This window comes from Cupressus sempervirens, chromosome 7 (genome assembly GCF_028749045.1).
Source record: "Cupressus sempervirens isolate cs-2001-9-10 chromosome 7, ASM2874904v1, whole genome shotgun sequence".
NCBI lineage: Eukaryota > Viridiplantae > Streptophyta > Pinopsida > Cupressales > Cupressaceae > Cupressus > Cupressus sempervirens.
Window position 1 is genome coordinate 66,754,910 of NC_143124.1, and position 144,179 is coordinate 66,899,088.

At 33.6% G+C, this 144,179-nt stretch overlaps 1 pseudogene; it reads right to left on the minus strand.

Annotated features, from left to right (window-relative positions):
• Positions 1 to 34,599: 34,599 nt before the first annotated feature.
• On the minus strand, positions 34,600 to 118,367 carry LOC149545508 (protein LATERAL BRANCHING OXIDOREDUCTASE 1 pseudogene; annotated as a pseudogene).
• Between the last annotated feature and the right edge of the window lie 25,812 nt (positions 118,368 to 144,179).

A 144,179-nucleotide genomic window follows, 5' to 3' on the forward strand; every position in this document is an offset into this window, starting at 1 on the left:
ACTTGTTTTTCAAAGAGGTGGTAAGACTACATGGTCTTCCAAGGAGTATAGTTTCTGACCGAGATACTAAATTTGTGGGGTATTTCTGGAGGACATTGTGGAAGATGTTGAGAACAGACTTGAAATTCAGTTCCACACATCACCCACAGACTGATGGCTAAACAGAAGTGGTAAATAGAAGTCTGGGCAATTTGCTGAGATGTTTAGTTGGAGATAAGTCGAAGGGATGGGATTTGATTCTACCACAGTTAGATTTTTCTTATAATAACTCTATAAATAGGAGTATTGAAAAATCACCATTTCAAATTGTATATGGAAATAGCCCAAGGACTGCACCAGAATTGAGGAAGATAGAACAAGGGGAGAGAACAAGTGCTGAAGCTGAGGAATTTGCTGAACACATCAAGCGTCTACATGAGGAGGTTCAAGAACACATTATCAAGATGAATCAAGAGTATAAAGCTTGGGCTGATCAAAGGAGAAGACATAAGGAATTCCAAGTAGGGGATATATTCATGGTGCACTTACGAAAAGAAAGATTTCCAGTTGGTACTTACAACAAGCTGAAAATGAAGAAATTTGGCCCCTGCAAAGTTTTGAAGAAACATAACTCAGGAAATGCATATGAGGTGGAGTTGCCAGATGGTATTCACATTTCTCCCATTTTCAACATTGCAGATTTAATAGAGTATCATGACAATGGTGCAAATGAATAGCTAGTTTTAGAGCCATGTCCAATTCTTGCTTCAAAGAAGGAGGAGATAGAAGACATTCTAGATCATCGTGTGGGTAGGAGTACCAAAAACAAGTAGTATGAAGTGTATTTGGTCAAATGGAAAGGACGACCTATCGAGGACTCAACTTGGATTTCAACAGCTGAGGTTTCCCATTTGGGATTTCCTCTACCATCCATAAAGTGACAGGGTCACTTTTCAATCTACCCTGGGTGTCTGATGCAGGAGCATCCAGAGGTATAACGGCAATCCCGTGTCACCCAAAAAAAATGTACTTAGACTTAGTTTATGTTTCATGTCTTTACATTTTTGGATACCCATTTGGCTCAAATAAAGGTTCCAACTCTCATAGTTCAACTATCAGTGCATTTGAAAATCCCAAAAAAATAGGAGCATGCAATTTGGCCATCATTTTGGTGACCTATAAGGTGTGACTTGGCCAGATGAATGTAATTAAGATTTAGAGCATTCTAGAAAAAGAATCAGGTCAAACGGCCCCACAGTTTGAAAGTTATTGTAGTTTTTCAAGTTTTGGAGACCTCCTAAGGATGCTTCAAAGTCAGGTTTGGGGCATTAAATGACCTCAAAAAGGGTCAAAAAATGGGGGACAAATGAAGCTTGTCCATAGGGCTATAGAGCGCTTTGAGAGCTTTCCGAAAATGTAAAAGGTTCGTCAATCGGAGCTACAGTTCAAAAGTTATGCCTCCCGAAAGTTCGGCTACCGTTTCTGGATTCTTCTAGATTTGCACCGACTTCTAACATAGCTTCTGGAACCTTCTATTTTGTTTGTTGATGCCTACTAGCACTTTCTAGAATGTACTCCTAGTCCTTAACCCTTCGGGGTCTATTTAAGGACATTTTTGGCATTGTAAAAGGCAGTTCGGATTGGAGCTTGAGAGGAGGTGCTAAAAGGAGAAATATTCTCCAAAGTTATGCTATTGTAAGCCCGTAGCGCATGTTTTGAAGTTTATTTTCTCTGCACTGTTTGTACTAGCTTATTTTCTTAGTTAATATAATTCCCCTTTTTCTATTGTGTCCATTCTATTGTTGGGTTGTGTCCCCATCAAATAGACAGTTTATATGTAAATCCATTAGAAAATAAGTATTAATTACTTACTTACTAATATTATAATCTAATAGTAATTAGATCGGAGAAGAGCTTAGAATGTCCTTAAGGAACCATTTTTATCTAATAAAATCTAGAAGAAACATGTATTTTTCTTTCATATTGTCACTTTTTAGCCCCTCATGATCCCACACATAACTAGGTCTTTTCACAATTCTTCCTTGATGTTGAGGACACTCATTGTTGGCATTATGATACATTTTTGTCATTAGTTACAACACTTATTGGATTCTGAATGCTTATCGAGCTCTCACCGGACATTCCTTTGTAAGCCAAGCTTTACCTAGTTCTCAGTGTTTACTGAGTGATCGAGGTGAACAAAGAAGCTAGTGTTTACCGAGTGTTCAAGGTAAAGAAAGGAATCAGTTTTGACCGAGTGAAGATGTACTTAGTATCGACCGAGAACTTCGTTATAACTGAGCTCCTGAGGTTATCAAGGAAATTAATTTTACCGAGCTCAGACGGTTATCAAGGAAACTAACTATCACCGAGTCACAAGGTTCTATTGAATGTTTCCTTTGATCACCGAGCTATAGTTCAGATAGAAGTGTTCACCGAGTGACATCTCTTCTACCGAGTCTCTAGTGGTTACTGAGTTCAGAACTACTCAAAGTGTTTAGTATGGACCGTGCCTTCACTTCTACCAAGTGCATGACGATGCCGAGTAATGCAGTGGACGTCGAGTATCAGAAGGACACCGAGTCAGTTCAGTGAACGCGAGTTTTTACCTTGGGCTGACTTTGTATAGAGATTTGCACTTGTTGTTTTGGCTGACCTTGCATGTATTGTTTATTTGGATGGTATATATATGCAATTTATTGTATCATTCAAATGTAATGGTAATGAATGAAAATGTGAAAGTGTGAAAGAAATACATGTGTGCAAAAGTATGTGTGCGAAAGTATGTGTGCTGAGTTGTGAAGGTATTCAGCAAGGTCAAGTTTTGGAGCAGAAAAGTTTTATCTATCACATCAAGGTGAATCAGAGCATAGCGGATCTTATCAGCAATCAGTTTTAATCAGATCCACTGTTTCATTCTAACAGGTGAATCAGTTTTTGTAAATCCTTTAACAAGGTAGACTTAACAGTCTTTTGTAAATCTCCTAACAGAGTGCATACTTTATTGTATGTTTGTAAATCCGCTAACAAGGTGGATCTAGCAATCCTTTGTGCTCCTAACAGGGAAGATCACTAGAAGTGGTCATTGTAAGCCTTAACCGGCCAACTTCATACTGCAGTAACGAAGCTTTGTGGGTTTCATCCCCACCCCAATTTTACTTTCTATTTGGAAGGTTTCTGGGTCACCAAATCTGTGTGTTCAAGTGTTGCAAATGATTTTGTTTCATGCTTACAGTAGGTTACTTGGATGAATGGTGAAAATATCAGTATGTTGTTTTATTATTTGAAATTTTAAAAGTTACTGATTCACCCCTCCTCTCTCAGTAACTTGTCATATCTTGAATATTTCCAACAATTGGTATCAGAGCAATAAGGTTCTCAAGATAAAATTTTCACAGCTTGAGCAAAGATCAAGGACAATGGAGATATTCAGACTTGAATTATCTATTGAGAATGAAAAGATAGATCTGAAAATGGCCATGGCTCAACTCAATGAAGCAAAAGAGCATCTTTCACAATCCTTGAAAAGAAGAAAATAACTTGCAAGGCAAATGAATGACCATCAGTATGTTGAAGAAAAGATTGAAGATCTCTCACCATCAAGTAGTTCAGATGAAGCTGAAAAAGCAATCAAAGAACTTTTAGAAAAGAATGGATCTCTGCAGGAAGAAGTAAGAAAGCTCAAAAGGGAACAAGAAATCCAGTCCATCAGGCTATGTGAAATCTTGGAGCAAAGGAACAAGGCAGCTAAAGACTTAGAGGTAAGGAATAATCAATCCTCTCAGCTTGAAAATCTTGTAACTCAATTATCTAATGCAAATGAAGAAATTATGAATCTAAGATCTGAGAATGAGAATTTGAGAAATGACTTAATTATTGAAAGGCAAATCAATGCAAGCTTACAAAGTGATCTAATCTCTGAAAAACAAGTCAATGAGAGAATGGTAAAATCTCAAAAGGACATGGATCAATTGAATCTGCAAAATGAAGAAAACTTTCATAAACAAAATGGTAAAGCAGCCCTTGGATACAAGGAAGAAGGTGAATCCTCCAAACAGGGTACTCAAAAGAATCAAAGACCTACTTGCAGCCACTATGGTAAGTTAGGTCATACATCTAACAGATGTTGGAGCAATGGAAAAGGAAAATTTAATGGAAAGTGCTACAATTGCAATCAGCATGGACACAAAGCCAATGAATGCAAAGAGAAATCGAAATTTGAAGGTAAATGTCACAAATGCCAAAAGCAAGGTCATAAGGCATCACAATGCAAATCCAAATCATTTAATCCAGCTGAACAACTTGTCAAAGCAATATTTGGTTGGGACTACAACACTTGGTGCAGATGTCATTATTGTGGAGAATATGGTCATACTGGCATAGACTGTGCAAGGCATCACCTAAGAAAAAGGGATACCACTGTAAGATGTTATACATGTATAGAACTTGGTCATATATCTAAAAACTGCATGAACATAAAGAAAGTCGAGGATGAGAATAAAATCAAAGTAGACAATATTCAGAAGCAAATGAAGCAGCAATAGATTCCTAAGTCTACCGAGCCAGATAATTCAAGTAATGGAATGGTCACTCAAGAAGTGAGTGACTCTACCATTTCCAATTAAGACTCATCAGGATAAGACCAGGACTGTATCTACAAAGCAATATCCTAAGCAGTCCTAGAATGAAAATATGATAAAATCAGTATTTCAGATACATCAGGATCATGGTCGGTACATGACCTTACCGAACTTAGTCGGGTGCAATAAGGCTTCTTTCACCAAGTTGCACTTACCGAGCATGGTTGGTTCTTCTCTTACCGAGTTAAGGTCAGTTTAACCTATTTTCTTTTGGTCACCGAGTTGCGAAGTTTAAGCCGAGCTAGTGGATGACAGTCTGTCGATCGTAGCTACCTCCGTACTGAACATTAATGGCAAATTTTTCATCAAAAGGGCAGATTTTGACCTCATTTTTCACCGTGAATTCGAGATTTACACAAAAAAAAGGCTTTCAAGCGAGTTCAAGCGATTTGAAGAGATTTTCCAGTGAAGTATTCTTACGAAACCTTTTCACTCACCGAGCAGCAATGGCATCCGCAAGCACCAGCAGCAGCAAGGCGAAGAAGGGTTCTGAAATGCTTGTGAAGGGAACGGAATGGAAGGCACCTACGTTCAAGCTCATTCCTGCCATCGCTGAATCGCTCTATCCCAATGGAGCTCAATCACAGATTCCACCCAAGGTACTCCTCATGAATGACATTCGCACTCATTTTAAGTGTGCTATTCAAGAAATAGGGACATTGGACATGGATAATGCCCTAGTGGAGTTATGTGTAAATGGTTCTCTCAAAATCGAGCACAAGCATTTGGAAACTAAAGGTTTGACTCACATCGCGCATATGCCTAGAAACTTCCAAACCAAATGGATTAGGTATATCTTGAGTCGAGTGCATAATGGTCAGTTGTGGTTGGAACAACCTATTTTGATAACCAAGAAGATGATTCACAAAATTACGGGTCTCCCGATGCTCAGCAAAGCCAAAACCACCAAAACCCTAGGATGAGATGAGTTACAGAGGCAAACCCTAGCTGAGTGGGACGGTAGAGGTTTGAAGGTTAACACTATAACAGATCCGGAACTAAGATTTAGCATACATATTATTGCATATAAGTTATATAGTTCCAGCAGGTTAAATAGTATACCGTGTGAACCTATGGATTTGGCCCTAAAAATTGTAAAGAAGAATCTTGAGTTTGATCTGTCAGAAGTAATGTTGAAGTAGTTAAACAAGAACATGGACAGTATAAGGACATCGAAGAATAACCCCTGTAAATTTGGATCTCTGTTAATATGTTTACTATTTTATGTACAAAAATTCTTTCCATCAAAGGGAACCGTAGAATGGAGAAAAGATGTCCCAATTTTGTATCAGATTAAAGAGTTTATAGCAGAGATGGGAGAAAATTTTGATAGTATCATGGATAACTATTTTGAAGACTTTAAGGAGAGGATGAATAACCGATTCAGAATTCCTCCTAGGCTTGTTGAAGAATATAAAGATGACGTATGTTTTATGGTTGACTGTGACAAGGTGTACATACAGGCAGTTAGACCCCGAGTTGCATGGGTGAAACCTCTTCCATATGAGGTAAATATTGATGAAACAAGGGATATCATTGAAGCACTGGTAAATGAGCTAGTAGACCTAAGGCAACGGATTTTTGGTACTGATGATGAAACAAAGGCCGAAATTGAACTGGAAATCAAAATTCCACAGGCCATCAGCAAAGGTAAGAGGAAAGTGGCCAAACTTAAAACTGCAATGGGTCCTCTTATGCTCACCAAGGGAAAAGGTGAAGATAAAGAAAGTGAAGAAGAAGAAGGAGAAGAAGAATCAAAAGAAGAGCAACTGGCAAAGAAGAAAGGCAAGGTAATCATTACCAAGCCCAAGAAGCAGCCTACTGTAGTATTTACTCAGAGGACAAGAAAAGGTATTCAGGAACCTGTATTGGTCAAGCCTGCACCTGCATTCGAGAAAAGGCTCAAATCATTGGAAGAAGGAGCTGGCATCACAAATTTCAAGGCATTGAAATTTGAGACAAGGACTGATGCAGAGAAAATGCAGATTGAGGAACTGGTACTTAACAAAATGGGAAAATGGAAATACTCTCTAGACCAGATTGCTCCTCATATCTCTAAAGAACTACTAGAGAGAGTACAGTCAAGATGGGAGTTAGCCACCAAGACGCTAAAAGATATATATGAGCAATCCCTGAAGAATCTTTGGCCTAGTCTCACTGGAGCAGAGGTAAAATCTGAATTGAAAACCTATGAAGGTAAAATGATGATCAGATTCCACACTTGTTTGATTTTGATCAAAGATATAGAGCATCTTGTAAATGATGCTACAAACATGTGGAAAAAAATCTATCATCTACATAAGCCCAATGTAGACCCAGTAGAAATAAAGGATGATGACAACAGCAGCAGTAGTGATGAATCAGATAGCGCTCCATCCATCACAGTTACACCAGGAAAGTTGCATGCAATGATGGAAGAGAAAGAGGAAGAAGACAAAGAGGAAGAAGCTGAAGAGGAAGATAAGGAGGATGATCCGGTAAAAATTGCAGCAGCAGTTATTGCATCTCTTCCTCACTCCCCAGCTAAACCTATGACATCATCAAGGTTGGAGTCAGCTTCAGCAGGTTCATCTACACCAGATTTACCATCTACACCTGCTATATCTCAGCTCCAGGTATCATCAGTGGAAGTGACTACCACTTCATCTACCGAGCTGCACCCCTCTTCATCTACCGAGTTGGCCTCCTCGACTCTATCATCATCAGTTGGTATTGTTGTGAGTTCTCCAATTTTGACTACTCCAATTTGTTCTACAATTTTGTCGCCATCTACTTCAGGCACAGTGAGCTTAGATACTATATTACCGAGTGTATCACCATTTTTTGGCTAGTACTCAAATTTTTGACCCTGTACATACTCCTATTGGCACTCAACCCTCAAGCATCCCAGTTTTTACTGCTAGTCCTTCTGTCTCTACTATTGTGTCTATTCCAAAGGTCAAACCAGTTATCTCAGAAGTCAAACAAAAGCAACCATTAAGACTTATGATCACTGGAAAGGAAATTCCTGAAGACATTGACTTGGACACAGAGATATTAATTCTAAAGATTGACTTTGATAATGCTACCATTGAAGAAATGAGGTATGCTAGTCAACTTATTGAGAAAAAGGCTACTCAAATGCAGTTAAGATCGGAAAGGGATAAGGAATACAGGATAATTGAGGATGCCCAGAACATAATTACTGAGGCTATAGGTGTTGATGTTGATACTTCTCAACACATTTTTATTCAATTAGAAGAGGCAGTTAATAAATTCAATGAAGATGCCTTCGGACAAGAAAAGCTGATTGAGCATGCAGCAAAGAAATTTGATAATAAGGTGTTGGGGCACATTGCCCAGAACATTGCAATAAATCGGGTTGCATTAACCTCAGTTTTGGCAGATATGGAAAATTCTTTTAATAATGTAACATCTCTTTTTGCTAAGCTTTGTGATGTTACCGAGTACACTAAGGGAATAAGAGAGAAACTAAATAAAATTGATGAGGATCTAAAGGTGAGCACACAGAACTTGAAGCTTGACCCCAGTTCAAGCTCATCTCATCACCTCAGGATCAAATTTTTGTCAGAGAAGCAGGCAGAGCTGTTGAGAGAAGAGGCAAGGATCCGATCTACATTGATAGATATCCAAAACATGATCCTTCCCATCATGGATTCAATGCAGAAGCACATTGCACATTCAAAGACATTAATCCATGATAATAACTTCTCCATTGCAGACCATGTGATTGAACTTTCGGCTGAAGTTCAAGTAGCTCTTTCCACCTGCAAAATTTTGCAAGAGAATTGGGATAAGACTCTCCAGCTTATTCTTCAAGTACATTCAGAGTTCATCTCTCATTTTGGTGTTTCTATATAAGTATATATATTCTTTTTATTCTTTGGCATTATTGTCAAAAAGGGGGAGATTATTGTTGGATATGTATACTATGGGTGAATAAGTGTTTTCGGAGAAATTGTACAAAGGAAGAGATATACAGCTCATGTAAATACTGTATGTACATTCTATGGGGGAGTTGTATATAATGAAGCTATGTATATTCAGAATCAGTCATCAGCATGTCAGATAAATTTTGTCTCATAAGTGTTTTTGTCACTAATGCCAAAGGGGGAGATTGTTGGCATTATGATACATTTTTGTCATTAGTTACAACACTTATTGGATTCTGAATGCTTATCGAGCTCTCACCGGACATTCCTTTGTAAGCCAAGCTTTACCTAGTTCTCAGTGATTACCGAGTGATCGAGGTGAACAAAGAAGCCAGTGTTTACCGAGTGTTCGAGGTAAAGAAAGGAATCAGTTTTGACCGAGTGAAGATGTACTTAGTATTGACTGAGAACTTCGTGATAACCGAGCTCCTGAGGTTATCAAGGAAATTAATTTAAACGAGCTCAGATAGTTATCAAGGAAACTAACTATCACCGAGTCACAAGGTTCTATCGAATGTTTCCTTTGATCACCGAGCTACAGTTCAGATAGAAGTGTTCACCGAGTGACATCTCTTCTACCGAGTCTCCAGTGGTTACCGAGTTCAGAACTACTCAAAGTGTTTAGTATGGACCGTGCCTTCACTTCTACCGAGTGCATGACGATGCCGAGTAATGCAGTGGATGATGAGTATCAGAAGGACACCGAGTCAGTTCAGTGAACCCGAGTTTTTACCTTGGGCCGACTTTGTATAGAGATTTGCACTTGTTGTTTTGGCCGACCTTGCATGTATTGTTTATTTGGATGGTATATATATGCAATGTATTGTATCATTCAAATGTAATGGTAATGAATGAAAATGTGAAAGTGTGAAAGAAATACATGTGTGCAAAAGTATGTGTGCTGAGTTGTGAAGGTATTCAGCAAGGTCAAGTTTTGGAGCAGAAAAGTTTTATCTATCACATCAAGGTGAATCAGAGCATAGCGGATCTTATCAGCAATCAGTTGTAATCAGATCCACTGTTTCATTCTAACAGGTGAATCAGTTTTTGTAAATCCTTTAACAAGGTAGACTTAACAGTCTTTTGTAAATCTCCTAACAGAGTGCATACTTTATTGTATGTTTGTAAATCCTCTAACAAGGTGGATCTAGCAATCCTTTGTGCTCCTAACAGGGCAGATCACCAGAAGTGGTCATTGTAAGCCTTAACCGGCCAACTTCATACTACAGTAACGAAGCTTTGTGGGTTTCATCCCCACCCCAGTTTTACTTTCTATTTGGAAGGTTTCTGGGTCACCAAATCTGTGTGTTCAAGTGTTGCAAATGATTTTGTTTCATGCTTACAGTAGGTTACTTGGATGAATGGTGAATATATCAGTATGCAATTTTATTTTTTGAAATTTTTTAAGTTACTGATTCACCCCTCCCCTCTCAGTAACTTGTCATATCTTGAATATTTCCAACAACTCATAAGCTCTATTCATTTCTCCAAAGTGGAAACATATCACAAGAATAACTTCTCTTTCAAGTCCTTAATGTTTTCCTCTTCTCCTTTGATCTTTTTTTATTTTGATTGAATTGATTGTTGTAATTATTTCCCCTTTGATTATAGATTTTATTGAAATATATGTACATTGAGGTTGTTGGGTTCAAGGAACTCAAGATTTTACATCCAGAGGATCTCAATTTTTGTGAAACTTATAAATCTTATATATAACCTTTTACTCTAGAAAGAACCAAGTAGCCAAAGTTAATCATTCTGAATTCTATGCTATTTAGAGGAAGCAAAATATGTATTCCAAGGATTTTTATGAGGAAGAATATCATCAAAAAGAAGCATAGTGGAGGGTTGGATATACATTTTATTCAGAATAAAAGTATTTCTCTAGTTAGTGAGAATTAATATTGGCCATAGTTTTAGGAAGATATCAAGAAATTTGTATACAGTTACAAAGTATGTCAGTGTTGGTCAAAATAATAGTTTTGACAAGTGAGTGTTAACACACTTAACCATTTTCACTATATATGCCAAGTACACAATTTATCTTGAGTTAGAATCTTAATAGGTGTCGAGTTATAGTTGGTGTCGAGAAAGTTAGAACATAGTACATGCTGAGTTACTTAGGAATGTTCATGTGCCGAGTGCTCTAGAATTGTTCAAATTTTGAGTGATCCAGGAACATTCATGTGCTGAGCAATATAGGATATAACAAGTGTTGAGCAAACCAAAAATGTAGTAGATACTAAGGAATCCATAAATAATTTATGCTGAGCATTAGTAATACAATATGTGCCGAGTAACACAAGATCAACATAAAGGTTTGTGCTTTCACAAATTGAGATGTCAAATGGTTTTTGCATGAATCACAAATGAATAAGAAGACAAGATAAAATCCTTGCAATTACCTATGAATTCGACATGTACCCAATCAAAAAATTGGAGACAACATGTAATCAATAGGTAAAAATAAAGGATTTGAGTGGGAACTTTATGATCGTGATTACATTGCAAACCCTAAGTCTTTATAAGGAGATCATGACACCATATTGAAGTTGTTGAGGTTATTGCTAAGGTTGTTAGAGTTGTGGAATTTCCAAATTATTATTACATAATAGAGCAATCAAAAAAGGTGTCAAGGACTTAGTGGAATGAACTACAACTATACATCTAGTTTATCAGAATAGAGCAGGGGATACACAAGGAGATCAGATCTAGTAGAGATCAGAACAAGAAGATCAAATCAAGTACCTAACTAAGAAATTAGAGATTGCATTCAATCAGGTCAAATGTTCTAATACTTTCTCACAATTGTATTAGAGGTTGAAATCCTATGTTGATAGGTTAGCTTAACAGCTAGGTAGGAGAACCTTTGGAGAAGGTCATGAAAGTCCTATTAAATTAGGTGGGTTTAACAATCTATATGTAAATCCTTTAATAGGGTGACACTTCTTGTAAAGTGTTGGTAAATCCTTTAACCAGGTCACTATTGATACAATATAAAGCCTTTAATAGGGCAGGCCTTTAATAGGGAAAACCATTAGAAGTGGTTAAACTCATTGTTGCAGTGATTTTTGTGGGTGTCATCCCCACCCCAATTTTACCTTCTTATTCTTGGAGGGTTTCTAGGTTACCAAATCTCTTGTGCTATGTGGTGATGCATTCTTTCATTTCATATTTGCTTATATGTTTACATGCATGCATTTTAATTTTAGTTATGTGTTGTTAAGGGTTTAAAAGGATGAAAAGTTATTACTTCTTATTCACCCCTACCTCTCAGAAGTAATCTTCCCATTTGAACATTCCAATAATTGATATCAGAGCTAATTTCTCTCAAGGAGAATTCTAACAACTTGGAGAAAAAAATAAAAAGATGGAAGTCTTCAAACTTGGGAAAATTATTGACAATCAAGTGATTGATGTGCATCTTCCTCTACACAAGGTAGAGGAAGCTAGAGAGGAACTAAGAAAATCCTTAAGAAGAAGGAAGGACATAGCCATAGCTGAGAACGATATATACTACAAGGAGATTGACACCACACAAGCATTTGCTAATGGAAATTCCAAAGATTTTGATGCAACAATAGTAGAATTAATGGAGAAAAATAGGGCTCAAGCAAAAGAGATAAGATCTCTTAAGATGGAACAAGAATCACAAGCCATGATGCTATGTGAGATTACTAAACAAAAGAAAAGAGAAATTGAGGATAGATGCATGTTTGAGGATGACAAGAGAAATCTTGTAAATAGACTAGAAGAGAAGTCCACAAAACTCACAAAGATTTCAAAAATGTAGTTGGACACACTTAGCCAGATGATGAATCCTCATCATGAGTTAAACATGAAGGACATTGAGATCTCTACTCTGAGAATGAACAATTGTAGAATGAGTTGAAAGGAGAAAAAGAGATAGCAGAGAAATTCAACAAGTCAAGTGAAGCCATCAAGCACTTTGAGTAGTTGTTAAATCACCAAGATCAAACAATGACACTTCAGGACTAGGATTCACTAGTACTGAAGAAGGTGAAACATAAAAGAGTGCTGATCAAAGGAGTGAAAAAGGTAAGAACTCTAAACCCACTTGTCATTTCTATAACAAAAAGGAGCATACTACAAATACATGTAGGAGTAGAAAGACCAATCAACAAAATACACCTTAAAGCAAAGGATATTGTCACAAGTGTAACATACAAGGACACCTAACACAAGATTGTAGGACCAAAGTCACAAGGACTCAAAGATTTGATGGTCATTGCTATAATTTCAAAAATTATGGACATAGAGCTTTTGAGTGTAGATTAACGCCTATGTGGACACCTAATCATCTTGCAAGAAGAAAAAACTATGCACGCCACTATAATTGGGATTACAATACAAGAAAAATTTATCACTACTATCAAGAATATGGTCATGTACCTCAAAATTGCATAAGAACACACTTCAAAGTGAATTATAGTAGATGGTTGACTCAAACCACATTTTTTAGTTGCTTAAAGACTAGACATATCAGCAGGAACTATCCAACAAAGGTCAAGGCACACAAGACATAAGTCAACAAAGGTAAAGAAAAAGTTGATGCGGAACAAATCAACAAAGATATGAAGAAAAAATGGAAAATGAGAGATGGACCAAGCACATCCAATGGAGGGGTCACTTCACCTAAGAGGTCAAGTGATCACACCTCATCCAATTAAGCACAAGATAGACACATGGGGCTGATACATATAAAGATTTATCATACATCAGCTCAAAATAACAAAGAATCATTGCAAAGAAGAAATCTACATGAGAAAAGATGTCAAGCTAAAAGTTAGAAGATGATGTTGAGCTACCTTTGGTTGCTAAGTAAAACCTTAGTACAGGCCGAGTTGAATAGACTAGTGGATGCTAAGTAAGAAATGTTAGTAGCTACTGAGCAATTGACAATTTTGGTTGATGCTAAGTGAAATAAGATAGTAGCTACCAAGTAAGATGAAATATAGTGGTTTTTGAGTTGATGAAACCTTTGGAAGTTGTGTGTACAATTGTAAACATAAATGCAATAAATGCTAGGTTTTTTAACCTAATAAAGTCAATTTATTATTATTTTTGAATCATTCAAACATAGAGTGAAGTTAAGCAGAGTGAACAAGCAATTCTACAGTGACTAAACAATGATTTGCAGTGATTCAAACAATGATTCAACTCTAGTTCATCAATTAGTAGGTATTTCTTTCAAGTGGTGAGCTACGACATTACAAAAGTTTATGTGAATAGTAAACCCTAGTTTGGTAAAGAATGGCATCTAGGTCCAAAACCACTAAGGGAAAGGAAGGTCTTGAAATTCAGCTAGTTAGTAATGAAGTGAAATGACATGAGTTCGAAACAATCCCTAAAGTTGCATTTAAGAATGATCCCACTAGTGCCCTATCTGTCATACTTGATAAAGTTGTTATGGTTCAAGATGTTTGAAAGTGTTAAATTGAAAAGTTGGAGCCATAGGAGGTTTGGAGATTTCTAATGCATTTGATAAGTTATGTGATAATGGAAATTTGAAAGATGAGTTCTCCATAGTTGAGAAGAAGGGTGTAACCAACATGTTCCAAAATTTCAAACAGTCCCACAAAACATGGAGACAACTTGGAACCTTTACCATATCTAATAGGACTTTTTTTGGTTATGTCACGCAGAAATACTTTGTCCCCAACCACAAATTGATGCTCTATCCTATGCAAATCTGCATACTTTTTCTGTCTACCCTGTGCTATAACAAGGTGTTCCCTGATTCATTTCACTTGTTGTTCCATATCTTGAAGCATTTCAGGACCTAAGAGAATTCTATCTTCTAAATTATCCTAGTTCAAGGGTGTTCTACAAGGTCATCCATACAAAGCTTGAAAAGGAGCCATACCTATAGAGTTGTGATAACCATTATTATATGCAAATTCAACTAAATGCAAGAATTCTTCCCATTTGTTTTGCCTATCCATGATGTACATCCTGAGCATGTCTTCTAGAATCTGATTTACATGCTCAGTTTTCCCATCAGTCTCAGGATGATATGCAGAATTGAAATTCAGTTGAGTACCAAGCTCACGTTGCATATACCTCCAAAGTGAAGATGTGAAAATTGGGTCCCCTATTTGATATGATCTTCTTTGGAATCCCATGCAGTCTTACTATCTGTTCCATATAAATACGTGCTACAGATGCAACATTATATGAAGATCTTACTGGATCAAAATGTGCCACTTTGGTTAACCTATCAACTACAACCATGATTGAATCATGCCGCCTAGCTGATAAAGCTAATCCCATGATAAAATCAATGGAGATGGTATCCCATTTCCATCCAGACACACTATGCGATTGAAGTAAACCAAGACGATGTTGATGTTCAGCTTTCACCCTTTGACATTCTAGACATCTAGCGACAAAATCTATAATATCCCTCTTCATACCTGGCCAATAGTAATGTTGTTTAAGATCAGCATTCATTTTCTTAACACCAGGATGTGCTAAATAGGGCACTTTATTAGCTTCAGACATTACCAAATTTTGTAGCTCTCCAACTTTAGGAACATAAATACTACCTCTGTAGATCAGCAGTCCATCAGTGCTGATAGAGTATCCCTCAAATATACCTTTTAATGTACTACCACTTTCTATAATAGCCTTAACATCTAAAAACAAAGGATCAGTAATCAAATTTTGCAATATTTTCTCCTTCAAATCCACTGCGAGAGTTAAAGAAGAGAGTTCATGACATCTTCTGCTAAGAGCATCAGCCACCTTATTCTCTTTACCTTGCACATATTTAACTTCAAAGTTATATTCACACAAAAATTCCATCCATTTGCATTGATGTGCGTTCAGATTTGGCTATGTGAAAATACATTGAAGACTTCTATGATCAATACGTAACTCAAAATACTGTCCAAGGAGAAAATGCTTCCATTTGGTCAACGCATGCATTACTGCAGCAAATTCGTGACTAGGATAGTTTAACTCATGATCCTTGACTTTCCTGGATTCATATGCAATCACCCTGCCATCTTGCATTAAAACTGCTCCTAATCCATCTAAAGAAGCATTTGTGCAAACCACAAATTCTTTACAAGGATCTAGTACAACCAATACAGGTACATTAGTTAGACATTCTTTAAGATGCCGAAAAGCCTCATCACACTTATCTAACCAGATAAATTTCTTACCTTTTCTTTGCAGAGAAGTGATGGGATGAGCTATTTTTGAGAAATTAGCCACAAACCTTTGGTAGTAACTAGCTAAACCCATAAAATTTCTCACTTCAAACATGTTTGTAGGTGCTGGCCACTCTAAAATAGTTCTAATTTTAATTGGATCCATAGCTATTCCATCTCCCATTATAATGTTTCCAAGGTAACTTATATCTGATTTGAAAAATTCACACTTTTCAAGATTAGCATACAGCTTATTCCTTTGGAGACATTCAAAAACTTGTCTCAAATGTTGTTCATGCTCCTCCAAGGAGTTAGAATAAACCAGAATGTAATCCAAAAAGACAACTACAAAATTATCAAGGAAGGTTCTAAAAACTCCCTTCATCGGACTCATAAATACTGATGGTACATTTGTTAAACCAAAAGGTACAACAGTGAATTTGTAATGCCCATACCTAGTTTGAAAAGTTGTTTTATGGATAACGACTTCTTGAATTCGAAGCTAATGGTACCCAAATTTAAGATCAATTTTAGAAAATACTTTAGCACCCTTCACCTGATCAAATAAATCATCAATTCTAGGCAATGGATACCTATTCTTGATAGTAACTTTATTCAACTATCTGTAATCGATACACTGTCTAAGTGTTCCATCTTTATTCTTAACAAAGATAATTGGTGCACCCCAAGGAGAGACACTTGGTCTAATTAGCCATTTCTCAAGAAGTTCTTCAAGTTGAACTTTGAGTTCTACCAATTCTTGTGCTGTCATGCGGTAAGGAGTTTTAGAAATTGGTTCAGTTCCAGGCACAAGATCAATCCTAAAATCTATTTCTCTCTTGGGTGGATTTCCCAAAATTTTTGTTACAAAAATATCAAAAAATTCCTTCAATAAAGGATGATCTAAACTAGTTTGATTAACCAAAGGTTCAGAAAAATCATTTACAAAAATAGAGAATAGCTTGCAACCTTTCCATAAACACCTTTGAAGTTGTTTAGCAGAAATAGTTATAATAGAAATAGGTCTCTTAATTCCTGTTATGAATCTACTTGCTCCAAAATCATCAATGCACTTAATAATCTTTTCGCTGCAATCAATTACAACTTGGTGCTAATCCAACTAGTCCATTCCTAGAATTATATCATAGGTTCCTAAAGGAATTACTCTGAGGTTTGCTATAGTGGTAAATGCCTTAAGATGAATTTCACAATCTACCACAATCAACCCAGTTTCTACCTTAGATCCAGAAGCTAACTCAACTTGCCATGCCAACTCAGCCTTTCTCACAGGAATATTACAATGTTTAACCAAATTGGTAGAAATGAAAGAATCAGTAGCACCTGAGTCAAATAAAATGGAAATTTTCGTACCTTGATAAGTACCTTTAGCCTTGATCACCCTGTTCTGATATTCTACTTGATTATGATCCACAGTAGCAAAAATATGGTGGTTCCTTCCAAAATCTCCAATAGTAGCTTCAGAACCTGATGCTCTTGGCCTACCCTAATTATTTCCTTTAAGAGGAAAATTCCATTATAATTGACCCAACTACCCACAATGCCAACATTCTACTCCTCTTTTCATGCTCTTATCTTGTGAGGAATTTGCTTGTGGTGGTGCAAAACTTTGTTTCACACTTTTAGCAGGCTTAATGGATTTAGATAGTTTAGGGACCTTAAACCCCTTGTCTAATTTGGTAAATTTATAGAACTTCCTCCTTTTGGATTTACTACTATAGCCACTAGGTGTTGCCTTAGAATCATCCCTGAAGGATTTCTGACTTTTATTGCTGCTTGGAACAGGTCGGTTAACAACATTTTTGGTTGAAAAACTAGATTTCATTTCAGCAAGCTTAGCCTGATTAGCAGCTTCCTTAATAGTTTTTGGTTTGAAAGTTTTCACTTCCTCACCGATCCTAGGATTTAAACCCCTGATAAACTGTTGCACCAAAGGTTTATCATCTTCATTCCAACCAAAATACTTCTTTAGCTGAAAGAATTTTCTTTCATACATTTCCATTGTTGAATTCCCTTGAGAAATGTTAAAGAATTCCTCAGACTTGGTTTTCTACCAATACATAGACATAAACCTTTCTCAAAACCTCTCTATGAATAATTCCCATATGACTTGAGAAATATGAAGTCCTAGGTGTTCTAATTCCATCTCCCACCAAATAGATGCAAAAGACCTTAACTGCATTACAGTCTAGTGAACCTTCACATTAGTGTGATAATCATGCAGAATAAAACATCTTTCAATGTTTAGAAGCCAAGCTTCAGCTTCATTACCAGCTTTTGTTCCATTAAAATATGGACCTTTGAGCTTAGATATGTCCTTTAGCTAAGTCCTGATAACAAGATCTACTACTACAGCCTGATTGGCATTGGGAATCTGCAAATTCTAAACATTTGCTCTCCCACCAAGAATATTATTCCTTGCTTCAATCCCATCTAACTGTCCAAGAATTTGCTGAAGAATTTAAGCTTGAAATCCCCCTTGCTCTTCATCATGAGGAATTTCATCATCAAGCATTTCTTGATGAACTTGACCCCTACCTAGGCGACGACCTCTACCCTTGCCACAACCATGGCCTCTACATCCACCTCTGCCTCTGCCTACTTCAGCATCAGCATTAGGGATACCTCATCCCCAAGCTCCTTGTGTAACAGGAGGCATACCAAAATTCCTATAAAAGAGATTTAATTAAAATCTTGTAGGAAGCATAATGAAACCCCTATAAAAACTTATCAAGGCTCGAGTGTTTAAACCTAGCTCTGATACCAAATGTAATACCCTCAAACAACACATAACCAAATAAGCATACAACAATACTCCATACATACATAATAGATTAAAACCAGAACAATTTTTTTTTTTTATAACCAATCTCCATTACAAATTAACCTTTATACAACAAGAACAACAAAGTACTCATAATTAGCAATGTAACATTTCAAAATATTACATCAGAGTATATAGCATATCTATACTCTTTTATTAAAAGTACAACAAGTTAAATACATTCGAATTAACACTGGTTCTAAATGTAAGCAATCATTATCTTCTAAGTCCATAACCAACCCTATCTCGAACCTGAAAACAAAACAACAAAACCACAACACACCAAACAAGGCTTAGTAACACTAATTAAATCGATAATATCTCTAGAAAACCTACATGTTAGATTTTATGACAAAACTATATTCATTTAATCCATATAATAGATATACTAAAAATACAATTTTCTTTTCACATTCAAATATAAAGCAAGTACATTGTTTCTTACATGCAGGTATGCAGAAATAAACTCGCACAGAATATGACAAGGTAATGATCTAGTAGTCCACGGGTGTCAACATAAGAATCTACGTTTAGCCACTCATAGAACTCAATGTTTCAAGTGAAACCACAATGTTTTTATCTTATTATATGATTCCCAACCCATGAAATTTTAAATATTACCACTTGATTAAATAATAATCATAAACTTTCCCATAAGGATCTAGACTAGTGTCGGAGGGCATCCAGCAACATAATTCTATCACCACAAGTTACTCGCTTTATGATAGCCACCCAATCTAAAGGATCACACTTGCATAATCTAACATGCACATAATTCTAGTTATACTAATTGGAAAAAAAAACTTAGATTAATTTTCCAATTCCAACTAATACACTTATTTCATTTGCTTCAATATAACAATTGCACTAGCAAACAGAAATATCATATGAAACCATTTTTTTTCAATCTTCCAAAGTATCAAATGAAACCATATTTGTAACCACGCTTTTCAACTACATAACAGCTATATTCAATTAAATAGTAAGGAATTGACTTTTCTAAGGTTCATTATATTTACATTTAATTTTAAAATGTAATAATAAAACTATCCACATATACTATTACTTACTGACGCTGTATTATAAAACAATTAATCACAATAATTTACAAATTATATATCTATGGTAAATCTAAAAATTTGATTCATAAGAAAATACATATATACTTATATCTATATTCTTACACCTATATATACACAGATATATTTTATATAAATATAAACATAAATATATAATACTTACAAATTAAACTTCAGATCTACAATAGATATGTATAGAACTTATTTCTTTTGCTAAATTTTAATTCCTAAAAAAAAATCTCCATTTCAAAATAAAACATCATATAAATCCGATCAAAATGCTTCAACAAACTCCACAATGTTCAAGTTTTGATATAGTTTTAAACAGAAGAACATTAACAATGTTGTCGTGTTTCAACTCCTAATTCCAAATCAAAATCACCATACTTACTAATTCAATCCGCGTCACATACAAAAACTCCAAAATACTAATTAACACACCCACATGAACTGTTTAACAAAATGCCTCTTCCCAGTTCCAACTATCACCATAACTTAAAGTTTTCAAAATTGATTAATCTTCATGCAGTTATATATGAATACTAAATATCATACACAGTCAACAAAGTATCGACTAGATTAAATACAACTTCTAGCACATCAACAATCGAATGAAACTATGCTATCAAATGTAAAACCAATCTTGTTCAGGATTTTTACTAATTGTTTGTCATAATACCTATGTCTGGTTTCGTAAGTATAATTGACAAAACTACTGTTTCAAACATATGATATCTATTTAAAACTTTACCTAAAACACATGACATCAAACATAACTGAATCCCCAACTCCAACTCATAAAACTGTTCGATAAAATGACTGTGTTACTATTAACTTGCAAGCCTATGACAAAATAACTTACTCTTAACCATTGACAAAATAAGATCTCTACAAATTCGCAGCCGTGACTGAATGTCACCACAAACTCTTAACCATGGATGAGTGTTAAATAGTAAACAAAATATTAAACACCAAAACCAAGGTATGCACAGAGCTCAACTCTTTTAATAGCCGATAATCATATATTATTTCAAAAGCACACACATGAATTACAACCACAAACAAGCATATTAAATCGTAAAACCCAAATACAAACAAAATTACCATAACGAAATCTCCATTACCACACTCAAGTATGGGTTTACACAAAGCTAACTATCGCACACAGAGCCATGTTCTGCATATATCCATGCTTGAGTGTATATACACATCATAAAAACTTATTTTAACATTCTTACATTCGTGCACCCAATTCTGGGTTTACACGAAATTCAACAATGAAAACATTAAATATTGCATACACCCAGAGTTGGTTGAATTCCTCTTAATCAACAACTTTTGTATTCAAAAATCACCATAGCTAAATAAAACATAAAAATGGATAGAGGATAGAGTAAGAAAAGCCCCCTCCTTGAAAAATGTGAAATGAACACAAAAGATGTTGCCTAGAAAAACCCTCTTCTTCCAAAATCATAGCCCAAGCCTTCAAACCTCAAAATCTATACACAGAGATACTAATGAAACTTTCTTAACAGGAGTAACTGAGAAAAGTGAAACCATGAAATGACAATAGAACCATCAATAAAATGAAATCGTGAACCTCTAAAATTCTGGTAAGAAATGACAATCTCCATAATGGTCATCAATTTCCCCATGAAAGTGCAGAGAAATCCGCTCAACAGGGCTTCCATAATCCCCAACTGAAACCCAACAATGGTAGTCTGAACTTAGGCTTCAGCTAACTCGATAGCCAAAACAAGAAATTCAATGCCCATAACTGTGAATTTAACACAAATATCAAAAATAATGCAAATTCCAACACATGGCAGCCAAAGTACCAGCTCGACATTCGAAGAGCTTGCCCACCATAAAAACCTAGTAACCTTGCCACCATAAACCAAAACCCAAAACCCCCATTCCAAGCTTTAGTTTAGGCATCGATTAACTTAGGCAATGCTTTAGTTTTAGGTTTTATGACTTAGTTAAATCTCATGGCATAGATTAGTTTAGGTACTAACTCACATTAATTCATAAAATTTGATTCTTGAATCTAGATTGATTCAGATAATAAGATTCTGAGTAAAACACAATATTGAAAATATGAAAACATTTGTTCTGAGAATCAGATTTTGGGTAACCTCTGAATTCTTGAAGAATTTAACATGATAATGCTAGAATTTAAAGTAACTTTTCACAAGTACCAAATTATCTAGAAAAGTAAACTAATCTAAGAATTCCAAGGTATCAGATGAAGAACTGTCAGGGCCATGACAACACACATTTGTATTCTATTCTACTTTAAAGTACACACAAAGTAGCAGTCATGTAAGTTAAGTGATATAGTACAATAGTGACCAAGGTACACAAAGTTGGTCGAGTGTGAACAAAAGTTATAGTTTGTGAAATTATCAAGTTGGAGGCCGACATAGTTGAATTTTTTGGATTAGTCAAAATGCATGGATGATAAATATTGATGAGTTAGAGTATTTAATGTAGGTATTGAGTTTGTTATGTGATCAAAGGAAATAATTTAAAGTGAAGTTTCTAGAAGTACCAAGAAAGAAGTAGAAGGACTAAAAGATGAATAAATTCAATGGATCTAACCTAACCCTCAAATATATGGTGATGTTTAAATGGAAAAATTGGGAAGTACCTATTTAAGGAGGTATAGGAGATATTTTTTAGGTTGGCTCATTAATTGTTGGTGATTTCAATGAAATCGTATGAAGAACAAAGTAGTAGAAGTGAAGTAAAGAGATTGGTGAAGTATGATTTCTTGAAGGGTTTCCAAGAAGATAAGTGATGGAGATGATAATGGAGTCTAGTCAATGAACCAGTAAATGAGTTAAATGGAGATCTGAATTTGCAAAGTGAGTTGTTTTTTATAGATCAAACATTTTGTTACTTTCTAACCATTGAAGCAGTCACAATATTTTAATCAAATTTGACCTAAAAGTCATTTTGAAAATCCTTTAATCAAGGTGACATTATAAGGGAATGATCGAGAGTCTTCTAGCCAAGCCACTCATAACATGGTGATTAAATCCTTTAATAAGTTCACACCTAATAGTGTGTTTTGTAACCTTAATATAGTTGGCTCTTAATTGAGCTCATTTAAGAAGAATGAAAAGTACTAGCATGTTACTTGATGGCTTTTCCTTAATTGGGTTTCTATGATAAATTTGTGTGCCATATAGGTTTCAATGTTTATGTGTGATGCATGTTATTTACTATTATTTATTTTAATATTAGTCAACATATACTAAAAAAAGAGTTAAGTAATGTACATAATGTTAAGTTTTTAATGAGTTTCTATATGGACTGAGTGATTGAATGAGTTTGTTTAATTTTATTGGAGTTAGTGAAATTTTAATTGGTACATATGGACCTAAGAATTACTGATTCACACCCCCTCTCAATGATTCTTAATATTTAACCACTTGGTATCAGAGCAATAGTGCTAGTGTGAAAAGTTTGAAGGACCTAAGATAAAGATCAAGATGTATAAGAGAGATACTCAAGTTAAGCAAGGAGAACTTCCTAGCATGGAAAAGGTTGATGAAGTTTGCATCTATCTAGGACTAGAGATTCTACACGATACTATTTGGGGAAAGGTTATATTGATGTCCCTAGACCCATTACTATTGAGAAAATGAAAGAGAAATAGGACCACAATCAAATGATGACTGATCTAGCATCTTCCCTAAGTTATTTTAAATTTGATGAAGTTAAGGACTATACTAATGCAAATTAAATGTGGGACATATTGTACTAATGAAAATTAAATGTAGGACATACTAGCAACAATCCATGGAGGAGACAAAAATGTGCTAAGAGCTAAACAAGAAAGATTTAGAATTAAGTTTGATGGTATAAAAATGTAATAAGGAGATGATCTAGCACAATATGCTGGTAGAATTAGATATTGGTGGTGACATATCAGATGAAACAATGACCAACAAGGTATTGGGAACTTTACTTCTTATTTATGCCTTTAGAGTTTTTACAATATAAGAACTTAAGATGTACACCTGGTAATGATCTAACATTGGATATTCTAGTTGGTAGACTTACATATTTTAAATTATCTAATTTTGATAATTATAACCCTACTTCTATTGAGACTTCTTTCAAACAACAACTAACAGTGAATAGTAACAATGAATCATATGATGGTCTTGAAGCATTATTGGCAAGAAGGATACCAAGAGGAAAGGGTAAATACAAAGGTAAACTCCACACTATCTTCTTTTCATGTAGCAAATTTGGTCATATTGCTACAAGGTGTCACGATAACAAGGAGGAAAGGAAGGACATCAAGTACATAGATAAGAGAGACATGAATGGATACTTGAAAGACTTAAAGAATCTAGATTTCAATGAGCTCACTAAGGATGAGAAAAATAAGATAGAGGAATATGTGTATATTATGATGGCTAAATACAAGCACACACCTCTAGAACTAGATGGATCAATGCCAAAAGAATTTTATAAAATAATTGACTGTAAATGGCATTTTTTCTTGCAAATTAAAAAGGAAATAAGGGAATCTAAACTAGCCAGATTGTTTCCTGAATTAACTAAAAGTCAAATTGTAAATGCAAATAAAAGGCACAATAGTAGATTTACTCCTAAGTACAGGGCATTTTGTATTTTGCAAAATAAAATTGATGAGGTTGTAAGCAAATGCACAAAATTGTGGAAAATAATTTATAAGAAGATTGATGATGTCTTTGATGAGAAATATAAAGCAGAAGCAAGTGCCAAGAAAAAAGAAACATAAGAAACAAAAAGGTAGAAGAGAAGAAAGGAGAGGAAGAAAAGAAAGATGAAGCGGAGAAAGAGGAGGAATTAAGAAAAGGAGTAGAAAAGGGTACAAATGAGTAGCAAGAACAGAGTGTGCAAGACACACACGTACAACTTCCTAACCCTCTTCATGCTACCATCACACCTATAGAGGTTAACAAGATTAAGGATGTTACTGACACTTCTTACCAAAACATCAATCTTTTGACTGTAGAGGATCTCTCAAAGATCCTTGACCATTCAGCACAAGTAGCTAGACTATGCTCAAGCCCAATATTGGTCAATGTTGTTGAGTTGCAAAAGTCAGTAGTAGATTCCAAAGAAGCCAAGGTGCAAACAAAAGAACCACCTATGACTACTCAAACTACTGGACTCCTATTTCTTCCACCTCCATCTCCACCAAAGGAAATCACAGATGCACTTCAAATGTCGAGTGCAGTAGTGGGGGAAGACAAAGGTAAATCAATACAGTCAGCAGCTATGCCCCCAACCCATGTGATAGGTGAGGATAAATAATCATAAGAGAAGGAAGAGGCAAGAGATGAGGAGGAATTTTCAATACAAACTTTGGTTGAACTACCAAAAATAGGTACTGCCACTCAAACTCTTCATAAGTTGAGCACTGACATGCTAGCATTGCAAGTTTAAACACCTGACTCAAGCTCAAAAAGGGTAGCTAAGACACTTCATTATGGAATTCTTGAGCTAGATGAAGAAATTAGAATACCCTATTATGAATCTAGCACCCTCACTAAAGAAAAGATCAATGAAATATAGAGTGCACTGGATAGAAGGAGACAAGAAGTATTAAGGAAAGAAGATAAATATAGGAAAGCACTAAATGAGATTAAGGACATCTTCATGGATGCCTTCAGCTTGTAATCTCCATATGAGTCAAGATCAATAGTAAAGCAACTATTTGATATAGTTGATTAGGTGACAAATGAAGACCATGACACAAATGTCAAACTAATGGAATGGTCAACGAGAAAGTTTTAAGGAAAAGTAAACCAAAAAATATCTAATGATATAGCATTGGCACAAGTTGACCTGGCTAAGAAGCTAGATAGAGTAAAGGTTATACTTGGAAACATATTCTCCCTATAAAATAAGTTGTGTGGTTTTTCCAATTTCACATAGGAGGAATGTTCATGTGTTGAGTGCTCTAGAATTGTTTAGATGTTGAGTGATTTGATGGCTCCTAATTTAACAGTTTTTGAAATAACCAAGAAACCAGACCAATACATCTAAGGTTGGAAATTTCCTATGATGGATGCACTTGACTATAGTCTTGGGCCAACTATAAGAATAAATCCTTCTTCTTCTTCAGGCTCTATTAGACCTAGGTGGGTGGACCTTAGATTCTTTATATGGTACCAGTGTAAAGGCATACAACTAAATTTGGAAAAATAGATAAAATCCCTTAATCTTCATTTTTTACGCAAGCATTCATGGATAAAATAGCTGATAATAGAGCATATGAACCTAATAAACCAAGTGAGGGGAAAACTCTTTTAACTCTTAAACACAAAAGGAAAGAAATTCAATTAAGATTTGTATCTCAGCATCATCCGGGTATGCAACAATAGAGAACATCTATCCTTCAAGATGATCAGTCCCTTATCCATTGGGCATCAACTAAACCTTCACATATAGATGGATAGCTGAAACATACTCATACATTCAGGCATATGATCTATCTATTTGACTTGCAAGCAAACATCAATTTTCATAACAACTCTCATACTTATTTGATATCCTTCTAGTGTAACCTACAACCCTATTTGTATAAACAAGCATTTACTTGGATTCTTTGTTCCAATAGAAAATCTATTCTGATATACAACATTAATGGGTTGCAACTGAGTTCAAGACCTTATTTATCAAACTCAAAAGATTGCAAGGAACAAAAGCAAGAGATGAGAATCATAATGAAACTAAGAAAGGTGAAACTCTTTGTATTAATTTCATTGAAAACAATACAACATCTACATATGAAAACTTAGAAAATACACAAAGAATGACTATGTAATATAAAATTCTTCAAAAGAGATACAATATGTTGTTCATAATAGGAAAAATACTAAGAAAATTGGTATCACCACTCTAAAAATTGGAGCCAACCTGGTGGTGAACCCTTATGACTGATCGAAGCATTGCAGGACATTCTCCCAGGCCTCTTGATCACACAAAAAACATATTAAACCAAGACATCGTAGCATCTCAAGCTTCCCCCATGATCATACAACAACCTACTATGTGTCCATCTTCTATTATTTGAAATTCCCTTCCCCGACCATATGACAAGCTATTTTCACAGCATCGGGCCACTTTCGTCCCTAGCTTCCCAATCATACGATGATATTGCAACATCGCAAATCATGGACTTGAGCTTTACATTGTCATGGCAAAGAGGTGTTTGTCATATCATTGTAATGCTTTACATTGAGCCTCACAACCTTATGACAATGTCGTAATATCACAGCTTCCCCAAATCCAGCTTGCAACCTTACAACAGCTTGCCACATGGAGGCTTTCTTCCTTACATCTCCTTTTAAAATTTGTTAACTTAGGCAATTAGATGGGCCCCTCCATGTGAGCAACAGCTTCACAAGAAATATGTCTTTTAAAGACAACATTCTACCACATGTTTGGGCATTTAAAATATTGCAAAAACCAAATCCCAAACAATGTGGGATAACATCTACTGCTTGGGGATCTTGTTCTACTTTTTGTCTGCCGAGAGCCTCCTAGCTACAGCTTTTTCTTCCTTCATGTGGTGCTCGACCTCACTTTGAATTGGCTGCTGCTGTAAGATATCTCCTTTTTATTTTCTCTTTCTACCATGGAAATCACTCCTTTCATGATGTGGAGATGTTGCATTCATATGTGTGAAAAGCGTTCATAGGGGCTCAAAGTGACTCAAATTTTGGAATAGGCACTCAAAATGAGACTACAATTTTGAGTGCCAACATGATCCAAGAACATTCATGTGTCGAGCAATATAGGATATAACAGGTGTTGAGCAAGCTAGAAATGTAGTAGATGTAGAGCAATCTAGAAATAGTTTATGCCAAGCATCAGTAATACAATATGTGTTGAGTAACAGATGATCAACATAAGAGTTTGTGCCTTCACAAATTGAGATGTAAATCAATTTTGGCATGACTCATGAATGGATAAGAAGATAAGATCAAATCCTTGCAATTACCTATGAATTCAACATGTAGCCAATCAAAAAATTTGAGATAACATGCAACCAATAGGTGAAAATAAAGGATTTGAGCGGGAACTTTATGATCGTGATTACATTGCAAACCCTAGGTCTTTATAAGGTGATTATGAAACCATATTGAAGTTGTTGAGGTTATTGCTAAGGTTATTAGAGTTGTGGAATTGCCAAGTTATTATTGTAGAATATAGAAATCAACAAAGGTGTCAAGGACTTAGTGGAATGAACTACAACTATACATCTAGTTGATCAGAACAAAGCAAGGGATATACAAGGAGATCAGATCTAGCAGAGATTAGAAAAAGAAGAGTAGATCAAGTACCTAAAATAAGCAATTAGAGATTTCATTCAATCAAGTCAAATATTCTAATAGTTTCTCACAACTGTATTAGAGGCTGAAATCCTAGGTTGATAGGTTAGCTTAACGGCTAGGTACAAGACCCTTTGGAGAAGGTCATGAAAGTCTTATTAAATTAGGTGGGTTTAACAACCTATATGTAAATCCTTTAATAGGGTGACACTTCTTGTAAAGTGTTTGTAAATCCTTTAACCAGGTCACTATTGACATAGTGTAAAGCCTCTAATAGGGTAGGCCTTCAATAGGGAAAACCATCAGAAGTGGTTGAACTCATTGCTGGAATAAATTTTGTGGGTGTCATCCCCACCTTAGTTTTACCTTCTTATTCCTAGAGTTTTTCTAGGTTACCAAATCTCTTGTTCTATGTGTGATGCATGCTTTCATTTCATATTTGCTTATATGTTTACATGCATGCATTTTACTTTTAGTTATGTGTTATTAAGGGTTTAAAAGGATGAAAAGTTATTACTTCTAATTCACTCCCCCTCTTAGAAGTACTCTTCCCATTTGAACATTCAAACAATAAAATGGAAAAAAGAGAGAAATAAAATATAGGGTTATATCATTCATTACTTGAATAAAGACATTAAGTTTGTTGGGTACTTTTTGAGAACATTGTGAAAGGAGTTAAAGACATATTTGAATTTTATCTAATAATATACTCCAAAAATTGATGGAGAGACAAAAGTGGTGTTCATAGGAGTTTGGAAAACCTATTGAGATTTTTGGTGGGAGAAAACCAAATGGACAGGATTTGATTCTAACACAAGAAATTGTTTCGTATAGTGATTAGATATCAATGGAAGCATTGGTAAATCACCATTCATTTAGATAGTATATGGGATTAGTCCTAGCAATGCTTTTGAATTGAGGAAATTGGACAAAGGGGATAATGATAATGCCAAAATCAAAGTTATTGTAGAACACTTGGAGAATTTGCATGAAGAAGTGATAAATCACAATACAATAAGAAATAAATCGTACAAGGTTAAGGTAGATGAGAAAAGTAGGTATAAGATATTTCAAATTGGATATGAAGTCATGGTTCATTTAAGGAAGAAGAAATTTCTAGTGGGATCATATAATAATTTGAATATGAAGAACTTGGGACCGTTTGAAATACTAAAGAAGTATGATTGAGGAAATGCTTATGAAGTATAATTTCCTTGTGAAACAAATGCTTCACTAGTATTTAACATTTTAGATATGAAATCTAGTATCATGAAGAAGGAGTTGAAGATGGGGTTACAAAATAACAATGGGATATTCTAGAAATTATATAGAGAAAATTGATGATATATTGGATAATTGTGTTGGTAGAAGAACTATTGGACATCTTAATTGGGAAACATGATACTGAGAGGAGGAGTGGCGTGAATCAAGATATGTAAAAAATTTATTCCTTAAAATCAACTTTAGTTCATTCATTACATTTTCCATCTCATATCTAATTCACACATTAATTTTACTTGTAAAGTCAAGTGCTTTAACATGTAGGTCAAACTAGCCATCATATGCATGAAATGTAAATACATAACACAAGGATTTGGTTACCTAGAAACCCTCCAAGGTGAAGAGAAAACTAGGGTGGGGATGACACCCATAAATCTTCGCTACTATAGTAGTAAATTTAGCCTATTAGGGTTAGAATTTTGATCACTTTTGATGATCTACCTTGCTAGGGGTCTTCCCTATTAAAGGCTATTAAGACTATCAGGTATTACCTTGTGAGAGGATTTTACTCTTACAATGAAGTAGGGACTCAGTTAATAGATTTAGAAAAAGTTTGTTAAAAGTATTATGTTAAGAGAGATTATCCTTGACTCAATTACAATTTAGTACTTGATCCTTCAATCTATACTCTTCTTCTAATTATGGATCTCCTCTCTTGAATTCTAATATGATCTTCAATCTAATATATCTCTATTATGTCCTTCACTACTTGGTAAGGTCACTATCTCTATTTTGCAAGTAACAAAACTTCACTTTTCTACCTTCCTTTAAATATTTTCACTTTCACACTTAGATATTATTTGTAATCGCATAATTATATTTATCTCTTCTCCACATACACTCACACACTTACAAAAATTAGGGTTTAGGGCTACTCTATTTAAAGATTTCTTAAAGAATTTTCTAGATGCTTCCCTTTTCTCCTCTTCATTTGATTGGTTGATCACCACTCTTAGGGATTTGTGATCCATGTCATAAATACATAATTGACTCTTTAAAAATCTCTAAAAATATTAAAAGTTCTGTTTATGTTGGCATGAAATGGTTTAAATCAAAGTTTATATCATTCCTAACTTGAATGTTGATTTTGTGTTGCTTGGCACATACTATTTTTCTTACTCAACATTCACTATTCTTTTCTTGTGTTTCTCAACCTCAACTATACTTGACACCTTCAGTGTAACTCGACATCAAAATGCTTTGACTACTTGATAATCACTGGGCTTATCTTATATTGTAAATACTTGGTGACCAAATATTTTCTTGACTCCTATAGAGCTAGGTACATTCATGTTTATTTACAAGTCTTTCACATGAATCGAGCTATATAGAGTAGCTCATTCATAATGATGACCTACTAACTCTACCTTGTATATGACAAAGTGTTTGACACTAATAGCCAACAAGATTTAGAGATACCAACAACCATAAGAAATAATAAATACAAAGATTATTTGGTTAAATGAAAAGATGAATTATTGAAGATTCATCATGGTTAATATTGTCACAGAAGTTTGCACCCTCACCTAAAGTTTTACCTAAAGGCAACCTTATGAAACATGGAAACAATCTCCAAGTGTGAGACTTGAACTATGATATTGAGTCTTTGAAGAAGGCTAACTTCCTCACTTTTAGGATGTGCCTAACGACTCTTTGAAGGAAAAGGGAGAAGGAAATGCATGAAAACAAACTACCCAATATAATCTAGAGGGGTGATACACCAAATAGAAATAGTTACAACTTTAAGCTTATATGCACAATACATTAATGAAAAGCCCAAATGTATAGGTGCTAACTCTATTCTATTTCCAAAGAATCACATGAAGGTTAGAAACTAATAAAAACATTGAAAGGAATAAATTGTCACATTACACAATTTATCAATAGATTAAACACAACATGTAGGACCAATGAAAACATAAAATAAAAATTCAAGGAGAGGCAAGATACATGCATAGAATAATTAATGGAAAGAAGAGGTAAGAAACCAACTATTTCATTAATGGAAGGTAATGAATACATTTGCAAACTAGAAGGCTACTGCATGTAAACATAATAGAATAGAGGAGAACTCTTTTTACATATTTACAAGTGCCTTTTATAGAGTTTAGGAAAAACTCAAATATCTTACTAAAACCCTAAATTCAACCAACAAGTTCAAGTTGTAGAAGAGAAATAACTACTAACATGAGAAAGATCTGATAAGATGCACACATTAATGCTAAAAGATATAACCTTTGTGTACAACTTGGGCCCTAAAGAATAGAAGTGACAACCATAACTACTTTGACTAGTAGACAGATAACCATGGTAGTGGAGGAATGTCATTTTTCATTTATTAGGCCTTGACAAAATTGAAGAGTGGTTTTAGGTGATAAAAATATATTTTTACCATTAAGGAAATATTATGCAAGTTGAAACATCACCGCATCACCAAGAAAAATACAGAATAAGTAGTCAAATTTCTACATGGTATTTTATCAATGAAATACTCTACTAAGTCATCACCCAATGTCAAAAAGTCTCCTACCTAGCCAACTTGGATATGTGGTGCAATTAGGTTTATCTCAAACCATTGAGAATACCCATGGTTGTAGATCTTCATCATCCCTTATACATTATGGATGGTGATCTTTTAATCAATCATTATATCTCCACTATCGATCTTTGGCTTAAAAACCATTGTGCAAAATCATTTACTTAAGTTCTAGGATATGTGGCCAAATTTTAGGCTCTTGAATCATTTTCTTTCTTCAATCCATCAAGACCTTTTGGAATTTTGACACTTGTTCATGCACAACAGCACCGTTGGACCTGCCATATATCTTTTATTTCCTTGTGAGAATACAAGCATCTTTAGATCAAGAAAGATTTGACAATGGAGACTCCATTTTTGGGCCTCACTGTACCTTCTTTCTTTGATGCTCCATGCACTCCCAAAATGTTGATGTGTGGCCACTGCTACATCACCACCATTGGGTCCTAATAAAAATGGACTTAGGGAAAATATAAAGGTAGACACATAAATGATTTAAATGAATAGGGTGCATGGTCAACACTTAGAGTGAATGAACCTAGCAAGGGGACCCAACCTAAGTAAAAAATGGGTAATTTGACCCTTCAAAAAGGTAATAGAAAATTATATCATTAAAAGGGATAACTAGGGGTTTAGTTAGATTTTGGCCATTTTAGCACACTGTGTAAACCTTGAAACCATGAGTACCTATCTATGACCGGATTTCAATGATGGCAATAAGGGAGTAAAAGAAGGGGACTAAAATGGATAACAATTAACAAGGAAGGAGGTTAACCATTTTTTTCCCCCCTTTTAACATCTAAGATGTGACAATATCACTTCTCAAAATACCCTAGGTGTCTAAAACATGACCATCTTTAGTGTAAGGGCAATCCTACATCCCCAAAAATATATTAGTTTTATTGTTTTCAAAAAGGGTTCTCTTTGTGTAAAGTTATTTTTTTTGTAGAATCTTAATATTTTTAGTAAGTTGGTCATTTAAGCTTATATTATTCTAATTTCTTCTGTAGAGGTTCATTCTAAATATATCATCATGCCAATAAAGTTTCATTGTAAGATCAAGTCTGTTTGTGAACTTAAATTGAAAAAAAAAAAATAGTATTGGTTGCAAGGTATAAACACTTTGGGCTTAATTTTAAGGCTCTAAAAAGGGGTTAAAACCTCAATTAAATGGATCTCATAATAGTTAAGTGTTTTACATTAGTTTGTGGTATTTCCAAAATGGGATCATAATATTCAATTGGAGCAATTGACGATGAGTTATAGTCTTTGAAAGTCATGCCACCTAAAATGAGAAAAAAATAACTTTTTCAAACAATTTATTTGAGTTTTGAAAGTTATTGGGACCTAATCTAATTATAAAATATAAATAATAATAACATTTTATGGTTTGTCTGCCTCAAGATCTATGGTTAAATTTCTAAAGCCTTCTTGGGTAGTGGACAATTGTCTATATAAAGAAGGCCTGTAGGGTTGCCTAGGACAGTTTGCAGATGTTGGTGGTGGCTCTCACTCATAGTATATTGTATGGAAAATGACCATGTTGTTTTAGACATTTTCTTGATTAAATTTTAAATTCCATACTTTTGGAAATAAAAAGAAGTCAATTTTATGTTCTTGCAACTTGCTATTATTTATGTATTTTTATTACACGTTTGTGTTATTAAGGGGAGTACCCTTCTTTAGTTATCTTTTAGTGTGACTTGAAATGATTACTTGTTATCATGATAGAAGGTGACACAAGAGGTGAGAATAATTTTTTTCTCCTTACATAGTAAGGTACCCATACAAAAAATTGTATAGAGTATTTAGACAAGTTGATTTATTTTTATATAAAAAATTCCTTACTAATCAAATTCTAGATTAAAAAAAATAAAAAAAGGTCATATGTTCAATATACTAAAAAAATTGGTTTTAATAAAACATGTTAATGCTACATTAAATTCAAAAGACTCTCACCTTCTTCACTTCTCCCATCTACATGCTAAAATTCTATCCATTCAAAGGGGAGATTATATGAGAGAAAATTAGGACTTAGTATATAAACCTTATGAAAGAATACTAGACATAAACTATAGTATGTTTATAGTAGATTAACATGGTCAACATTTTCTTATTATAATTATTTATTTATTTAATGGAGATTAATAATTTAAAAATGAATTTTAATCACCAACATAAAAGGTTGGAATCATCAATGTTATTAATGAGGAATAAAAATAGGTATAAAAAATAATGCAAAATATTTGAAAAACATAATTAAAGTATTGATTGAAAAAATAAAACTTAAGGATCAATCATGAAACCCAACACTCTATGACACCAAGCGAGGATAATGAATAAATATATAATATATTACTATTATTCATAAGTTAAAAGTCTTAAATTGGTAATGAAAATATCACTAATAGATAGAATCAAATTAGAAAATATCAAGACATATTTTGCTTTTGCAAATGATCAATATTTTGGTGTAATGTTATGAAACCAAGTGTTATATGTTTTTCATTGGATGTTACCAAACATAGTATGCATAGATAGAAAACTTGAGAGAAGAAATAACTCATATTCATGATAGCATTTATTGCTTCATATAAAGAGATCCATCTTATATTTCATTAAAAATAAAATACTTGAAAACTACAAGGAAAAAAATCATGGAATTATTATTTTCCTTTGTAATCTTGTATATCAATCTAAAAGGCATCTAATCCAACTACGATACCACATTAATTTCTTTTCTACCCACATGATGATTATTACACTAACTAGCAATCTTGAATACTATTTACATATTTTGGAAAAGTTACCTAAAGATTTTTTCCCATTGAGTTCTTTATTCATGTAATAGTGAATATAATCTTGGTGCTTGAACTTCCTATATAAGGAAGGGTGTTCGTCATCTAGAACTTTTTTTGCAAGAGCCACTTCATCATCTAAACCTAGATAATAAAACATAGCAATTGATAATCTTTGCTTCACTTTATTTTTACTACTCAAAGTTCTATACTCTTGTATATTCCATTTTTCATCACCTATATTTAAATTAAAATTCTTAATAAGATATATCATAAAATTAAATACCTCTATTAGGTCACCAATATTAATGGCAAGTGCATAGGAAATCGGTTGATAGGAACCCATTCATTATTCTTGCAAACTTGAAGGCCTTCTATTTGTTCATCTTGGAGTAAAAGTGTTATGCCACTTCCATCTGAATGAGGGCTTAACCCCATTACTAGTTCAAGCCTAGAATAAGGTGGATATCAATTAACCCTTATTGTCATCATTTGATCATCCCCAAACATTTGTTCAAAATCATCACTCTTTAATTTTAAGTTTTCTGCAAATAGACTAGGATCATCTAAGCCACCCTTTCCACTTGAGTAGTGTAACTCTATAATGTACTCCTAAACCACATATTAAAAACTCATTAGTTGGTGGTTCAAATTATTAATAAAAAAAATTGTATTGTAAATTATCATCCAAAATTTTCTTTGAAATAACCACTCTTCAAGTGTATCATTTAAGTGAATATATCAAGAAACATTTGAGCCATTCTTTCCACTTAAGTGGTGTGAGAAATATCAAAACTTATATACCATGTACCTCTATCAGGTCATGTGTATTAACAATAAGTGCATAAGGAATGAGTTGGCTAAAAATTTATTTATTATTGTTTTGAACTCATAGGCCTTTTTTTCATCTTGAAGAAAAATGTTAGGAATTTAGGACACCTTGTTTAGAATTATGTCTTGACCTTCACACTAGATCAAGTCTAGGACAACATGGTTATAAACTCATTCTTGTGATCATCATTGAATCCTCTCCAAAATCTTCTTCAAAATAATGTCTCTTTAATTATATGTTTTTAATGAATTGATTAAGAATCATGCGATCCATGCTTACCAGTTGACTAATAACATTCTATAATATATTTCTATAATCCCAAATATAAAAAATCATTAGATGGTAATTTAAAGAATTAATAAAAACATTTTATGTTAATCATTGTAAAAAACCTATAAGCCGTGATGAAAACTATTAATTAAAAAGTGGGAATTTAAAATTCAAAACCATTTCCTACAAGCATGGTCTTGTCTTAGTGTTGCAAAGGTACACTAATGATCTGATTGGCATGGCACTCAAACCCATCTCAAGATTGGGGCTAAGGATAGGATTAAGCCATTGAATGAATTGACCAACCTTAGAGACTAAGTGTACCTAGATGACTTTGATGACTGCTCTTAATGTCAAGGCCTTAGAAAGCAATATAAACAAACCCCAATGAAATTGGACATAACTAGAATTCATTGTAACTATATAATATTGATAGCCACCAAACCACCACATTTCTAGGTGAATGTATGAATCCAGTACCTAAAGTCTAATGGTGTGGTTGGACAAAGAGTTAATTTGATGAGATTTTGAGGCATAAGTGCCAAGCCCATAAAGTCATCCCAGTCCAACTTTTGATCTTCATCAACCACAAAAATATTACCCTAGCCTTGAATATCTCCTTGTGGGGCATAATTTTTTTCTCTTCTAAGGAAAGTCTAATGAACTTATTAGCCTCTTATCTGATCTATCAAATAATGTGGAATTCAATGTTTCATAACCTGATGATCAGTGCATCTTTAGCAAAACTACAAATCAAATTATAAAAATTGTACATGGGTTTTAAATATGTATTCTAAATGAATTTCATGATATTTGAAAGAAGCCCCAATCTATGCAGGCCTCTAAAGGAATGTCCATCTCCTTCTACCATTCCTCATTATTAGAAGGAAAGAGAAGCTTTTCCATGTTGATTATAGGGACTTTCAAGACATAAGGAATTAGTGTTGAAGACAACCTCTCTTCTTTTGATCTTATATATCGATAAGGAATCTCATTGAAGTTCTTAACTATGAGCTCCTACACACTCTCTACAACAACAAAATTGTTACCCCAAATTGGATTACTGAAAGATTCACCTGTAGAGGATGCTATCCCTTTGATAGTTTGTCACTTGACAAAGGAAATGAATCAGAATTATATTATAGTTGATGAGAAACAAATCTAAATTTCTATCTAATATTGTAATTATTTAGTAATTTTGTGTTTCAGAGATTCTTTCAATGTTTCATCCTATACGTTTCTTAAGCCATTTTTGTTTGTCAAATTTTTTTGGATTTATTATATTTCATATATAATGTGTTAGATAGCTTCCAAAGATCATCATGATCCCAAGTGTGCTTTCCCTTAGTTGGACTTATCCATCTCTTTTCCCAGGCCATAGGGAGATAAAGATGTTGCTACTGCTAATGACCATTGGGCTCCCCCTAGCCAACCACCAACCCTAAGGACTTCTAGGTTCTGATGATAAATACCCTCCTTTACTTATAGCATGAGGGCTTTTTGTTGATTTCTTAGTATTTTTTTTGATGAATAGTTATGATGCAAGGAAGGACTAAATAAACTAGGGCCAAAGACATGTTAGTTTGTGGTGACTGATCAGGAAAGTACTGTACATACTTCATAAATTCTTTGGAGCCCAGAAATTTTTTTTTGGGTCCTATTTTTTTGGGCCCTTTTTTTTTAGATTTTGGGCTGACATGTAACTAACCCTAAAGCAATTTGATACTTTTTATAAAAAATGGCTTAGGGTTAGGGTTATTTCAAAGTTGTGATGCAAAGTTGGTTCTTGCAGCGGTATTGAGCTGCAAGGGATTACAAACTGTATACTGGATCATAAAATATTGAACTTGCTATTTGGTGGATGTAGTCCAAGGATTGGGTGAATGACATTAAATCTTGGTGCCTTGTGTTCTTTTTTGTGTGATCTATTATTTTTTGTTATTGGTTATATTTTCATGTAATTGTTATTTCTATCCGTGGTTTAATCCTAACAAGTGGTATCAGAGCGAGGTTGTTTTTTCAGTTATCCTCTGCAAGAAAGTCTCATGGTTGAGTGGGAGTCTCACAGTCAAGTGGGAGTGATGGCAGATGAGGGTAAGCTGAGGGTTGATAGGTTTAATGGGCAGAACTTCTAGTTATGGAAGATGGAAATGGAAGACTATCTTTATCAGAAGGATTTATGGAAGCCATTAGAAGGAAAAACCAAAAATCAAGGATCTATGTCAAATGATAAATGGGATCTATTGGACAGAAAGGCACTTGGAAGCATTCGATTATGCCTGGCACCATTGGTGGCATTTAATATTAAAAAAGTGAAGACAATAGAAGATTTGATGAAAACCCTAGTGACACTATATGAAAAGCCCTCCACTTCAAACAAGGTATTTCTCATGAAGCATTTATTTAATATGAAAATGGAAGAAGGTTGATCTATTATATATCATTTAAATGAGTTTAATACCATTAATAGTCATTTATCTTCTGTGGGTGTCAATTTTGATGAAGAAATTAGGGCTCTCTTGATTTTGTGTTCTTTGCCTGAAAGCTGGAATGGCCTAGTAATGGCTGTGAGTAATTATGTTCCTAGATCTAGTACCCTAAAATATGATGATATGATCAATGCTATTTTGAGTGAGGAAACTCATAGGAAATCCTTAGGTGTATCTACATCAAAAAGTGCTTTGAATGTACAAAGTAGGGGCAGAACGACTAAGAGAGGAAGTGATTCTAGAAATCATGGGAAATCAAGAGGAAAGTCAAGAGGGAGGAGGTCTCAATCAAGAGGACCAAATGACTATTGGTACTATGGGAAACCAGGACACAAAAAGAAAGATTGTTGGAATCGAAAGAAAAATGAAGGAGATAAACTAGATGGAGACAAGGAGGCAAATGTGGTAAGTAACAAATCTGATGAGGATGCTTTGCTTCTATCTTTAGAAAGTGTTGATGATTCATGTGTTTTAGATTCTGGTGCTTCATTTCATGCTACACCTCATAGAGGTTATTTCATTGATTATGTCCAAGGGGATTTTGGACTTGTTTATTTGGGGGATAATGAACCCTTTCAGATTGTTGGAAAAGGAAAAATTAAGATTAAGTTGCAAAATGGAAATCATTGGCTACTACATGAGGTAAGACATGTTCCAAAGCTAAGTAAAAATTTAATTTCAGTAGCGCAACTTGGTGATGAGGGTTGTGTAGTTACTTTTAATGTTAAAAATTGGAAGGTTTCAAAAGGTTTCCTTGTAGTAGCAAAAGGTGTGAAAGTAGGCACCTTATATCTTTGTACAAGTCATATTGTCCCTTCTACTTTAATTTTTAAAGAGGAAAATGAATGTTTAGGAACAATTGTTGCAGTTGAGTAGGGAGAACAAATAGTTGTTGTAGATTCTGATACAGTGCTATGGCACAATAGACTTGGGCACATGAGTGAAAAAGGTATGATAGTACTTCATTCAAAGAAAGTTTTACTAGGTCTGAAATGTGTCAATATGGATTTCTGTGAAAGTTTCATGTATGGAAAACAAAAGAGAGTGAGTTTTTTCAAGACTGGGAAGGAAAGCAAAAAGGAAAAATTAGAGCTTGTACATACTGATGTATGGGGATCCACTTAGGTATCTTCCCTTAAAGGCTCTCATTATTATGTTACATTTATTGATGACACAACTAGAAAAGTATGGGTTTATTTTCTTAGATAGAAATCTAATGTATTTCAAACTTTTAAGAACTAGAAATGCTTGGTTGAAAATGAGACTAGTAAGAAATTAAAATGTCTCAAATTTGATAATGGTGGTGAATATTGCAGTCATGAATTTGAAGATTATTTCTCCACTAATGGTATATGTAAACAAAAAACTATTTCAAGGACTCCATAAGAAAATGGAATGGCTGAATGCATGAATAGGACTATAATGGAGTGCGTAGGGAGCATAAGGTTGCATGATGGGTTACCCTTACACATGTGGGTGAAGGCTATCAATACCACTGTATATTTGATTAATAGAGGTCCCTCTACTCCTTTAGGTTGTGGTATTTCAAAGGAAGCATAGACTAGTAAGAAGTTGAGTTATTCTTTTCTCAAGACCTTCGGTTGTGAAGCTTTTTCTCACATAGATTTTGAAAATAGAACCAAGCTAGACGCTAAGTCAAAGAAATGTGTATTTTTTGGATATGGCATTAATGAATTTTGTTATAGGCTTTGGGATTTTGAAAATCATAAAATTATAAGAAGAAGGGATGTCATATTCAATGAGAAAGTGTTGTACAAAGATCTATTGCAGCAACATGAGAAGAAAGAAGATGATTATGTAGTGTTGGATGATACTCCAAAAGATGATGTTCTAGCCATTCCTCATGATGTGTAACAATAGCAACAAAAAATACAACACACACCAGTGAATGTTAGATGGTCAACAAGGCAAATTAGACCTCCAAAAATATTTTCTCCCTCTTTGTATTCAATTTTATTTACTAATTTTGGTGAACCTAAGTTTTATGATGAAGTTGTGTAGGTGGATACTAAGATTTAGTGGTAGTCTGCAATGAAAGATGAAATGGACTCTTTGCTGAAGAATAAGACATGGGATTTGTGCAAGTTTCCTATAGGTAAAAAGGCTTTACAGAATAAGTGGGTTTATAGGTTGAAAGAAGAGGAAAGAGGTAAGAAAAGATTTAAAGCCATGTTAGTTGTGAGAGGATTTGCACAGAAAAAAGAATTGATTTTGATGAGATATTTTCTCCTGTTGTTAAAATGACTTATATCCATACTATTTTAAGTCTTGTGGCTACTAAAAATTTGCATTTAGAGCATCTTTATGTTAAAATAGGCTTCCTTCATGGTGATTTGGATGAAGAAATATATATGGCTTAGGCACAGGGATTTGAGGTCAAAGGTAAGGAGAACTTAGTGTGCAAATTGAAGAAAAGTTTATAGGGCTTGAAGCAAGCACCTCGGCAATGGTATCTAAAATTTGACAGGTTTATGCATGAGCATGGCTATAAGAGGTGTCACTCAAATTATTGTGTTTATTTTAAGAGGTTGGATGATGACAACTACATTATTTTATGTTTATATGTTGATGATATGCTTGTAGCTGGGTCTAACATGGATCATATTAAGAAGCTTAAATGCCAATTAGCACATGCATTTTCTATGAAGGATTTGGGGGCAGCAAAAATAATACTTGGTATGAAGATTTCTAGAGATAGGAAGAACAAAACATTGATGCTATCTCAGGCTAATTATGTAGAAAAGGTTTTGCAACATTTTTCTATGGAGAATGCTAAAGTTGTCAGCACACCTTTACCTCATCATTTGAAGTTGACTAAGGAGATGTGTCCTAAGACACAAGAAGAGGAGGGTAATATGTCTAAGGTACCCTATGCTTCAGCTGTAGGAAGCTTGATGTATGCTATGGTATGTACTAGGCAAGATATTGCACATGCAGTGGGAATCATTAGTAGGTATATGAGTCATCTAGAAATTGAGCATTGGACTACAATCAAATGGATTCTCAAATATTTGAGAGGAACATCTAATAAGTGTCTACACTTTGGAGGCTCTGCTACTAATTTACAGGGCTATGTTTACTCAAATTTGGCAGGAGATATTGATACTAGGCGGAGTACTACAGGTTATGTCTTTACTATTGGTGGGGTAGTCGTGGGCTAGGTTTCTAGGTTATAGAAGATTAATGTTCTATCCACTATAGAGGCAGAGTATGTTGCTGCTATAGAGGTAGCCAAGGAGATGATATGGCTTTAGTTATTCTTAAAAGAATTGGGACATCCTCAGAAGGATAATTTTTTGTTCATAGATAGTTAGAGTGTCATTCATCTTGCAAAGAATTCAGCTTTGCATTCAAAGACCAAACACATACACTTGCGGTACCATTTCATTTGATCAATTTTGGAGAATGGACGGTTAAAGATGGAGAAGATACATACAAATGACAATCTAGTAGATATGTTGACAAAGGTAGTAACAAGGAAGAAGCTAATCTCCTCTTTAGCTTTGGTTGGTCTTCTACACTGAACATTAATTAAAGAAATAGCAAAGTCCAGGGTGGTTTGATCTAGTGGGAGCCTCATGGAGTGGCAGCATAGCTACAAGATCAGTCTCCAAGTGGGAGATTGTTTTTTAGTGTGGAGCTTGATCAGTCCCCAAGTGGGAGATTGTTAGTTTGTGGTGACTAATTAGGAAATTATTGTACATACTTCATAAATTCTTTGGGGCCCAAATTTTTTTTTGGTCCTATTTTTTCGGGCCTTATTTTATCATGATTTTGGGCTGACATGTAACTAACCCTAAAGTGGTTTAATACTTGTATAAAAATGGCTTAGGTTTAGGGTTATTTCATAGTTGTGATGCAAAGTTGGTTCTTGCAGTAGTATTGAGTTGTAAGGGATTATAGATTGTATACTAGATCATAAAATATTGGACTTGTTGTTTGGTGGATGTAGTCTAGGGATTGGGTGAACCATGTTAAATCTTGGTGACTTGTGTTCTTTTTTCTATGATCTATTATTTTTTGTTATTGTTTATATTTGCATGTAATTATTATTTCTATCCATGGTTTAATCCTAACAAGGCACACCCAGCTATCCAATCCACCTTGCAAGAGTTAACACAATGGAAGAAAACAAAAAAGAGAACACCATTGAGAGAGAGAAAAATATTATTTATTAAGTCATGAAAATATCATCATACATGTTCAGCTATAAGGCCTTCTAGATTACATCTAGATACAAATACATTCATTATCTAAGATCAAGCTTCAAATTTGCACAATCCAGTTCTGCTCTTCAATCATCTCTAAAAACTCTCTCTAGCTCTAAGCCTAAACACTTTACTTATACTAGCCAAAATGGCTTATAGTTCATTCTAGAATATTGAGAAGCCACAAGTTGGCCCTTAATAAATATTAAATATCCAACATGAAAATAAATCTAACATTAAATACTTGAAGAGCTACAAGTCAACCTATAACAACAATTAAATGTCTAGAAATTGATGTTTGAGAAAAATCATGATCTTTCCTATCTCCAATTGAATTAGAATTCATGCTTCAAATTTTAAATCATAATTTAGGTCCTCTACAACCCCTTAAATTCACAAAGGCTAATTCATCAAGGAAAATTGTGCACCCACTTTGAAGGTCAAGCATAGAAAACTATTGCACAAAACTACTAGAAATTGATACTTTAGGAGAATTGCCATATCTCCCAACTTATAAGGAATTAGAGCTTGTGCTCTTAATCATATTATTCTAGGCCCTCTTCACTACTTAAGTGCACAAAATCTCATTCATTAAGGATAATTAGTTACATAGTCTATAATAGGCACCTAGAAACCAAGAAACATAGTTTTAGCAAAACATAGTTTCAACAACAAGGTAAAAACTAAAAACATGTAGGATAGTAGTGCAACCTAGGATTCTCTTGCACTAGAAAATTAGGATTGGAAGAAATTATTCTCCTAAATAATTTATATGTCACAACCTAAGCTAAATCCAACTTAGACTAAGAAATCCATGAAGCATCTTCCATAGGTCTATTTTTCCACTTTACTAGATATTCATACTAATCTTTTCCCATCATGCTCTTACCAAATCTTTGGTCCAATATCTGTTCAAATTTTCAATATGCTTCTTAGGATAATCTTTTGATAAAATAACTTTAACATCTAACTCATGATACTTACATAAATTAGTAATAGTGAATATAGGAGATATATCCATGTCATCAGATAACTCAACTTCATAAACATTACCACTGCCAAACTTCTTCAAGATCTTACAAGGTCCAAATTTGTTCATATTTTTCTTACTGTATGTTCCAATAGGAAATCTTCCTTTTTTCACATGGACCATCACCTCATCACCAACTTGAAAATCATGATATCTCCTAGATTGATCAACATTCTCCTTATACTTCTAATTACTTTTTTCTATCCTTAACTTCACTTCCTTATGTAAGGATTTCATAAAATCAACAAATTTTTCTCCTACAACACTTCTCTTTTCTTCACTAGCAATATCTCTTAAATTTGATACTTCTCTAGGCTTCATTCTAGTAATAATCTCAAAATTTTTCTTCCCTGTACTCCTATTCATGAAATTATTATATGAAAATTTAGCTTGTGCCAATACTATCTCCCAATTACTTGGCTTATTACCAACTAAATATCTTGGAAAATTACCCAATCTTCTATTTACAACCTTTTTCTATCCACACATCTATGGATGGAATGTAGAACTAAACTTCAGCTTAGTACCCATCTTCTTCCACAAATTTTTCCAAAAATAACCAAAAAACTTACTATCTCTATCACAAATAATACTTCCTTGTAATCTATGCAATCTCACAATTTCTTTTGTCTTCTTACATGGTATGAAATGAGCCATCTTATAAAATCTATCCACAACAATAAATATGGAATCATACCCCTTTACTATCTTAGGTAATCCAAAAACAAAATCCACACTAATGTCACTCCAAGGTTTCTCGGGAATAGTAATAGGTGTATACAAACCAATATTTTGACTCACTCCTTTTGCAACTTTACAAACTTCACAAGTCTTTACAAATTTCTAAACATCCCTATACATTTGTGGCCAATATTAGTTCTCTTTTAAGAAACTCAAAGTCTTATCAATTCCAAAATATCTAGCCAATCCACCACTATGTTTTTCCTTAATCAAATTCAACCTCATAGAGCTTCTAAGAATACACAACTAAATACCTTTGAAAAACATACTTTCTGGAATGAAATACTCATTATACTTACTTATGTGTTTTTTTAGATTTGATGCTCTGCACTCTCCATGCCTCAGAAAAATTAGGATCAACATCATACAACTCTTTCATTTCATCAAAAACAAGAACTTCAACCTTCAGTTTAGTCAACAAATAATGTCTTCTACTCAATGCATCAACAACTCTATTAGTAATTCCACTCTTGTGCTTAATTCCAAATGTACATTTTTTCAAGTACTCAACCCACTTCATATGTATTTGATTCAATTTATGTTGACTTCCCAAGTACTATAAAGCTTTATGATAAATATACAACACAAAATCCTTAGGAATCAAATAATTTCTCCACTTCTTCAATTCTTGGACAATAGCATAAAATTTTTGATCATACACAAAATGCTTCCTTTTAGCATCATTCAACTTTTCACTAAAGAAAGCAATAGGCTTACCATCTTGAGTTAATACAACTCCTATTGCATTACCGCTTGCATCACTTTCAACTTGAAATACTTTATAAAAATTAGGTAAAGCCAATATAGGTAATTCAACAACCTTTTTTTTTCAAAGTCTCAAAACTCTTATTAGCTCCATGTGTCCACTTGAATTCCTTATTATCCCCCCTCATTGTCTCAGTCATAGCATTATAAATAGAATTGAAATTCATTATAAACTTTCTATAAAAACTAGCCAAACCATGAAATGATCTTACCTCACTCACATTCTTATATAGGCCATTCCAAAATTTCTTTAACCTTCTTAGGATCCATCTTCAATCCATCAACTGAAATCATAAATCCCAAATACATAATATCCTCTTGCATAAAAAAACATTTTTTAGATTAATCAACAACCTTTTCTCTTTCAACCTGTGCAATTCTTGTCTAATATTCCCAAGATGTTCTTCCTTAGTCTTATTGAATATCAAAATGTCATCCAAATAAACAATCACAAACATACCAAAGAATCTTTTTAGAACTTCATTCATCAACCTCATGAAAGTACTAGGTGCATTAGTCAAACCAAAAGGTGTAACCAACCATTCATACAAATCATCTTTTGTCTTGAAAGAAGTCTTCCATTCATCACCTTCTCTAATTTAGATACGATGATAGCCACTCCTCAAATCAATCTTGGTAAAATACTTTGCTGCACTCAAATAATCCATTATGTCATCCATCCTTGGCATAAAAAATCCATATTTTACTATGATGTTGTTAATAGCTTTGGAATCAGTACACATTCTTCATTCTCCATTCTTTTTAGGTGCTAATATAGTAGGTACAACACATGGACTCAAAATTTTCTTTGATTAATCCCTTTTGTAGCAATTCATGTACTTTTCTATTAGGTTCTTTATTTTCTATAGGTGTCAATCTATATGGTGCTTTCTTTGGCAAACTAGCTCCAAGAATCAGATCCATATATTGAATTATACTCCTTACTAGAGGTAAACCATCAAGAATATCCTCAACAACAATATCTTTGTACTCATTTAGAAATTCTACAATTTCTACTGTCACCTTATAATTACTAACTTTTTCTATCACTTGGTCATTACTACCAACACTCAATCCCCTAGGAACTATAGCAAAACAAATTTGATTCTTCTTTACTTCCTTTTCAAATTGCTTTCCATTAAACATGAATTTTTTTATTGTAGTAAAATTGACCTCATTAGAGTTTCAATCAAAGGCAACAATATTTGTTTCTTCCCATTTATCCAAAGAGTATATTGATTCAATCTTCCATCATGCACAACATATCTATCAAATTGCCATGGTATACCCAAAAAAATATATCCATGGGCATAATATCACACAAAACTTCATCAAAGTAATGTCTAATTTTGAACTTCACAAGGAATTTCTCACTTACCAATATCTTATGCTCATCTTTGATCCATGAAACATGATAAGGGTTGGGATGTTTCAACCTTTAGAATTGCAAATTTGTTACCAACTCTTCTAATGCCAAATTTGTTGAATGTCCACTATTAATGATTACCTTGCAATATTTTCCAACCATCTTACATATGGTCTTGAAAAGACTTCTCCTTAAAATAGGTTCCTCATCACTTCCCTTATTACATAAGGTTCTTCTCACCATCAATTTTTCTCTAGCCTCTGGTCCACTTGGTGAACTCTCAATGTCTTGTTGAATCACAACATTTCTACTATTCTACCCACATTCAGAAGATCTACATTCAAAATATCTATGCCTTTCTTTACCGCATCTAAAATAGGTACCACAGAAACCACCTCCAGGATAAGAATTACCTCTTCATTAGTAAGATCTAGTACCTCATCAACTACCACCTTTCCACTTGATCTTATCTTTTTCATCATTCTTCCATTCAAATTTACCTTTATCCTACATAAAATTGTCAAATCTACCACCTTCTCCATAAGATCTACCTCTGCCTCTCTAGAATCTACCACTGAGCTACCTCTTTGCCTTTGTTCATGCTTCTTTGTCAAGATCTCCTCAACTTTCAAGGCATATTGATATGCTTCTTTCACATTTTCCAACTTTAGAAAAATTATCTCATCTTGAATTCTAGATCTCAATACATTTATGTATCTTACCATTTTCTCAAGATCATTATCCACATGTCTAGATCTGATGTCTAATCTATTAAATTCCTCAGTATACTCTTTTATAATCATGTCCTTTTGTCTCAAATTTTGCATCTTTCTCAACAAGATAACTTGGTAATCAGTAGGAAAAAATTTGTTCTTTACCTTGTTCACCATCTTTGGACAATTTCTAATCTTCTCCTTTCCTCTCATTTATCTATAAGTTTAGAAATACTCCCACCACAATGAAATATGACATTTTAGCCTAGTAACCACAATCTTCACCTTTCTATTATCAAGAGTGTTTTCATACTCAAAAAAATTATCCATATCCAAGATCCAATCCAACAAAACATTGGTATCCAATTTTAGATCATAAGGAACAAATCCTATAGTAGGCTTCAAATTTTCCCTAGAAAACACTCTCAACAATCTTTCCTCATCTTGACTTCAAGTTCTGGATTATGGTTTGGTGTTGCTACTTCATCATCATTTATATCATCAAGATGTGCTCCTCTCCTCTAGGATATCTCCACAACATCTAATCTAGCTATAACTTGTCTCAATTGATCCAATATAGAATTATCAACATTTATTTTTCCACGAACCATGTTTCCAAATCATGTTCTTGTAAGATTGTAACCCTCTATACATTATAGGTCAAATTTGTAGATCTATAATCCTACAACCAAATTTGAATCAGGGTTCTACATGATCTAATCACCAAAAGGATGAACCTCAAACTCTAATACCACCTAATGCAAGGAAGGACCAAATTAAATAGGGCCAAAGGCACACCTAGCTATTCAAACCACCTTGCAAGAATTAACACAATGAAAGAAAACAAAAAAGAGAACAACACCACTAAGAGAGAGAACAATATTATTTATTGATTCATGAAAATATCATCATACATGTCCAATTTTAAGGTCTTTTGGGTTATGACCAAATAAAAATACATTCATGATCTAAGATCCATCTTCAAATTTGCACATTCTAGTTATGCTCTTCAATCATCTCTAAAAACTATCTAGCTCTAAGCCTAAACACTCTATTTGTGCTAGCCAAAATGACTTATAGATCATTCTATAACATTTAGAAGCCACAAGTTGGCAATCAATAGATATTTAATATCCAACATGAAAATAAACCTAACATTAAATACTTGAAGAGCCACAAGTTAGCCTGCAACAATAATTAAATGTCTAGAAATCGATGTCCGAGAAAAATTATGAAATCTCCTAGCTCTAATTGAATTAGAACTTGTGCTTCAAACCATAGGTATTTCTTTATGCCTCTATAACCCTTTAAATTCACAAAGGTTGATTCATCAAGGAAAAGTGTGCATCCACTTCAAAAGTCAAGCAAATAAAACTATTGCATAGAACTGCCAAAAAATGATACTCTGGGAGAATTGTCATATCTCCCAACTAATGAGGAATTAGAATTTTTTCTCTTAACCATAGATATTAATCTAGTCTCTCTTCAATACTTGAAGTGAATAGCCTCTCATTCATTAAAGATAATTAGTTACATAGTCTACAATAGGCACCTAGAAACTAAGAAACATAGTTTCAATAAAACATAGTTTCAACAGCAAGGTAAAAACTAAAAACATTCAAGATAGAAGTGCAACCTAGGATGCTCCTACATCAAGTTATTTTTTCAGCCTTTGAATTCATAGGGTGATCTTGTATCCCAGGGCCCCTTAATGGAAAATATCTATCTATTCATCAAAAAAGATCCTTTTGCTTTTATGCTTTCTTAGTATTTAGATGTATTCTAATTTAAATATAGTTTTCCAAATATTCCTTTCTTTTGGGATATATATGTATGTATGTATGTATGTATGTATGTATGTATGTATGTATGTATGTATGTATGCATGTATGTATGTATGTATGTATGTATGTATATATGTATGTATTTTTTTTCATAATAAAATAATCATATTCTAACTTGAGGTATACATATCTAATCATTGTCATAGCTATCATTTCAATCTAGCCAAAAGAATGTCACATTTATTTATTCATGAAAAAAAATTACATTAAAAATAGAAGGCATATCAAATATATATTTTAAAATAAGAACATTTTAAACTTGTGAATTCACATAATGATTGAGACTGATTAAGAATGAACTAAATTTTTAAAGATTTTATTGTTTGAATTAGATCAAATTAAATAACCCATTGATGGAAACTAATTAAAAACTAAATCACATATGTTGGGATTGTTATAGATTTTTGATGCATAGATTCACGAGGCTAATTTATTTGTATGTTATTCATTGTAATTTTTATATATTTATTATTATCCTATAGATATTTTATTTTTAATTGGAATTCTTATAACTATTTAATAGGGTCAAAACTAGACATCCCAGAGTTAGTCATTGTTCTACATATCAAAATTTGAGTATCTTTCATATTGCATTGAATGTTTGTGTAAAGAATTGGGAAGGCTTAATGGATAGATATGTACAAATATAACATTTTCCTTATGAAACTAGGAAACTAAAACATTTTAGGAGAAAATGAAGGTAGTTACGTTCAAAACTAGAACATTCAAGAAATTAAAGACTTGTGCATCAAATCTTCTTTCTAAACTATTAATGTCTTTTAAAAATCGTGAAGATTAATAGCTTCAAAAAGAGGGAGCACACAAAGTGATCCTAGTCTTTTTCTCAAGAACACCACCTAAAATAGTAAAAAAAAATTATTGTAATTTTGAATAACATTATGTACTCTATACTGGTTTTTCCTAACAAGCTTCAAAGTGGCACAACCTTAAAAAAAGAAAAGAAAATTGAATATACTGTGATCTAAAATATTTTAAAAACTAATTATAAATAATTTTATTCTACAATATGTATAGAATGGAGTCTAATATGTAAATATAGAAGTGTTGCAATCATTGATGAATGAGTAAAAATACTAGATGAAATATACCACATGTTGGTTCTTGGCACAACCATATGCAACTACAAAGATAAATCAAAGATTAAAATATGAATAGTTTGAATGTCCAAAAATGATATAATTAGATGTCTAAGAGAGAGTTAATTTTAAAATGTGCTAACTTGATGGTGACTAGGATCAAGTATGAAATTACTTAATTCTTCTACACAAAATGATCATCCAAAACTTTAGGTGGGACATCTAAGATAAATCCAACTGAAAAGTCTAGTATTTTAAATTAAAATAATTTTGAGTGCACAAATTCTGTTGCATACTAAATAAGAATGCACAACATAAATATAGACTCTAATTTGGCACTAAATGAAAATGTATTGTTATAAAATCTAGAACTAAATTGACTTCACTTTTTCTTTCCATCTTTACTTCTATATCCTTTTATTACTTATGTCATCACTACTAGAAATTAAATTTTAGTGTTCACATTTGTCAATAATGTGAGTTGTTATTACAAGCATAGTTGTATTATATATTATGATATTTAGATAGTTTCTATTTATTCTCTCTTCAATCTTTTTCTAATGGTACCTCTTTTTGTAATATTTCCATAAACTCCATTTGTTCATTATGAAAATTTCCTTTTTCACTCTACAAGGATGTTTCTATTTTTTCACTCATGTTTGTTATAGAAACACTACTACATAGAGGGGTGTTTAAAGAAATATTTTTAGACAATTTATTAATCAATTTTCTTAATCAAAGACAATGAAAAATTGTGAATCATCTATAATATAGTATTTAACTTTGTATATTAAAACACTATCTTTATAAGAATACATGAAACAAAAGTAATTTTATCTCTTTAGAGATGATTTCACCTTTGTCTCTTTGGAGACAATATTTCTTTGATCCCAACTATTGTCTCTTGATAGGCATTACTTATTCTTTTAATACAATATTCACTAAAATTATTTCAACTATTTTTTTTTATTTGTAATATTTACTAGAATTTAATACAATAACAAAGAAACATAACAAACTAGCTTGGCTAAAAAACAATATATAATTTTATTTTTTTTCCAATGATTTACTTTTAAAAAAATGATGTGAGAGTTCATCAGCCACAACCAATAAAGTAGATAACCATCATTGAATAATAACATTGAATTCCCTTTACTCTATAACCTCATAGTGAAGTACTTAAATGACCCTCATACCTTCATACTAGACATATCTATAGAAGTTGGTGTGCAAGATATATGCAAGAATGAAGCAAAAAAGAGAAGAATGAATCTCAAGATGAAAATTTATTCAAGAGAGAAAAAAAAAGAATATTAAGTGTTAAAACATCCAAAGATTGAGCTCCTTGTAAAGGAAATTAAATAATCCATATAAGGTGACTTGCTAAGCAAGTTACCACTTTAGAAATCCCTAAAGTTGACCTAACCCTAAAGGGAGAATGTGATATTTAATAAAATGAAACTTATTAAATGTCACCCACATGATTCACTTTGAATGTCATCCACATGAAGAGACAAAAGTCAAGCTTCAATAGTGACTAAATAATGATCTGCAATAGTGAAATCTTAAGTGTAGATAAAGGTAATTAAACTTCACTCTAACACCCCCTCTTAAGATGAGTGATGATGCATAGAGAAGCAAGGAAACTACAAAGAAGAAGGAAACTCTGGTCCTGACAAAAAGGCCTAGTTAGGTACCTAGTCACAACCAAATCCCTATAAAGTGGAGAAATAGAGAAAACCACATGGGGAAAACTCTACTCCAAAAAAGAGATGAGAAAACAAGAAGGAAAACATGAAATGAAGGAAGGACTCACTAAGATACCCCAAGGGCAACTTCCTTCACTCCAAGCATGGTGCGCAACTAAATATAGTGTTGTGATGCAAAAGATTTAGTGAAGATGTCAGCAACTTGCACTTCTTTAGGAATTTATTCCAAGAGAACACTATCATAAATCAACTATCAAAATAAATGCATGTGGATCTCAATATGCTTAGGACATTGATGCTCCATCGGTTTGTGAGAAATATGTATGGCACTTTGATTGTCACGCCAAAGCATAGTGAGACTATAATGCCCCGCCAAGGTATCCAAAAGAAAAACCTAAAGTTTTACTAAGTTTTCCAACATAATTTTTTTTTTAACAAGAATAATAACATACACATCAAACCCATAGTAGCAGAAGAAATAACATACAATCAACTAAAAGCATACATAACAGGTTACATTCCTTAATGATTCCATGAAGTTGAAACACATTTAAATTAATTTAATACTAAGTCCATCAAATACCACATCCATATGAAAGAATAATTATAAAGTCCAATGTCCATTTAAATAATATACATTTTCTCTGAATGCCTCTTGTGAAATGAAATTTGGAATGCTCAATCATCCACTATACATGTCACAGGTATGAAAGGCTAAAATAATATACATATGTAGAAATAGAAATATATCATCCTCCTCAGATCCATGATAAAAAGTACAAGAAAATAAATGAGGTCATCCACCATACATGATATATCCATCCATCATGTCGTGCCTGACCTTACTTCTTCCTGTTTCTCTTTATTCACTTCGGATGTTGTTTTTGACACAAGTTGTGTGGCTGTGAGATTTTATATTTTGGGTATTGTTTTGTTATATCAGATAGGTTAGTTTTGGTTTCATGAGATACATATATTTTCGATACTACTTTTGTATTTCATTTGGACTATTTTTGGGTTTACAATTGATCAGTTTTAGTTGTAGTGTTGATTTTGAAATACATCACTTGATCTTTGAACTGAATCAGGCTTTGATTAGAATTAATGTTTTCATGGAATTCATGTTACAGGATAGTAATTGTAGGATTTCTAGTTATGGCTATACTTGTGAAAATCAAAATTGGTATCTTCATGTAGATCTGGTATAACTGATGTGTTGGAACATTTGATTTTTATATTCTTCTACAGATATATTAGATTGTAAGCATAATGTTAAAAGGATGTTTGTAAAACTCTTTTGTGTTTTTATGTAACTGTGTATATGTTTACATAAATGTTAGTCATTATCTTATTGATGAAAAGTATACATATCTGGTACATATATGACAAATGCATTCTGGTATTATTAGAAATTTCTCAGGTATATTGCTATCTTTATTATTTTTGAGAAATTCATTTCATGCCTTTAAGTTCTTGACTTGTGGATGTATTTATATTTAGGGATAATTTGATAAGTCACACACTAGAATTCATATAAATATAGGTATGAGATTTTTGCACATATATTTGCATAAACTCAAGTGTGGAGTGATGGTTTTGGGAGTTTGCAATGTTTAATACCAATGGCAATAAACATGGGAGGTAATTGTGTTATGCATTTATTATATATTTATTTTAATTTAAAAAAAAACCATTCACCCTAAAAACCCTAGAAGGTTTCGCATGATTTGAATAGGTAAAAATGTGTATTGTTTCTTGAGGCCAAAATGGTGGAGGCTATAAGGAAAGCCATATGCACAACTCTTTGGGAACTGCAGATTTATTAATTGCTCTTTAAAGGAGGCTTTACTATCCTTGATGGAATTTCGGCCATTGTTGTTTGTAAAGAGGATTTCAATGGTTATGACCTGAATTTGGGCCTTTTTCCTCTAACACTTGGATGTTGTTGCTGGGTTTTCGGCAAGATGTGGGGTTTCTGTTGGAAGGATTTTCTTGCTTATGTATTAGAGAAAAAAGGGAACTTGATGGAAGTTTTATTGTAGTTGGAAATTGGTTTTATTGTTTTGCATTGTGGAGATTTTGTTCTGATTGGGGCTTGGAGTCTAGCAAAAATTTGGAGCTTTGTGTTGAACGTTTTTCTTCTTCTGCTGAGTTTTGAGGTAGGGGGAAGTTCCTAATCTTTACCCTTTACTATTTTGGGTGTTAATTTTGTTCTAAGGAAATTGTGGGAGTTCAGTTTTAAGTTACTCTTGTCGATGCCCAAGTGTGGGTATATGTAGGGTTGGACAAATGGAGTCGAGCTCTGCATGTATCCATATTTGGATATCGAGCAATATGAGTTTTCCATCATTGTGTTTTGGATTTAGATGATGTTTTAAGAATTATTATATGTATTCAGATTTGAGATGACTATGGTCAACTGTGTGTTTCAATTTCTTTTGTTATATAGACATTTTGTCATATGAATGGCTTGTGATAAAAGAACACTGTTACTCTGTGACATGGGTTTTACAATTTTGCGATATCACCCAGATTTAATTTGAAGGCAATATGTGTTTACGGTTTCGTAGATTTATGATTTAAGGGTTTTGTGGTAGCATCATATAAACTATTTTGATGTTAGAGGCACTATCATTGTTTATAGAGGATTTTGAGTTTGGAGGAAAATAGCCAAACTTGATTTTTGAAATATAGGCTTGGGTTTGAAGTGTAGTCTGACCCACAGTGATAATATTAAAACACTGGTAGTAGAAACTTAGATGGAAATTCGAGTTGCAGAAACCAATCACTCAATCTAAGTATCGTATCATTGTTTGGATTTATAAGTGGACATTTGGTCAAACAATTTCATGGTATGAGGGTTGACATTTGGTCATATATAAAGTTCGAAACATATAGAATGCTGCATCAACATTTCTTGGTGTAGAATTATTAGGACATAAAAGGGTATCTAATAGCCGATACTCTGTGTGAGTAGGCATTATGATTCAATTACTGTTTGGAATTTGTATGTTGTCGAGTTTTAGTTATCTTGCTAGAATGAGATTTGGAACTGTGCGATGACATTATTTCATTAGCTAGATAAAACTAGAAGCAGGTAGATGCATCAATTCAATAGTATAAAACTGTTTAATACTGGTTTGAACTTTGTTTTCATTAGAAGATAGGTATATAAGCATATAAAAAAAAAATACTTGTTTTATGATAGTGAGATGGCAGTCTTATGTTGTGAATTGGGTCATCGAGGGTAGTATTGTATAATGTTTTTATTTGGTACTCGAGTTTAACAGTGGTGAATAGAGATAGATTGTTATTATGTTCAGTAAATTTTGATAGATATTGAGTCATCACTCATTGTTGTTTTTGAGATGTTACTCGCAACTGAGTATGATAGTATTGATAAACAAAAACATTGGTTAACTTTGTTGATTCATTACCAAAGAAGTTATCTATGAATAGCTAGGATGTACATTTTAGATTAAGAATGTTATATCCTAAATTACTTTTGAGTGTCGGGATGCTGAAAGTCACTTTGCATATTGAGAATTATGTTCTAAATCAATTTTAAACATCACATCTTAATATGTTGCTGTGGTTATTTTGGTGGTGGCATATTGTCAAAACAGAGGTGTTACTTTTATAGACACTTGTTTATCTTAATATCCTAGTTAACGATCACTTGTTAAGATTTGGCTGTAATTACTTTCTACTATGATTATAATGTGTTCTATTAGCATTATTGGATTGTTTGAGATTAGATGCTTAAGACAAAATTCTTTATTATGTAAGATGAATTTTAGTTCTTAATAAAATGAAAGTAGTATATGAATTGAGGCAGATTTTGATACATGATTGATGATGTGAATATCATGTGCATTTTGATTCGTTGTCTTGGTCAGTTCGATGTTAAGTGTAGATGATTAGGTCAGCAGGGAATTAAGAGTATAGTATGAAGATTTTGTAAGTATCGTTGAGTTGTGCAACAGTTCAATTGTATCTATGCAATCTTGATATTATAGGTTTTAATCCTGTTGATGTAATTATCCATATTTACCTTTGAACTTGGCAGTATAAGATGTGTTACAGATGGATTTAAGGATGTAGTATCATGTTGTAAACTGATTTTATAATTGCCGCATGTTCATTCTTAGTATATCTGTTTGATGTGTATTTTTAAGGATATCTGTGATGAACGTATATCGAGGTGGCTGAATTTGGTTTATCCTATTCAGTTAATTAATTCAGTGATAACTTCAAAATAAATTGGGTGGGTTATTTTCACATAAAAGATAAATAGCCTTACCTATGACTTAAACCTATATGGTTAAGTACGGAGAAAAGGCATGTCTCTATTCTGTCAATGACAAGTAAAATAGAGAATACCGTTATGTGATGACTATGAGCATACCATATTTGGATGCAGAAACTTAGTGCCATAATGATGGTACCTCAGAATATATATGTTTCATTTATGAGTTATTCTTAGTGCGAGTTTAATTTTTGCAATGAAAAGTAATTGTTTACTTCTTGCATATTATTATCAGGTTTGCACTATATTAGATGGATTAGAAATCTTCTTTTGGATATCTATATGTTGGTACTAACATGTATGTAGATGGATTTTTCCTTTTAACTCAGTGTGTACTGAGCCCCTATTTGTGTTATGTTGCATTCTGTGTGGTTTTCAGGTACTTCGAGATTCAAGTAGCTAAGGATGTTTATTGAAGTTACTTCTGAATCAGCATTTAGGGTTCCTATGTTGGACATAGGTGTCAAGAAATGAAATTGTATTTCATTACAGTTCTGAACTCTTTATGTATTCTTATTGTAATGAAAATGTATTTGGACGATATTCTCTTTCATTGGGGAATTTTTCTATATAAGAGTGATTCAGTCCTTGTAATGGAACTTATGTTGAGATGATTTTATAAAAAAAAAAATTATTGCATTTATGGAATTGTGTTTTGTTTTAAATTCTTTCGGTTATTTCTTGTGTGGCATTACACATCATAAAAGATATAAAAATCCATCATAAAATATAACCATCCATCATAATGATACATAGATAAAATGAAAGGAAATACAAACAAAGAATGCTCCAGCCACAGTGACTACTGATGGATCTTCATGGTAAGAGTAAAAAGCACTACCACTCAACCATGTGGAGCCTAAATGGCCCACTTCCACCATGCTAAGGAGATAGTCTCAAGTCCCAAATAGGATATCAATCCAAACATAAAAAATACTCTCTAAGTCTAGGAAATCCTAAAAGTATTCTAACTCAAGGGTTCCAAGATACATCGACATCTATACCTAGAGGCACACAAGACTTGTAGGAAACCACACTAGAGTTACCCTAGTAGTCTCTTAGGACCACGACCCCCTAGTGATCACTATGTAGCCACTAGTATCTTCTCATACTAACAAGGCATTCTATGGATACAAGGTCACAACTAAGAATTCTCTCTACTCCCATCCTATTTTGTACTAGCACTTGAGGCATCGGTGAGAATGTATAAAGACTCTTATCAAGTTAATTTTACTCTCATTTAGTGTAGTTTTTTCACTTATTAAACAACTATGGGTTATCTTGGTAGCCACTCAGGGCCTCAGCCACCATCACAAGCCACTTCCTGACATTACATATAGATAACCTACCCTAAGCTCATGAAATCAAAAATCAAAGAATCATAATAAAACACCTCATTCCTATACAAGTGATTGGAAAGCATCAAAGATAAATCACAATACCCATCAATTCTCAGCAGGCAACCAAAAAGTATCCCAATAATACTAATTGAAGACTCAAATGGTTAACTCAAATATATCATAGCACCTATCTCGCTATCCCACAATAACAATGAAAACTAGTAAACAACAAATATAATAACACTTATCATAGAGCATATCAACACATTACCATGGTTTAGTAAATATAATCAAGATCAAGTCAGCATACTTTCACACTCACAAAACACCCAAGCCTCTGGTGGACATCCTAGAACTGGTCAACAATCTAGTCAACCCAAAACATAGACATCACACATAGAACAAGGTGTAAGTTGCATGTTTTTGGTTTGTTTTGAAAACACATGGTTCAGTTAAATGTAAGGTTTTAGTTTTCATTTCAGTGTATGTTTTAAGTAAAAAGATTCTCCATTTACCCTATAGTTTAACTCATTCATTTAATCAATTATAATATAGTATTACTCCATTATATTTTAAGTCAATTACCTAAAATATTCTAAGGATAATCTCTCTCTCTCTCTCTCTCTCTCTCTCTCTCTCTCTCTCTCACACACACACACACACACACACACACACACACACACACACACACACACACACACACACACACACATTAAAAGATCATTTAAGATATTCCTCATTCAAGTTCAATAAAAATAATTGCAATTTAGTAAAGTCAGAATTAAATAATTTCCACCTAATTATCTAATTTTCATTATTAAATAAATAAATTATATTATATTTAATCAAACTAATAACTGTATAATTAACATTTAATTAATTATTATAGATTAAAATTGTTAATAAATATTATTAATAAAATAATATTAAAATTTAATAATTAAATATTAATTAAAACATTATATAAAATTAATTTAAAAAATTAAATAAAAAACAATATATATAACAGTGTTTAAAGCTTGTTGACTTTTAATTAAGCCTACAGCTGCTGCACATAGTATCCTACTATCGCAAGGCCTACAATGATAGGTACTCAGCCTTAGGTAAGGTAAAGGGGGGTATGGGGTAATTCCCTCCCTGCCTTAATTTATATTAATTCTTTTTAAGTTTTTTTCCTATAATAACATTTTTATTTAAACATTTTTATTGCTATTTAATATAATTTTATTTTAATTAATTTATGTGATAAAAACTTTATAACACAAAATTAAATTAAAACAAATTTTATTTAAAACCCCCTTTGTTATACAAAAATCTCAACTTTGATTTGATAGAGGTAACATGACCAATCGGTCGAATTCACAAATGAAATCTTCAAAATTTATTACCAAACCCTCCCCATCAATTTCCAATTTTAAAACTATTGAAAGAAAGATTATATTGATTAATTAAAAATGTTCAATGTATAGAATAATTAACAAATGTACCTGAAACTCATAATATGATACATCCTTTACAAGAATTATTCAAATAGCCATCTAACATACACAATGAAGATAGGAAGAAAATGACATATTAAAATATGTGAAAATCACAAGCTCTACCTAGACATTGATGCTAATTGCCATGCCCCAACAAATTGTAGAGAAAATTATTCCTCTCAGAACCTTCTCCTTTCAAAAAATTCGTTCATTTTCCAAAATTTGCAATCCTTCAAAAATGAACCCCTAAGTTGTGATATGGAGTTCTCTCCCTAAAATTGGGGCACTAATTGTGCATTCACCTAAGAGAACTCTTTGCTCACTAGACTCCAACTCTAAATTAACTATTTTTCTTTTCCCATGCATGTTTATTAAATTATTAAATAACTTTATTTAATTTTTACTTGACTTCTCCTTTAATTAATTTATTAAATTTAATCTCATGCAATTATAAAACTTTAATAAATTAATTTCTTCTCCACTTTTTAATTTATTTTTGAACTTTTAATTGATAAAATATTTATTTACTTAAATAATATTATTATTTAGCATTTATTAAAAATGAACTCTAAATATATATTATCATTAAATTAAATAAATATTATCACATTCTATATTTATTCTTATAACTTTTATCTTCTTTTTTTTATTTAATTAATTTCCTAATTAATTAAATATTAAAATATCTTAATAATTTTCCATTAGATTAAACCATTAATTTAATCTTTTAGTTAGAATTAATTAATAGAAAATTTCACCAAAGACTCATAAAATAAAAATACAAAAATCCATCATAGCAAAACACATGCAAAATCAAACTAAAGGGCTCTAATCATGAATTAAACTCATTTGATGCATTTAGAGGGTAGTCAACTTAGATACTTATCCTAATTTTCTAGGACAAATGACTTAAAGTTTTAGGATTTAGAGTTAAGAATTTATCTCCCCTCTCTTACCATTGAGATAATGCAATAGGGTATGCTCATCTTGGTAATTCAGGGAAGTTGATACTTGATACCTGCAACCTACATAAAATCCACACATGTACAAACCCAATATTCTAAGCTAAATAGGTAACGGTAAGAAATGGTGCATCGTGTAGATCCCAACTAGTAGGTGACTATGACTCCCTTCCTTAACCACATCAGAAATGCCATACATAAATAAAACATATACGCACATCATACACATGTAGTATGGGGTAAGTATACATAAGAAGCGTAATGCCCTGCCAAGGGATCCAAAGAATTAACCTAGAATTCCACTAAGTTTGGTAGCATTTTTTTTTCCTAACATGAAAGCAAATACCACATATAACTTATGCACAATAACGGAAGCAATAGAAAAATCCATCTGAAAGTAAACATAACATTCATAACAGATTACATTCTTAAAGATCTATTAATGCAGAGTTACATCTAAAACATTTAACATTAATGAATCCATCTAGTACAACATCCACATGAAATAATAATGATAAGTCCAATGTTTATACATTACATTTCCAAATGCTCAATCATCCACTATATGTGTCACAAGGTATGAAAAACTCAAAAGAATATACATATGTACAATAATGGTACATCATCCTATTTTAATCCATGATACATCAAAGCAAAGATAATCACATGATATACATCACACATCCTCATAGAAGATCAAACATAATAAACTAAGTGCACGGTTCCTCCCAACTATTAATAGCATCATTAGACCATCATGGATCCTAGCCATCCCTCCATGTGTAACATTCCCAAATCATCGAAGAGATCATCAGTATTAACATCGTAGGAATGTCACTCCTAACATATACTATATCATATGCAAAAAGTAATATTACATGCAAATAAAAGCATAAGATAACATCATCTAACATATGCTAATCATCAATGAAAGGATACATATCCACCATCACGAAGGACGCATCAGTCAAGATGTCTCAATGAATCTCAAATGATAAGAGTGAAAATACACTACCACCCGACCGCGTGGTACCTAAGTGGTCCACTCCCACCATGCTGAGGAGATAATCACAAGTCCTAAACAGGCTATCAAAATTACATAACACAAATTTTTATAAGTCCAAGAATCCTAAAAGTATACTAACTCAAAGGTTCCAAACACAAAATCGACATCTAATCCCAGAGGCACACAATGACATGTAGGAACCTACTATGCAAGCAAGAAAGTGTCATTGCATTTATCACGTACAAGTTACCCTGGCAGTTAGCTAAACTCCATGGGTCCATAGTGATCTCATGTGGCCACTAGTATCCTCTCATACTGACGAGGCATACTATGGAATGCAAGGTCACAACCATGCATTCTCACTACTCCCATCCTAGCCTGTACAAGCACTCAAGGCATGGGCGAGAACCAAAACACTTATCTTTTTAGGTTCATTCAGTTAGTATTAGGTGTGAATGTTATCACTTATTAATCCAACTTACAATGAGTTACCCTGGTAGCCTCTTAGGGCTCCGGCCCCCATTGCAAGCCACTTCCCAACACTACATGCAGATAACCTACCCTAAGCTCATGGAATCATAAATCTCAAAATCAAAAAAGATAATACATAATAAAATTATCAAATATGCATAAAAGCATCAAATCTCTATGAGCAAACATCCATAGAAAATCATGACCACAACAGCTCTCAATTGGCAACTGAAGTATCAATGATAATCAAAAGTATCCAATGGCTCTCAAAAACCAAAATATATCTCAATCATACTGATCGAAGACTCCAAAAATGGTTGAGTCAAGCATGTCACAACATGACATCATCAAGAATAAATCCACATTATAGTCCCATCATGGTGACTAGAAAATAACCAAGGATAATTGATTGATGACCAAAAATGGTTAAGTGTCTCATACATAAGAATCTCAACTATAACAATTAGTAATTACAACCAATACATAGAGCATTTCATCACATAACCATGGTTGGGTTTATAAAGATCAAGATTAAAACATCATCATGACATCACAATCACATAACCCCCAAGCCTTTGGTAGACGTCCTATAACTGGTCAACACTAGTCAACCCAAAACTCAAAACAATAGCATAGAGAATACACAATGCAAACACATGTTTTGGTTTTGCTAAATTTACAAACTTGAATTTACATGTAGAGATCTCGGTTTATGTTGCCAAGTTTAGAGAATGAATTGGAGGAACATTTTGTACGTTTGGATAAGTAAAAGTTTTTTCTTAAATTTCATCTTCCAGTTATAATCTTTGTTTGAAAATTTCCCCCACCAAACTAACAATTAAATTTCATATGCTTTATAAAACAATTAATTAAATCAAAAAAATTAAACAAGAGTTCACCATTATAAAAGAAATGAACCTTTGGTATAAATCATTTATCAGTTATATAATTATAATTCAAATTATTATTAACATATTTACATATTATATATATACATATACATATACATATATATATATATATATATACATATATATATATATATATGTATATATATATATATATATATGTATATACATATGTATATGTATATATATATGTATATGTATATGTATATGTATATATATATATACATATATATATATATATATGTATATATATATATACATATATATATATGTATATATATATATATATACATATATATATATGTATATATATATATACATATACATATACATATACATATATATATACATATACATATGTATATACATATATATATATATATAAACATACATATATAAATATATAAATTATTATTACATTTTACAAAATTGAATTGATAAATTTGATTAATACCATTTAACATATTAATAACAATTAAAAAAAAATTGACTTCATATGTGGCAAGTGTTATAAACATACATATAACATATAAATCGTTGGCGGTACACATGACGCTGCGGTCACAAGGCCTGCAACGTCAGCAGGTATTATGTACCCCTACCATCTTAGTACCTGTGATGGCCGATACACTGCGACTGCAGTGGCACAGGGGCACAGGTCTCGTCCCCCCCCCCCCACTTATGCATATTACTTTCTTTAAAATCGCTTATGCAATTTTCCAATCGGGTATGCGATTTGGTTCTTAATAAAGTTTAATGTTTTTCAAAACGTTTTCGATTAATGGTATAATATTCAATTTTTTAATATATATATATATTATATATACATATGTATGTATATATATATATATATATGAAGGTATATGTATATATATATATGTGTGTGTGTGTGTGTGTGTATATATATATATATGTATGTATGTATGTATATGTGTATGCAAATTAAAAATATAAAGATATATATAAACAAGATATATATATATAAAAATTCCAATCCTCAGAATTTTCCTATAAACTTTTGATCTCAAAAATTTTCCAATAATTGATCTAATGGGTTTTCCTATGAATCTAAACCCTAGCCCCGTGTTTTTTTTCAGATCTATGCATATAAAATTCTCAAATAAATTAACTACCCATATTGAGAATGCATACAATAAAAATAGGAAAAATCCTCAAAAGACATATGGAAGACACAAAGAAGACAGGAAATGCAAGATACGAAAATAGCATAAGTAAAATCACAAGAATCTACCCGAATTCTAATACTAATTTGCTCTTCCTCATAAAACCCGCAAAGAAAGCTCCCTTCTTCAGAGTTCTCGAGTCCTCCAATGCTCCAATTGCTCTCCAAACGCTATCTCTAAGCTTCTAGGAATGCTTGAATATAAAGAGCTCTCAGGAAACATCTAGAATGCTTCTAGAAACAGCTAGAAGGTGTCACTAACTAAGCATGGGTCTTTTCCAACCTTCTAGATGAGCCATAGGGTTGTAGACACCATGTGCTTAATTGATGCACTAACCCTGTGTTGTTGACATATGAGAAATGAAAAGGTGCGTTAATTCCCATGCAAGCTTATAACTCCAATTTACTTTTTATTTAATTTCTATTTAAATATTTATAACTTTCATTTTAATTTTTATAACTTTTATTATTATTATTTATTTATTACTTTATTATTATTTTATTATTATTATTAATTTTAATTTCTAATTTTCTTTTATTTAAACCTTTTTTCTCAATTAATTTTGATTTAATTAATTATAATCAAAATATCAAAGATTATGATATTTTTATATTAATTTCCTCAAATAATTAATTAATTAATTAAATCTATTTATTAAGACTTAATTAATAGAAAATTCACCATAGACCTCCAAGATAAAATATGAAAACCCATCATAGAGAAATTCACACAAAATCAGTCTAAAGGGTTAAAAATCATGAATTATGTCATCCGACACATTCGATGGTTAAAATATCCAGATACTTGTCCTATCTCACTAGGACAAATGGTTTAAGGGTTTGAGATTTGGACTTGAGAATTTATCTCCCTTCTCTTATCATTGGGATAGTATAATAGGGTACACTCATCCTGACAATTCAGGGAAGTCGATACCCGATATCTGCAACTTGCAAAAAAACCATGCATGTACATATAATATATATAATGCTAAGCTAAATAGACAATGGCAGGAAGTGGTGCATCGTGTAGATCCTAACTAAGTAGGTGACTACAACTCCCGTCCTTAACCACATTAGAAATGCCATATAATATGAAAACACACACACCATACACATGCAAGTATGGGGTAAGTATCCATAATAAAACACATGAGATAATAAACCATCTAACTAATCATCAATAGCAACTAAAAACAAAGCAAAGTAATGATCATCATGCATACATGAAATGTAAAGTCTAAATGATCTCATCATATACCACTGAATCCATAACATAATTTTTGATAATCTCAAAACAATACCACTAATCCATCAACATAAAACTAGTCTAACATAGTCTAATAATAGCAACATTATGTCTAGAAAAAGATATGAACGAGGGTAGGCACTATATCCACCCCCCTTTAGGTTAGGCTTATTCCTGGAAGCCTACAAACAAGTAGGGATATAACTCCCATCACCTAGCTGCATCCTCCCATGTAGCTGAAGAATCATCAGTAGGGTCCCATTGGACCCTTACCTGCTCAATGGTTTGACCCCTGAGGGTCAACTCTCGTTGCTTCAGAATACAAATCGGCTCCAAAGCCAGCTGCCTGTCCTCTACCTGCAATGCATTCCAATCAAGAACATGTACATTATCAAGAATATACTATCGAAGCACTAAAACATGGAAAAGATCATGAATGCAAGCTAGGCTGGGTGGTAGAGCAAGGCAGTGAGCAATCAGGCCAATCCTCTCTAGAATCTCAAATGGTCCCACAAAGCGAGGTGCTAGCTTAGAACACTTTCCATATCAGATCGGACTCTGTTGCGAACGCACTCTCAAGAAAACCTTATCACCCACAACAAACTACTTATTAGTCCTATGAGCATCAGCATACTTCTTCTGCCTATCTTGTGCCATAGTCAAATGCTCACGAATATGCACTACCTATTGCTCCATATCACGAAGCATATCAAGACCCAACAAGATGCAATCCTCAACACTATCCCAAATCAAGGGTGTACAACAAGGACATCCATATAATGCCTGAAATGGTGCCATGCCAATAGAACTATGTTACCCTTTGTTGTAAGAAAACTCCACTAGGTAGAGATAGTCCTCCCAATGTGTTTTCCTATCCATCACATACATTCGTAACATATCCTCCCCAAATGTCTTAAAAGACCATCTAATTCTTGAATGTAACCTGCAAACCTACCTTCCAAAGGTCTTCCTGAATCAATCTCTCTACACACTTCCTGATACCAAGAATCTGTAGGAAGTGCTTGAAGAATTTGACTCCTCAAATCCACACTAAGAGTCATAGATGATACCACATGTCTCCTATGACTCAAAGCATCCTCCACCACATTCTCCTTACCCTGAATGTACTTAACCTCAAAATCATACTCACATAGAAACTCCATCCATTTTCTCTAGCAAGCATTCAAATTAGGCTGAGTAAAAATGTACTAAAGACTACGATGATCACTGTGTAGCCCAAATTTGTGCCCCAACAAGAAATGTCTCCATCTTGTCAAAGCATGAAATACTGTTGCTAACTCAAGATCATGTGTAGGATAATTTAGCTCATGATCCTTGAGCTTGCGTGATTCATACATAATCTCCCATCCATTTTGCATCAACACTGCCCCAATCCCTTCAAGAGAAGCATCTATACACACCATGAAATCACCTTTCGGATCAGATACGGCTAAAATCAATGAACTGGTCAAAAGCTCCTTGAGCCTTTGGAAAGCTTCCTCACATTTCTCCGTCCACACGAACTTCTTTCCTTTCCTCTGAAGAGAAGCGATAGGATGTGCTATCCTAGAGAAGTTTTAGACAAATCTGTGATAATAACTAGCTAAACCCATGAAACTACAAATTTTTGACACATTAGTCAGTGTCGACCAATCTATTATCGCTTGAATCTTTATAGGATCCATTGAAATACCATCACCCAAAATGAAATGCCCTAAATACTAAATCTTTGACTTGAAGAATTAACACTTAGTCGCATTGGCATAAAGCTAATTGTCTCTCAAACACTGCAATACCAACCGCAGGTGTTCCTCATGCTCCTTCTAAGTCTTAGAATATATCAATATGTCATCAAGAAACACAAGTACAAACCTGTCCAGATAAGATTGGAACACACCATTCAACAAAGTCATGAAAATCAATGGAGCATTAGTCAACCCAAAAGGTACCACTGTGAACTCATAATGCCCATAGTAAATTCAAAAAGCGGTCTTATGAATGTCAGCTTCCTTAATGCGAAGCTGGTGGTATCCTGACTTAAGGTCAATCTTGGAGAATATTGTAGCTCCCTTGATCTGATCAAATAAGTCATCAATCCTAGGCAAAGGATACCTATTCTTAATAGTCACCTTATTCAACTATCTATAGTCAATACAAAGGTGCAAAGAATTGTCTTTCTTCTTGACAAAGAGCACTGGAGCTCCACATTGTGATATGCTAGGTCGAATGCTCCCTTTGGCTAGAATTTCCTCAAGCTGAAGACGTGGCTCACCCAATTCCTATGTAGTAATGCGATAAGGAGTTTTAGAGATAGGCTCCACTCCAGGAATTAGATCAATACTAAATTCAATGTCCCTCTTTGGAGGCATGCCTAGAATCTCACTTGGAAAGACATCTGCATACTCCTGTAAAATTGGGTGATCTAAAGTCTTCTTTACAGGATCTTCCTCATCAAGATCATTTACCATAATAGAAAATATCTGACATCCCTTACATAAACTTCACTTCATTTGCATAGCAAAAATCATCCGTAGAGATATAGGCCTCGGTATCCCAATTATCTTCATATCATTCCCTTGGTCATCTTGGCAAAATATAATCTTCTTCCTGTAATCCATACTAGCTCTATGAGATCCAAGCTATTCCATGCCTAAAACCACATCATAGGAACCAAGGGGTATGACGCGAAGATCCATTGCAATATCAAAGCTTCCTAAGCTAAGCCCACACTTATGAACTACTAAATCTGTGGAGACCTTAAAACCTGAGGCTAGTTCCACTTGCCAACCATGATCTTGCTTCACCACATCCAACTTACACTTAGAAACTATAGATGGTGAAATAAATGAATCTATAGCTCTTGAATCAAACAATACTGAAAGAGATATACCTCTAATAGCACCTGTGGTCTCAACCACTGTTCTCTGATAATCTGCCTGACAGTGATCAACTGCTACAAAAACTCTATGAGCTCTACTTGCATCACCCACTGTAGGCTCTGAAACTGTAAGCCTAGGTCCTAAAAAATGAGGTGCTCACTATGGACACTGAGTGGCATAATGTCCAATCTGACCACATGAAAAACATTTTGTATTTCTACCAGATCCTCTTCCCATAGGTGGTACATTTGATTGCTAACGACTGTTCCTACTAACAAAAGACTGGCTACTCTAAGCTAGCTGATTGGGCTGATTTTGTTTACTACATTAAGCATTGCAGTTGTTCTTGGTGTTAGAACCCTTGCCACCACCTTGAGCCTGAGAATTCGATCCCTTCTATTGCTGTGTCTGCTGAGACTGCTACTGATACTGCTTCCCCTTAGAGAAATAAAACTTCTTGTTACCACCTAAATTGTAGTTGCCTCTAGATCTTGATGGTGCTGGCGCTCCTACAAAACCACCTTGACCAAGGTTGACACTTTTCTCAACAAGGATTTCTCAATGTATCGCATCCTTGAGGGATTTTGGCTCAAATACCTTGACACCCCCAATAATAGAGTTATTCAAACCACTAATAAAATGTTGTGTCAACTGAACTAAATTTTCACTAAACCCTAAAAAAGACATGAGCTCATAAAACTTACACTCATACTCGGTCACTAAAAAAGTATATTGTCTGAGGTTACAGAATTCATCTGCCCTTTGCTATTTCCATTCTTCTGGTAGGAATCATTCACGAAAACCCTCTAGGAATAGTTCCCATGTGACACTGGTCATATCGATCCCCAGCTTCTTCTCCTCAATTTTCCACCACGTGGCCCCAAAATTCTCTAAATTAGTGATCACAAATCTTGCCTTAACATTGCTGTCGAACTCCTGCATGGAAAAAATCCTGTCGAGGGAAATAAGCCACTGCTCGACCACATAACCAGAACCTTGCCCATTGAAAGTCTTAACCTTGGATCTTGAAAGATCCTTCATCTAAGTGGACACAATGGACCTTTGATGATCCTTTTGAGGACTCCTAGATCTGGGTCTATGCTCTTGTTCTATCTGATGCACTTTGGGTTGTTCTTGAATAGGAGGTAGACGATCTAGAATAGTCTGCATCATCTATCTCAAACCAACCTCTTCTGACTCAGCTTCGTCTTCTCTACAGCTCTCTTCCTGTTGCCTACTAGAGTGCTCTTCCCTGCTCTCTACATGAGCTGATCCCTCATGGGTAGACTCATGGACACTGACAACTCTACCATGACCACGGCCTCTAATAGAAGACCTAGTCCCAGATACCATCCTATAATAGTACAAGGTACTAAGTTAAGTTCTATGTTTATGTTTAAGTAAAATTTCCAGTTTTGAAACTAAGTGTTGAAGCATGAAAAATATGCAAGTAACAGTTCAAGTTCTGTTTTAGTTTACCTAGCTTCAAGTTTGAAAAGATACACTTATTAGATCAAAGTTTCTAATTGTTCCAAAATACCCAGAGCTCCCAATGTAGAAACTCAAGCTCTAGTACCAAATGTAATGCCCCGCCAAGGGATCTAAAGAATTAACCTAGAATTCAACTAAGTTTGGTAGCATTTTTTTTTTTAACATGAAAGTAAATACCACATATAACTTATGCACAATAACGGAAGCAATAGCAAAATCCATCTGAAAGTAAACATAACATACATAACAGATCACATTCTTTAAAGATCCCTTAACATTGAGTTTCATCTAAAACACTTAACATTAATGAATCCATCTAGTACAACATCCACATGAAATAATAATGATAAGTCCAATGTTTATACATTACATTTCCAAATGCTCAATCATCCACTGTACATGTCACAGGGTATGAAAAGCTCAAAAGAATATACATATGTAGAATAATGGTACATCATCCTATTTTAATCCATGATACATCAAAGCAAAGATAATCACATGATATACATCACACATCCTCATAGAAGATCAAACATAATAAACTAAGTGCATGGTTCCTCCCAACCGTTAATAGAATCATTAGACCATTGTGGATCCTAGCCATCCCTCCGTGCGTAACATTCCCAAATCACCGAAGAGATCATCGGTATTAACATAGTAGGAATGTCACTCCTAACATATACTATATCATATACAGAAAGTAATCTAACATGCAAATAAAAGCATAAGATAACATCATCTAACATATTCTAATCATCAATGAAAGGATACATATCCACCATCATGAAGGATGCATCAGTCACGATGTCTCAATGAATCTCAAATGATAAGAGTGAAAATACACTACCACCAAACTGCGTGGTACCTAAGTGGTCCACTCCCTCCATGCTGAGGAGATAATCTCAAGTCCCAAATAGGCTATCAAAATCACATAACACAAATTTCTATAAGTCCAAGAATCCTAAAAGTATACTAACTCAAAGGTTTGAAACACAAAATCGACATCTAATCCCAGAGGCACACAATGACATGTAGGAACCTACTATTCAAGAAAAAAATTGTCATCATATTTATCACGTACAAGTTACCCTGGCAGTTAGCTAAACTCCATGAGTCCATACTGATCTCATGTGGCCACTAGTATCCTCTCATACTGATGAGGCATACTATGGAATGCAAGGTCGCAACCATGCATTCTCACTACTCTCATCCTAGCCTGTACAAGCACTCAAGGCATGGGTGAGAACCAAAAAACTTATCTTTTTTAGGTTCATTCAATTAGTATTAGGTGTGAATGTTATCACTTATTAATCCAACTTACAATGAGTTACCTTGGCAACCTCTTAGGGCCCCGGCCCCCATTGCAAGCCACTTCCCGACACTACACGCAGATAACCTACCCTAAGCTCATGGAATCATAAATCTCAAAATCATAAAAGATAATCCATAATAAAATCATCAAATATGCATAAAAGCATCAAATCTCCATGATCAAGCATCCATAGAAAATCTTGACCACAACAACTCTCAATTGGCAACTGAAGTATCACTGATAATCAAAAGTATCCAATGGTTGTCAAAAACCAAAATATGTCTCAATCATACTGATCGAAGACTCCAAAAATGGTTGAGTCAAGCATGTCACAACATGACATCATCAAGAATAAATCCACATTATAGTCCCATCATGGTGACTAGAAAATAACCAAGGATAACTGATCGATGACCAGAAATAGTTAAGTCAAGTGTCTCATACATAAGAATCTCAACTATACCAATCAGTAATTACAACCAATACATAGAGCATTCCATCACATAACCATGGTTGGGATTATAAAGATCGAGATTAAAGCATCATCATGACATCACAATCACATAACCCCCAAGCCTTTGGTAGATGTCCTATAACTGGTCAACACTAGTCAACCCAAAAATGAAAACAATAGCATAGAGAATACACAATGCAAACACATGTTTTGGTTTTGCTAAATTTGCAAACTTGAATTTACATGTAGAGATCTTGGTTTATGTTTCCAAGTTTAGAGAATGAATTGGAGGAATATTTTGTACGTTTGGATGAATAATTTTTTTTTCTTAAATTCCATCTTCCAGTTATAATCTTCGTTTGAAAATGCCCCCCACCAAACGAACAATTAGATTTCATATACTTTATAAAATAATTAATTAAATCAAAAAAATTAAACAAGAGTTTACCATTATAAAAGAAATGAACCTTTGGTATAAATCATTTATCAGTTATATAATTATAATTCAAATTATTATTAACATATTTACATATTATATATATATATATATACATATATATATATATATATTTAAATATATATATATATATACATACATATATAAATATATAAATTATTATTACATTTTACAAAATCAAATTAATAAATTCGATTAATACTGTTTAACATATTAATAAAAATAAAAATAAACTGACTTCATATGTGGCAAGTGTTATAAACATACATATAACATATAAATCACCGGCGGTACGCAGGACCCTACGGTAACAGGGCCTGTGACATCAGCAAGTATTGTGTACCCCTGCCGTCACAGTACCTACAATGACCGGTACACTGTGACCATAGTGGCATGGGCGCACGGGTCTCATCCCCCCCCCACTTATGCATATTACTTTCTTTAAAATTGCTTATACGATTTTCCATTCGGGTATGCGATTTGGTTCTTAATAAAGTTTAACATTTTTCAAAATATTTTCGATTAATGGTATAATATTCGGTTTTTTAATAAATATATATTATATATACATATGTATGTATATATATATATATATATATATGAAGGTATATGTATGTATATGTGTGTGTGTGTGTGTGTGTGTGTGTGTGTGTGTGTGTGTGTGTGTGTGTGTGTGTGTGTGTGTGTGTGTGTGTGTGTGTGTGTGTACATGCAGAATTAAAAACATCACAGCATATAAACATGTATACATATATATATAATTGCATATATATATATATATATATATGTCTGTATGTATGTATGTATGTATGTATGTATATGTGTATGCAAATTAAAAATATAAACATATATATACACAAGATATATATATATATAAATTCCAATCCTCAAAATTTTTCTATAAACCTTTGATCTCAAAATTTTTCCAATAATTGATCTAATGGGTTTGCCTATAAATCTAAACCCTAGCCCCGTGTTTTTTTTTAGATCTATGCATATAAAATTCTCAAATAAATTAACTACCCATATTGAGAATGCATACAATAAAAATAGGAAAAATCCTCAGAAAACATATGGAAGACACAAAGAAGACAAAGAATGCAAGATGCGGAAATAGCATAAGTAAACTCACAAGAATCTACCTGGATTCTGATGCTAATTCGCTCTTCTTCAGAAAACCCACAAAGCAAACTCTCTTCTTCAGAGTTGTCGAGTCCTCCAATGCTCCAATTGCTCTCCAAATGCTATCTCTAAGCTTCTAGGAATGCCTGAATATAAAGAGCTCTCAGGACACATCTAGAATACTTCTAGAAACAGCTAGAAGGTGTCACCAACTAAGCATGGGTCTTTTCCAACCTTCTAGATGAGCCATAGGGTTGTAGACACCATGTGCTTAATTGATGCACTAACCCCCGTGTTGTTGACATATTAGAAATGAAAAGTTGCGTTAATTCCCATGCAAGCTTATAACTCCAATTTACTTTTTATTTAATTTCTATTTAAATATTTATAACTTTCATTTTAATTTTTATAACTTTTATTATTATTATTTATTTATTACTTTATTATTATTTTATTATTATTATTAATTTTAATTTCTAATTTTCTTTTATTTAAACCTTTTTTCTCAATTAATTCTCATTTAATTAATTATAATCAAAATATCAAAGATTATGATATTTTTATATTAATTTCCTCAAATAATTAATTAATTAATTAAATCTATTTATTAAGACTTAATTAATAGAAAATTCACCATAGACCTCCAAGATAAAATATGAAAACCCATCATAGAACAATTCACACAAAATCAGTCTAAAGGGTTAAAAATCATGAATTATGTCATCCGACACATTCGGTGGTTAAAATATCCAGATACTTGTCCTATCTCACTAGGACAAATGGTTTAAGGGTTTGGGATTTGGACTTGAGAATTTATCTCCCTTCTCTTATCATTGGGATAGTATAATAGGGTACGCTCATTCTAGCAATTCAAGGAAGTCGATACCGGGTACCTGCAACTTGCAAAAAAATCATACATGTACATACAATATATATAATGCTAAGTTAAACAGACAATGGTAGGAAGTGGTGCATCGTGTAGATCCCGACTAAGCAAGTGACTACGACTCCCTTCCTTAACCACATCAAAAATGTCATACAATATGAAAACACGCACACCATACACATGCAAGTATGGGGTAAGTATCCATAATAAAACACATGAGATAATAAACCATCTAACTAATCATCAACAGCAACTGAAAACAAAGCAAATTAATGATCATCATGCATACATGAAATGTAAAGTCTAAATGATCTTATCATATACCACTGAATCCATAATATAATGCCTGATAATCTCAAAACAATACCACTAATCCATCAACATAAAACTAGTCTAACATAGTCTGATAATAGCAACATTATGTCTAGAAAAAGATGTGAACGAGGGTAGGCACTACAAGAAGAAACATAATAATCCATCTAACTAATCATCATCAATAACTAAAATCATTGAATAATCATCATGTATACATGAAGTATAGAGTATTGAGTAATCTCATCATATATCAACTAAATTTGAAACAATATCTGATAATCTAAAAACAATATTAGTAAAAATCAACCATAAAACTAGCCTAAAAGAGTTCAGCAATCATAACAAAAATGTAAACTAGGGGTGGGCACTACATCCACCCCTCCTAGACTTAGGCTTACTCCTGGAAGCCTATAAACAAGTAGGGATATGAATCCCATAATCTAGATGCATCATCCCATGTAGTTGATGAATCGTTAGTAGGGTCCCATTGGACCCTTACCTGCTCTATGGTTCAACCCCTGAGGGTCAACTACCATTGCTCCAAAATATGAACTGGCTCCAAAGCTAGTTGACCGTCCTCTACCTACAACACATTCCAATCAAGAACATGTACTACATTAGGAATATACTACCTAAGTACTGAAACATGGAAAACATCATGAATGTGAGCTAGGCTAGGCAGTAAAGCAAGATGATAGGCAACTGTACCAATCCTCTCAAGTATCTCGAACAATCCCACAAAGTGAGATGCTAGATTTGAACCCTTTCCATAACAAATCAAACTCTTCTACAGACAAACTCTTAAGAAAAAATTCTCCACCATAGAAAACTGTTAATTTGTCCTATGAGCATCAACATACTTTTTCTTAATAATATCAAATTTCCACAATCCATTGTCAAAATGATGATTATGCTTCTGGATTTGATTGCATGTGTTTTTTTATCATCAATTTTTCGGATCACACTTTGTGATCCATCATTAGGATGAGAGAAGGATGTAAACTGCATGCAGACCGGCCAAACCCAAGTGGAATAAAAAGGAAAGAGGGGAAGGAGCATGCATACTAAAGAAGAAAAGAAAGAGATGAGAGAAAATATTTAAAAACTAATAACTAGGTGAAGAGAAAAAGAGAAGAGCAAGAATAAGAGAGAAGGTGTAATAAACATTAAAGAATAATAGGATAATTTATATTAAAAGCAGGTTTAGCATAGCAACACAAGAACATAAAACTAAAAGATACATATGTGTGAGAGAATAAGTGTATTAATAAATCATAGATTGCAACAATTATTAGTGAAAAAATAACGAGCGGATATGCAAAAGAATGAAATAGAAATAGAAGAGGAAAGGGGGGAGCACAAAGAAAATCTAGAAAGGAAAGTGTGTGTGTGTGTGTGTGTGTGTATACATAAATATATATATATATAAGTAAAAATATAAATAAATAAATTAAAAATAAATAAATGTACATAAATATACCAATACGATAAAATACACAGGTACATGTAAATAAAAATAATAATTAAATAATTAAATAATTAAAATAAATATACAAATATATACAAAAGCGAGAAAATACACTCGTGTGTGTGTATGTGTAACAAACTAAATCTAACAAATACAATACAACATTAAAAAAGAGAAGCTAACAACCTTAATTCGTATTAATACATTAAATACAAGCATAATAAATGAAAAAAATAAATCTACCAATAATTAAAACTAATAGGTAAATGCAACACCTAAATCATCAAGTTGAAACTAACTTGACATCTAAATAATAAAAAACTTCAAATCAATACTTATATTAAACTTAAATCTAAAATTTAATTATGAGCTATATTAAATATAAAAATAAAACAAAAAATCATAATTGCTTATATATATATATATATATATATATATATATATATATATATATAAACCAACTTTAACAAATTAATACAACTTAGTAAAAAATAGAGTAGATCTAACAACCTTAATTCAAATGAATACAAAATAATAACATGTATAATAAAAGAAAAATAAAAAGAAAATCTAACAATTTTAAAAACTAAATCTAAATATTAAATGTAAAAAACTAAAACATCACGTTAAAATCAACTATAAATCTAATTATTATAAACTTAAAAAGGTTACTAAACTAAAAACAAGAGATTTAAAGCTTAAAACTAAAAACTAAAACATATATATATATATATATATATATATATATATATATATATATATATATATATATATATATATATATATATATATATATATATATATATATATATATATATATATAGAAAAAATATTAAAAATAAATAAAGAAAATAAACTACAAAAGAAAAATACCAAAAAAGACTAAAAAAATAAGGAACTAGAATAACAATTACACTATGAAACTAACAACCTACACCCTAAAAGGAACAAAGAGAAAGAACAAAAGGGCGAACACAAGACAAAGAAGAGCCATCAAAGTGAGAACCAGACTAACAAAACAAGAAGGGGCATAGCCAAGGATGTTACCGACGATCGAGCGAACGAAGAAAAGGTTGCCAAGAGGGGTTCAAGGTCCACCCCTCATCTTTGTTAAGGTTGATGTGATGGTGGCTAATTTCAATGGCTTCTTTGAGTTTCCTCTTGAACTAATTGTCCTCCTTGTAAAGGATTTGGGCCTACTCCAAACAAATGTGATCTTTGGTAGATATCAAGTGCTCAACTAGAGCATGTTATATATAATTGTTCAAATTATGTGTTGTCTTTGATGTTAGAAAAATGTCATATCAGTCATCAAATAGTGCCCTACCGAGCTCAGAAGGTCAACAAGGCAAAGGATAGTGTCTACCAAGCTCACTTAGTCATCAAAGGAAATGTGACAGAAAATAGTTCTTACCGAGCACTCGGTCATCAAAGGAAATGTGGTAGAAATAGTTCTTACTGAGCTCAGTCGGTCATCAAAGGGAATGTGGCAAAAATAGTTCTTACCGAGCTCACTCAATCATCAAAGGGAATGTGGCAAAAACAACTCTTACCAAGCTCTCATAAAGGAATTTAGTTCTTACTGAGTAAACTCAGCAGCCAAAGGATTTTTGCAATGTTAACCGAGTCATGAAGGTTAACTCAGGAAATTTCTACAAGCAATATTTATTGAGTAGGGTCGGCCTGTAAAGGATTTCACTATTTTATGAAATAACGTTCAAAGTAATATCTGTAGCCAACTGATATATGGTTTATTGGTAAATGTAACATATAGATGGGCTGACTTGACAAGCTGAATGGTATAAGTAAGAGGTCAAGTTGCGAATTCTAAAAGGATGGATATGTGGAATTACTATGATATGAAGACTAATTATTGTGGAAGTGAATTTGAAGGATAATCAAAAATAATTAAGGAGAAGCAAAGACATATTTGATCAAGGAGGATCTAATGATGGTGATCAGAGACCTGTAGCTAGCAAATTTAGTTGCATCTTGTTCAGATCAATTCATTATTTCTTTCTAACCATTGTAGCAGTGATTTCAAATCTCTTAACAGAGTTGGCTTAACAGCCATTTTGTAAATCCTCTAACAAGGTGACAGTTCAGTTGAATTTTTATAAAGACCTCTAGCAAGGCCACTCCTAACAAGGTGATTAAATATTTTAATAGGGTCACACCTAACAGTGTGTATTGTAACCTTTAATAGGGTTGGCTCCTAACAGGGCTCACTTCAAAAGAGTGAAAAATTGGTAGCTAGTTACTTGATGGTTTTTCCCATATTGGGTTTCCATGTTAAATCTGGTGTCTCTTGTGTTCATTTTATTTAACTTTTGCATACATATTAATAACTATGAATTCTAAATGATCAATAACTAGTTAACTTACTATGTTACAGTATTCCTGCATTATTTACTAAGTATCAGTAGTAAGTAAGCATTATAGACATATAAGGAATTTGTGAATTGTTTTTGAAATAACTGATTCACCACCCCCCCCCCCCCCCCTTAGTTACTCCATCTATAATTCCAATAGAGCGGACTTGAGGACCCTATCATGTCTAATGTCTGCACAATGCTCATGGATTTTGGTATGAAAAGAACGACCAATTTTTGCAATGTAGGGGGTACCACATGATCACTCAATTTTGTAAACCCCTAACTCAAGAAAGGTGTCTTTGGAGTCCTTGACCTAGGGGACAAGATTACTTAAATTGGAAAGGGATCTGAAGGCAACAGAGAGGCCCCTTTTTGTGAAGATTTTGGCAATCTTTTGGGAGATGCCATCTACAAAAGGAATGGAAGTGCACAAAGTGAGGAGGTTCAAAGACAGGGTGGGCCTAGAGTTAGAAAGAAAAAAGGATTTGGCCTGGTGGAGAGCCCTAGAGATATGCTTACACGAATACCCATTTAAGGACAAGACCTACCAAAGATGAGACAACTCTTGGTCTATGTCTTCATCATCACATATTTTGAAGGCTCTCAAGGTAAGGGTTCAAAGGATGTCAACCTTTTGGCTGGGATGGTGGTGGGAAGATGAGTGGAGATATAAGTTAGTGTGGGTGGATTTATGATAAACACACTTGCCAAAGGTACCATCATGTTTCCTAATGAGAAGAACATCAAGAAAGGGTAGGCAGTTGTTTGACTCAAGCTCCATGGTGAACGAAATGCTAGGGGCCAAGTTGTTGATATGTTTGTGAAACTCCTCAAGTTTTTTGAGACCATGTGGCCAACACACATTGGTGTCATCAACATATAACATCCACGATCTAGTTTTGAGGGGAAAGGAGTGGATAGCTAACTCCTCAAAATGCTCCATATAGAGGTTTTCTATGACCAGAGAGAGAGGGGATCCCATGGCCCCCTTCTACTTTTTCATAGATGATATTTTGAAAGGAGAAGAACTTGGATCTTAAGAAGACCTCCACCAAGTCCGCAATCTCATCACGACAATTGCTCTTAATAATAAGAATAGAGTCATGAATAAGAACTTTGGTGAAGAGGGAGACAACATCAAAACTAACCAAGATGTCATCCTACTTAGTCTTGTTGTCCTTAATGAATTCGACAAATTGAGAGGAATCTTTGATGAAAGAGGTAGACTTTCCAAACAAGGGGGAAATTAACTTGGCTAGGTGGGAAGCTAGGAAATATGTAGGCGATCCAATAGTGTCAACAATGGGTCTTAAAGGTATGCCTCCTTTTTGAATTTTAGGTAGCCCATAGATATGAGGAGTCACTTTGTTAGATAGAATCAATTTTTTAATTATGGCTTCATCAAAGGAGGAATTACATACCAAGACTTTGACTCTCTTTAAGATATTAGTTTATGTTAGTGAACAGATTGTCCTTCGAGAAAATGTATGCAATTCTGACCCCGAATGCCCAAATGAAAGGACAAACTAGCACCAACAGTTGGATAGGTTATCAGTGGGATTGATAACCTTCCTCTAAATTTTATCGGGTACAGCTCCCCATATGAAATATTCAATGAATTGTTTGTGAATGCTTTTAACCAGAAAGCATAAAAGGATACCAAACATCTACCCATAAATACAGCGTAGATGCGAGAAAAACTAAACAACTACAAGAAATTAAATGGTAAATGACACAAAGTCCATTCACCTTGAGATGCTACAAAAGATGGAATCAAGAAACACATTATCCATCTTCTTGAGAAAGTGCAGAAATGAAGATATGGAGATATAACAACATATTTCAGAGAAAACCAAAGTGACACAAAGATCACAATTAGTGGAAAGTAGATTGTTCAAACTCAATGTTCTGACAAACAATTAACTCTCAAGTCTCCCTCCTCTGAAAGCATAAAATGCATCACTATTACAATCACCATTAATAAAATCTTGAGGTTTTCTTTGCATTTTAAACAAAATATAACTCTCTTGACACACAGTTCAGAAAGAAAAGAAAGAAAACCATGTCTCTACTTCTCATGACCTGCTCAAGAAAATGGACTAATGCTAGAAACAATCTGGAAGATTTCCCTCTTGGCTGTGGAAAAAAGTTGAAAGTCTCAAAGAGAAAAATCTATGTAACCCCCCGGCTCAACTCTTCTATTCTGCAGCATCAAAGTCTCCAGCACCGAAAGAAGTGGAACCCCTACTCTTTCTACTACTGGCCTATTTATTATCTTTTCATCTCCCATGAAAACTTTTCAGTTTCCATAATTGAATCTTGAAACCATTTCTCTTCACCTTCCTTGATAGATTTTCTTTTATTTTTATGAAATTTAGCTTTTAAAGGTTTTTCACTAAATCAAATGTCATCTTAGCATATTTGGACAAGTGGCAAATGAATAAATCAGTCCAATAATAATAATAATAAAATTCTACTAGGCAGATTTTTTTTTATAGTCAAATGGGTCTCAGTGCGGGGGCCATAACTAATTATTCCAATGTTAGATTTCCTTCATTTTTAGATATGTTGGTGAGATCCTAATTCTGCACAACTTAACTAGAAATATTAAGAAAATTATGTCTGAGTCAAAAGTTATCGAAGATTGAGTGGAGGTATATAAAACTGCCAAGATAATCGAACCCGTTGAACCTATTTGAACCATTCGAACTCATTTGAACCTATGGGATGAACTCTTCTGAACTTTTGATTGCACCATTGGATCTTCTTCATTTTTGGATATGTTGGTGCTAGAATAGTCATTTATGTTCTCACTAGAACGATTTGTGAAATTATGTTTGGGTGAAAAGTTACAAGTCACTGTTTATCAGTATACAAAATTGTGATTTTGAACTATCATGCCATCGAACCTGTTGAACCATCGAACTTGACATTTGAACCTGATCTCTGAATCACTTTGAACCATTTTGAACTTCTAAACTAAGCCACTGAATCATAAATGTGAACCTCTCAGAATAGATAATTAAACCTGTATGAGCAAATTGAACTAGTTTGAAACACTTTGAACGACTTCGAACTTCAATTCGAAAACTCTGCACTTGAAGTTTTGCAATTGAATCCTTCAAACCAGACCTTCATATTGATCTGCACTTTTGCATCTTTTGAAACTATTGAGCTGATTAAAACTAAATTATGAACAAAGACTGGATTCTGGTATTAAGTTGAACACAATTTTTGAACCATTCTGAATTAACAAATCTGCATTTTCGAACCCATTTGAACTACTTCGAACCTGTCATACCCCATGAACATTTTTGAACATAGAATAAGCCACATCAAACCAACAAGCCTATAGGCTCATTGAATTATCATGAGTTGGAGCAAAGCATTTGAATCACTGCATTCTGAACCCATAGGACCAATTTGAAACTTGCTTATGTTGAACCTGCAAGATGAGTCATTTGAACTACTTTGAACTACTTTGAACTAAGGTTCAAAGTGGTTCAAAAACACAAATTACAAGTTTCAAAATTATGACCATATCGAGTACTAACAGTTTAGTAAACATATTATAGAGCATATCAACACATTACTATGGTTTAGTAAACATAATCAAGATTGAGTCAGCATACTTTCACACTCATAGAACTCCCAAGCCTCTGGTAGACATCCTAAAACTAGTCAACAATCTAGTCAACCTCAAACCCAAACATAGACATCACGCAGAAAACAAGATGTAAGTTTCATGTTTTTGGTTTGTTTTGAAAACACAAGTTTGAGTTAAATATAAGGTTTCCATTTTCATTTTAGTGTATGTTTTAAGTAAAAAGATTCTCTATTTACCCTATAGTTTGACTCATTCATTTAATCAATTAAAATATAGAATTATCCCATTATATTTTAAGTCAATTACCTAAAATATTCTAAGGATATATATATATATATATATATATATATATATTTTAAAGGATCATTTAAGATATTCCTCATTGAATTTTAAGAAAAATAAATGTAATTTATTAAAGTCAGATTTAAATAATTTCCACCTAATTATCTAATTTTCATTATTAAATAAATAAATAAAATTATATTTAATCAAACTAATTACTATATAATTAACATTTAATTAATTATTAAAAATTAAAATTGTTAATAAATATTATTAATAAAAATAATATTAAAATTTAATAATTAAATATTAATTAAAAAATTAAATTAAAAAAATAACAGCGTGTAAAGCTCGTCGACTTTTAATTAAGCCTATGACTGCTACACACAGTAGCCTACTATCGTACGGCCTACAACAATAGCAGTACAAAGTATCACTGTCATCGTAGTACCTGTGATGGCAGGTACTTAGTTGCAGGTAAGGCAAAGGGGGGGGTATAGGGTAATTCCATCCTCACCTTAATTTATATTAAAAAAAAAAATTTAAAATTATAATAATGTTTTTATTATTATTTAATATAATTTTATTTGAATTAATTTATGTTATAAAAACTTTATAACACAAAATTAAATTAAAACAAATTTTATTTAAAACCCCCTTTTTTTATACAAAAATCCCAACTTTGATCTGATAGAAGTAACTTGACCAATCGATCAAATTCATAAATGAAATCTTCAAAATTTATACCAAACCGTCCCTGTTAAATTTCCAATTTTAAAACTATTGAAAGAAGGATTATATTGATTAATTAAACATGTTCCATATACAAAATAATTAACAGATGTACTATAAACTCATAATATGATACATCCTTCACAAGAATTATCTAGATAGCCATCTAATAGACACGATCAAAATAGGAAGAAAAGGAATGTATTAAAATATGTAATAATCACAAGCATTTACCTGGACATTGATGCTAATCGCTATGCCCCAACAAACTATAGAGAAAATTCTTCCTCTTAGAACCTTCTCCTTTTCAAAAATTCCTTCCTTCTCCAAAATTTTTCATCCTTTGAAAATGAACCCCCAAGTTGTGATCTGGAGTTCTTTCCCTAAAATTGGGGCACTAATTGTGTGTTCACTCGAGAGAACTCCTTGTTCACTAGACTCCAACTCTACATTAACTTTTCTTTATCTTCTCTTTTTCTTTTCCCATGCACATTTATTGAATTATTAAATAACTCTATTTAATAATTCTATTTAATTTTTACTTGACTTCTCTTTTAATTAATTTATTAAATTTAATCTCATGCACGCATCATGCAATCATAGAACTTTAATAAATTAATTTCCTCTCCACTCCTTAATATATTTTTGAATGTTTAATTGATAAAATATTTATCAACTTAAATAATAATATTCTTTAGCATTTATTAAAAATGAACTCTAAATATATATTATTATTGAATTAAATAAATATTATCACATTCTAAATTTATTCTTATAACTTTCATCTTCAAATTGAATTATTTTTATTTAATTAATTTTCCAATTAATTAAATATAATTAAATATTAAAATATCTTAATAAATTTTCATTAAATTAAACTATTAATTTAATCTTTTAATTAGACTTAATTAATAGAAAATTTCACCAAAGACTCATAAAACAAAATACGAAAACCCATCATAGCAAAACACATACAAAATCAAACTAAAGGGCTATAATCATGAATTAATGTCATTCGACACATTCAGAGGGTAGTCAACTCAAATACTTGCCCTAATTTTTTTGGACAAATGGCTTAAAGGTTTAGGATTTGGACTTAAGAATTTATCTCCCCTCTATTACCATTGAGATAATGCTATAGGGTACACTCATCCTAGCAATTTAGGGAAGTTGATACCTAGTACCTGCAATCTATAACTTACATAAAGTCCACACATGTACAAACACAATTAAATTAGGCAATAGTAGGAAGTGGTGCATCGTGTAGACCACGACTAGAAGGTGACTATTACTCCCTTCCTTAATGACATCAAAAATGCTATACATAAAGGAAAACACACACACACACACACCATACACATGTAGTATGGGGTAAGTATCCATAAGAAGGCACATAATAATCCATCTAACTAATCATCATCAATAATTAAAATCATTGAATAATCACCATGCATGCATGAAGTATAGAGTACCATGTAATCTCATCATATATAAACTAAATCTAAAACAATATTTGATAATCTTGAAAAAATATTACTAATAATTAAACATAAAACTAGCTTAAAAGAGTTTGTAAATAATAGCAAAAATGTAAACTAGGGGTAGGCACTATAGGGACTATCAAGAGAAAACCCAAACTTAGTCAACTATCAAACCCACAAGATCTCCTGACTAGTGAATAATGTTTCTCAGTACTCAAAATTTGTAGATTGCAATGCAATAGTAGAATGATTCTTACAAGACCATGTGATAATACTAGAACTAAGATAGAAAAAAAGCTAGAAGTAGACTTCCTATCATCAACGTCACCAACCCAATCTGAGTCGGTAAAGCCAACAATGTTTGGGGATCCTATAGTGTAGTGAAGGCCAAAATGTATAGTGCCTTGAATGTACCTCAAGATACATTTGGCATCTTCCCAATGGCTCTCATTAGGGTCATGGGAAAACTAAGAAATAAGACCAACTACAAAGGAGAGATTAGGATGAGTGTGTGTCAGGTATAAAAAACTGCCAACCAACTATCGGTATAAAGTAGGATCCACTAAAGCTGTAGGATAAGTGGTAGACAAGACAACACCTAAATAAAATGGTGTAGGTGTAGGATTGCAATAAGGCATGCTGAAATTTCATAGCATATCAAGAGCATACTTCTATTGATAGATGGAAATAAAATTGAAAGTTTGAGTAACTTGTAAGCCCAAAAAAGAGTGCAAAAGTTCAAGATCTATCATCTCAAATTGCTCCATCAATGCTCATTGAAGACTTTGAATCATGTGAGATGAGCTATTGGTAATGCTAAGATCATAAACATAGAGAAAAAGTGTCACAATATCATCCCCCTGATGTTGAATATAGATTATATAATCAAAATGAAATTGTGTGAATTTTTTAGAAAGTAGGAATGAGTCTATCTTCTCATACCAAGCCCAAGGGGCTTATTTGAGACCACAAAATAAACATCAAAGTCAACAAACTAATGAAGATTCCTCCATAAATCCCTAAGGATTCTCCATGTCAATCTCCTCTTGAAGACCATCATGCAAGAATACACTCTTCACATCCATTTGAAAGATTGGCCATCCCTGTGAAGCTACCAAGGAAAGGACAAAGTGAATAGAATTCATCTTGGCTACAGAGGAAAAAGTCTTAGAGTAATCATTACCCTCAACCTACGAGAATCCCTTCACAACAAGACATACTTGTAATTATCAATAGAGTTATTTGCAACATACTTGGTAAGGTACAACCAATTGCACCAAACCAAGTTCCTTCCTTTCAAAAGAGTACAAAGATCCCAAATCTGATTCTTCATCAAAGAAGAATACTACTCACCATAGCCAAATCCCATTCTATATGTCTAGTCACCTCTAACAATCTCTATGGATCTACAAAAATAGCATGACTCATAAGACTAGAACTAGATGTTTGAGCTTGAGTGAAATGGGTATTAGTAGGATCTCCTACCAAAGGACTAGCTAAATCAACTATAGCATGGGTCCACCTAGGAAAAGGTGGAGTAACTACTAGTGGTGGAGGAGGTGGATGTGGTGGATCATCATCTACATCATCGCCATAAGATGGAACATCCTCAAGAGATGAAGAGGAAGGAGGAGGCAATGACGAGGAATCTAAGGAGGGAAAATTTGGAAAGGTAAGGTGCTCATTAAACTAGACATCATGTCAAAACAAGACCTCTATGGACTCAGGATCAAATAACCCATAGGCCTTCACATCCTTGTAGTAGCCAAAAAATATGAGGGGTTGATTCTTCTTCTCCATAGATTTCCTTTAAGCATTAGGAATAAATGCCAATTCCTTACTACCAAAAATTTGAAAAGTGGAAAAATTGGGCTTGGCATAAGACCAAGCTTCCTTAGGAGTCATATGTTGCAAAGCCTTATAAAGAATCTGATTCTAAATGTGATTGGTACAATTGACTTCTTTAATCCAAAATGAAGATTACATATCCCATGATTGAATCATGCAACTTGAAATTTGACATCTCTCATAAGGTTTTGTTCTTTCTTTTAGCTACAACATTTTGCTAAAGGGTGTAAGGAAATTAAAGTTGATGTAGTAAACCATGCTCAGTGCAAAATTCATTGAAGGCTTGATTCACATATTGTCCCTCATTATCTATGCATATCCATCTGAGAGAAAAACTAGAATGCTTCTCAACTAAAATCTTAAAGATTTAGAAGGAATCAAGGAGATCAGATTTGTACTTTAAAAAGTACACCAATGTGTGTGTATAGAAGTCATCAATGAATGTGATCACATAGTGGGTCTCTAAGAATAAAGAGTAGGAAAGGACACAGGATCACTATGAACCAACTCTAAGGGTGACTTAGCATGAGTGATGGTTCACAAAGGAAAGGGATATCGATGATGTTTGTTGAGAACACATCCATGAAAAACACCATCAGTGTAAGAGATCTGTGGTAGCCTAGAAACAAGAGTATATGTACTCATTTGCTATAAATAGTTGTAGTTGACATACAAAAATACTCATGCAAATGATTTCTCACAGAGTTTACATGTGCAACAAGAGAAGACCCCATAGTTTTTGAACTCTCAAAGCCATCAAACTAATATAAGTCAGATTGGGGTTCCACACTACTAGTAGAAATAATTGAATTGGGATTAAGAATATTTTGAATAACCACATACATGTGGTCAGAACTCAACTATCTTACCAAAGCCAGAAGGGAAAATCTAATACACTAAAAGAAGGCTCGTAGAAATGTCAGGAACTAGAAGAAAATCCCAAAGAGAACCACCATCTAGTGAAATAAAACCTAAATAAAAAATTGGGAGCTATTTAAAATCACCAACTACAACATGTGATGTAGCACTATGAATAAGTTTGGTTGAAAAATATAGTGAGTAAGTCATATTGTGCGAAGCACTAGAATCAATGATCCAAGTTGATCCTGAAGATATGGCTCATGCATGAAGAGCATGAACCTTCCTTGTAGGTGAGGAAGATGGTTAAGGAGATCAGATGTGATGCTACTGCATGGCTCCCTCTAAAGCCTCTAACCATTTCCAACACCTAGAGATTGCATGTCCTTTCTTGCCACAAAAAACTATGAGGATCACCTATGGAATTCTTAGTTTTAGAGGAAGAATCTCCAAACTTAGAATAATTTCCCTTCTTAGGGTTGGATTATGGTTTGGAAGGAGACTATGTAGATGGCTTGGAGGGGTGCTTATGGCCATCTAAATATCTCTTGGCCTTCAATTTTTGCTTCTTCATCATAGAAGATGATTGTGCAACCAATGTCATGGTCTTTGATCCTGATAGAGAATCCAACTGAGAAAGCTTGGATTGTTCTATAGTCAAATGATCAAAAAAATTGTCAAATGTGGGAATAGTGAAATTAGGTACCAGTCTATCCATACTAGATTGGAAAGTAGAGGAGAAAATATGAAAATTTCCTTGAAGCTTTGACAATATAAAGAAAATGCATTCTTTATATGTCTTTATCTTTCCACAACCCTATAACAATGAACATTTTTTCTTGAACTTCATTAGAAAGTCCTCAATGGATAAAAAAGAATTATGTAAAAGTGAAGTAAGCTTGACCTCAAGTTGAAGTGCTCTGAACTCATTCACTAAATCAAACAATGATTCAAACTTAAGCCACATCTCTCAAGGAGTATTACACTCATCGAGATGGAATTGCAATCTATCTAAGATGCTTAAAGAAATCTAACCCATGGCTTCATCTATTTTATTAGTGTGATGAAATGATTACCATGGAATCTGAAATAGAGGTCGATCCTCATTCAAACAAGACCATAGTACTTTAAAACAAAGAATTTGTGCCATGACAATATTTTATGTATGATAGTTATATGTGGATAGAGGAGTCAAACTAGGAGAGGTCTCATCCATTTTGAAAAGAGGATATTGTGTGTTACAAACGTAGGAACAACTTAAAAAATATCCCCCCCCCAGCCAATACAAGAAATTGAACCCTAACATCTAACAAAAATGTGTATACAATGAGAAAAGAAAAACCACTTAAGACTAGTGACTTATATACCTTTAAAATATTTAATGAATATGACAATAAATATGGATAGAGTACTATATGAGATTTCCAATGCCCTTTCATTGGCCAAACATGGAGCTCAAACACAAAATATATGGCCCTAAGAGTGCAAAATGGAAGTTTAGCCTTTGAGAGTGAAAATAGGTAGCTAAAAAATATTTTTTTAAATTGAAACCTACACCATCACAATAGACTCAAAACCACTTTTCCAATGATATCTTGTTTTCTAAAACTAGATTCTAGATGCTCAAGTTATGAGCAAAAAAATTGATAACTACTCGTTATGGCCTAGAAAAAATCCAAGGTGTTGATAGTGTTGACATCAACATTAAATTTAATGGCCACTTGGCCATCAAAGACAAAAAATGGCTTCTTATGTGGCTTCCACAGGTCTAATTGATATGGTTGGTAGGACTGAATAGGTGCAATGTGGAAATGTTGATGTGGTTGTCTTGGCCCGGGCACTAATGTGGCATCTACCACATGGTAGGTGCTAGAGTGGCCATGTTGGTAAATGCTAGTAGGTGGAGGGGTTTCTTGGGTAGCCATAGAAGATGGTGTGCCAATGGTAGTGGGTAGTCAATCAAAAATAGTGGTGAACAATGGTGGCTGGCGACTAGTTGGTTGATGGCAGTGATGTACAAAAAGTGGTTGGGGGGTGGTCGCTCATAGGCCAAGTATGGGTTGCCATGTAGTAGCCTACGGGTGGCTCACTTCAATTTTTTATAAATATTTTTTTGATTTATTTGAAATATTTCCTTGTAAGGTGTGCTCGGGCATCCACATGCCATGGTGGCCAAACAAGACAAATTTTAAATGAAAATGGGGGTTTTGGGCACTCTCAATCCAACAGTGAGATATGTTTGGGCTCAAAGTGATTCAAAAATTTGACCCTCAGATACACAAAAACATGTAAAGTGAAAGAAAAAAATGCCTCCAATAGCAACTTTGTCCAAAATGGACAAACTTTATATAAAATGGGAGTTTTTTGACCTTCTAAATTTGACGATGAGGTGGTCCATTTGTCAAAATGCACCAAAAAATACACCCCTTTAGATCCTTGAAAAAGGGTATCTGAAAAACTTCAATTAGAAAGCTTCAAAAAAAAATATTCAAACATAAACAAGAAGCTACAAGAAAGCTCTGATACCATGCAGAAGGTGGTGTGCAAGATATATGAAAAACTAAACTTCACAGAAGCCACAATAATCACTTGCAAGAAAAAATCTTGTTACATGGAAGAATGAAGCAAAGAAGAGAAGAGTGGCTCTCAAGATGAAAATGTATTCAAGAGAGGAAAAAAATGAATATTAAGTGTTACAACATACAAGGAATGAACTCCTTATAAAGGAAATCAAAAAATCCACACAAGGTGACTTGCTAAGCAAGTTAACACTTTAGAAGCCCCTAAAGTTGACCTAACCCTAAAGGCATAATGTGATGTTTAATAAAAGGAAACTTTTATTAAATGCCACCCACATGATTCATTTGATGTTATCCATTTGAAGTGACAAAAGTCAAGCTTCAATAATGACTGACTAGTGATCTACAATAATGAAATCTTAAGTGTATGTAAAGATAATTAACTTATATTCTAACAATATCCACCAATTTTAATGGTGTGGTACAAAAGATCTTTGATTTAGATACATATTGTTTTGGAGAAAGTCATAAGGAATGTTTATTTTTGAATATTTTAAGAGTCATAATGCTTTCAACATCCATATCAAGAATGACCACTTTTGGATACAATTTCTCAATAATTTTTTTGAAAAAAACAAGAAACATCTCATTTTCTTCACATTTCTTCCATAGTTGAAGGATAGGAACATTTAGGCAAACAAAAAGCATCTCAGGCTCTTCACGATCTTCCTGTAGCCTAAAAGAGATTTTTTTTTAGACATATAAGATGACTAATTGAATGATGACACTCATATATGTAAACTCATCAACAAATAAAACATGTAGAGGATATTGGAAATGATTGACATCACTCAAACTGACCTATGAATGAATTTATTTCCTATTTTTTGGGAGTGGAAGTGAAAATAGGATTTCCAACAAGTCTAAGGGGTCTTTATAAAGATTATAGATGTTATCTAAAGTAAGTGCTAGAAAATAGAATATCATAACTCTTAACACTAAAATTCTAGGGGTAAAATGCTAAAATTGACAACATTTACATTCCATAAGTATTGGACAAACTCTATTAGATCACTTTTTTCCTAATTTTTTTTGGGTTTTATAAGATATAATTTCGAGTCACTCCATGTTTTTAAGATATTTTATACAATGATTTACAATTGAAATTGATAAAAAATTTAAATTTGTGTTGTTAGATGTTTGGGATATGAGAGACAAGATCCCTTAGGAAACTATGACATTTTTTATGATACTCTAGAGTCTAAAGTGTATTTTGATATCATCAACATGCTTCATGGGATCTTATGTAGACCAAATGCTGGTTTAGAGATATTCATTTGTACTTATTTGTCAAAATATTGTTCCAAAGGTTTAATTTTTGATGATTTATTAAAGTGCATATCTAAATTATTAAGAGATTCTAAGTAACTTAATTTTTTTATTGTATAGTTTCTCTAGCAAGGCTTCTATTTCCTTTGGAAGAAAAACTTCTTATTAATATTTTTAGTGTAGGGGCACCTAGGTGGGCTCATGGAAGACCTAAGGCTCCATGGTATTTTGGCTTGTAGTGGTACTAGCCACACCACTAGGTGAATAATATGGTTAGTCTAGTCTAATGAGAGCAATTTATGTCCCAAATTATACCATATTTTAGCCTTTATATAAGCCTTAACACTCATTTCCATATCCATTTTAATATTCCACTTTCTCCTTCTATGTTGCATATGATACTATATATATATATATATATATATATATATATATAAGTAATATGTATTTTAATTTTTAGATAAAATATATGAATAATTAAATATTTGATTGTATTTACTGGCATTTATTGTGAAAAATGAAATTAAAATTTCATATGGAGGAGAAACTCCAAATAAGTGAGAAGGTATAAGGTAATTCAAACTTATTTATTTATGACTAAAATCAAGGAGAAGTTTCTGGCTAAAATTAAGGAGAATATTGTGACTAAAATCACAGACAATACTATGGCTAAAATCAAGGAGTGGATTATGGATATAATCAAAAGTAATATTATTTCCTAAAAATGTGATGGAGTGAGATTTGAACATACAATCTCCCAAAATCTTACTTACGACTATTTCCACTAGACCATGCATGATTTTCTAAACTAAACATATGTCCATGACAATTACATGTCACATTCTAGAACAATTTTCATTTAAAGTAAAATGGAAGACCAATAGGTTTGAACCATTGATCTTTGACTTGTAATTGTAAACTTTCATTTTATTTGTATTATATTATATCTAAACAAAATCAGGAACATAATTAGAACATGGGAGGCTCAACGCTTTCAATCTACTCATTCTATATGGCTACCAATGTGTCATGACCATCACTCTATAATGATGGTGGATATGAATAAAACTATTTACTATGGAGTACAAGCATATGCCACACCCATCACTTAGTAAAACAAACAAATTAATTTATTACAGAGTACAAGATTAGTGAGAATGAATCCTATTATAAGAAAATTGGATGGAGCTAACATGCAATATTGACCTTCATTTTCCAACTTTTGATTCTCCACCATTGTATTACACATATTTTACAGATATTATGATAAATGAAAAATATTATATATGGGAATTTCCAAATTTAGAGAACTCGAGTTCTCTTATATATTGTAATGAATTAGCGAGATGGAGGGGGTGTAAAAAGATATATTTTTTGTGTAGATTTTCATTGTAAAAAACTTTGTGTACATTTGTAATATTTGCAGTGGAGATAATAATATTATTCATTAGAGAAATGTAGAAGACATCTTTTCTCCATCACAAGATATGTTGAGGAGGTAGGGTCCACTTTGAAATTGCCTAGCAATCTTTTATTTTCAGTCATCTGGTAAGCATTTGCATATTTTTATTAATATTGGTCTACATTAGTCTATTTATGTTCAATTAATGTTAGTATTGAATTAAATTAATAATACAAGATTAAAAGAATGAGATTTGAATTAAATTAATATTTTATCAATAATTAATAATTCTTATAGTGGTTTTTGTGTAGTTCTTTTTTCCATATTGCTATTGTTAATTTTATTACAAGAAGATGTATTTATTTCTATTGCTAGGAGGTGATAGTTCCTATTGCCAGAATTGTGTTGGTTTGATGTAGATTTATTTTCATGCGTTATAAGTGCATTCATAATCCCTCATCTCACAACTATCATCCCTTGATGACATATTTCTTAGACACCTTTCACAAGCTTACTCTCTCGGATTGACATGATTAGACCAAGATGAAACTCCTTTTAAAGTATTAATTATTATTTAATATTTATCCTAGTGTTGGCCTATAATATTTATCTTTTTGTTTAATAGGATAGGATGGCACAAATGATGATTTAAAGACCCTTTTAATTTATTTAATCCATTTAAGGCTTTTGGGAAAGTTTAGTAGCCACTAGATCAAGTTTTAAGGTCAAGTTCCAAAAGATGTAAAATTTGCTCAAATGTTTTCAATGTTGTCATTGACAACATTGACAAATTTTTATTTCATTGAAGAAAATTTATAGTTAGAAATTTGTAACTATTTGAAATAGCTAGGGGGAGACTTGGGATGTGTACATAAGGCCATCCTTGATCTTATTGCAGGGTTGGAAGTTTGAGAAGATTCTATATGTACGAATTGAACAACATGTTATTTCTTACAATTTTATGCTTTTGAGGATTTTGGTATTTTATTGGATTAGATTTGGAACTTTTGTTTCTAGAAATGTTAAAGGAGTTTTTTTTATGACTCTGTATAGTTTTAGTCTTAGTTTTTGTGAGGGTTTTTTTGCTTGAAATAATTTGTTTGGTTTTTGTTACTCTACTATTTTGAACCAAATACTTGAGAAAAATAGAGTCATAACTCCCTCTCCCACCGTAGAATTTATATAGACTCTTGGGATTTGGGAGATGACTCCTTGTACATATTGTATAGAGAAGGACGGCTCCTAGAAAGCTTAGGAATTTTTTTTATGGTGATGCCCTAGGTAAGGTAGAGATGCATGGCTAGGGATCATAGTATGTAGCAGTGGTGATATGGGTGACTGAATGCATGAAAAGCTTCAAGAAAAACATGGTTTATGTGAGAAAAAGGTGTGCAGGAACCCTAACTACAAGGTGGAGCATTGATGGAAGGTTTTAAGGAGTTTTGAACTTGTTTCCTGGAAAATTGGACAAAAACCTTGAAAACCCAAAGTTTTAGGAATATTTTGTCACCATGCTATATGCATAGGTTGAGAACCCTACGCCACTAAATTCTTTGAGTTCTTTGAAGGTCGTTTAGATCAATGGTTTTTTTGTCACCTTTATCAAGAAAATTTTCAAATTATTTGAGATTTCCTTCATTAAGAGGGTTAATTTCTTGTAGCTCTATTGCAAGAAATTTGGTGAAATCTTGCATGATTTTTGGAACTTGATTAGGGTTTCAAGTTGATTTGTGGTTGTGAATCTTGAAGGGAATATAAATTTTCCTTTCTAGATGACCATTCATCCATTAGGGTGTCATTTAAGCATTCAAAATTGGTTGTATTTTTGAATCAAGGCTAGGGAATGGCATTGAAGAAGTATTCTTACTAATTGGTGTGAACTAATTAAATGGCTTAGGTAATCATTATTAGGATCCCAAGGAGGAAAGGGTAACTAGAAATACTGTTAGGTCAAGTGAAAGACCTAAGGTGAACCTAGAGGAAGCTAGGGTAGGAGCAAGATTGGTTGTTACATCAGCATAGCATTAGAGCAAGTTAAATACTTGGGAAGGAAGTGTATGTCTATAGCTACTAGAGAATCAGTGGGTAAGTCAAATATGGTGACTAATGCAGAGCTAGCTAAAGAAATTGATGAGAAAAAGAAGAAAATAGACTCCTTGAAGTATCCTTAAAAGAGGTGAAGCTAAAGTTGGATGAGGTTGCTGATGTAGAAAAGAAAAAGGAAGAAGAAGGTAATGAGAAGGGTAAGGGGATAGTAGAAGAAGAAACAGTCCTTGAGCCAGACCCTATCTTGAATGAGGAAACTTTCTTGAAAGCTATAAAAGCCCTAGATGGGAAAGATTTGGAATTTGTGCCACTATTTAGTGGAAAGATTGATATAGATGTAGTGATGGATTGTATGGATGGCATGGAGAACCATTTTGAGTGTAAAGGGGTGTTAGAGACACATGAGATCAAAGTGGCCAAATAAAGACTCAGAGGCTCAACTTTGACATGGTGGAAGTATGTACAAGATGAAAGGGTTAGGATGGGAAAGAATCCTATAGCATATTGGAATGCTAAGGTTACCAAGTTAAAAGAGAAATTTCTACAAAAGAACTTTGAAATCTAACTTCACAAAAGGATACAAGGATCAAGACATAAATATTTGGATGTGGCATCTTATATAAAGGAGTTTCAAAGGTTATCACTTAGATCCAAGAAACAACAAGAAGAGCCAATAAAGGTGGCTAGGTACTTAGGCAGTTCAGGTAGAATATTCAAGAGGAGCTTAGTTAATGAACACATACTATAGTTCAAAGGTGCCATCAACTAGCCCTAAAGGTGGAAGAAAATAATAAAAAGAAAGGGGAATCAAACTTCAAGGATAGAGACAATGACAAAAATTAGAGAGGACAAAGAGGAGGTTACCAAGGTAGAGGTAGTGAATAGAGGAATCAAGGTGAGATAAAGATGACTAAACAAGCCAAACAAGCCATTGAAAGCACTCCAAGAGGAGGTTGTAATAGAGGAAGAGTCAACCAGGGAGGTTATAATAGAGGTAAAGGACTAGGTAGAAGAAAATCATACATTTCTAGTATGAATTTTTATAATCATGGTCAACTTGGACATCCTATATATAAATGGCCTAAAAATCTCTATTCTACAAATCAACACAAGAGAGTTCAACATATGCACAAGAGAATAATTCTAGTTGCAAGGAGAATGAGGTGGATCACCTAGATTTTTAAATAAATGAGAACCTCATGTTTGGGAGGGTACTAATCAAATAACCTACTCTTGGTGAACCTAAGCACAAGAGGGCTCTATTTAGGATAAGATGCAAGAGCCAGTTCTACTAATAATTAATATTAGAGGAGGCAGTTGAGAAACTTAAGATAACTCAAATACCACATGTGAATCCCTACAAGATAACTTGGCTTAACAACGGTCAAAATATACTAGTCAATGAGAAGACTTGAGTTGACTTCTCCATAGCAGGTATAAGGAAAAACTATTATATGATATTTTTCCCATGTATTCTTGCCATATAATGTTAGGTAGACCTTGGTAGTATGTCATAGAGGTAGTTTATTATGGCAAGAAAAACTCAATATCCTTCAAGAAAGGAGGCAGAAATTTTAAAATTCAATCTTTTCTGGAGGGAGAAGAGCCATAGTTTAAGATGCCTAGTGTGTTGTTATGCAGTGGGAAAGAATTTTTTAAGGATATTAAAGAGGAAGAGATCCAAGGCTGTGCAATGTGCTAAAGTACAAGGGAGAAGACAAGACAATAAATTCGTAGCCAAACTTGTCCTTTGATAGCTTTGTGTTCAACATACTGGATGTCAAACTCACTTAATATCATGACCCATTTAGCCAATCTTCCTATTAGTGCTACCTTGTTGAGCAGGTACTTCAATGAATCAATCTTTGCTACCAGCCGCGTGGTATGAGCAAGCATGTATTGTCTCAACTTCTGGGAAGTAAAGACCACTATCAAGAAAGCTTTCTCAATAATATTGTATTTCATCTCATAAGAGATCAATGTATGACTTAGATAGTATATTGCTTGTTCCTTATTGTTGTTATCCTCTTGAGCTAACAATATTTGTAGAGATGTCTCAATTGCAGAAATGTATAGGATCAAAGGCTTCCCATAAATGGGAGGCATCAGTATGGGTGGATTAGCAAGATATTGTTTTATTTTTGATAGGCTCTACTCACAATCCTGACTCTAGTTATATTTCACACCCTTGTGGAGAGTCTTTGTAAAGGGTTGTGATCTATCTGCCAATTGTGAGATAAACCTAAGAATAGATTGGAGTCATCCCTGTAAACCTCTCATCTGACTGATGTTGCATGGTGGTGGCATGTTCATGATTTCTTGTACCTTTTTTGAATCCACTTTGATTCCCTTTGCAAATACCTAGGTGAGTTCTACGGGTGAGATTCTTCCCCCTCCTTGCACAAAGATTATGCCTCCTTTTGGAGGTGAACTGGGTAGCCTCTAGCTAAAGGTTTTTACTTGGCTTCCATTCAAATTAATCCTTGGTGGCTTCGCAAGCAGAGTTGACACTAGTAGCCCACACTAGCATCTAAAAGTGCACACTACTTGCTTAGCATGCTAGGGGCCAGCACTGACTAGTGCACAAATAGAGCCTCTCCTTCACGTGCAATATCATGAGTAAAGGAGAAGAAATTAATTTGGCCTTGGAGTCTTTCGCTCTACAAGGCTTCTTTATTAGAGTAAGTTAAAATCTCTAGTGAAAGGCGTGTGCTCACTTGGGTCATTCCCAAAGGTTGGATCACTCCGACAGGCCCTCTAAAGGATTGACATGGACTGGTGGTTTAGATCTAAGGGTCTGAGTTTCTAATTTCCCTCAAGGGGAAAGAGCATAATCCTCTACCTTATTTCCTTGCCCAAACATGCAAGACAAATTGATTACCCACTTAGCTTAATCAATCCAAGCTCATTCTTCTTTAAAGATTTTGATTCCCTTAAAAGAAAATCATCATCTTATCATAGAAGAGAACAAGCATTGGAGAACCACTAAGCTACTTGCCTCCCTCGGAATGTTGTCTTTCAGAAGAACCTAGGTTTTTGATTCACTCTCATTCATGACCTCCAATAAGTGAAGAGCATAATCCCCTATTCTTCTATCTTGCACCCTAAGAAGTTCACAAGCCCTATTTAATCTAGTTTTGAAAGCAAGAAAAAGAAAACACACTGTTTTGTGGGTTTTAAGTATTGGTCTTCGACAAATGTGTCTTCTACAATCGTCTTACAAGAAAACAATTAGTCCATGTTTGAGTAGGTTTTAAGAGGAATCTTGGACAAATCATCCTGCAAACAAATGTTAAGTTGCAGAAAAACCTGAGAAACAGATCCAAGATAAGGCACGTTAGTGAAATCAAATAATCTACAAATTGAAAAATGCTCAAAACAAAGGCTGTCGTTACAAGATCACATGTGAGATCTCTGACATAGCTGTGTAAAATTATTTTATGGCCCACATGAAATTATTTTATGGCCCAAGTGAAGAAAATAGGTGCCTGGTGAAGATTTGCGCATTCAGGTACTTTCTCATGTGATTCGAAGAGAATCTTCGTACGAGGATTTAGAATCCTCGCACAAAAATGAACTATCTCACACGAAGATTCCAGAATCTGTATGGAATAGTATGGACAGAGAGCATGAAAATTAATTTAAAAATGCAAAAAAGGGCCTAAGAAATTGATTTTCTTAGCCTCACGGTGGGCACCAGAAATGTATATGCAGAATGTGGCCTATGCTTCACACACACACTTCAACAGGGTTTTTATATGCGGATTCATCCCAGAATGAACATTGAATTGTTCACCAAGAATTGTTTAGCAAGGTGACATGTTTCCTTCTATCTAAAAGGATTTTCTTATTAGATGTCCTTAGATTTGAGGTAGAAGCAACGAGACCCTCTAAGAACAAAGGATTTGAGAAATGAAATTAAAGTATATGAGTGTGCAGATTAGTCTAGAATGAAAATACGCTTAATCTAATAGCATATGAAATCAAATTAACTAGAATGTATGTATATTAAATCTAGATGAATATAAGCTAAGCATGAAAATATGTGAGAATAGATTAAAACTAGATGAGTGCAAACTGTAGAAGCAATTCGATACTTCTTCAATTCAACCTCCTAAAATGAAGACATGAGGGTCTCTTAAATAGATTTTCCTGAAATACTCCAACAGTTGAGATTGATTTCAATCAACGGTCAGGATTGAAGATGAAGTTTAGTTAAGGTGGAATATTCCCAAATTAGAGGGAGTTAACTGACCCAGATGTGAGTGTAAGAGTCAGTCAGCTTAGAAAGACTTTAGTGTGAGAGCAAGTGATCTGGGTCACTTCTAATTTGATCAACAGTGAACTAGGAATTTCCCTTTTTGAACTGAAGAGAGAATTAAGAGAGATATTTAATTTAATAAAATGAGATATACTCTCATAAATATTTTTTATTTAATTAAATATTTTTTATTTAATTAAATAATTTTATTTAATTAATTGAGACACTTTTCTATTTAATCAAATAACTTCATTTAATTAATTAGGAATGACTTCCTATTTAATTAAATAATTTTTCTTATTTAATTAGAAATAACTTCTCCATTTAATTGAATGATTTCATTTATTAATTAGAAATACCTTTCCCATTTAATTAAATAATTTCATTTAATTAATTGAGATAGGCATATTTATTAAATTGAATAAATTTAATTCCTTCGCACATTAGCCTTAGTAAATATTTTAATTTAATAAAGTATGAATACTTTAAATTAAATTATAATTAAATCAAATAGGTTTAATGCGACTAATATGAGTAAGTAATATAGGAATTAAATAAAAAAGTATGATGAATGCAGATTAGGGTTTTCTGCATCTGACAATTAAGTCAAGTAGTGAATTAGAAAAAGAATTTTCCTAATGAAATAAGACTTTAATATTGATTTGAATAGACCAGAATTGGTATCATGGCAATGAGTCAATTTTGGGGTGTTACAGTAACTTGTATTTGAAAGAAGTTGACAATGGTTTTTTGATTATTGTAATATTTGTTAATGACATAATTTTTGGAGGTAATGATGAAGCAAGTGATAAGTTTGTTGAAGAGATAAAGAATAATTTTCAAATGAGCATGATAGGAAAAATGAAGTTTTTCTTAGGATTGTAGATTGTACAAAACAATTATGGTATTTTTATTTCACAAGATAAGTACTTAAATGAATTATTGAAAAGGTTTGGTTTAGAAAGTCGTAAACTTGTTGGTACACCTATGATAATTGGTCACAAGTTATCCAACATAGATGAGACACCTATAGTAGAATAAAAGAGGTAAATATCCATGATTGGAGGTTTGTAGTATCTAACTCACACAATACTAGATATAGAAAATGAAGTTGGGATTGTAGCTACATTTCAAGCTAATCCTAAGGAGTATCACTTTGTAGTAGTGAAGAGAATATTTAGATATTTTAAAGGAAAATCTTACTATGGAATTTGATATGATAGAACAAGTGATTTCACTCTATGTGCATATACTGATGTAGATTGGGTAGACATTATGAATGAATGAAATAGCACCAATGGTCGAGAATTGTTTCTTGAAGGAAGATTAGTTTCTTGGCTAAGAAAGAAGCAAGATTGCATTTCTCAGAGTACAGCTAAGGTAGAGTATGTTGCAACAACAAAAAACTATATTTAAGTTATGTGGATGAAGAAGATGCTGAAGAATATCAAAATTGAGTTTGACGAACCTATAATCATTTACTATGATAACACAAGTACAATGAGGATTTTTTAGAATCCTATATTGCATTCTAAGACCAAGAATATACCCATTAAATATCATGTGTTCAGAGAGAAAGAAACAAAAAAGGAGATCTAATTAGAGTATGTGAGTACTAACAATGAAATATAAAATATCTTTATGATGTCTTTTCCTAATGATACAATTTAGTACTTAAGAGATATGCTTGGGGAATGTAGAGAGTGCATTAGTCTATTGGTATAGATCACTATTGTTAGCCTAGACTGAATGTTGATGCTTCTTGTATGGGGAGTATCTATGATGACCTGAGTCACTAAGGACTCTTGGTATTTGGTATTGAATAGTGTATTTGGATACTCAAGCTGGTTGAAGACTTGGTGCAACATATTAGCAATATGTATTTAACAATTGATATGTTATACCATTTAGATTTAAAACTTTGACATTGATGTCAGTCGGGGAGAGTATGCATGAAATAAACATCTCCTAAGTATGGGGAAGAGAAGAACTCCTAATTATGGGGGAGAGAACATACATGAAGGAGAGATATCTCTTTAGAGAGATTTAGAAAGATTCATGAAAGGAAATAGGAATATGAATCTGATGTATTGTGAACTATTTAGTGTGAGGTAAAAAATTGATGTCTAAGAAGTATGAGTATGCATATTTTTTGCACTTATTGTATTGAGATTCTTTTTAGGATGTGGACAACTAGTGCTGGTCACTAGCACCAACAAAAAGTTGTTTGGTATTCTTGGAACTTAGATAATTATTTTTTCATCTATGTTGCCATCAATGTCAAATAAGGAGATTTTTAGCATGAATGCTGATGATACTACTTTGGGGGAGTATCATAAGCATTGGAGAGTATTGACATATTGCATTCATGACTATGATTATCATTGATGTCAATATAGCATGGTTTTTGTAAAGATTGGCTAAGAAGCAAACAAAGATCTTAGTAGTATAGATAATGGTTTGATTTTCTAGAGATGCAAAACTATTAACATGTTCAATGCAGTGTCCTAATGACATGGTTAAGTGCATAGAGTCTAAGTCAAAGATGTATGGAAGATGTACCTAGAGAGAAGTTTAGAGACATAGTATTGGGAATGTAGTTCTTGATATTTGTTCACTATCTTACATATGAGATGCAATGAGAAGATGTACTCTTATGCATTAACAAAAGACAACCAGCTGATAATGTTAGTGAGTGTACAAGCCCTAGTATCGCATGTGTGAAGTTTTGTATAGATTGTGAGTCGACAGTGCTATTGTAATTTTAATTAATTAATTACCTTATTATAATTAATTGGGAAAGCCTCAAGGTTAACTCAAGGAATTATTAAGAAGATACAATACAAAGGCTATAAGCATATATCTTTACAATCATTTTTAATTCTAAATACAAATTGTATTTATCACATAATAATTTGATACATGTCTAGTGCCTTAAACAATAATTAGGAGCATGATAACCCAAGTAAGAGATCAAACTAGCTAAAGAGACCCAAATCATGCAATATTCCAAAGAATATTATAGAAACATGTAACATGCATAAGAAAAAATGGATAGGAAAACATGAAAGATATTACAATATAATATTCCATGACTTGAGTTACCAGCAATCCTCTAATTAAAAATAATGTAACTCCAAAAACCAGTGGTTAAATACCATAGGAAAATACATAGCAATTTTAACCAATAGAAAGTCAAAAACTATACATAACTATAGGAATTGAATATACAATTTATAGTAAACAAATATAATATATTAATATAGCTATATTTATAAAATAAATAATACATATAATAATTTCAATCCACACCTCAAGTCCTATGAAGATTCAATGAAAGAAAAAGCAAGGAAATAAATATAGTTAAATAAATCCGCTTGAGATGCATCATTAAAACCCTCTCCACTTTCACAAATATCTATGGAACAAAAAATAATAAAATGGTAATAAATCCCTCTCTCAACCCTTTAAATTATCACATATAAATCTATCTCCAAAAGGAAAATAAACTTATAAATCCTTAAAGAATTATACTCACAAACTCTTCCTACTCACAAACTCTTTCTCACATATCATTAATTTTACTCCATAAAAATATTCATAAAGTACAACCAACCTCTCTTCTACCTTTCAGCAATCCCCCCCCCTTCAAATTTATAATTAGTATCACATATATGTTATTGAATAGCTTTCATATAGGTGAAAAGACACTACACTTTTAAATAAAAGTAATTCCAAAATCTAAAATTTCCTTTGTTTATGCAATTAACTACCATTTTACAAGTTATTTAGGTATATTAAGAGTAAATTAAGGATATGTTAGGGCTATATAATGAATAAATAGTCCAAAAATGATGTGAATACCCTCTCTAGTGCTTTATGACCTATTTTAAAATGGCCATCATTGAATTTATACTCTAGTCTTATATTCTTCATCATGGGTAACACATATTACCTTTTTCTCTTGAATGCATATTATTACTGATCTTCTAAATGTTAGCATGAATGTTGATGGCATTCCTTTAGGAGAGTAATTGGAGAGCATGTGGCTTCATTGACATGTTGCATTCATGAATTTTTTATCATCGATGTCAACATAGAAGTAAATTTGTGAGGAGTGGCAGAGTAGCAAACAGAGAACAAGGTCATACAGATAGAGTTTTGATGGTAGAATAGTAGAGTAGAAAATAGAGAATGAGATCATATAGATATAGGTTTGATGGTCAAGTGCTGCACTATTAAGGACATGTTCCACATTATTTCTTGATGACAACGTTGAGTGCATGTAACATAAGTAAAAAAAAAATATAGAAGATATATTTGATTACAAAGAGCAATGCAAAGAAAGAGTACTTGATAAGTATTTTCTAATGAGTGGATTGTATCTACTATTAAAGATATAATTAGGATAAGTGAAGTTATAGTGGAAAAAAGAAAATCTTATGATGATATCAATGAGTGCGCAAGTCTTGAAGTCACACATGTGAGAAGTTGTATAGGCTATGAGTGGGCAATGTTATGTGGTTGCAAAATAATTAATTGTCTTATTGTGGTCTTATTATAATTAACTAGGAAAGCCTCAATGCCAACTCAAGGAATCATTTTGAGGACTTGGTACAAAGGAAATATTTTCTCGGGAGATTGGAAGTAGTAGAAGTTGGTTTAATATAGTTTGGATAATTGACAAGAGTGGAGATAGATTTTAGTGTCTTAAGTGTTTGACCATACTTATCTAGAAGTGCAAGCTCTAATGGAGATTTTTCTAGCAATAGTAGAGCTAGATCTAAAGAAAATAGAAAGATTGAAGAAGCATAACTTATTGAGTGTTGGATAGTTTTTGGACAAAGGTTATCAATTTCAATTCACATAAAAGACTTTCAGTATCAAATATAAAGATGGTAAGCTGATTAGAATAGGTACAAGATCAAGAGGTAATGTATTTTAGTTGAATCCTATTGAGATGAAAATTTTGGGTACAAAAGTGGATAACAATTGGTTATGGTATAGGAGGTTTTGTCATATAAATTTTCATAATATTGTGAAGGTTAGTAGCACATTTGTAGTAAAATATTTCCCTAAGATAATGAAGCCTACTAATATTTTTTGCAAATAATGTATGATGGCTAAGAAAAAGAAGGTAGCATTTCCTAGCAAGAAGTTCACTACTACAAAAAAGCTAGGGATTGTTCACACAGATTTGAGTGTCCCTACCAGGACAAGAGGATTCTATGGAGAAAGGTATTTCATAAATTTTTTTGATGATTTTACTAGAATGATGTGGGTAGCATTTTTTAAAGATAAATATGAAGCATTTGAAAAGTTCAAGATATTTAAGAATACAGTTGAGAATGAATCTGGTATTAAGATTAATTATTTAGAGGAGGAGAATTTACCTCTAGAAAGTTTAATATGTTTTGTGAATAGAATGGAATTAAGATATAGTTATCTTCACCTAAGACCACTAAGAAGAATGGAGTAACATAAAGGAGAAAAATATCAGTATTAGAGGTCGTAAGAGCAATGATGTTTGAGAACAATGTATCCAAAACATTTTTGAGAGAAACAATCAATACAACAATGTACATCATGAAAAAAAAAAATTTGAAAAGGTATGAATAAGATTCCTTAGGAATTATGCTTTGGTCACAAACCTTCTATAAAGCATTTTAGAATCTTTGGAAGAAAGTGTTAAATAAAGAGAGATGATGATGATGGTAAGTTTGATCCAAGAAGTCATGAAAGTATGTTTCTTGGTTATTCATAGAAAAAAAATCTTACAAATGTTTTAACCATAGAACAAAGACACTAGTTGAGTGTGCAAATGTAAAAGTTGATGAAAATTTTAGAATTAAGGAAAAGATAATGGATTAAAATTTTGATGAAGAAAAATAAAGTACTAGAATTATTAGAAAAAATGTAGCAGTTTTCTTTGAGACTAACAATGACTTGTAGAATGATGTGAAAATTGTTGATCAAAGAGGAGAGCATAGATATGAACCAAGAGATGAGATAAGAGTTGAGATAGAAACTCATACCTCTAATGGGAACCTAACAAAGAATCATACTCTAGAATAGATATTTGGAAGCAAAGACAAATGAATAATGAAAATAAACAAAGTAAATGATGAATTATGTTTGATTTCTCAAGTTGAACCTAAGAGTGTGGATGTGGCATGCAAAGATGATTGTTGGATTAAAGAAATGAAGGAAGAACTAGATCAAATTATGAAGAATGACACAAGGGAATTAGTTCCTAGACCTAAAGACAAAAATGTGATAGGAACTAAATGGGCATTTAGAAACAAGATTAGTGAACAAGGAGAAGTTGTAAGAAAAAAAGCAAGACTGGTATGTAAAGGTCATTCACAATAAGAAGGAATAGACTATGAGAAGATGTATGACCCTTTAGCAAGAATGGAAGTAGTGAGAATTTTCTTGTGTATTAGATGGATGTAAAATCAACCTTTCTAAATGGAGAACTTGAAAATGAGGTATGCATTGAGCAACTTGAAGATTTCCCTCTAATAGAAGAAAAATATATGTTATGTAGATTGAAGAAATATCTGTATGGTTTAAAACCAACACCTATAATGTGGTATGCAAGGTTGGAAATGTGTTTGGAAAAGCTTGGATTTGCTAAAGGTACAAAAGATAGTAACTTTTACTTGAAAATTTTTGAGAATAGTTTGCTAACAATAGTAATATTTATTGATGACATAATCTTTGGAGAAATGATGAAGTAAGTGATAACTTTTCTAAAGAAATGAAGAATGAGTTTGAAATGACCATGATTGGAGAAATTAAGTTTTTCCTAGGTTTCGAAATTTTGCAAAATGATGATGGCATTTTCATTTCAAAAGTTAATTATTTGAAAGACTTGTTAAAAATATTTTCCTTGGAAAGTTGTATGCCTATTGTAAGACCAATGACAACTAGTCATAAGTCATCTAGAAAGGATGAAACACATACAATTAAGCAGAAGAAGTGTAGATATATGATTGGAGGTTTGCAATATCTAACTCACATTAGACTAGATATAAGAAATGTAGTTGGGATTCTAGCTAGATTTCAAGATGATCCTAAAGAGTATCATTATGCATCACTAAGGAGCATATTATGATATTTGAAAGGAATCTCTGATTATGGGATATGGTATGAAATATCAAGTGATTTCAATTTATGTGCCTATACTGATGCGGATTGGGTAGGCAGTATGGATGAAAAAAAAACTCTGTTGGAGCATTCTTTCTTGGAGAAATATTGGTTTCTTGGCTAAGAAAGAAATAATATTGTACTTCATAAAGAACAATTGAGGTAGAGTATGCAGAAGAAAATAATTATAATCAAGCCATGTGGATGAAACAGATGCTAAAATAAATTGGGATAGAATTTTTGCAACTTGTTATCATATATTATGATAACAAAAGTATAGTATGTCTAAGAATCTTGTATTGCATTCTAAGACTTAGCATATATCTATTACGTATCAGGTTTTAAGACAGAAGGTAGTAGGAAAAGAGATCAAATTAGAGTATGATAGTACTAAAGATCTTAATACAAATAATTTTACAAAGCCCTTATCTAAAGATAAATTTGAGTACTTAAGAGGTATGCTTGGGGTTATGCCCTTGCCTACTTCAAAGTAGATTATGTAGAGGTTGCATCAATCTAGTGGTAAATATCACTATTGTTTGACTAGATTGAATGTTGATGCTTCTTGTATGGGGGAGTATCTGTAATGATTAGAGTCATTAAGGACTCTTGATGATTTTTCTTAAGTAATGTCTTCGGACACTTGAGCTACTTGTAGACTTAAAGAAGATAATTGAAATAATGAGACTTTTTTCATTGATTTCAATGGGGGAGAGAATGCATGAAAAACATTTCCTATAATATGGGGGTGAAAAGTGTGACAACACCTCCTAAGTATGAATGGGGGCAAATATAAGTGTGCTTTACTAGGGAGATTTAGAAAGATTCATGTAAGGAGAAGGAATATCTCTATGGGGGAGAAGATGAGAGTTATTTAGCATGTGAATAATTGATGCCAATCCTAAGAAGATGTAGGAAAAAGAAGTGTTGCAAAGGATTTCAAATTTTATTGATGAAGAGGATTTGAAAAGATGAGAATAATAGTAGCAACAAAAAAAAAGTATTTTTTTAATATTCACATGATCTAGATGGTTTTTATCTATGTTTCCATCAATGCCAAAGGGCGAGATTGTTAGCATGAATGTTGATGGTATTCCTTTGGGGGAGTAACCTAAGAATTAAAGAGCATATGACAAAATTGACATGTTGCATTCATGACTTTGTTTGTCATTGATGTCAACATAAGAGTAATTTTGTGAAGAGAAACTATTAGAGTAAATAATTAGTTAATTATTTATTATTTATTCTATTGCTTAAGTTTACTTAGGTTAATGCATTTAGTTAATTTTTGTAGTTGATAAGTTGTTGACAATACCAGAGTTTGTTCCTATCTAAGTCATACTTATCCTCTCACCTTGATCGAGGACTCTCCACCTTTTGTGGACATATGCTTAGTTGTCAACCTTATCTTCTACCACCTTCTAGCTTGCTCTACAAGCTTCCATGAGGCCTTTATATTTGGGCTCTCTCATTGTAATTCATATAATCATATCTCATTTTTTTCATTGTAAATACATTTTTCCATGTTAGAAATATCCTTTCTCTTCCATTGTTTGCTCCTAGCTCTTCCTCCTTAGGTTTCTCTTTGGCAAGCTATTTGCATGCAGGTAACCTTGGTGACTATGGAGTTGGATTTCATCAACTTCTACATGGTATTAGAGCCTTCCTGCCACTTCTTGTTCGAAGGATTTTTGAAGCTATGATTTGATGACACAAACCCTAGTTTGTTTGTTCTTTTTTCTTCAATCATGAAGTAGAGCATTGTTTTAGAACACATTGGGCCCAAATGAACACTGCCATTAGATTTAGAAGGTGCTTTATAGTTAGGATCCATATAAAATTAGTCAATTTTGGTGATAGGCACTTTGGGAGGAAATTTTTTTTAGGTGTAGGGCTTGCCATACGGTCATATAGATGAATTTGAGGGAAAATAAAATAAAATAAAATTTTGCAGGCATCACTAGGCAGCCACCACTGCTCCACTATAGGGTTGCCGCCATGCAACTTGCACTTAGCTTGTAGACCACTATAGCTAGCTACGCTATCATAGGGTAGCCTAGGCCCAGTCGTCACCAATAGGCCTTTCGTTTATCTCCTCTGCTAGCACCTAGTTTTTTTTCTTGGGTTCCACTTGTCTATGGCCCCACCTGCACCTTTGCTCCTATTCATCGCTCATATGTTGCTAGCATAGTTAGTGGCCCTTTCTACCACTTGGACATAGCTTTTGGATAGTTGGTAACATTTGGGGCTGACACATTGCATGGGTGCCAGTGTGGCACTTTGCCATGTGGACCGTACCACGTCACCCACCATGTCACCCACTCGCCACGTGGGCATCCAGATGGTACTGCTATGTGGCATGCCATGTGGAATTTTTTTTGTGGTGACAACCGTGTGGCTATCAATTTTAATGCCATAATTTGGTCATGTTAACATGATGGCACCTGACATCAACACCCCTATAGGCTCTCTAGGGTCATTTTGACTTGCAATTTTTTGACCATATCTTGAGCATACAAAAGTTTGTTTCTAATAAAAAAGAAGCACTAGAAAGCTAGTTCCAAGACAAAGACATTAATCCATGTATTTTTAGGTTTTGATGATTTTTTTTCTTTTTTCTACAGTTAAAGTCTAAAGTTCTATTTTTGACTTTGACATGCATATCTTGTGCATCCCACGTCCATTTTTTAAAAATGTTATATTTTTGTAAAAGTAGTTCTGTCTACTTTTTAGAAATGCTAATTTCCTTCAAATTCTACTCCATGCTTTTTCTATCATGTTTTTGGTATTTTTTTTCTATGGTAGATATCTTGTGTGTTATAGGTCCAAGGATCATTTTCTTGGCATGGGATCCTTTTTTTTGGGCTATACTATCTTTTGTATCATCTTGTTTGCTTTTTTTATTATTGTAGCCATCATTTGTAAGCATCTTTATGTAAATAAATTGAGATAAAGTGCCATTCTTACATTTCGGGGGTCAGGAACATTGTTTTGAGATTGTCATACCTACACTATTTTTATAAAGCACCATGGGGGGATAGTTGTTTGTCACTTTTGTGCCTTCTTCTTTTTTTGCCCCTTGTAGATTCGGTGTGACTGCATCTTTATAGGTGTTTGTATGTCTTTCTCTCTCTTTTTTTTCTTGGTCTATCTATATGAGACTTTGGCCCACCTTTTCAATTTCTTGTCATCTCATCCCATCTGCATTAAGGGGGGGTTATTCTATTATTTGAATGCTTCTGTGGTTTGATGGTATGTTAGTGCAAGCTATGTATTTAGTGGTTGATCCTATATACAAGAAAATTATAGTGGCTGGCTACCTATGCATTTTGGTGAGATGGATCATCTACCATATAGACACGCCCAGTTTGTGCCTTCTTCTTCCATGGAAGTTCTTCAAATTAGAAATTTCTTTCTGATGAAAAAATTTGTGGCTTCTTCATACTTCAATGATACTCTTCATGATCACTCTTTGTTCTTGTTTTATGGGACATTTCTCTAGTTGAGGGCTTCTTCAGTCCTTCACTAGGTTACCTTTTTTTGGGGGAGGGTTTTTCCCATGTAGTTTTCTCTCTTTCTCTATTTGCAAAGTTTGCATTTATTTGCATTGCACATGGGTACCTAACATGGCCTCATTGTTGGGACCCATTCTACATTTTCTCTTAGTTTTATGAGCTTAAGGCATTCCCCTAAGTTGCACTTAAGGGGGGTGTTAGAGTAAATAATTAATTAATTATTAATTATTTATTCTATTGCTTAAGTTTACTTAGGTTAGTGCATTTAGTTAATTGTTGTAGTTGATGAATTGTTGACAACACGAGATTTTGTTCCTATCTAAGTCATACTTATCCTCTCACCTTGATCGAGGACTCTCCACCTTTTGCGGATGTATGCTTAGGTTTCAACCTTGTCTTCTACCACCTTCTAGCTTGTTCTACAAGCTTCCATGAGGCCTTTATATTTAGGCTCTCTCATTGTAATTCATACAATCATATCTTATTTTTGTCATTGTAAATACATTTTTTTCATGTTTTCAATATCATTTCTCTTCCATTGTTTGCTCCTAGCTCTTCCTCCTTAGGTTTCTCTTCAAAAAATTATTTGCATGCAAGTGATCTTGGCAATTGTGGAGTTGGATTTCATCAACTCCTACACTAACAAAGTAGAAAAAGAGAATGAGGTAGCAAAGGAAAAATATTTGATGGTCAAGTAATGCACAGTTAAGGATATTTTCCTCACTATGTCTTGATGATGAGACTGAGTGTGCATAACATAAGTTGAAGAAATACAAAAGATATACATGATTTACAAAGAGAAGTGAAAAGATATAGTACCTAATAAGAAATTTATGCTGATTGGATTATATCTCCTAACAAATATATAATCAGGGTATACAAAGTTATACAGTGGTAGAGGATAGTCTTATAATAACATGAACAAGTTCGCAACTCCTGACAAGGTTGGAATCTCCTAATAGGGATTCAAAGTCTCCTAACATGGACTGATATGTATAGAATATTTTCATAGACTCCTAATAGGGTCCATCCTCTAACAAGAGATATTTATATTAGTACATCATCTTGTGGGTACCTATTGAAAAATTACAATTGGAACAATTTTTTTTTGTCATTAATGTCAATTCTATTGATGAGACATATTGTTACCTAATCTAAATGCCATATCTATTTGATTAATGAAGAGGAGTTGAGAATTTGATCATAATAATAGTACCTAGAAGAAAGGTTGAAGTTATTAAAAAGGAGTTATAATGGAAATTTGATTAGATAAACTTTGATAAAGCAAAGTAATTATTTATGTCAACAAAGATAATACAAGCCAAGAAAAAGAGTAAAATACTAAGGAGTGTTGAGTAATGTTAGTGTCAAGAAAATATAGTTTTATTTGAGAATTAGCATCGAATGAGCAAGTTAGTTGATTCCAATCCAAAAAGCTTTACATCAATCAAGTAAATTCAATGATGACCAAGTTTCATAATTTAGAGATTGCCAAGTGATAGTTAAAGAATAATTTGAAGGAAATCATAAGATCAAGCCTACATAGTTGATTTGTTGGGAGATCAAAACTATGTTGAAGATAAGATTAATGAGTTGGATCATTAAATTCAAGGTGAAGATTAGGTAAAGCCCTAATAGATAGATTCTAAAGAAGTTTTTACAGGATGATCAAGAAGATGAATAGCTACAATGAATCAAGTTGAACCTAATTGTGAACCCTAAGATCTATTGTGGAGATGGAAAATGGTAAAGAAATAAATAATTATTTAAAGAGGCACACAATCAAAAAATTTATCAATAAATCAATTAGGGAATCAAGGAGATCAAATAAGTTCAAGTGTATAAGGAATATACATATAGAGGTGGATAAAAAACACACAAAAGTGTGAGTGAATGTGAAGCTAAAGGAGAAAGCTTGCAAATATGATATTTTTTTTGATAAGTAAATCTAAGTAGAAGTGGACAGATTTCTTGAATAGTGTCCAAGAAAATCAAGATCAAAGATGTCAATGAAAGGCTTATCAATAAACTAGCATAAGGACCAATCATAGATCTAAACCTACAAAAATGAGTTGTAATCACAGATCAAAACCTACTATTTTCTTTCTTATCATTGTAAATAGTTTGTATTAAAATCCTTTTAATATTGGTTGACCTAAAATTTATTTGAAGTATTAATAGTCTATATAAATCCTTTAATAAGGTGACATTCTAACCCACTTTGGGAAAACCACTAGTAACATGCTACCTTCTTTTCACCCTTTTGAAGTGATGCCCTATTAAAGGCCTACCCTATTAAAGGCTACAACACACTGTTAAATGTGACCCTGTAAAAATATTTCAACACCATATTAGGAGTGTGCCCTATTAGAGGACTTGGGAACATTCAACTTGGAATTTCACCCTGTTAAAGGATTTACATGAGGCTATTAGGCCCACCCAACTCCATGGGACTTTCAATCACCTTCTCAAAGGCTTCACCAACCTAGCTGTTAACCTAATCTATCAATGTAGGATTTCAATATCTAATACAATGGTAAGAAAGTATTAGAAAGATTTTGACCTAATACCACTTGCAACTGTAACCTTTTAGATTTCAAATCTCTCTTCAATTCTTCTTCCTTGCTTGGTTTTCCTTCCTTGCAATTCTAACAACTTGTTCACCCTTCAAGATCTATCTCCTTGGGTACTCTTGCTCGTTATGCCAATGCAACTATCTCACTATGGTCACTTGATCAATTCAAAGTCACAATGCTCTATTCTTGCTCACTGTGTCCTTTTCTTAACACTTCACACTAGCCTCTTCTTGGCTTCTTGACACTTCTTACTCATGAAAACCTTTGATTTATGACTTGTAACTCCTTAAAAAGAAGTTATGTTCTTCATTTCTCACTCAATTCTTCTCACTTTCACCTTGAATTGACTTGAGAAAATTATATTTCTTTCCCTCCAATTTGTTTCTTCTAAAAACACTAGGCATACAACTCTGTGACACCAACTCATCATCTCTATCATCCAACTAGTTCACAAATTTTAATGTAAAAAACTTATCATTACTTATCTCAAAAATCTTTTGAATTTTCAAATAATGTAGCAACATAACACCATTAGAATACTGATGCTCAACACTTATTGCATTACTCAGCATCAACAATGTTTTTATTGATGCTTGATAGCTAAACAATTTGCTCAACATCCACTATATTTTTTTGATGCTTGGCACTTGAAGACATTTTCACTTAGCACTTGAAGACTTTTTCTTAGCACCTAAAGATTACTCAGCACACTCTAAACTCTAAACTTTCTTGGCTCTAACTAAGAATATTCTCATCTTGAACTAGCTTTCTTGACACTCACAGATGAACTTAGACTTAACAAATTGACTTAGTTACACCTTACACTTTTAATGTATCTGAGTGTGTCTGACCTTTGTGTCTTGGAGTATGTCATCAATACATTATTTCATCAATGTCTAATTTGATCCTCATACTTCATTACAATAACATAACTTCAACCTTTCTCTAAGTGCTCTAGTTACATATTATTTATTAACTCCTCCTTGTCAATCAACTAAGTTATAGTACTTGGATCTTCTAAGAAATATTCAATCCTACAAATAGCAAGTTTGACATCAATGAAAAAATAATGATTGAAAATATTCTTTACCAATTCCATCATTCTTTAATCAGTGATATTTTTCAATCATTTCCAACAATCTCCCTCTTTGGCATTGATGGCAAACCAAACTGATTAATTGATAAGGCTGATCAACTTAGTTACCACCAAACTTACGTACCATATAGAAAACTTGTTTTCATTACATATCCATTCCATATCTCCCTCTTTGTATCATGTCTTACTTATTTGCTAATAAAGACTAAATCCCCTATTCTACTTGTCCCTCTTAACTGTTGCATCTTTTCTCTATATTCCTGATCCTTTATAGCTGCTTACTGATTAGTTCCTCCTTTCCAATAAATATCTCTCTCATTTCTCTCTCTGATTTATTATTGATCAGTTTCTCCTAAATCTCCCTCTTTGACATAAATTCCAAAGATGTAGCATCTTCAACATGCTTGGTGTGAACTTTGCATTTCTAATGTTTCTCCCTCTGTCACCATGCTTGTGACTAATCTAGAATTTTTATACCTATTATTATCCTCTGCATCATTCATCTAATATTTCATTGATCAACTCCTTTAGATGTAGGGCAACTTCTCTGTTGCTTCAAGTTGCTAGGATTAAGGGCTTTACCCCTAACTTACCTCTAAGATACTCATAAGAATCTTTAGGTAATGGTTTAGTGAAGATATTTGTGATTTTTTCCTTGGTGTGAATGTATTCCATCTTCACTTCCTTATCTTCTACCAACTCTCTAACATAGTGATACTTGATTGCAATGTGCTTTGTTTTTGCATGCATTACTAGATTCTTAGATAGGTTTATAGAACTTGTATTATCACTAGCTTGGTTACCTCTTCCTTCATTCCTTTCAATATATGCTTAAGCCATACAATGATTGTGCAATTGATTGCTACTATTACATATTCTACTTCCGTTTTGGACTATGATGTGCATGTTTGTTTCTTACTAGTCCAAGTAACTAGTCTCTTCCCTAGGACTAGTGCTCCTCCACTTGTGATTTTCCTATCATCAATGTTGCCTCCCAAATTTACATCAGTGTAAGCATTTAGCTCAAACTGATCACTCCTCTTGTAGAATAAGAAAAAATCATATGTTCTTTTCAGATATCTTATTATCTTTTTGACTGCCATGAGATGATTTTCTATATTCTGCAACTCAGCATCTGAATGCATTTGTAGCTTTTGTTGTTGATTCTCAATTTGATTTGCAACTTCACCTTCGTTAGGTATGCCTTCATAGAAGTATACAAAGGTCTTGTATTCCTCTATTTTCTTAGTACATTCAACATTTTGAACTTCTACAAGCTCATCAAATTTTACATTTGTGCTTTCCACAACTTTGTTAGTATTGACATTTAAGCACTTATAAGGTTTGCTTCTAGTGGAATAACCAAGAAATATGCCTTCCTCACTTTTTGCATCAAACTTTCCATTCCTAAACTCTTTAAGTATATATCATTTACATCTAAATATTTTAAATTGTTTGACATTGGGTAAATGACCACACCACAGCTCAAAAGATGTTGCATGTGTACCTTTCTTAATTTGAACTCTATTGAGTGTGTAGACTATAGTACTTATTGCTTCTCTCCAGTACTTGAGTGCAACATTCTTTTCCATCATCAAAGTTTTGACACAATCAATTACTGATCTATTTCTTCTTTTTGCTATACCATTCTGAGGTGGAGTCCTAGGTGTTGACATCTGCCTTTTGATTCTTTTTTTATTGTAGAATTCTTCAAATTCTCTTTTTTGGCACTCAAAATTTCTTTCCATTTTGAGTGCCTATTCCAAATTTTGAGTTGCTTTGAGCCCTTATGAATGCCTTTTGTGCATAAGTACTTGGCTATAGATTTTAATTCCTAAAGGTGTTTTGTGTTTCTAACATCTTTCATTCAGCTTATACATGTGTTCCATGATGATAGACTGACATTTTGAACCATTTTGTGAGGTCCCATTTTAAGTGGTTTTCAGTTCTGCATTTTCTACCTCAGTGTCAAACAGTGATCAGACGGCATGTTTGCATTTGAATATCTTGTACCTGGTTAAGATTCATGACTCACCACTTTGAGGATGTTTAGTATGCATATCAAAGAACCTATTTTTCAAGTTTCAAGTTATTTTGAATCCGTTTGTCTAGGTTTCGAACCCCTCAAGGTTGGTCAGTTACCTTTGTTGTAAGTCTGCATTTTGTTCATATTTTCAGGTAGTTGTATTTGACAAGCTATAACTTTTGACCAGTTGAACCAAATAAGAAAATTCATTTTCTAACATATTCTAGGGGTCAGAATATTTTTATGCTCCAGATTTGAGCTTATGAAGAATCCATTTTTTTAAACATGATTCCATTTGCAATTTTTAAAGTTTCACTAGTATTCAGAGGTGCAGGTTGATTGGGAGCCCTGTTCAAGATCTCATATCTTTGAGTTCATAATTGGTGGAACTAAATGGTTTGTTTCCCTATATTCTACTCTAAAAATACTACGAGTGTGTCAGTTTTCAAGCCTTGACAAATCCGTCTACAAATTTTTCCAAGGTCATTCCATTTGCAAAAAATGTTGTTTTATTGATGTTCATTGTCCTGTGAATCTAGGTGGCCAACTTTGCACCCTCGCCAAATTTGTCCTGTGATTCATCATGAACCCAAATTATAGAATCATGTTCTCCTCATGAAAAAGAACCCATGCCCCTATTTCCAGATCCTCAAGTACTCATTTTCCTAGTCTTCAATGGCAAAACTAAATGCAATTTCCAGCTTTCTGACATGTTCATCTGCAGGTAATTTTAAGTGGGCAACTTTGGAGGTCAATATCTTTTGACCCCAATGTCGTCATGAGATGAGATTTGGTAGGCCTATTGAATGTGTCATATAGATAATATATCCAAGGTTTCAGGGCTTGATCAGATGTTTGAACTAGTTTTTAAGGCCAGACAATAGGTCTACTGATACAGATTTCACAATTTAAAGAACAGCGATAATATAAAGTTTTAATGATGATTCAGCATTCAATTTTGATCTCAGGAGGTTTGAAATGATAATAGATCATTTTTCCTCTCATTTGTTCAGAAAAGAATTTTTTTTAGCCAGACCCACTATGGGGCCCGACTAATTTCATTGGATTACCAAAAGGTACTCACGAAATAAAGATTGTCTTAATAATGCATTACGATCCTCATTGTTGTCAATGACCCTCTCTTTTGGGAATGTGGCATTTCTTTATGTCCAATGATTGGTTGCACTCTTGATTTACTTTTGAATGATTTTATAAGCTTGACATGGGGATGACAAGATATGTTAATGACATGATTATGTCCTTTTATGATTCAATTTATTTGAATGCATAATCAAAATTATCAAATATAGAAGGGGGATTCAAATGAAGACAAAGTGGAGTGAATGAAAGATATACCACATGAGGAAGTTGCTACATCAAAGGAAGAAAACATAGGCTAAAGGGAATCTCACATGAAACAGAACAAGGCAATTAGCAGGGGAGGTGATTTGCATAGGAGGAGACATCTTATAGATGTGGAGCATATCATGGTCCATCTGCATGGAAGGATGCCAAGTAAAATCCGTAGCCTAGCTAGGAGAAAGCTGCATGGGCAAGAAATAAACACCCCACACCATCTATAGGGAGATCCATGTTCTTAAAAGGGAGACCAGACCATTGGAGCCCCATGTTTTCACATAAAAGCTATAGCATACAGTCCAGAGTCCACACAAGGATGATAGGGATCCACAACAATCATAAGCAGAACAATGCACATCAGGACCAAGGAAGGGACAACTTCAATTTGAAGCTCACACATCGCAGGGGGCACCCCACACTAAGATGGAGCAACTTCACTCCAAACACCAGTAGCACATGCAAATTTGCCAATGTCTTAGTGCTAAAATAGAGACCCATGCACAGGCAGGAGCTACTATAGTGAAATACAGCAACAGATAGCATTGATGTCTCATGCATTGGAAGGAGGGTCTGTGACTGAGCAATGAGTGGAAGGCAATAGGGGCTCACGTTGTGGAGATTTCTAGCATTTTTCCTATGCCAATGGAGGTTCCATGTCTCAACAGGAACGCCTCTCATCACAAGAAACTATTGCTAGTTTAATCCCATGTGCATGGGATATTAAGTTTTATTATGTTTTAAAAGCAGGAGGGCTTGATGCTTAAGTGTCTTCAAAGATGCACTGACAAACTTGTTCTCCAACTTGTGGGTCACCGTGGCTAGTGGTCAACAAATTTTGACCATGTGATATAGAATGTGACATATCATGAGGTCGTAGGGCACTTTCAGTGGCTCTGCGATGTTACGACCATGTCGTCTAATCGAAGGATGAGGTTCATGCTTGTGTGATGTTACAACAATCTTGAGGTATTGTAAATGAAATAACAAAGGTCCCCGATCTTATGATTGTCATAAGATCGAGGCATAATTTTTAAGGCCGTGCGACGCCACAGCTCCATCGTATGATCAGAGGCCCAAGAATGAAGAAGCTCAATGCTGCAGACTTGCCCACATTGTATGATCGAGAATGTCAAATTTGACCGTCGTGATGCTAGGGCAAGGGGTTTAAAATAATTAAAATATTTAATCATATATTAATCATATATTTAAAATATATGGATTAAATCAAAGCAATTAACATTTCCATCGTATGATCAGAGGCCCAAGAATGAAGAAGCCCAATGCTGCAGACTTGCCCACATCGTATGATCGAGAATGTCAAATTTGAGCATCGTGATGCTACGGCAAGGGGTTTAAAATGATTAAAATATTTAATCATATATTTCAAATATATGGATTAAATCAAAGCAATTAACGTATGATCAGAGACCCATATTAATTTCATATGTTTTAAGATAGCAAGATATGTGTGGCTTGTCAGATGTGATAGTCAAATGGAAATTCAACACATGAAAAAAAGGAGAAAAGGTCAAAATGATTTAAAAGATAAAATCTCAAATAATCTAAACGCATGAGTTGTAAATTTTAAATATTTGATTTATTTTTAAAGTTTATATAGTTCATTCTATATAACTTTTCAATTTTTTCAATTTTAATGGCTCAGTTTAGTTCGAGAGGCAGATTTTTTGATTGCTCTTAGAGGGGCTATTTTTGTCCAAAATGTGAAGTTTAATATACTGTCGGAACCAAAAAAGAGTGAATTTTCTATTTTTGAAGTCAAATTTTGTGTAGGTTTGAGCTAGTAGCATCTACAAGAGGTTTTCTAATTTCAAGGGCTACACAATGAATTGTGGAAATTTAATGTTGCGGATGAAATTGCAATCATATTCAAATATATATATATATATATATATATATAATTTCATCATCTATGACTTCTCCAACAATTTTCAAGATGATTCGATCATTTTTAATATAGTTGGGAGTAGTTATGCTTTTGGCAATAGCAGAACAAGTTGAGTTGCTCGGCAAAGCAGAAGTGACAAGTAAAATCAGATTTTTGGAGCCTCCATATAGATTGTGATAATTTCTTGATATTTCTTCATGAGATATTTGCATATTTTAAGTAGGGATATATTAGATATTTTGGCATCATTTATGGTTTTTACGTGCAGGTAGATGAGGGAGTTCAGTTTCAGCAACTCTAGTTTGAAGACTCTCTTAGTGGGACAAATGTCAATTCTAGATTACATTTCCTAAGTATCTTCTCTCCTATATATCTTCCTCTTTTGCTTATTGTAAGGGTTCCAATTTTTTGAAGATTTTATGAGTATTGAGAGACCAGCCTGGTTCCAATTTTTGGAGTTTTCTCACAGTTGTGATACCAATTTTCTTAGTGTTTTTCCTATTATGAACAACATATTGTATTCCTTTTAAAGAATTTCATATTATACAGTCATCTTTTTGTGTTCTTTACTGAATTTTGATATACGGATGATGTATTACTTTCAATGAAATTAATGCCAAGAGTTTAACCTTCTCAGTTTCATTATGATTCTCATCTCCTGCTTCTATTACTTGCAATGTTTTGTGTTTGAGAACTAAGGTCTTGAACTCAGTTGCAACCCATTAAGGTTGTATTTCAAAATAAACTTGCTATTGGAACAAAGAATCCAAGTAAATGCTTGTTTACATTGATATTATTGTGGGTTACATGAGGAGGATTTCATCATAAGTATGAGAGTTGTTATGAAGACTGATGTCTGTTTGTAAGTCAAATAGATAGATCATATGCCTGAATATATGAATATGTTTTAGGTATCCATCTAAATGTTAAGATTTAGTTGATCCCCAATGGATAAGTGACTGGTTAGCTTGAAGGATACATGTTCTCTGTTGTTGCATACCTGGGTCATGCTGAGATACAAATATTAATTGAATATCTTTCCTTTTATGTTTAAGAGTTAAAAGATTTTTCCCTCACTTAATTTATTAGGTTCATGTGCTCTGTTATCAGCTACTTCATCCATGAATTCTTTCATAAACGTAGAAGATTAAGGGACTTTATCTATTTTTCCAAATTTTGTTTTATGCTTTTACACTAGTGCCATATAAAGAATCTGAGGTCCACTTGCCTAGGTCTAATAGAGGCCTAAGAAGAAGAAGAAGGATTTATCCTTATAGTTGGCCCAAGACTAAAATCAAGTGCATCTATCATAGGAATTTGCTAACCTTAGATGTATTGGTCTAGTTTCTTGGTTATTTCCAAAACTGTTAAATTAGAACTCCAAGAAAATGGCGACTCAACTGGGGAATGACACAATGAAAATACTACAGTAGTAAGAAATTGTAAGTTTTTTTTCATATCCATGTTGGATTTGTGTCTCTCAGTTGTGCCTTATTCTTGATAGCAATAAAATTGAAGATTAGTAATAGATAAGTGAATGCAAAGTTCTATTGTGCTTTCAAGTATTAAGAATATGTTTTCTTTCACTTTGTTAAGGGTGTGAATTTTCAAGGTTGTCTATAGTTTTCAAATACTTGTTATAAATTCTGGACCAGCTTGTTGTTTTGTGCAAGCTAGAAAAATATTTTCTCACTTAGTGAGTGGTGACTCAAAAGTATATCTCTACACTAATGCAATTGTAAAGTGAAGGGTATTGTGAAAGTTGCAACAATTGGAATGCAAAATTGAAGGAGTTATCGTAGGCCCTTAGTAATGGTTGTAAAAAAAGTAGCTAATGCTTTGCAAGAGTAACTAAATCAAAATGAGATTTGAATCTATTGTTTTTGACAGCATTGAAGAAGTTTGCAAACATCACAGTTAAGGTATTTTCTTCTTTCTTGAAATTTCTTTTCAAAGAAAGTAAGTTATACGAATGTTTTCTCCATCCAGTGATATTTCAGCACTAAGAAGGAGAAGTGTTTAATGCATCTCAGCATATTTTATGAAAGGTTGTTTTAGAAAATGTATTTACATCTTGGAATATGTTAGAGATTTAAGCTGGTAGATGAATTTTTAGATCTATTGCAAGTTATAAATCTTAAAAATTATTATTGGTGAGTTGTAAGTTTGTACAAGATGGCAGATTTCTTTTCACCTAGTATGCAGTCCATTTGACCAAAATTGTAGATCCTTTTCTACCAAGAGATATATGCCATTAAGATTCAATTGTATCTATGGTTTCCCAAATGTCATTCCTAATAATATTACAAAAAATTTGTCTAAATTCAATGGGAACCATACTATTTCAGCTAGTCAGCATGTTCAAGTTTTTAGTGACTTGATGGGTGACTATGAGATTCCCCATGAGGATGTACACATGAAATTATTTGTTCAAACTTTAGAGGGTGGTGTTATATACTGGTTTTCATTTTTACCAGCGTGTTCTATTTCATCTTGGAGTGAGTTGCACATAGCCTTCATGGAAAAATTTGGTGAGAGGATGAGCTTATCTAATTCATTTGATAAATTTTTAAGGATTCATATTGAGGATGGTGAACTTGTCCCCCGATTTAATATCAAATTTTTAAGAACCTTGAATGAGATCCCTGAGAAATGTAGACCAGAGGATCAAGTATGCCTAGTAGTTTACCTTGGTGCTTTTGACAAGAAAATAAGTTATCAGTTAAGGGATAAGAACCTCAGACTTTATATCAGGCTTTTATGACTACAATGGACATTGAGAATAATTTAAAGTATGGACATACTAGGAGTCATTTCTCTAAGGTTTCTTGGTTAAATAATGAAGACAAAGATAAGGAGCAGTATCATGTTAAGTCTTCAAATACAGATCAAAATGTCAACGCCCCTACTATAATGTATAATCAGATTGAATGTTCAAATTAGAATATGTGTGTAGAAAAGAATGAGCTGATTGCAAATAAAGACACATATATTTGTGATGCTAGAATAGCAAGGTATATTTTAGAATTTGATAGAAATGAGCAAGAATTAACTGCAACATCAAATTATTATAGTACTGATTGTGTATATGATGATATTGCTAGTGTTTCCAAACATGAAGTTGTTATATTTGAATCTTAGTCTTGTGCAAAATTGGAGACTGAGAGTTATGTCTCTAATGATAAGTTTGACATTTTTTATTTGACATTCCATGGAAATGTAACACAAGATGAAGAATGTGAATCAAGGTTACCTTAGTCACAACCAGAAGAATAGAATGTTAAAAGTGATCATATAAATGAAAATTATGAGGACAGTGATGATGAGATGTCTTCATATGAGTCAGATGCAATTGGAGAAAAGGAAAGCAATAATGGAATTGAACATTCATATGAAAGTGAAGATATGGTCTACTTTTTTGAATCTGAAGGTGAAGATGCATCTCAGTCTTTACATTTTACAAATCAGCTAGTCAATGAATATTTTGAGAGTGATTTGTCCTCTAGCTATGAAGATAAAGAAATGGTGACTCCCATTGATGATAATGAATTTGAGTATAAACACTTCAAGAAGGGATTGTCAAGTTTTTCTACATCAGACAATAAAGTTGTAGCATGTAGTAAAAGGTTTAGAAATGAATCATGGTCTCTTTATAGTTATCCTAAACAAGATAATGAAGAGAACATATTTATGGATACTATATGCATGGTAGAAGAAATGGAAAGTGAGTCTTCATCTGATTCTATTTTTTTTTCATATGTTGAGAGTCTCCACGAAGATGAAATGGGTAATGATTGTAAGGTTTATACTAATGCTTTATATGATCAAGATTTTGATGATGACCAGCTCATCTTTTGTCAAAATGTTCAAAAGGGATCCTTGCATGGAGTGATCAATCCATTATTTGAAGAGGATGTGGAGGTTTCAGATTTAGTAGAAGATCAGTTTAATGCTAATACATTGTCATTCTATTGTAATAAATCATATTGTTCTTCTTCCATTTGTGAAAGTGAATATTCTAGTGATGTTGCATTTTGTGAGCTCGAGGATGAGGTGCTTGAAGAAGTTATCTTTGAAAATGAACCAGCACTTCATGTGGAGTTTCATAATGATTCATATGAGGTAAGAACTAATCAACATTTCCATTGTGATGATGTGGGAAAGGTGTTAGATGAAGTTGTTTTTGAAAATCAATCGGCACCTTGCATGAATTTTTATGATAAATGTTTTGATATGACTGATCCATTTGCTGATTGTGAAGAATCAGTGGAGAGCCCTAGATTTTTTTCATTCATTCATAAGGATAAGGACATTGGTGATTATAAATGTGGATACTCATTTGAATGTTAACCAGCTATACTTGGAGATACACAATTCCAAGGTGTGTCTAAATTTTTTCCCAAATTTGATAGCATGCATTATTCATCTATTGAAGAGAGCTTTTTGTTTGATCCTAGTATATTTGAGCATGGTGATCCCTATTTTCATAGTGAGCAATATCTTAAGCAAGTCCCTAGTATGCACTATAAATGTTAGGAAAGTTATTTTGTTTTACTAGCTGAGATAGTTGAGGATTTTATTATGATTGGTAAAACTAATGAAAGTTTCAGCTTACCTCAAAGAGATATAAATGAGAATCAAGTTTTTGACAAAGGTAGGAAGTTTGAAGAAGTTGGGGTGGCCCTGGGTCACCATCTTGTATAGTTAGAGTAGTTTCCTTTTTTTCAAAATTTTGTTCGAAGAAAGTTTTTGAGTGATCTGCTTCTGCTAGAGATCTGATTTCTTGTCATGCCAAAGGGGCATGCATCCCTAGATAGAGCCATTTTTGGCACTCAAAATTGGTTTCCATTTTGAGTGCCTATTCCAAATTTTGAGTTACTTTGAGCCCCTATGAATGCCTTTCGTGCATATGTACTTGATTGTAGATTTTAATGCCTAAAGGTGTTTTATGTTTCTAACACCCTTCATTCAGCTTATACATGTGTTCCATGATGATAGACTAACATTTCAAACCATTCTGTGAGGTCCCATTTTAAGTGGTTTTTAGTTCTACATTTTCTACTCAGTGTCAAACAGTGATTAGAGGGCATGTTGGCATTTGAATATCTTGTACCCAGTTAAAATTCATGACTCACCAATTTGAGGATGTTTAGTATGCATATCATAGAACCTATGTTTCAAGTTTCAAGTTGTTTTGAATCCATTTGTCTAGGTTTCGAACCCCTCAAGGCAGCCCTATTTGACAAGCTATAACTTTTGACCAGTTGACTTAAATAAGAAAATTTCTTTTATACCATATTCTAGGGGTTAGAGACTTTCTATGCTCCAAATTTGAGCTTATGATGAATTTGTTTGATCAATTTTCAAACATGATTCCATTTGCAAGTTTTAAAGTTTCACTAGTATTCAGAGGTGCAGATTGATTGGGAGCTCTATTCGAGATGTCATATCTTTGAGTCCATGATTGGTGGGACTAAATATTTTGTTTTCCTATATTCTACTCTAAAAATAATACAAGTCTACCAGTTTGCAAGCCTTGACGAATCCGTTTGCACACTTTTCCAAGGTCATTCCATTCACAAAAAATGTTGTTTTACTAATGTTCACTATCCTGCGAATCCAGGTGGCCAACTTTGCGCTCTCGCCAAATTCGTCCCATGATTTTTCATGAGCCCAAATAATAGACTCATATTCTCCTAATCACAAAGAACCCATGCCTAGTTTCTAGATCCTCAAGTGCATGTTTTCCTAGTCTTCAAGGCCAAAACACAACACAATTTCTAGCTTTCTGACATGTTCATCTACAGGTGATTTTAAGTGGGCAACTTTGGAGGTCGATATCTTTTGACCCCAATATATTCATGTGATGAGATTTAGTAGGCCTATTAAATTTGTTAGACAGATAATATATCCAAGGTTTTAGGGCTTGATCATATGTTTGAATCAGTTTTTAAGGCTAGGCAACATGCCTCCTGACACAGATTTCACAATTTAAAGAATAGTGATAAAATAAAGTTTTAATGATGATTCAACATTCAATTTTGATCTCAGATAGTTTGAAATGATAATGGATAATTTTTCCTATCAATTGTTTGAAAATGAAATTTTTTTAGCTGGACCCACTTTGGGGCCTGACTGATTTCATCAAATTACCAATAGGTACTCATGAAATAAAGATTGTCTTAATAAGGCATTATGATCCTCATTGTTTTCAATGACCCTCTCTTTTGGGAATGTGGCATTTCTTTATGTCAAATGTTTGGTTGCACCCTTGATTTAGTTTTGAATGATTTTATAAGCTTGACATGGGGATGACAAGATATTGTAATGGCATGATTATGTCCTTTTATGATTCAAATTATTTGAATGCATAATCAAAATTATCAAATATAGAAGGGGGATTCAAATGAAGAAAAAGTGGAGTGAATGGAAGATATACCACATGAGGAATTTGCTACATCAAACGAAGAAAATGTAGGCTAAAGGGAATCTCACATGAAATAGAACAAGGCAATCAGTAGGGGAGGCGATTTGCATAGGAGGAGACATCTTATAGATCTAGAGCATATCATGGTCCACATGCATGGAAGGATGCCAAGTAAAATTCATAGCCTGGATGGGAGAAAGCTGCATGGGCAAGAAATAAACACCCCACACCATCTGCAGGGAGATCCATGTTCTTAAAAGGGAGACCAGACCAACATACAGTGTAGAGTCCACACAAGGATGATAGGGATCCACAAAAATCATAGGCAGAACAATCCACATCAGGACTAGGAAAGGGACAACTTCAATTGGAAGCTCACAAATCGCAGGGGTACCCCACACCAAGATGGGGCAGCTTTACTCCAAACATCAATAGCCCATGCAAATTTTCCAATGTCTCAATGCTAAAATAGAGACCCACGCACAAGAAAGAGCTACTATAGTGAAATCGTGCAATAGATAGCATTTATCTCTCATGCATTGGAAGGAGGGTCTTTGATTAAGCAATGAGTGGAGGACAATAGGGGCTCACATTGTGGAGATTTCTAGCATTTTCTTGTGCCAATGGAGGTTCCACCTCTCAAAAAGAAGGCCTCTCATCACAAGAAATCACTGCCAAATGTTTAATCTCATGTGCATGGGATATAAAGTTTTATTGTGTTTTAAAAGTAGGAGGGCTCGATGCTTAAGTGTCTTCAAAGACACATTGTCACACTTTTTCTCTAACTTGTGGGTCATCGTGGCTAGTGGTCAGTGAATTTTGACCACATGATATAGAATGTGGCATGTCGTGAGGTCGTAGGGCAATTTAAGTGGCCCTACGATGTGACGGCCATGTCGTCTGATCGGAGGATGAGGTTCATGCTTGTGTGATGTTATTGCAATCTCAAGGTATCGTAAATGAAATAACAAAGGTCCCCGATCTTACAATTGTTGTAAGATTGGGGCATAAATTTTAAGGCCGTGCGATGCTATGGCTCCATCATATGATCGAAGGCCCAAGAATGAAGAAGCCCAATGCTATAGACTTGCCCACATCGTATGATCGAGAATGTCAAATTTGAGCATCATGATGCTAGGGCAAGGGGTTTAAAATGATTAAAATATTTAATCATATATTTCAAATATATGGATTAAATCAAAGCAATTAATGTATGATCGAAGATCCATATTAATTTCAAAATTTTATATGTTTTAAGATAGCAAGATATGTGGGGCCTGTCAGATGTGATAGTCAAATGGAAATTTGACAGGTGACAAAAAGGAGAAAAGGTCAAAATGATTTAAAAAATCAAATCTTAAATAATCTGAACACATGAGTTGTAAATTTTAAATATTTGATTTACACACATTTAACATAAAAAATTTCACACTAAACCAACCCATCTTCAAAATTTCTTCTTCCCTTGTCTAAGTGCACTCAACCAAATTCTATCTTAATTAGGAGATACAATCCAAACATCAGCAATTACTTCTCAAGAACTCTGTCAGGACACAGCCTTGGGAAACATGTGACAGATGAAGGAGGTTGTAAGGATCCTTTGCTAATCTTAGAATGTATCATGAACCTAGTACAACTTCTACCTGGACTTCTACCTCTACCTCTTCCTCTTCTAGGTCTATGTGAATAAAAGTATCTCCCACTCCTAGTTGCAACAATCATAGACAACAAAAGTATGGAAGGTTTGGCCTTAAGATAATGTTTGAAATTTTTTGCAAGGTAAGAAAAGATGAAAGTAAGAGTGATACCCACCAAAGTACTATTGGATACAATTGTTAATTGTGTATTGTCTTTGATTTTACACAAATGTCATATCAGTCATCAGACAGTGTCTACCGAATGTTCCTAAACATTACACAGTAAAGTTAGCTCTTACCAAGCTCACTCGGGCATCAAAGGATTTTGTAGCAGAAAGTTAGTGTTAACTAAGCTCCCAAGGTTTAGTGTTAACTAAGCTCCCAAGGTTAATGAAGAAAAGTTAATGTCTACCGAGCTCACTCAGGCATCAAAGGATTTTGTGGCAGAAAGTTATTGTTAACCAAGCTCCTTAGGTTTGGCCTTAAGATAATGTTTGAAATTTTTTGCAAGGTAAGCAAAGATGAAAGTAAGAGTGATACCCACCAAAATATAAGTTGTTAGAGTAGTGGATAGAATAGTTGAGATGTTTGACTCTTGCAATAGCAGAATGTGAGAATACAATAAGACAAGCAATGCAGAGTCTCACCTTGGAAAACTTAGGAGGAAATTAATCACTCAACTGAGTTGCTTCAAGGGACACATACACCCTCCAGGATCAAACTAAAAATCACTCAACAATTAATTAACTACTTCTCTTTATAAATATTTTCATGAGAAACTATTACATGAACTTTAGAAATCTCCTATCACCACACTGATATCACTGATTGTGGTTTGACCCAACAATTCTTCTTTTATAATGAAAATCGTGGGCCAACATTTAACATTATTCATGCACAGACCCAAAAACTAAGGCATTACAATCCATTATCCATCCATATTAAAAACATGCCTCTATTCACCATATTCACATCGTGGTACTGTTATATATTGATGAATATATCAATATTCAATTGACTTACATGCATAATCCAACAAAAGAAAAAAAGAAGGAAAATAAGACTTATGTACATACTCTCCTGTGATCTCAGAATTGATCACAGGGAGTTGAATTGATCCTCATGACAAAAGAAATGACTCTCAAAATGATTTAACTTACATATGCTATCTCATAGATCGATTCCCTGGAAAGAAAACTCAAAAAATCTAAAGTTTGGTGGAATTCAAAAAAATAAAACAACTTACATACAATCTGCCTACTTCAATACATTCTTGGTTTTTTTTTAGAATTTTGACTTGTAGAAGATGGAAAGAAAAGTAAAAATTCACACTCCAATCTGAAAACACAGAAAATCAACATAAAACATGAAAACTTTCTATTCCCCACATATTCGATCCTTCTCTTACATAAAAATTGGCTCTTAAAATAATATTTTCTCTCTATTGAGTGGGAATATGAAACATCCCCATCCAAGAGCAGGAAGCCATTTTGTAAATCATGAATATTCCTAAAAATGCCACCAACTATCTGTCACTTTCCAGTATATGATTGGATTTTAAATTATTGAACACTCAAAACTATGATTTAAAGAAAACTAATCTAACTGAAATCAATCGCACCTTGTCCTAGGTGGCTATACTTGGAGAGCTCATCGAATTGCTACTCTAGTTATGATATCACATATAGGACTTTATTGAAAACATTTAAAATTTAAACACACTTTAAAACATGACATTTAATTTTTTGCATAACTTCCTGTAGCAGAAACTGTTTGGTCTGCATTAACTTTCTGCATAACTTCCTGTAGCAGAAACCTTTTGGTCTACCACTACAGCAACAAGTAGACTATTGAAATGAGAGACCAGTTTGCACATGGTCCATCAAAGTGTCCAACCAAGTGATTTTGATTTTGATTTTTATTGTTTACAAATATAGGAATCTATAGAGGATTCCTAGACAGTGATTAGGATAGGCTAAACTATCAAAGTAGTTTTGAGGCTCTAGAAAGAAACTTTTTGACAAGATCATATAAGGAAATGCTTTCCTAGATGAGTGTTTTCTTAGCTGATGTAAGTAAATGTAGATCCAAACAATTATCGATAATAGTTTACATATTTTGAAAAAAAATTGGCAATTCTATCAATTCAGCAAAGTCGTGTAAGAGACAAACCTAGACTCAAGATGACTCAGGATTGGACCTCTTATAAGGAAATGGTGACAAAAAGATCTCTAGATCCTATCTTGTACAAGATTTCTCACAGGGACATATGAGTGTTTAGGCCAATTTTCTAGTTTGAACAATTCTCAAGGAAATTTTTTAACTATTTCAATTTATAAAGTTGATTTTTAAACTTGACAGTAGGCAAATTGTGAAATATAGTAGTCATAGACTATCCATCCAAGGAAAAAGAAACTTTAAAGGATGAGGGACTTTTGACAAATTGAACTAGTTTGAATAAAATAGACTCAAAAAATATGCTTTATCCCTAGGAAGAAAATGGTAGAAAATGAAAAATATTTGTTTCACAACTTATGTGTATACGTGCACCTCACACAACTATGTCAACCCCTAGAGGGTGACATATTTTTGGTGTTTCAAACAGCTCAGTAGAAACATGTTTAAATTTTACCATTGTAACAAGGGCCACTATCATGCCTACCTTCAAACTCTCAAGTGTATACCTATGGTGAGAATCTAGGGGAGAGATTATTCCCCCTCCTTGCACAAAGATTATCCTCCTTTTGAAGGTGAATGTGGTAGCTTCTAACTAATATTTTTTTAATAGGCTTCTATTCACACTAACTATTAGTTCTCTTGCAAATGAGATTAAGATCTCTTAGCCACACTAGCACCTGCAAATGTACACCTTTGGAAAGCAAGGCTAGGAGAAGCATCACTCAATACAATAGGAAGGGAATTCTCAAGATACATTATATCAAGAGACTAAATGTTAACATGGTTTTGAAATGTTTCAATTTGGAAAAATTTACTTTATTATAGTGGGGTGGAATCATTGGAAAAAGGTGTGTACCCACTTGGGTCATTCCCAGAGGTTTGATCACATTGGAAGACCTACTAAAGGTAACCCTTGATATTGGTAGGATTTGATCCAAGGGTCTAAGTTTCTAATTCTCCAAAGAAGAAGAGCATAATTATCTATCATTTTCATTTCTCACAAAAATTTAGAACAAATTAATCACTAAGCTAGTTCATCCTCCAACAAAGTCTAGAAGTTTCAAGGTTTCTAATTTTCCTACTAGGACTAAAGAGAATACTCCCCTAACTAGAAGACTTGTTAAAGAATTCACTACCTTTCGTCTCTTCCCCAAGTATCTGTTGGATACAATTAAATAATTGTGTATTGTCTTTGATGTTACACAAATGTCATATCAGTTATCAGACAGAGTCTACCGAGTTCTATCAACCAGGAAAACAGTTTACAGAGTCTACTGAGCTCAGTCGATCAGTAAAAGCCTTTTCCAGTGTATACCGAGCGTTCCTGTATGTCACACAGTGAGTTAGTGTTAACCGAGTTCACTCGGTAAGCTAAGGAAAGTTTAGTTTTTACCGAGATCACTCGGGTATCAAAGGATTTTGTAGCGAAGGGTTAGTGTTAACCGAGTTCGCACAGTAAGCTAAGGAAAGCTAAGTTTTCATCGAGCTCACTCGGTAGTCGAAGACAGCTTTTACCGAGTCCAGTCGGTTTCCAAAGGAAGTGGCAGGCTTACCGAATTCCCCAGTAATTGTAGTTTTTATCGAGTTCTGTCGGTTAACACAGGAAGGAAGTTTTTGTTCTGTATTGACCGAGCAGCGTCGGCCAGTGAAGAATTTTGTTTTTTAGTTCAAGCCGACTTTGGAATATGTTTCGTCAAGTTGGTTGGGCAAGCCGACTTTGGAATTGTTTTGACAAGTTGGTTGGGCCGACCTGGTATTATGAATAATATATAAAGAGGTGCTCAAGATGCGGAAAAAAAAAATTGAGGATAAAAAAAAAGTATGTATGGATAGTGCAAGGAAGTGCAAGGAAGAGACTTGCGTGGGCCTAAGCAGAATTGAGCAGAGGGAAATCTTGGAGCTGCAGAGATATATTTGATCAGTAAGGATCTTGTGGAGCTAAACTGAGATCTGTATTCAGCAAGATAAGTTGCATGTATTTTCAGATCATTCATTGTTGCTTTCTAACCATTGTAACAGTGATTCCAAAATCTCCTAACAGAGTTGGTTTAACAGCCATTTCATAAATCCTTTAACAGGGTGGCAATTTAGTTGAATTGTTCAAAAGACCTCTTACAAGGCCACTCCTAACAGGGTGATTAAATCCTTTAACAGGGTCACACCTAACAGTGTGTTTTGTAACCTTTAACAGGGTTGGCTCCTAACAGGGCTCACTTCAGAAGAGTGAAAATTGGTGACTAGTTGCTGGTGGTTTTTCCCATATTGGGTTTCCACGTAAATCTGGTGTCTACTGTGTTAATGATTACTTTCTTTTGCATAGTCGCTTATTTCAGTAAATGCTTCATAAATTAACTAAACATCTATCAAGTTTTAAGCAGTAATTTTTGTGTTTATCGAGTAGCAGCAGCAACTAAGTTTAAGGCATCTTTGGGACTTTTGAAAATATTTTTGTGGTAACTGATTCACCCCTCCCCTCTCAGTTACCCCATCTTCATTTTCCAACAATTGGTATCAGAGCTTTTGGTGTTTGCAGGAGAAGATTTCAAAGATCTAAGCCAAAGATCAAGATGTCTTATAAGAGGGAAATCCCAAGGCTTAACCGAAACAACTTCTCAGCATGGCAGGGATTAATGAGACTTCATCTAGCTTCCATTGGTGACACTGGTCTGAAATATCTTGATGAGAAATATGTAGAACCATCAGGTACATTATCAGTCAATGACATTGCTATAAAGAAGACTCATAACATTATGATGATTGATATTGCATCTGCCTTGACTTATGAAGAGTTTGATGATGTCAAGGACTGCACTACTGCCTATGAAATGTGGGAAAGACTGAAAGAGATCTATGGTGGAGATGACAATGTCAGAAGAGCCAAAGCTGAAAGTCTGAGAGGATAGTTCGATCAGATGAAAATGAAAGAAGATGAAAATATTGCCAAATATGTTGAAAGAATTAAAGCATGTGTCAGTGCTATCAAAGCTTCTGGAGGAAGTATTAGTGAAGAGACAGTCATAAGTAAAGTTCTTAGAACTCTACTTCCAGTTTATACCATCAGGGTATCAACCATTCAAGAAAGAAGGTGTGAGGCCAATCACAAGATAAACCTAGAGGCCATAGTTGGAAGATTGACAGCATTTGAATTAGATAATTTTGATAATTATGTTCCAGCTGCAAAGAACATTGAGTCTGCATTTGAAGTCAAGCTTTCACTCAAGGACAAAGGCAAAAAGAAGAAGGAATCTCAGTCAGAGAGTGAAGATCAATCAGATCAAAGCTCTGACAGTGACCTTGAAGTAATTGAAGTCCTACTTGTAAAGAAATATTCAAGAGAAAGAGGTAAATATAGAGGTAAAGTACCCCTAATCTACTTTTCATGTGAAGAAGTCGGTCATATTGCTGCAAGGTGTCCAAACAAGAAAGATAAAGATGAAAAGAAAGATAATAAATGGAACAGTAAGAAAGATTTCAAATCATTTAAGGATAAAAGTAAGAAATCATGTTTTATGGCTAAGGATTCTAATGATTCTAATGATGAAGAAGAGGATGAGATTGTTTACATTGCTGTAAAAGATGAATCTGACAATGAAGAAATGGCACTCATCTCTCACATAAGTAAGAATGATACATGGATCATTGATAGTGGCTGCTCACATCATATGACTGGAGATAAAAACAAAGTTTGATCAATTTGAAGAGTATGATGGTGGCAGTGTAAGATTTGGAAACAATGAACCTTGTTGCATCAAAGGAAAAGGAAGAATCACTCTAACCCAGGAACTTGTATGTGATAATGCTCATTGGGTAGAAGGACTAAAGCACAATTTATTGAGTGTGGCACAATTACTCAACAATGGACTCAAAGTAGAATTCATCCAAGGCAAAGCAAGACTGCTGAACGGTAAAGGAAAGCTGATTGGCTCTGGTATTCAAACTAAAGGTAACTTGTTCTATCTTGAACTTGATGAAAATTCATGTTTTATTGTTCAAATAGAAGAGAGTTGGTTATGGCATAAAAGATTATATCATGTGAATTTTGACAATCTGGTAAAGATAAGCAAATTCAAGAAAGTGAGAGGCATTCCTGATTTAAAGAAACCAGAGGTCGGTTTATGCAAGAATTGTCAAATTGGAAAGATGGGTAAGTCTAGTTTCAAAAGCAAAAATTATCAGTCTGAAGATTTATTAAAAATTGTGCATACTAACTTATGTGGACCTATTGAAACTGAAAGCTATACTGGTGAAAAATATTTTATTCTTTTTGTTGATGATTATTCAAGAATGATGACCATCATGTACCTAAGGAACAAATCAGAAGCATTTGAAAAGTTCAAATGGTATTTGGCAAGAGTAGAAAAAGAAACAGGGAAAAGATTGAAATGCCTAAGGTCAGACAGAGGTGGTGAATTTATTTCACATGAATTTAATAACTTTTGTATTGAAAGAGGAATCAAAAGACAGGTTTCAGCACCAGGTACACCTGAACAAAATGGCATAGCTGAAAGAAGGAACAGATCCATCATGGATTGTGCAAGAACCTTGATGATAGAAAAGAATGTTGCTATCAAATACTGGAAGGAGGCTATCAGTACAGCAGTTCATACGTTAAACTGAGTACAGTTAAAAAAGGACTCATTCAAAACTCCCTACGAAATATGACTGAAGAAGAAAGTAGAAAAGAACCAGAAGATTACAAAAGATTCGTCTTCAGTGATTCGGATATAATATCAACTGCATCTGAGAATCAGAAATCTTCTTCTACCGAGTCATCACTAACCGAGTTGCAGGAAACATCTACCGAGCCAACATCTACCGAGCCAACGTCTACCGAGTCAGAAAATACCGAGTTAGAGATTACCGAGCCTGAGGGAACCGAGCAGGTACATACCGTGCCAGTTGATACCGAGCCAGACCAAACCGAGCAAGGAGGAGAAATGCAAGAAGATAACGACAAAATTCATCCAAAAGAAAAAGAACCTGTTCTAGCCAAATATGTCAGGAGACATCATTCAGCAGATCAGATCATTGGAAATAAATCTGATGGAACCATCACAAGAAGTAAGTTGAAAGGTACTTGTTTACTTGCTGATTTTGAACCTAAAACTGTCAAAGATGCATTATAAAATGATAATTGGATTGAAGCAATGAATGAAGAAATAGAGAAGATAGAGAAAAACAAAACATGGACTCTTATACCCAGGCCTAAAAACAAAAATGTAATCGGTACAAAGTGGGTTTTCAGAAATAAGTTGGATGAAAATGGTAAAGTATCAAGAAACAAAGCTAGATTAGTGTGCAAAGGATATTCTCAAGAAGAAGGCATAGATTATGGAGAAACTTTTGCTCCCGTTGCTAGATTGGAAGGTGTTAGAACCTTATTAGCATATGTTGCCTACAAAGGATTTAAATTTTATCAGATGGATGTCAAGTCAGCATTTCTAAATGGTATACTAGATGAAGAGGTCTACATTGAACAACCTGAAGGTTTTATTGATCCAGATAAAAACAACATGGTTTGCAAATTGTACAAGGCATTGTATGGTCTGAAACAAGCCCCTAGAGCATGGGAATGATGATCTTTGCAAAGAATTTTCAGAACAAATGAGCAAGGAATTTGAAATGTCAATGTTCAGTGAAATCAAATTCTGTGTGGGACTTCAAATTCAGTAGAAAAAGAATGGCATCTACATCACTCAAGAAAAATATATCAAAGAGATATTGAAAAAGTTTGGTATGGAAGACTGTAAACCAGTCGGAACTCCCATGTGTACTAGACTAAAACTTACCAAAGAAGATGATTCAAAGGAAATAGATCAGACATTGTACAGATCTATGATCGAAAAGTTGCAATATGTAGTTCATACTAGGCCAGATATTGCTCTTGCAGTTGGAATTGTGGCAAGATTTTCAGCCAAACCAAGAGAAAATCACATGATGGCAATCAAGAGAATAATGAGATATCTGAAAAGAACTGAAGATTATGGATTATGGTATAAACTTGGAGGAAACCTAGACTTAAAAGTGTTTACTGATGCTGATTGGGCAGGAAACCTTGACGACAGAAAAAGCACAGGTGGAGGTGCATTCTTTCTTGGAAAGAGGTTGGTTTCTTGGATAAGCAAAAAGCAAAACTGTACAGCTCAATCAACAGCAGAGGCAGAGTATGTTGCTGCAGCAGTAAACTGTTCTAATATTGTTTGGTTCAAGCAATTGCTACAAGGCATGAAGATGGAAATCAAGGAACCAGTCGTCATGTTTTGTGATAACACAAGTGCAATCAATATATCTAAAAATCCAGTAATGCATTCTAAGACTAAGCACATTGCAATCAAGTATCACTTTGTCAGAGAATTGGTGCAGGACAAGGAAATCAGATTGGAATATGTACATACAAAGGAACAGATTGCTAACATATTCACAAAGCCTTTACCTAAGGATGCATTTTTGGATCTCAGAGGTAAGTTAGGGGTTATTCCCCTATCTAAATTTCACTAAAATAAGTTTTAGTGATGCATCAACTCTTACAAAATTGAACAATCATCAGTTGATGCAGCAAATCAAGGAAATATTGCATATGAATCAGTACTAAAGGTACAATGAAATTCATTTGAAATTAGATAGTCTTTGGCATGTGTTGTCAAAGAGGGAGAGTTTTACTGTCATATCTTTTCCGAAATCCGAAATTTGATTAAGTAATTTCTTCACAGAGGGAGATTACTGTAAGAGGGAGAGTTCTCTATCTTAGAGGGAGAATTGTTAATTGTGTTGTGTTGCAGTAGACTTGCTTTCAAATTTCATTTCTGCTATGACATGTTGTGTTGCCATCAATGCCAAAGAGGGAGATTGTTGGATACAATTAAATAATTGTGTATTGTCTTTGATGTTACACAAATGTCATATCAGTTATCAAACAGAGTCTACCGAGTTCTATCAACCAGGAAAATAGTTTACAGAGTCTACCGAGCTCAGTCGGTCAGTAAAAGCCTTTTGCAGTGTATACCGAGTGTTCTTGTATGTCACACGGTGAGTTAGTGTTAACCGAGTTCACTCGGTAAGCTAAGGAAAGTTTAGTTCTTACCGAGATCACTCAGGTATCAAAGGATTTTGTAGCAAATGGTTAGTGTTAACCGAGTTCGCACGGTAAGCTAAGGAAAGCTGAGTTTTCACCAAGCTCACTCGGTAGTCGAAGACAGCTTTTACTGAGTCCAGTCGATTTCCTCAGGAAGTGGCAAGTTTACCAAATTCCCCGGTAATTGTAGTTTTTACCGAGTTCTTCCGGTTAACACAGGAAGGAAGTTTTTGTTCTGTATTGACCGAGCAACGTCGGCCAGTGAAGAATTTTGTTTTTTAGTTCAAGCCGAATTTGGAATATGTTTCGTCAAGTTGGTTGGGCAAGCCGACTTTGGAATTGTTTTGACAAGTTGGTTGGGCCGACCTGGTATTATGAATAATATATAAAGAGGTGCTCAAGATGCGAAAAAAAAAATTGAGGATAAAAAAAAAGTATGTACGGATAGTGCAAGGAAGTGCAAGGAAGAGACTTGCGTGTGCCTAAGCAGAATTGAGCAGAGGGAAATCTTGGAGCTGCAGAGATATATTTGATCAGTAAGGATCTTGTGGAGCTAAACTGAGATCTATATTCAGCAAGATAAGTTGCATGTATTTTCAGATCATTCATTGTTGCTTTCTAACCATTGTAACAGTGATTCCAAAATCTCCTAACAGAGTTGGTTTAATAGCCATTTCATAAATCCTTTAACAGGGTGGCAATTCAGTTGAATTGTTCAAAAGACCTCTTACAAGGCCACTCCTAACAGGGTGATTAAATCCTTTAATAGGGTCACACCTAACAGTGTGTTTTGTAACCTTTAACAGGGTTGGCTCCTAACAGGGCTCACTTCAAAAGAGTGAAAATTGGTGACTAGTTGCTGGTGGTTTTTCCCATATTGGGTTTCCACGTAAATCTGGTGTCTACTGTGTTAATGATTACTTTCTTTTGCATAGTCTCTTATTTTAGTAAATGCTTCATAAATTAACTAAACATCTATCAAGTTTTAAGCAGTAATTTTTGTGTTTATCGAGTAGTAGCAGCAACTAAGTTTAAGGCATCTTTGGGACTTTTGAAAATGTTTTTGTGGTAACTGATTCACCCCTCCCCTCTTAGTTACCCCATCTTCATTTTCCAACAATTGGTATCAGAGCTTTTGGTGCTTGCAAGAGAAGATTTCAAAGATCTAAGCCAAAGATCAAGATGTCTTATAAGAGGGAAATCCCAAGGCTTAACCGAAACAACTTCTCAGCATGGCAGGGATTAATGAGACTTCATCTAGCTTCCATTGGTGACACTAGTCTGAAATATCTTGATTCCACAGAGGTAAAGGAAAATTCAAAGGTAAGATGCCTATCATTTGTTTCAATTGTAATGAAGTAGGACATATTGCTACAAGGTGTACATAGAAAAAGGAATACAATGAAGGAAACAAGTACAAAAATAGAAGAGAAGATGATAAGAGATATTACAAAGACAAAGGCAATAAGTGTTATATTGTTGAAGAAGATTCTGATGATAATGATGATGAAATCATTTATGTGGCCATGAAGGACCAATCTGATGAAGAAGAGCCTACAACACTGGTAATGTGTATGAACAAGAATGACAGATGGATTATAGACAGTGGGTGCTCACATCACATGACAGGAGACAAAAGTAAGTTTGTTAACTTTACTCAGTATGATGGAAATAGTGTTAGATTTGGTAATGATGGTTCATGTCAAATCAAAGAAAAAGGTTCCATTAAGCTAACAGAACAAATTTCATGTGATAATGCATATTATGTTGAAGGACTAAAATACAATTTTCTAAGTGTCTCATAGTTAGGCAATGTAGGTTCCAAAGTAGAATTTAGAAACAAAACTGCAAAAATTTATGATACTGATGGTAAATTGATAGGAAAAGGAGATCAAACAAGAAGTAACATGTTTTATCTTGATATGGAAAATGCTTCTTGTCTTGTTGCAAAATTTGATGATGTGTGGTTATGGCATAGAAGGCTATGGATGTGGCTTCTTATATAAAGGAGTTTCAAAGATTATCCCTTAGATCCAAGAAACAACAAGAAGAGCCAATAAAGGTGGCTAGGTACTTAGGCAGTTCAGGTAGAATATCCAAGAGGAGCTTAGTTAATGAACACATACTATAGTTCAAAGGTGCCATCAACTAGCCCTAAAGGTGGAAGAAAATAATAAAAAGAAAGGGGAATCAAACTTCAAGGATAGAGACAATGACAAAAATTAGAGAGGACAAAGAGGAGGTTACCAAGGTAGAGGTAGTGAATAGAGGAATCAAGGTGAGATAAAGATGACTGAACAAGCCATTGAAAGCACTCCAAGAGGAGGTTATAATAGAGGAAGAGTCAACCAGGGAGGTTATAATAGAGGTAAAGGACTAGGTAGAAGCAACTCATACATTTCTAGTATGAATTTTTATAATAATGGTCAACTTGGCCATCCTATATATAAATGGCCTAAAAATCTCTATTCTTCAAATCAACACAAGAGAGTTCAACATATGCACAAGAGAATAATTCTAGTTGCAAGGAGAATGAGGTGGATCACCTAGATTTTGAAATAAATGAGAACCTCATGTTTGGGAGGGTACTAATCAAATAACCTACTCTTGGTGAACCTAAGCACACGAGGGCTCTATTTAGGATTAGATGCAAGAGCCAATTCTACTGATAATTAATATTAGAGGAGGCAGTTGAGAAACTTAAGATAACTAAAATACCACATGTGAATCCCTACAAGATAACTTGGCTTAACAAAGGTCAAAATATACTAGTCAATGAGAAGACTTGAGTTGACTTCTCCATAGAAGGTATAAGGAAAAACTATTATATGATATTTTTCCCATGTATTCTTGCCATATAATGTTAGGTAGACCTTGGTAGTATGTCATAGAGGTAGTTTATTATGGCAAGAAAAACTCAATATCCTTCAAGAAAGGAGGCAGAAATTTTAAAATCCAATCTTTGTCGGAGGGAGAAGAGCCATAGTTTAAGGTGCCTAGTGTGTTGTTATGTAGTGGGAAAGAATTTTTTAAGGATATTAAAGAGGAAGAGATCCAAGGCTGTGCAATGTGCTAAAGTACAAGGGAGAAGACAAGACAATAAAGGACCCTTTCCCTGCAGAGGTTCAAGTATTGATTGAAGAATACAAAGATATTATGAGTGATGGAACTCTTGCTACCCTACCTCCTAGAAGAATCATAATCCATCAAATATAATTTTTTTGCTAGTGCATCCTTACCAAACAAGGTAGCATACAAGCTCATTCTAGAACAAATTTAGAAGTGGAAAGATAGGTACAAGAACTAATGGATCAAGGTTTGATTGAAAAGAGCATAATCCCACGTGTAGTCCCTATTATACTAGCATCCAAAAAGGGATAAAAATGGAGACTATGTATAGACTCAATGGCCATCAATATGATCATAATTAAGTATATATTTTCCATACATAGGATTGAGGATTTCATTGATTGTCTTGGAGGGGAAATGCACTTCACCAAATTAGATTTGAAGAGTGTATACCACCAAATTAGGATTAAGGAGGGAGATAAGTGGAAGAAAAAATTCAAAACCAAAGATGGGCTATATAAATGGCTAGTGATGTCATTTTTTCTCTCTAATGCTCCTAGAACATTCATAAGGCTCATGAATGAAGTATTGAAAGACTTTTCTAGAAGGTTAGTGGTGTTAGATCTTGATGATATATTGATCACAAGACAAGGGAGGAGAACATTAAGCATGTGGAGGTAGTATTGCAAAGACTTCATGAGGAGAATCTTTCTATAAACCTTGAGAAGTGTTTTTAAAAAGGGTGTCTTGATCAATGGTTTGTTTGAGAATGGAATAAAATAAAAAGGAAACTATCTTCACCAAAAACACTTGAGTAGAATGGGATTGATGAAAGAAGGAATAAGTTAGTAGCAGAAGTAACAAGAGAAATATTGTTTGAGAATGATTTTTCTAAGAAATTTTGAAGAGAAGTAGTCAATACAATAGTATAAACTCTAAACAGAGTACAAATTAGAAAAGGTATAAAGAAGACACCTTATGAAGTATGGTTTGGTGATTCACCATCAGTTAAGTATTTTAGAACATCTAGGAGAAAATGTTCTATAAATAGAGATGATGAAATTGGTAAGTTTGATCGAAGAAGTGATAAAGGTATGTTTCTTGGTTATTCATTGAAATAAAGGCATACAAATGTTTGAGCTATAGAACTATGACAATAGTTGAAAGTGTAAATGTAAGGATTGATGAAAAGTTTGGAAGTAAGGAAAAGATGGTAGATTAAAATTTAGATGATAAAGAAGAAGATGATTCTATAATTGTGTGACATAATTTTGAAGTTTTCTTTGAGACTAACAATGATTTGTAGAATGATGTGCTAATTGTTGAACAAAGAGGAGAGAAAAGAGTTGAACCTAGAGAAGAGATAAGAGTTGAGATGTCAAATCCTACCCCTAGTAGAAATATGACAAAGAATCACCCCCCTAACCAGGTAATTGGAATCAAAGGCAAAGGTGTAATGACAAGGAACATAGTAAATAGGGAGATATGTTTGATATTTCAAGTTGAGCCTAAGAGAGTAGATGAAGCATGTAAAGATGATCATTGGATTCAAGCAATGAAGGAAGAATTAAACCAAATTGTAAAGAATGATACATGGAAGTTAGTTCCTAGACCGAAAGATAAGAATGTGATAGGAACCAAATGGATATTCAGAAACAAGATGAATGAGAAAGGAAAAGCTATGAGGACCAAGGCTAGACTTGTATGGAAGGGATACTCACAACAAGAAGGCATAGACTATGAGGAGACATATACACATGTTGCCAAAATGGAAGCAATAAGGATGTTCTTGGCTTATGCATTAAATAAGAATTTTAAGGTTTATTAGATGGATGTTAAATCAACCTTCTTGAATGGAGAACTTGAACAATAGGTATATATTGAGTAGCCTAAAGGTTTTCCTTTATCTAAAGACAAAGACATGGTATGTAGATTAAATAAATCTCTATATAGTCTGAAGCAAGCACCTAGAACCCAATATACAAGGTTGGATAGTTATTAGGAAAAGAATGGATTTGCTAAAAGTATGGCATATAGTAACTATATATGTGAAATATGGCCTATGCTTCACACACACACACACACTTCAACATGGTCTTTATATGTGGATTCATCCCAAAATGAACATTGAATTGTTTACCCAAGAATCGTTTAGCAAGGCAACCTATTGCCTTCTATCTAAAGGGATTTTCTTATTAGATATCCTCATATATGAGGTAGAAGCAACTAGACCCTCTACGAACGAAGGATTTGAGAAATGAAATTAAACTATATGACTGTGCAAATTAATCTAGAATGAAAATACATTTAATCTAATAGCATATGAAATCAAATTAACCAGAATGTATGCATATTAAATCTAGATGAATATAAGCTAAGCATAAAAATATGTGAGAATAGATTAAAACTAGATGAGTGCAAAATATAGTAGTAATTCGATACTTCTTCAATTCAACCTCCTAAAATGAAGAGATGAAGGCCTCTTAAATAGATTTTCCTGAAATACTCCAACGGTTGAGATCGATTTCAATCAACAGTTAGGATTGAAGATGAAGTTCAGTTAAGGTGGAAGATTCCCAAATTAGAGGGAGTTAACTGACTCAGATTTGAGTGTAAGAGTCAGTCAACTCAAAAAGACTTTAGTGTGAGAGCAATTGATCTAGGTCACTTCTAATTTGATCAACAGTGAACTAGGAATTTCCCTTTTTGATATCAAGAGAGAATTAGGAGATATATTTAATTTAATAAAATGAGATATGCTCTCATAAATATTTTCTATTTAATTAAATAATTTTATTTAATCAATTGAGACACTTTTCTATTTAATCAAATAATTTCATTTAATTAATTAGGAATGACTTCCTATTTAATTAAATAATTTGGCTTAATTAAATAGAAATAACTTCTACATTTAATTGAATAATTTAATTTAATTAATTAGAAATACCTTTCCCATTTAATTAAATAATTCCATTTAATTAATTGAGATAGGCATATTTATTAAATTATATAAATTTAATTCCTTAGCACATTAGCCTTAGTAAATAATTTAATTTAATAAAGTATGAATACTTTAAATTAAATTATAATTAAATCAAAAAGGTTTAATGTGACTAATATGAGTAAGTACTATAGGAATTAAATAAAAAAGTATGATGAATGCAGATTAGGGTTTTCTACATCTGACAATTAAGTCAAGTAGTGAATTAGAACAAGAATTTGCCTAATGAAATAGGACTTTAATATAGATATGAATAGACCAGAATTAGTATCATGACAATGAGTCAATTTTGGGGTATTAAATTTTTCCCCTCTCTGAATGAATGTGTGAGTAGCATGTTCAATTCAAAGAAAATTAGAAAGTATGATGCACAGATCAAGAAATGAGATTGGTTCCAAAATTGATTCTACAGAGACCAATTAATGAGCTTTTAAGGACCATCTCTAGAATGAAGCTTAATCCTAAGGAATCTAAGTAGAACACCTAGATACCTAAATTGAAATGAGTTTTTAAAGGTTATCTGCAGCACGAAGCTTAACCTTAAGGGATCTAGATAGAACGCCTAGATACCTGGGTGAAACAAGCTTTTAAAGGTTATCTCCAGCATGAAGCTTAACCTCAAGGGATCCAAATAGAACATCTAGATACCTGGGTGAAACAAGCTTTTAAAGGTTATCTCTAGCATGAAGCTTAACCTTAAGGGATCTAGATAGAACACCTAGATACCTAGGTGAAACAAGCTTTTAAAGGTTATCTCTAGCATGAAGCTTAACCTTAAGGGATCTAAATAGAACATCTAGATACCTAGGTGAAACAAGATTTTAAAGGTTATCTCTAGCACGAAGCTTAACCTTAAGAGATCCAAATAAAACATCTAGATACCTAAATTGAATAGATAAGGTTTTAAAGATTATCTCCAGAATAGAGCTTAATCTTAAGGGATCCAGATATAACACCTAGATACTTGAATTGATAAGATCCAATTATGAGTCATAGAATCATCCCCAGAACGAGCCTTGATCCTCAGGAGTCAGGGTTTAGACTGTCTCGATACCCATCCACTGAAGTCAAACCAAAAATGTTATAAGATGTGATCAAATGATCAAAAGATGAAACATATGACCATGATGCCAAAAAGAGGGGGACAAAATTACTTGAGTGATGAGATGCCCCAAGCGATGAGGACATAAGATGGGAACCAGATGCCCCAACCAATGAGATTCAAAATGAGTGGAAATTTAGTTTAATGATGTAATCATCCTACCCCCTTGGGAATGAAATCGAAAGATGACACACCAAAAATATGACGTAAAGTAGTAGATAACGAGATAATGAAGAAATCCAAGATTCACCATTATATAGATGAGAGCAGAATGATTAGAAGAATATTTGGAGTCAATTTAGCATGATTCTAAGGTCCACAAGATGAATTTTGACCAAAAGTTTATTGGAATTAAGCATAGTTGACTTGAGTTGAAGATTTTCAAAATGAATTTTGAAAACACAAAGAATTTAGAATTGAAAGGATTTTACAAATCCCAAGATATCAAATAAATTCAAACTGCACAAGCATGTGATCACGTCGGTCACCAAAACTTTAAAATGCATTTTTAAGGCACTTAGTTGTGTTAGATTTTGAATTCGATCCTAAAAATGGGTCCAGAACGGTCAAATTAGCTAGGGGTGATTTTTGCACAAATTCGAGCACTTTCAAAAATTAGGTCAACCCCTATATAAGGGTGCAAGGTGTCATTTTCAATTCATTTGTGCTTTTTTTCCTTTAGTGAATTGAGCTCTAAGAGAGACATGGTAGTGAATGTGAGATATCATCGATTTAAGCGCTCCAGATGATAGAGCCGCCTAGCAGACTACGGACCACCGGTGAGTCATCGATTCTCCACCTTTGTACTTTCATTTTTATGTATTTCAAGGTGATTTATTGCTTTTTTTAGCATGTTTTTAGGATGTCAAATTGGTCTTCACGTGAGACCTATCCCTTCTCACACAAAGATGTTCTTTCCTCATGCAAAGAAACAAGGTGCGCTATTTCTTCATATGCGTCGATGAGGTTTCTTGGGTAGGAGAGACCCACCTCTCATGCAAAGAATGAGATTCCTCATGCATGAGAACTTTGTTTCTTGCGCGATGAAGATAAACTTCGCAAAAGATCTAGAGATCTTCGTGCGAGAACTCATGATAGCAGAGTTCAAAATTTTTAATGTTTTGCATAAAATTTATATTTATATTTATATTTGCTTTTTTTTGTCATTTCAACTTGACACTTATTGTTTTCTTGTCATTGTTAGTTGTGTGTGCAGGAGGTCTTTGGTGATGTCACATTTAGATCACACTACCTACCTTACATTCCTTTACTTTAGAGTCTCGATGCCACCAACTTGGCACACATCGAGTGACTATGTCTATCCTCACTATGTCGGATCCTAGCTGTGATCATGAATCATGACCTACTCGCAGCCTTGGTGGAGCATTTCCATTTGGAGATGAACACCTTTCATTTGCTAGTGGGGGAGATGATCATCACCCCAGAGGACATATGGAGGATACTGAGGATCCCTTTTCATGGTGCATGAGTTGTGTATGATACAGTACCCTAAGTAGGCATAGAGGCACTTTTTGCTGTGTTTGGTAGAGAGCTACAGCGGGGTAGAGCCATCAGCTGGGATGAGCTGATACACACATACGAACTGACGCATAGGCTAGCATCTATGCTAGCAATATTCTTGAGCTACTTCTTGTGTCCTGATAGAGGACAACACAGTTTAGAGTGTGGGTAGGGAGTCATGCTCCACCAGATGATAGAGGCACCCAAGATTTTTGACTGGGGTTAGTGTATGCTAGCCCACCTATACCATGAGATGCATGAGATAGTCTTCCATGAGAAGAAGACTATGGCTACTGAAGTTTACGTCTTATAGATCTAGGCATGGGAGCATCTTCCCGTATGCAGGCCCATTCATGAGGGTTCCCAAGAGCTTATGGAGCCTTATATCTATAGATATCGAGGGCATATTATCCAGGTCTTCCTGGGTAAGATAGAGCATTGGAGGACACATCTTGATGATCTAGTCTCCATCGTATGGCGGCCTTGGTGAGAGATGGAGGATTGGGACGATGCCCAAAGGAAGCTGCCTTGGATGTTTAGTTCATGACCACTGGTGGGTAGGACTACACAGATCATCGAGCAGTTTGTGGTCTCACAAGTGTAGTGGCAGTATGGCTGGCCATAGGATATATCACAGGAGTATTGTGCCTGCAACAGACTAGCAAAGGACATAGAATTGGCCTGGTCTCCACATATGGATCCAGGTTGATCTATGATAGACATGCACAACCTAGCTATGGTTCAGTGGGACTACTTTCCAAAGGTAGCAGATGTAGGGATGATGCCTGCATATCAGGCCTTTTTTATTAGTCAT